Genomic DNA, 119,248 nt, shown 5'->3' with positions numbered 1-119,248 from the left:
ATTGGAAGTTGTTCATTGGAAAATTGAAATCATCAAATTTGGCATAGATATTAGTTTGAAGTCGTCCATTTGTGTCAATATCGAGATTAGATATGAAGCAGACCTTCTACTTTCGGGAGTATCCATAATTCAAGTTCACTGGGTTATATTAAATGTAAGCACTAATTGAAATGTGGGTTATTTAGTGGCAAACATCATCAATATATAATCAAATTCATAAAAGTGTTGACGAGACCATTCGTTGGCGCGCTCAATTCTCCAATTGACTGTGTCAGATCAGGTAACCGTTTGTCTGTTACGCCCACCTAATACGTTGTTTTCACAAGGAACATTTAAACGTACGGGGTCGCCAAAGGGTACTCAACGCCTGAAAACAAGTAACTTGAAAAAAATACTACCGTCGTATTGATTAACATTGAATATTTTGACATTCTTCACCGATAATCGATAATCAAATTATTTATCATTCGCACGTTCTTTAAACATTTAATTTAAATGACATTTTCACTAGATTCAAAAGTAGTAATGAATGTGTTAGCAATAACCTTCTTCGGACTTCAAAGCGATTTTACAGTTGTCGTTTTCTAAAATTTTTATTAATTTTTTGCTCTTCGTATCTTTCAACGTTTATCTTGTCTAAAAGTATTTATTTTTGGAACGAATGCAGGTAAACTTTAATTCGCGGTGCAATTAAAAAAAAATTAAAAAATACTTTCGTACGGTCTTTTTCGTATGAGCAAAGGTCAAATAAAGATAATAACACACGACTCATGTTGAAAACGGTATATTCCGAGATAGTTACATTTTCAAACTTTAACTTTGAGGTTAAGCTATATCAGTTCAAATTAGAACATTTTAGCATTGACGGGGTCTAGTCGTAAAATCCATTTCCCTTATGAATTAAAATCATGTTAATTGGAAAGGCCTAGTGCAATGACCCGAATGGATATGGCTTGAGTTATACGAGTCAACATAATTTATAATTTTTGCGTGAACCCCCTGAGGGGTTCACGCTTATATATTGGCGAGTTTTGGATGTGTCTATGGACCACTCGATATCCTCGGAATCACGATTCTCGGAACGTCTTTTGTGTGTGTTACACCACACAAATATGCTTAACCCCGCCACATTATTTAAGTGCCTGTTCCAAGTTAGGAATTGTAATTTAGTGGTTGTCTTTGGTTCATGTTTGTCACATTTGTTTTTCGTAAATTGTATTGTTTTGAATTAGGCCGTAAATTTTCTCGTTTGAATTGTTTCACATTGTTCATATCGGGGCCTTTTATAGCTGACTATACGGTATGTGGTTTTTCTCATTATTGAAGGCTGTATGCTGACTTATACTCTCTTATTTCTTCGTAATTTCAACTCTGTTGGATAGTTGTCCCATTGGCAATCATATCACATCGCCTTATATTTATATCTAATCGAAGGGTATAACATCTATCTTCGAAATAAGATCAAAATCAGATGTGAGGTAGGTCGTTTCATTAAAAATTAAATGTGAACTTTCTTGTAACGGTACTATCAAGCTTGGGTTAGACTAGTTATATCTGCATTTTTACAGATTTTCTGAGCCGATTATTGATAATATGCAAATTCCTTAAACTAAAGTAACAACTATTTCTCGATGTAAATTAAACATTCAGCAACATAAATCTCAATTGAATAATTGTCCAATACAATTGTTAACTTATGTTATACTGTCGGTAGGAGGCAATGTTTTGCATATGGAAGACTTTCATAGTGATCATCTGGTTTGTGAAATCAAAATAAAGTAAAGTAATCTTTATTTAAAGTCGGGTTTTTCATATATACATATTAACGTAGAACATCAGTTCTTTGGCAATTTAAATGGATTAACGGGTTTTGTACATTAGTAAATTATTGTTGTCTCCTATTTGACCATCATGTGTTTGGATATGTAAATAATATTGAATATTTTTGTATTTGAAATTACAATTTAAGTTCAAATTAACGATTGAATAAATGAAATTCGAATTGTTACAATTTTTAATTAGTGTCAATGCTTTCCCCTCCAATTCTGTTCTTACAAATGAACAACTACTTTCTGCAGCTTTTTATCAATTCTTTAATAAAAAAAGGATAGCAATGTACGAGAAAAAATATCAAATTGTCCTCCATGGCTTAAATAATTATCTAAACGAATAAAAATATTTTAATACTTAATATCATATTTTAATTCTTTGTCCCTTAATTAAGAACGTACAACACATGGTTTAGATTTATTAATTATTTACCAGTGTCAAGAAAGATCATAAACCTCTCCTATAATTCAGTGGCATTGGTAAATTCAAATATATCTTATCACATGTAAACAAAGTCAAACGTTTACATTTAGATAAACATTAATGACATTGATATTTTGATGCGTTAATTTGCTGCAGATTTACTGTCCATACAAAGTTGAAAATACCACCACTTTTCTACCCCTCGTCACGGGTGCCTTTAACTAGGTTGGCACATTTGTAAGAAAGAAAATACTAACGGGATCTATCTTTTTTCCATATAGACAACAAACATTTATCATATCATACGGCCAGCTGTGGTCTTTTTTAGTACAAGTATATTTATCAAATGGGTCATTTGCGTCCTAACTATTAACCCGGTTAAAAGGTACACAAATAAGGTTATCGGAGTATGTAGCGTTACCAATTGGTGTATATATAACAATGGCGTTTTTGTTTTTGATACTGACCTCATCAGCAAGAATTTCAAGCGAACCCGCCGGTAGGTTGAACTGATATTCGAGCTGATGAATTCGGTATCAAAAAATAAAATGCCAGTACTGTAAACCAACTTATTTTCGCGAGCGATTTATTTTCGCGACGTTCGCGAGTAGAAAACTAACGCGAGTATATATCGTCGCAAATATATAAAACTTAGATCCTATCCTTATTTAACTACATCAAGTAAATTTGAAAACGCTAAATTAAATCGCGGCAAAGTGGGCTAGAAAGGGCTAAACGCGAAATAAAGTATCTGCGAAAAAAATTTGGGTTACAGTATTCTTTTACTGCCATTCTTTTATCGGAAATTTGTCTTAACAGGACAGAAGATGGATGAAATTACATGTATTAGGGCGATAATAGTACACCGGTTTTCAAATCTCGTAAATCGATTAGGAACAAACAGAAACTTAGAGAATCGCATAAGGAGCGAGACTGGTTTCGTCAACAGTGTTAGTTTCTCCGGCTATGCATATATCACCCGCCGTGCGAATTCACACTCAGTAATAATGTCACAATCGGGAATAGGACACAATCGATAAAATTACGCATCAGACGATTTTACTGGTATCTAAAGATGTAAGACCGTGAACAAATGCCGCTAGTGATTTGAGACATACACTGACACATCGTATCGGTCAACCAATTCGTGATGGTGACCGTAAAACGTATGTTTTTTTTTTACTTCTTCCCCATAGCTCTAGATCTGTTGTAGAAGTTTTTGTGTAGGGAGCACATGCCTGTTAATGAAGTCCGTACGAGCGTAACGTATTAACTGAGTTATGTAAACGCTTTAAGATGGATCAGAGTGTATGTTACTGCTGAGAAATTGGAAGTTATTCATTGGAAAATTGAAATCATCAAATTTGGCATAGATATTAGTTTGAAGTCGTCCATCTGTGTCAATATCGAGGAAAAGATTAAGATATGAAGCAAACCTTCTACTTTCGGGAGTATCCATAATTAAAGTTTACTGGGTTTTATTAAATGTAAGCACTCATTGAAATGTGGGTGTTATTGAGTGACAAACATCATCAATATATATTATCAAATTCATAACAGTGTTGACGAGACCATTCGTTGGCGCGCTCAATTCTTAAATTGACTGTGTCAGACCAGGTAATCGTTTGTCTGTTATGCCCGCTTAATACGTTGTTTTTACAAGGGACATTTAAACGTACGGGGTCGCCAAAGGGTACTCAACGCCTAAAACAAGTAACTTGGGAAAAAAAATACTACAGTCGTTTTGATTAACATTGAATATTTTGACATTCTTCACCGATAATCGACAATCAAAATATTTATCATATCGCACGTTCTTTAAGCATTAAATTACATTTTCACCAGCTTCAAAAGTAGTAATGAATGTGTTAGCAATAACCTTTTTCGGACTTCAAAGCGATTTTACAATTGTCGTTTTCTAAAATTTATATTCATTTTTGGCTCTTCGTATCTTTCAACGTTTATCTTATCTAAAAGTATTTATTTTTGGAACGAATGCATGGTAAACTTTAAATCGTGGTGCAATTTAAAAAAAATTAAAAAAAATACTTTCGTACGGTATTTTTCGTACGTGCAAAATATAGGACAGTAAAAAGCTACATGCATTTGGACCTAGCTTAATACAATTTGCATTTACTTTATGTTATAGGAATCTCTAATTTCAATATCCTAATATAATTAACTAATTGTTGAATAAATTCATTTACTGGAAAGCTAGAATTCAAATAAGTTTGTCCAACGTTCTACTGACTGACTCATCATTCGGACTGGGTCATGAAAACTATTTAGAAAGATACATTATAGTTTGATGAATGGGAAACTGGTTTTTTTCTGCTAACCACCTAACTTGATAAAAATCCAAGCTTGGTTGCAGAATCGTATTCCTCAGTTCATGATTACGCACGTACCAATTATTTGTTATACCTGTACGTTTTATTTTAATTTTATTTAATTCACTTTGGGGGTGGGGTGGGGGTTGGGTGGGGGTCTTGGTTCGTTTCTCATGAACATACGGGAACAATATTTTTAATCTCAGCGTCGTAATTCTTTTTGTCCCAAATCCTAAATTTAAATTAATTAGTTTTGTCACTTTTTTTTCCGAATGATTGAATGATTGAGGACCGCTTATAACATATATGAATATCCCTCCGAAACATAAACACATTTAATCTATACTACCAATAAACTGTACCGGTTTCCCCCTTTACAGAAAAGTCTTTTTGTTATTCAGATATACCTTTAGAAATACACAATATTAAGACGAACTTTTCTGAAATTTTTAACTGGCTGTTCAGTGTTTAGTTGTCAATGTGTTTTTGTGGAGTGTGGTTTTCTAGTTCTTTCAGCTGGTCTTTGACTTGCGATTTTGATTGCTAGTTTTGTATATAATTCATTTAGATACATATGAATGTTTAGGTATGTTGATTAAGAGTAACATGATTTCGATTGATGAAGACAATAACAATAATCAAAACCAAGGATTAAACAAAGACTTGTACAACCAAAAGATATTTACAACAGTTAAAATAAATAAGAAACAACACGTACTCCACTAAAAACCGGGAGTGAAATCAGGTGCTCCGGAACGGTAAGCATTTTCACCCTTTACGACACCCGTCGTGTTATTTCTGTATCCAGTCTGGTAATGATGGAAAGTTACTTATGACTGAGGAAGAACATTAGATACGATTTAATTTTGTTCACTTTACTTGTTGAAAATTAAACGTTACAAATAGACACGGCTCTGGAGGTGTGCCTCTCTGGATGTGTGCCTAGATTGGCAGAAGTTATAAAATACAGTATATATCTCACAGCTGATACAATATTCCAGAGCTTGTTTTTCCTATCATGATTTCCTTGATAGAGGGTTACTGTTTACAAGGAAACTGTTTTACCAAGAGTTCCAAGTGGTGAAGTTGAAATCATCCCTTCGAAAATTTTATGGACGCCATCACGAGTTGGTTGACCGTTATGAAATATCAATTTCACAGAGTTCTAATTGTTGTAACCACAATCCCGTCCTCGTTTCCTAGAATTTAACCTACCGAATTAGATTTATGGGTTTGTTCAATGTTGAATGCCGTATGGTGACCTATAGTTGTAAACTTCTATGTCGTTTGGTCTCTGGTGGAGTGTTTAGATTTATACCACATTTTCTTATCTTTATATTATCACCGGTTTTGTACTCACATGAGCAACACTATGGGTGCCACATGTGAACCAGGATCTACTTTCTCTTCTTGGGTATCTGAAATCACCCCTGGTTTTGGAGGGGTTCATAATGCTCAGTCTTTACCTTTGTATGTTGTGTATGGTGTAATTTTGTTTGTTTACTTGTCGTATTTGGTTTTCGTAAATGCAGTGTCAGTTTGTTGTCTACTTATGAGTTTGAATTACCCTATTTAATCTTTCGCTTCTCCTTTTCAAATTATTTCAATACTTAGGTTCCGACTGCCTCCGGCATAGTTGGCCTATAATGGATTTAGGTCCCTTTTGGTCATATAACTCTTCAAACGTTCGGTAACTATACATCCTTCGCTTTCAAAATATTAAGGTAAATCCAAAAAGCGCTTCAAACGCATAAAATTGAAAAAGTGTGTATCTTAATTTTTTTCCCTTGTTACTTCAGTTGAAATAAAAGCTATAACAGAAAGAGTTTTTTGAACTTAGTATTGGTTGTAAGGTATACCTATATTTATAGGTATCCAATAAAGATTATGGAAACGCGTGTATGTATTTTCTTTGTTAACTGTTGACTTTTAGGAACTAATTCCTGAAAGAGCATGTTTCACTGTTTAGGCTGTAAATGGACTTCAACATTTACTTATTTACTTATGCACGAGCCTTACATTTCTATGTTATACAATTTGCTATTCTCATGTTTTATACAGGCCAAGCCATCAAAAAGTGCATCAGACTCTGAACAGAGAGTACTTATTACGTTGATTGACGTACAAATGACCTAATCAAATGGGTGTTATTTATACCAGTGATTTTGCTAGCAGGGTTATCAATGTATTTTGAGAATCCTCATTGTTACAAATGTTTATAACCATAAGTGTATGCATGCAATATAGTCATTCTTTTATCTACTGGAACTAGCGTTAATAAACTATGCCAGATGGGAGAAACATGGTATTCAATTTACAATTGCCATATCATAATTTATTTTATCTTTTCTACCCGAGGGCATTATCAACTCAATAGTCAGCACTTCGGTACTGACATGATTTATAACACACTTTTCTATAATTGTCTGTTTATATATTTAGAAATTATAAGGAAAAACGAAGGTTTCAACTCCCTCAGACAAAGTTGACCTTAGATGGATTTGGCTATTTTTAGGTCCTTTTGGTCATATAACTCGACAACTGTTTCTGGTTTCTTGTTTCGCTACTATTCCCCGACCTTATCATCAGCTGAGGTTTTAGATATAGATCTTCAGCTGTGTTTTGTTCTTACATGTCCTTGGCTTTCAATATTCGGCTTTGAGCGTTCCCGATGAAGGTAGATCTAGAATAGCACTTCGGACAATGAAATTTAAGTTGTTTTCATCATTTCTTCGGGCATGACATATTTCAAACAGCAATGCGGCAAATTCGTTTTGAAAAGATAGAAACCTATCTAAACAGTACTTTGGGTAATTAATTTCCAGACAGTAATGGTAATGTCCTCTATCAATTCTAAATTTCATCGTTCATAGTAGAAAAGTTTTAAAACATTCGAGAATTTTGTCATGGGTACTAGTAAATGATTAATTTGTCAGATTGTGTTACAATCTCTTAAGATGTTTTATGGTTCAATTCTAAGAAATGAAATCTTACAAGACTATATTGTCACACTTTAATCACTTATCACTTCTTATTGCACAATATCGTATGGAGAAATGGATCGATATTAAATCAAATATTCTTATGATTTAATTGTCACATCCTGTTTTGTGTTGATAAATGATAACACTTCGACGTGGTATTCTATTAATGATGAAAAGCCATCCAAGTCCACACAATATGTGTTATCTGTCGTAAAAGATTATTATAATTCTTTTCGATCATGGTAATACACTCAGATAAAATTTATTGAGTAAATATTTCGAATGTGATAGCTATAAATACATGACTGAAATAATTAATCATTTCATTATAGGTATGTATTAACGTGCCTGACACCATTCATCGGATTGGTCCAAATATATTTCTATTTCTATTCTAAATCTTTTATAACACAATGTTGACTGCTGTTCCCCGATTTTTTAAATTTTGTACTTATTATGTCTGTTTGTTTTGCTCACACATTTTTGTTAATATAATGGAATTCTATGCGACTGTCCTACAAGTGAGAGGTTTAGCTAGCTATAAAACCAGTTAAAATCAACCATTTTAACAACAGGAAATGTCTGTACTAAGTCAGGAATATGACAGTTATTTTCCATTTGTTTGATGTGTTTGAGCTTTTGATTTTGCCATTTGATAAAGGACTTTCTGTTTTGAATTTTCCTTGGAGTTCGGTATTTTTGTTATAATACTTTTAAGCAGTTTAGGTAATCTTGATTATTCTTATCAGAATTGTAACTAAATCAGAACAATGAGAAGGAGTAATTCGAAGGTTTTAATGCAAACTAAAGATGCGGGATGTATAAAAACATATTAGATGTTTAATACCCTATCATGTGATATGTCTATACACGGCTAACCGGATTTTTACCACTTTCGTAAGCACTTCAGAGTTGACATGAAATATTATTCATACGTTAATTTCCTTAAAATGTTAAATAATTCGAAACACTACTGTTTTTCTACCCCAGATAGTCGTAGACGTGAAAGCTTTTCAGTTTGTGTTGCTTCCAATGGTCCTCAATTTCAAATTTGATTTGCCTTTCAAACTGTTTTGATTTGGGTTTCACTGATTGGTCATTTGTAAACAAAACGCGGATCTGGCGTACAATATTACAAGTCTGATGTGTTTGATGAGTTTTTACCAAGCATATAGGAAGAGGATCTGCAAGGCGTGGTGCATTCATAGCAGGAGACGCAGTTGTTATTACAGAGTCCGTTTCTATGTATGTTGGTGTTTGCTTTTATTGTAGTTCAGTGTTACTGTTGTTCCGTTGTTTTCCTCTTATAGTTGATATATGTTTCCCTCGGTTTTAGTTTGTTAATCGGATTTGTTTTTGCTTAATCGAATTATGACTATTGAACAGCGGTATACTATTGTTGCCTTTATTTACCCCATCGACGCACCGGTGTCGATCTCTATCTTTGGAGTTGATTAATCCTTCTGTTTTTGTTTAGTTGCCATGTTTACCTTGATTTGTATGTTCTCCACAGATTTATGAGATTGAACATCGGTACACTACTGCCGTCTCTTGTCTCTTGTTCATCCTTTTAAATTCTTGCATTAAGTGGCTCATTTACGTGTTATACTCGCAAAAAGTAAAATAACAAAAATACCGAACTCCAAGGAAAATTCAAATCGGAAAGTCCCTTATCAAAGGGCAAAATCAAAAGCTCAAACACATCAAACACATCAAACGAATGGTAAACAACTGTCATATTCCTGACTTGGTACATGCATTTCTTATGTAGAAAATGATGGATTAAACCTGGTTTTATAGCTAGCTAAACCTCTCACTTGTATGACAGTCGCAATTGACTATAATGTGTGAACAAAACAAACAGACATAATAGGTAAAATGTCAAAAATAGGGGTACAGCATTGTGTTATAATCTTAATCACTATAAAAACAAACAAATATGTCAACAAAAAAAAAAAAAAAAAAAATGGTATATAGACAAAGCACATACGCAAAAATGAAAGACAAGAATACAAAAAATTACCACAGCACAACAACACATTGGCGGGATGCATAAGTACCGAGCCACGCCAAGAGTATATTACCAAAAATGGACTAAACAGTAAGGGTTAATAATTTACAAAGACAAATAAAAGAACACTATAACACGTAATTAAGATGATAAACAACGTCAGTACCTAGAATCTATAATTCAAGACCACCATGTATTATTTGTGAAGTTGATACGGAATATTAACAAGGCCGTGGTATCTTCCGATGAACTTTTTTTTAGAAAAAGGACGAGGCGTTCTTTGACATAACCCTGGCTCATCAGCTTTCTGTTCAGACACTGGTGGCGTTTTAAAAAGTCTGAGTAGCAGCTGCAAGCTCTTGAATACCGAATGAGTTGGGAAATGTATATCCCATATGAATATATGCAGATGAAGTTAGTATATTGCTACTATAAGGTGGGGGAAATTGATAATTTCAAAATTAAACTCGTTTGTCATAGATTCTGGTACTGAGATGACCGTTTGTGTCAAATTCGAGGTATAAGTCTAAAAATGAGGCAGAGAAAGCCGTGTCTGTTGTTTCTTTAATTTCTAGTTCTGGAGGATATATTAGTTTAAACAATATTTTATTTTCAAAAGTGCATAATATACAATTATACAATATAAATTCTGGGATTCGGAAACAAGAATAGCTTATATAAATCCGTCTCCCTTTAAAAAAAATGACAAAATTAGGAACATAGTATAAGAAGCTCGTATAATGTAAATTTCAATTCACATTACATGTTTATTCAGTGGTTTGCCCGTTACTCAGAAGTCAGTTTGATCGAAAAATATTATCAACTCATCTTTTTTAATGATTGTGGTCTCACATGTAGCTGGAGGATATATTAATGGGACCCAATCAGAAAAGTTTGGATTGTTAATTGAAAGAACATCATCAATATATCTGAATTTGAAATTAAATGATCTGGCTTCTTTTATCTTCTTGTTTTTTACTAGTGTCTGAAGGAACTCCGACTCATATGAAAATAAGAAGAGGTCGGCAAGGAGAGGCGCACAGTTCGTTCCCATAGGAAAGCCGACAATTTGTTGAAAAAGTCTACCTCCAAATTCACCAAATGTGTTGTCATTAAAAAAAAACTCCAGCATACTGATCTTTTGTTCCTCTGTGTAGCATTTTTACCTTTTTGTTCACTATTAACAAAATATGCCGTATGGTATCCATTTTTTATATCCAAAAGCATTGCGGATTATTTCTTTTAGACGATCTTTCAATTTCACTTGAGGAATGGTGGTATACAGGGTTGAAGAATTAAAAGCTTTCATAGAATTAATTTCAGAGAAAGATCGAGATTAAAAATTATCCATAAGTTCCTTAGAATTTTTTAGAATCCACATATGGTTAATACCACTACGCAAGTAAACAGTTTCACAGTATTTCTGAATTGAAGACCCTCTTTCACTGCGGACAGAATTTTTGTTAATCTAATGGACGATTCCTTTGTAGTCGGTTTTCTTGTTTTCTTCTGAATATGCTTTTGTGACGTGACGAAAAATGCCCTAATGTCTGATGACGTCAAACAAAAGAACACGATCGTTGTGAAAACCGTTAAAGTTTGCCTGCATTTCATCTTAAATTGTAAAAGAACCTGATTCCACCATAATGTCTCGTGCGAAACAATAATTCTCCACAATCCTAGAGTGTTATCAATTTTAAAATGTAACTGTACTGATAAAAGAAATATCGTACCATATAAAAATAAGGAGATGTGGTATGATTGCCAATGAAACAACTATCCACCAAAGTTCAAACGAAGTAGATGTAAGCAATCATAGGCAACCGTACGGCCGTCAACAATGAGAAAACCCATACCTTATAGTCGGCTATAAAAGGCCCCGACATGAAAAATATGAAACAATTCAACTGAGAAAACTAACGGCCTAATTTATAACAAAATAATTTACGAAAAACAAATATGACAGACATAAACAAACGACAACCACTGAACTACAGGCTCCTGACTTGGGACAGGCACATAACGAATGTGGCGGGGTTAAACATGTTTGTGGGCGTTCAGCCTTCCCCCTAACCTGGGACAGAAATGTAACAGCACAACATATGAACAAACCATCAAATTAGTTGAAAAAGGCTAAACTTATCAGATCGATACAAAGAAAATACATCAAACAAAAACACCGACAGGACGAGGGAGGGTATATATCCATCCCTCATCCCTAACAACAAAAAAGACACTAAGTACAGATCTGACAGCTAGTTTGAAGCCAAAAAAAACTAATAAAAAATCATGTATGTAAGATAAAAATATCAATCAGTACACATCCAACATCCAATGGATTTAGTGTAAAGATGTCTTTAACAGTCAGAGAAAATCATGACCTTGTGCAATGCCAAAATACAGGTATCGACAGATTGTAGTACCGTGAAAGTACATATGTGTAATATTTAATATGGTTTTTAATTTACTGATAACAAAATCAAAATTTATACCAATAAAAACAATATTCAAAGATTTAATTACATTGTTGAATAGGTAACCTTTTAAAATAAGTTCATTTATAGGATTGATAAGTTTATCCGGATCATATCTTAATTTCCGGGCTCGGTTAACAACATCACCGTAAAATTTAGGATGTGCTATTCCGTTTAAAATAAGTTTTCTACAAGTACAGCCAAACTTGCAAACCAAATTTTTGTATCTATGGAAGAATTTAGTAATTTTAGGTTTTAAGTAATTTGTGATAACGAATCCCTGACTTAATAATTTACTAGTAATACATAGATTACGCTCATTAAAATCCAAGACGACACTACAGACACGAGCATACAGAACAAGTTGGGATATATAAACACCGTAAGACGGTGCCAAAGGAACATCACCGTTCAGAAAAGGAAAATTAACAATAGGGAAAGAAAAATCATCCTTTTTGTCGTACATTTTTTGTGTAGAGTTTCTGAGGTAATACTGAAACATCTAACTAGGAAAGGACTGTTATTGCTGTTAATATTTGATTTATTTAAAGTAAGTTCTTTTGGGTAAATTTCAGTAGTATATTTAGAGAATTCTTGATTATTTGACGAAAAGATAAAATTGTGTGGAAGTGTAGTATAAAGAGTGGAATATTCAAAACTGTCGACCGAATCAAAAGGACCATCAAAAGCGCGTAATTTATCTAAAACATCCAAAGAATTTTTTACACTCCAAAAATGGTTAATTCCACTATTTTCATATGTTTTATTACAAAAATTAATGATAAGTTCTTTGATAGTAGTTAAGGAACTCGTTAAAAGCATCGAAAGTTAAGTAGTAGAACACAGATGAAACGATATTTTACTGGTTTTTTGTGTAGTTTAGGTAACCAATACATAGTGGGGACCTTCAAATGTTCAGAGGAGGCCTTAAGCTGAGCTGTGGTAGTAACATGATTATTTACTATATGACTGTCTGTAGAGCGTACGGCCTTGAATGTAGTTGAATGTATAATTTCATTCTTAAGGACTTCCGTGTAGTATTTACGTCATACCACCACCACCGCATTGTTGGCTGCTTTGTCGACCGGTACGAACACAAAACGCTTTGCGAGTACCTGAATCACTACAGTGGTAAAATCTATATCAAAACTATGACCATTAGTTATAGTGCGAAATAATTTTAATAACTACAATAGCATAGTTTTGAACAGACAAAATAATTTATTAATTGCAATACTCTTAAAGGAATAACATCTATTATTAGTATATAAATTATGTTGTCTGTCGTGATAATTATCAAATTTATCGAAAGGCCAGGGTTATACAGTTAAAAAGTTGAAAATAGTATCTGGTACAAATGTGATAACTCTTAATGTGGGACATGACCTTCTATGTCTATAAATAATCATTTGATAGCATATTATATAGGTATAATGTACGTGGCACTTTTCATATGATAGGTCCGCATTATTTTTATGCCCCACCTACGATAGTAGTAGGGGCATTATCTTTTCTGGTCTGTGCGTCCGTTCGTTCGTCCGTCCGCCCGTCTGTCCCGCTTCAGGTTAAAGTTTTTGGTCAAGGTAGTTTTTGATGAAGTTGAAATCAAATCAACTTGAAACTTAGTACACATGTTTCCTATGATATGATCTTTCTAATTTTATTGCCAAATTAGAGTTTTGACCCCCAATTTTACGGTCCACTTAACATAGAAAATGATAGTGCGAGTGGGGCATCCGTGTACTATGGACACATTCTTGTTTTTAATTTTATATTAGGCAAATGTTTTGATTTTTCTTTGATTGGAGGATTTTTGAATGTTTGATGTTTAAAACAAACACTAATCTTTAAATCTTTATAGTTAAGAAGTTTAAAGGGGACATGCGGACTTAAATTCATAGGTTGCAAAAGAAACATTCTATTGGTGATTTCGAATCTGTTCAAAGTTCTGATTTTTCTACCCTATATACCACTTTGCCTCATAATCTTATTAAGAAAAAATTCACACACCTAATTAAATGGGCATTTAAAAAGTCAGAATGCGAATATATATGTTCAAACTCTTTTAGGTCATTTTTTAGTAACAACAAACAAAAGAACTATGTCAATTGGACCTGCTTTGATACGATAACAGCCCTTTAATTTTTACTAGATAACATGTTTGTTCGCTATGGAGATTCCGTATATCGTCAAGTTATCGGAATTCCAATGGGGACTAACTGTGCACCACTTATTGCGGACCTGTTTCTGTCTTGTTATGAGTTACAATTCATGACTAAAATCAGCAAAGACCCATCGAAACAACATCTGATACCAAAATTTAATTTCACTTTTAGATATTTGGATGATATATTGGCTCTCAATAATAAAGACTTCAGTGTGTACACTAAAGAAATGTATCCTGCTGAACCTACTTTCAATAAAGCTAATATTTACAATGAACACTGCCCTTTCCTGGATCTTGATATCTATATCTTTAACGGGAAGCTTAATACCAAAATTTATGATAAAAGAGATGATTTTTCATTTCCTATTGTTAATTATCCATTTTCAGATGGTGATGTTCCCTTGTCACCATCTTATGGTGTTTATATATCTCAACTTGTTCGATTCGCTCGTGTATGTAACAACGTATTTGATTTTAACGAAAGAAATCTCTGTGTTATTGAAAAATTATTACACCAGGGTTTTCGATATCACAAACTAGTCAAAACATTTACTAAATCTCTGTATTACTGAAAAATTATTACACCAGGGTTTTCGATATCACAAACTAGTCAAAGCATTTACTAAATTTTATCATCGGTACATGGACATCATTCGTAAATATAAATCAACATGCAGACGTCTTATACGTTCACGTATTTCACATCCAATCTTTTATTGTAATATTCTATACAAAGCACAAAAATGTCGGCACTCACCTCAAAAGGCAACCAAACCTTTAAACAGACTTATTCAGAAGGGATATAGTTACGATACTGTTGTCAGGTCATTAAAGATGGCATATTTTAGTATTAATATTTGATTCACTCATGGGGTTTTTGCATCGGAAATAAACTTATTTATTCTAAAACCAGTTGTTGGCATGATACGGGTTGTGTTCTTCTCATATATTTTATGATGGTATGATACTAAACCCCTAACGGGAGGGATTGTGCTTGATTTTCATATGATGAAGACATAATCTTTCAATCAGTTTAATTGAGGTCTGGAGTTGGTATGTCAGTAACTGCTAGTAGTCCTTTGTTAATTTATGTATCATTGTCATTTTGCTTATTTTTTTTTTTTTGTTACCAATTCTGACATCGGACTCGGACTTCATTTAAACTGAGTTTTACTGTGCGTATTGCTGTGTGTTCGTTTATTCTACATTGGCTAGAGGTAAAAGGGGATTCAAAGAGGTAATGATTTCCATGGTTTGCAGTTGTAACTGGCTGCATCAAATCAGAAAGCTTCTTTAATAAGATATAATTAAGATATCTATTAGTATAAATTTGAACAATAGGATTGTTACTAAATGTAACACAAATAAACGATACAAATATGCAACATTGTCAAAGAAAAAAAAATTTGTTTTGTTTTGTTTTGTTTTTGATTTTTTTTTTCTTTTCTTAAATGGCAGACAACATGTCTATGCATCTCCTCAAATTTACATTACAATCATTATATTTAGAATAACAATGGAAAAAAAATAAAAAATGCTGCTTACCTCTATTATATATTCACTCATATATTAGGTTATTCAAAAGAAAAAAGAGTTTATATAAAACCATACATTAAAATACACAGCTCATGCAATATCTGTAATTATACATTTCACTTATGTCATTAACAACAGTAATTGATTCAGGGGATGGCGTAGAGGAGGTATGCTCCCTTTTCATTGGAAAATATATCACCTTTTAGCATATAATTGTCCAAAAAAATCTTCCGTTTAATGGAATTACGCCCCCACCCCTTTCAAACATCATGGATCCGCCCCTGAACCGTAATAATCAATATATCCTATGCTTTACAAGAAAAATCAAATAATTTTTTTTTCATTACTCATTGAAATAAAACTAGAAACAATATGAGAAATTTCATTACACATTTTCATTCCAGATTTATTGAGCTGTACACACATTATTACGAAATAGAATTCATCTTCAACCACTATATTACATAGGGGCACAATTTATTTATTTTCTAAAGCTGTTTTATGGATTGATTGTTCTAATTTGAGGAATTCTTGGTCAGCTGAATTTGAGCTTGTAAAAAATAACGCTTCTGAATGTCTCATTCTGTATTTTGTATTTTTGCTACGTTTTGCTCCTTGGCTAATGTTCGAAGACAGCGACATAGTCGGATATGTGTCATGATAACAATCTTGTTGGTTCATAAGTTCCATGCTATATGTCTACATATGCTTGTCTTGGTTGTATTGCTGATGCCTAAATCCTTCGCCATTCACTTTTGAGAAAATGGAAATTGTCCTCTTTTGTGTGTTTTGTTTGTTTATTTGTAGCCTCAGGTTTCGATTCTGGTTTATTCTTTTGGTTTAGCATCTGATTAATGTGTCTTTCCTTTTAATTTTGGAATATCTACTTTGGGTATAAACAGTTGTTTGTGAGCCATCTGATGGCATTGATATATATATATCGATGGAAGAAGCGTCATCACTTTTTGATTTTTCAGCCTTTTCATTCAATTATTTATCAGTTTGTTTCTAAATATATGCTGTTTACTTTGATTGAGTTTTTAACATCGTCATTTTGTAGTAATTTGACAGCAGTGCAGCATTCATCATGTTCGAGACTGACTCATTGCTGTTGATATGTTCTGTGTGCTATTGGATGTTGTCACTACACAAGCTACATATGTTAAATATATGAAGAAATATTTTGATAGATTTGTCGCAGAGATTACTCTGCAAGTAAAGTGTAACCAGAGTCTACATTCGCTGCTTTCAATTATATCATTAAATGAAACTGCTCACAATCGGGCACAAGTCTATGCTCCGTTGTGATGTATCTTGTATAGATTTGTTGTTTGTTTGTAGCATATTACAAGAAGTTTATCGATTATTTTGTAAAATTTCAGACTCTTTTGCTATTACATTATAGTTTCGTTTTGGTCTGCCGATCTTAAAACTTGGGTTTTTTTTATGGAGTTTTAGGGCCTCATGTTTTAGCTTTTTGGGTCCGCATGGTCTCTAAATGTGTTAAAGAATTCAATAGAGAATATTGGTAAATCTAGGTATCCTACTTTACATTCAAGATGCTTTTTAATTAAAGTAGTGAATTCTTTAAAATAATTTGTTAGAGTCTATAAATACTATCATTATCTTTTGAACTTATTGAAATATATCTACCCTCTTTGGAAGTGATATTACATGCTCCAAACCATCTGAATGTTAGAGTCAAATCTATGTCCGGCCTCAAATTTTTGTCCTTATAAAATCTTTGTCCCGTGAAATCATGACCGTCAATCTGTGGCCATTTATCAGCCTCAAATCTGTGTCATTATACTCAAATTGTGGCCATTTTGAAAAAATCAAATCCGTTTCCTTTTGACATGTTTGATGAAGAAGACTTTCAGTTACGTTACCTTGCAAGGATATGGATGCGTTGGCGTTAAAGTGTTCACCATCGTTGTTGAATAAATTTTGAAGTTTGATTGATTGATATAAATGACATCAATGATCTGATATTCATATTTTTTTTTACAAATTCCAAACTCATTTATAAAAAAAATACAATTTTGTTACAATAAAATCAATAAAAAAAGTTTAAGTAAGCATTTTATTCCAATACTCCTTTGAATAATTACAATATTTAAAAAAAAAAAGGTTAAATCTGTTATGTCTAATTGAAACTGTCAATAAACTATTAAAGTTACTATGAATTGTTATCAAATGAACTGTAACCTCAAAATGATGAAAACCATATGGCACCGCCTAGACTGTTACCTACCACAGTTGTATCAATTGTCGCGATATATAATATGTTATAACTTGTTTGATTATTTTAGTGTAGAATAAAATGCTAATCTGAACAGATGCCTTCTACTCTCAATAATGTTATAGTTAGTAATACATAACAAAATCTGGTATCATAAATGATATCGCATTGGTGCTTTATATTTTCCTAGCTTTTAGGTTCTTAGACATACTGTGGATCATTAGGAACATCTCATGGGTCTTCCATATCTTGAAGCTCAACCTCCGAAAGTCAAAGGTCATCTACTTTCGTTTTCAACATCTGGAAGAAAATGACAGTCGATGTAGATGTCTTGATTGTTGGAGGTGGAATTTCGGGGTTGACAGCTGCATATACTATATCTAAAAGAGACCCAAGTTTAACATATGTTGTTTTAGAAGCTAAAGGTGTTTTCTGTTAATTAGATGCATTAGTCCAAATAATTATGACGTCTTGAAAGGAATCCGGGTCCGTTCGCCCTGATTCGCGTTCGCCCTAGTACTTGTTCGCCCTAATACCTGCTCGCCCTGGGTCCGTTCGCCCTATTTCCTGTTCGCACTGAATCCATTCGCCCTGAATTCTATTTTATTTTGTTGTCTTGTATAATATAAATTATCTGAATTAATTATGTTAAAGTCTTTTTGAAAATTCCGCCGAAATATTTATGTTGTATTGCTGCTACCAGATAATTATTTTTCTTTTGATTTGCATTGGATATTCTTGCCAGAATATTCATCATGTTGAATGTGGACAGTATTTTGAAGAAGAAAAATAAGTGTTCAGGAACTGGAGACCAAGTTATCTGTATGAATTTATCTTTTTAGAAACCTTGAAACAATTTCAAAACAGGTATAACAAGATCCAACTCACTCAACACCTTGAGATCAAAGAAGCCAAGCGGCAAAAACAATTTCCCTTTAATGTCTTACAATTCTTACATCATTGTTTGAACTCATTCCAAGCTGATTTGTTTATTTAAAAAACAATTTCATTATTAATCCATCTAAAACAATGAAGCCAATTAGTCTGATTAATGCTCCAAAACAAAAACCTTTTTTTTTTAATTTCAATGTTTATTCATGAATTTGGAGGTATACATTTATAATATTTCCCATTACCTTAATAAGATAACAAAACTTTAAATTAAACCATTAATATTATTTTTTTTATAAAAATTAGGGCGAATTGACTTTATGGGTGAACCATGGAAGTAATATTGAAAGGAATAACAACGTCGTCACTTCAAAGGTTTCATCTGCGTTACCGCCCATCTTTCGATAACTCGTTAATTGGTTTAATATATGGCATGGTAATTGACTCTCGGCATGTGATAGATCAAATCACTGACACTTTTCGTTCATTTTCGTGTTCCCGGAAAATTACGAATAGACCAGTTGTTGTCGTATGTACGTACGAAGTAACCCGAATAGTTCACTCGTTACATTCCGCTGCTGTACGCTACCGAATAGAGTCAGTCATTCAATGTTGATTTTAGTCTATTTTTCCTATTTATGTCTTTTTCGATCTTAATAGTTTAGGCCGACAGTTATCACATATTGAATTTAAGAAAAAGGGTGGATCATTTTCAATTTTAATACTTAAAACCAGTTAATTAAGAAGCCATTTCTGAAAGTTAAGAAGATGATTGTACAAAAAAATATGTGTCGACCCCCTTTTATTAAATACGAATAATCCAAGTCTTCCGTGTATACCAGGCAAATCAAATATTCACAATTTGAAACGTTTCTATTCTTTAATTTGTACATAAACAAATTCATATAAAATAAATTTGCAGTTAGACAGATAGCGTCAAGCTCGTTTTGTATGGTTGATTTTCTTTTTGCTGTAACGTGCTACATTAATATTAGTATTCAATTGTAAACACCTTTTTAAAAATAGATATAAATTTAACATGTTTACGAACTTATGATCCCGATTTTAATTGTCCAGTTTCAATAACGTAATCAATTACTTGAAAGTAAATATTTTTATAAATCTCGATAAACTTGGCACATTTCAACAGTAAAATATTCTATGTCTACATCTGTCTACATTATTTTGTTCAACATCATGTGAAACCTGATCGATTCATCGTTATTTAACTGTTTTACTCGGGATCCGCTTTTAACCGGAAAATACTTTTAGAACAGTTTAAAACAAACGGTAAAAAGCAAAAATATGCTAAATTAAATACAATTTTCCATGCTAAACTGTTGTAGGTTGAACAATTCTCGTCCGTTTTTCAAGTTTTTTACATCATACAACTTCTTTCTGAAGGTAGAGGTTTTATATGATACAGCGCCACCTTCTTATTAATAAACCTCGGATTTCACACAGGTGCTTTATAATTACCGGACTCGATAAAATCACGTGACTGATAAGAAATTCCAGATGCCATTTTACAACCGCGGTATCACAGATAGTAACCAAAGGGGTATTGCCGCTGAGACTATAATTGGATAAAATCATATGACTATAGTACAGAGCTCTGCAGGCTGTTAATACATGCTAATAAGTCGTTGTTATTCCTTTTAAATATTACTTCCATGGGTGAACGGACTCAGGGCGAATGGACCCAGGGTGAACATGTAATTAGGGCGAACGGACCAGATACCTCTTGAAAGGCTATTTAATTTTTTTGCTGTGACGCCTTAGTAAGGCAATTTTTAATTGATGATCAAACAATGTCAAAAGATGAAGTCCTTATGACAGGATAAAAATAAATATAAAAATCAATATACTATTGAATTTAAAATCATTAATGTTTTATACAATTTTTTTTTCAATTTAAACAACAGTAAAATTTAATAATTTAGGCTATCAATTATTTTTACATTTTACAAATTATTACATTACAAAAAAATTTGAGTGCTCACTAACATGTTAAACTTTGCCACATTCTTTGTTTGTTTGTTCCAAGCTAGAAACCTGTAGTCCAGTGGTTGTTGTTAGTCGTTGTCTACCATATCTGTTTTTGGTACATTGTTGTAAAAAAATAAATTATAGCTTACTAAATGGTATAGATTGTGATCATTGTTGAAGGCTGGACAGCAACCTGTAATTATTGTAACATAGAAACTATTTTGGCGTACATAATTTTACTTTATTATGATGAAGGGGAATTATTTTTAACAGATAATTTTAAATGATAGCACTTTCAAAAAGTAAGAAAGCAAGAAACTGAATTATTTTACGAAAAAAGGCTGAAGGAGACAATTTATATTGAGCTTTAATAATAAAATCTAGGTATATTAGCTCAAACTGCATATATACATGTATACAGAACCTAATAAAATGGTGATTGATTCAGATCTAAACAATCTCACCATAAAGAACTTTATTAACTTGAATAAATTATTAAAGTTTTTGCAAGAACTAAAATCACATCCATATACTGTAAATTCAGAAATTATTGCGAGGTTTCTAGTAATGCAAAAAAATAGGACTACTTTATAGTATAGAATGATAAGAACTAGCATTCTGTTATCTACATATATCATGTAGCTTCCAAAAATCACATTAATATTAAACTCGCAGAGAGAGTTTTTGGTAATGTTTCTTTCTTTTTCCAGATAGAGTTGGAGGCAGAACTTTTTCTGTTCCCCTAAAGACTGGTACTGGTACAGATATATTTGACCTTGGAGGACAATGGGTTGGCACGTAAGTTGGAAAATGGAAAAATAATTGAATACAATGCAAAAAATTAAAAATAGTGAAAAATGGGGTGTTAAAATATAAAGAATAGAGAATAATGTATAATAATAATAGAATACAGAAATGGGGAATCCCCTCCCCCTCATCCAGGCTCCCTTTTTTGTCTTGAACATTGAAGACCTGTTGGTGACCTTCTGCTGTTGTCTGTTCTATGGTCGGGTTGTTGTCTCTTTGACACATTCCCCATTTCCATTCTCAATTTTATCTCCTATATAGGGACTTGGGATAATGAGAATGTGGAGGATAAATGAAAAGTTCTGCAGAAAAATTGGCTTGATTTTAGAACTATTGACCATTGTCTTTGGGATATGTACATGACCCTGATCTCAGATGCACCAGAACACGATCTGCACCAGGCTGTAATAAAAGTTCTACATTCACTGCACATCTTTATACCTCCTCTCTACAATTAAGTGGTTATATTGGCATCCCCTTGTCTGTTCGTCCCTTCCATACAAAATTTTATTCTCAGGATCTACTGAACAGAATGACTTTGTATTTCAGGTCAGCAGCTAATGATCAGTTGTAAAAGGATATGTCAGAATTCTACTTCCTGTTTGGCAATACATCATGTACATTGAATTTTTCATTATGTTCAATGAACTATAAATGAAAATGTTCTTAACAATTTTCTCATATTATAAACAAAGGACCTGAAAAGAATATCTCGGGTCAACTGTACCTTTTACTTTAAATTCTGAAATTTTACTATGTTCTTATTGTGAAAATGGGAAGGGATAGGTTTCACTGTCATATAAATGTTAATAGCATTTTTTGTATGCATCAGTTTCTTAAATTGTAATAATTAATTTCACAGTTTTGTCCATTTTTCAACAATCACTATGAGTGTATGCAGAAAAAAGTATTCCACATTCTGTATGTTCTTGTCCCAAGTCAGCAGCCTGTAATTCAGTGGTTGTCGTTTGTTGCTCTATATCATATTTGTTTTTCCTTCATTATTTTATACTTAAATCAGGATGTGAGTTTTCTCATTTGAATTGTTTTACATTTGTCATTTCGGGGCCTTTTATAGCTGACTTTGCGGTATGGGTTTTATTCATTGTTGAAGGCCGTACGGTGACCTATAGTTGATAATTTCTGTGTCATTTGGTCTCTTGTGAAAATTTGTTTCATTGGCAATCATATCACATCTTCTCATTTTTGTCGAGGCTTCAACTTTTGTCGAAAAAGCGAGACATAGCGGTCCTACATTCCGTCGTCGTCGGCGGCGGTGTCCACAAATATTCACTCTGGTTAAAGTTTTTCAAATTTTAATAACTTTCTTAAACTATCCTGGATTTCTACCAAACTTGGACACAGAAGCTTGTTTATGATCATAAGATAGTATCCAGAAGTAAATTTAAAAAAAAAAAATCCTGTTTTTCCGTATTTTACTTATAAATGGACTTAGTTTTTCTGCCAGGAAACATTACATTCACTCTGTGGTTAAAGTTTTTAAAATTTTAAGAACTTTCTCGAACTATCCTGGATTTCTACCAAACTTGGACAGAAGCTTGTTTATGATCAAAAGCTAGTATCTAGAAGGAAATTTTTATTAAAATTTTGTACTTGTTTATCCATATTTTACTTATAAATGGACTTAGTTTTTCTTCCAGTTAAAATTACATACAGTCTGCAGTTAAATTTTTTATAACTTTTATTAGATTCATAAACTATCCTGGATTTTTACCAAACTTGGACAGAAGCTTCTTACAATAAAAAAATTGTATCGAGAGGAATATTTTTATTTAATTTTTTCCTCATGTTGAGCCTGCGATTAACAGCAAAAGTAGGCGAGACACTGGGTTCCGTGGAACCCTTACGAATTTTTATATTAACAAAAATATCTCAAATTCCAAACTTTTTAAAAAAAAATTATTTTGATGAATTAAAAAAGGGGGAGGGAGGTTGCAAAAATTTCTGAATTTACCGTATATAATTTTTCCATTTTCAGTTCTCAAATAGATGTGATGGATCTTCTAAAAGAGCTAGATATAGATACTTACAGTCAGTACATACAAGGGAGAAAGTTTATGCAGGTTGATGGACATAAAATATCCAGTTATACATCAACTATACCCTCACTGTCTTTCTTTTCCCTGATTGACTTAGATATGTCAATGAAGAAGGTAATGTCTTAACATTTTATTAATAATTGTGTGTACTGATTTTCGTAGATTGAAGAAAAATTGCTTTTTCATGGGTACTTGATTTTGATAATACTTGTGCGTACTGGTTTTCGTAGATTTAAGAAAAATTGCTTTTTCATGGGTACTTATGTGTTTACTTTTCTACATTGGCTAGAGGTATAGGGGGAGGGTTGAGATCTCATAAACATGTTTAACCCCGCCGCATTTTTGCGCCTGTCCCAAGTCAGGAGCCTCTAGCCTTTGTTAGTCTTGTATTATTTTTAATTTTAGTTTCTTGTGTACAATTTGGAGTTTAGTATGGCGTTCATTATCACTGAACTAGTATATATATATTTGTTTAGGGGCCAGCTGAAGGACGCCTCCGGGTGCGGGAATTTCTCGCTGCATTGAAGACCTGTTGGTGACCTTCTTCTGTTGTCTGTTCTATGGTCGGGTTGTTGTCTCTTTGACACATTCCCCATTTCCATTCTCAATTTTATTTCAATTATTTGGCAAATGTAGTTATTACTGATATATCTGTGGGAAATTCATATTTTGTTATACACTTCAATTCATGTTGTTCACCTAAACAAGTTGTGAGAAAATTAGTACCTCACAAATTATAATGAATTCACTATATAAATCTTTTATATAGTTTAATTTGAAATATATGGAGGAACAATACAATAAACACATGTTACTTTGATCATTTTCATTAGATACAGTTGACTCCAACAATTTTTGCAACTTTATACATTTATAAAACTTCTCAGCATCAAATCTAAAACAAAAAAGGATAAAATTATTTATCGCTATTTTGCATATTTTTCCTTTGATCTTTTTTTGTGATAATTTTTCATATCAGGCTACTCGCTTGAAATTGAAAATTATCATCAGAAGCTAAGGGTGCACGTGACATTGTCAATGTAAACATCAACAACGTCATAGGCAAAATAGCGATAAACAGATCATCAATGGTCTTTCAAATTAGAGGATGTTTCTCGGCCACATCTCATCTCAGGGTTGTCACCCTTCGATGAGATTGTAGCTGAGAAACGCCCCCTCGTTTTAAAAACCATTCATAATCTAGAAGTATTTGCCTTGTTCATAAACAGAGGAAATTGATTATTCACTGGTAGTTGAATAAGTTTATTAATTATATATCAGTTGACTAATTATATCTTCCTTATAAAATTGCCTCTCACGATACTGTGCTCCTGGAGGTAGTGGGTTATAACCTCAGCCAGGTCAAACCAAAGACTTGAAAATTGGTATTTGCTGCTTCTCCACTAAGGAGCATATAGGAGTAAGAGCAAAGACTGATCTGCTGAAATACAGAATAATGTGTCCAGGTATTGTGACATGTCTTCTTGCGGACTGTTATCTTGTGTACTAGCACATTATAAAATCTGATTTGAAGCCTATGATTAATATTTTTCGGCATATTAATGCACACAAATAAAACCCTTAATGATAAACTCTCTGGTACAGTAGGAGTATACAAGAGTTAAACAATGAGATGATTTGTAACTGTCATGTGGATGTGTTTCTTATATATCTGATTAACTATAAAGTAGTAAAATTCTAAAAACATTTCTTTAACTTTGGCCTTTTTCAAATTTTGAATTTTCTTTTTTCTCATATCATTAATTTCACAATAGGTAAGTTTTTGTTTCAGATTGACAAAATGGCAAAACTTGTAAATATACAGGATCCTTATAAAAGTCCACAGGCTAAAAAATGGGATGCTATGACAGTAGAAACTTTTGTCAGTCAGAATTTGTGGACCCAAGGTTTGTGGAATATTATACAAATATAATAGTCTATTTACCAAATACCACTTTGACTCTGTTATTATACACTTTTCACACATTTGTTTCCTTTGCCAATTTTAGACTAGTTCTAAACTGTTCAAAACTTGCTGCTGACCATGCAAAGCATGATAAGCATTAAATATATTTAAAAGATTTGAAAAACTTAAAGATTGCACACATTTAGGTCCATCCTATTGTAAACAACCCATACAAGTGGATCTTTAATTTCTGGTCAATTACATAATAGGGAAATAGACTATTTGATTTGACTTTTGAATGATGAGTTTTTGTGATTTGGGTTTCACTCATCTCATAACAGTAATAAAAATAGCCATGGCTAACGATGCAGCAGGTAAAAAGAAGCTGAATACAAAGAAGAGTAAAAAGATCGATTGATTAATTGTTGGTGTTTAAAGCTACTTACAGTACTTATGGCTACAATGGGGCAGCCTGTTTTTATTACTGAAGAAAGCTGGAGTGCGCAAAAGAGAACCCCTACATTTAAGATGGGTGTTGACTAACCTTACCAATGCAGGATTTGAACTCATAGCCTCGTTGTTGATAGAATGGTAATCCCTATAGATGAATTATTAAGATCCCTCATACAGCAAGGTGCTCAGATTAAAAATAGATGTGAAGTATATGTCAATGAGACAAAAAAAGAATAAAAGAAATTTAAATGTCAACAAATAGTCTTCAACAGGTGTCTTCAAAATGTCAAGCTCTAAGCCGCCCTGACCCTAAAAAAGTTGTGAATAAACATGATAAATTTAACAGGGACTATCAAAGATCTACTATCAAAACCAAATGACAAAGTTACAAAAATCTTCAAGAAAACAAAGAAAAACTGTTGACTATTATTGTGACTTGGGAGTCACACAAACATGTGTTATTGTTATGTAAGAAGCTAATACACAATAAAATCTGTCAAATATCTTAAATCCTTTATTTAAACTGAAATTTTTGACTGTACAAAGTACTTGCATAATGAGAGCTGAAAATTGTAGAATTTTTGACCATATCATCCTCATCCTTAAACCTTTTGTTGTATCCAAAATTTATAATTTTAGCTGCAAAAGACTGCCTTGTGTCTGCCACTAGGTGTATGATGGGTGTTGAATTGTCACAGATTTCAGTGTTGTATTTTCTATCATACGTGAATGCAGCTGGGTCTTTACAAAAACTGCTTGAAGCAACTGAAAATTGTGGACAGGAATTCAAAATTAAGGTAAATAAGGAATGTAATTGTTTTATATATATATTTGTTCAATGTAAAGAAAAATGGTGCTCATAACATTTCATACTGTGGATTAATTCATTTTTCGTGGATACCAATTTTCTTTAAAGGAGGAAAACTTGCATTTTTGTGAATATTTGATATCTGGATTTTACCAATGTCTGCTTACAATCCTGTAGAAAATTTGTAATTTGTTGAACATTTAGTTTCTTTGTTTACCTGTACCAAGGAAACCCAGGAAAATTGATATCTAAAGAATAAAATAATAATGAATCAACAGTATCTCCTGTATTTAATTGTGTGAACATTTACATCTTTTAAATTCACATTATAAGTTACATTTAAAACTTCATAGTACAAAGTAAGGCATAACTAACCAATGTCAAAACGTTTCAAAAGACATTTTGATGTGGGGAGTTTGCCATGATGTTATAAAGGTAGGCTTTCTAAACAATAAAAAAAATTAAGTTTTGAATCTAGGAAAACACAATTAAAATAAAGAAGAAAGTAAGTTGTCAGCTCTCCAACAAATACATGCAGATAATATAAATTAAAAGACACTCTGACCAATGATGAGTATGAACCTTTTTACGATTGAACAAAAAGACATTTTTCTGACATATAAATGAAGAAAACCTTTATGTATCTGGTACATATTAGTTTTATATTTTCTTCCTTTAGGGAGGAGCACAACAGATATCTAAACAACTAGTCAGTAAACTTGCCAAAGACACAGTTAAACTAAGTCATCCAGTACTAAGTATAGAACAAGTAAGTGTCAACTAGTCAGTAAACTTGCCAAAGACACAGTTAAACTAAGTCATGCAATACTAAGTATTGAACAAGTAAGTGTCAAGTGATAACAATCTTTTATTATAGCCATATCAATTTTTTAAATCCTAAACAGGAAGAACTCTCCTGATTCCAGAGGAATATTATTGTACATGTACAAGATATCTGCAAAAGGATACCGTAGAAATACACTAAAGTTTTGATAAACAAATGATGAAATGTTTATTATGAAACATGACCGATTTACTGCGGATGCAATTACTTTCATTGGTACCAATATTTCTAGATTGAGGAAAAAAACAATGTCGCAGATATTTATAAATTCCTATGTTTTGACCAATTTCTAAATTAATCCCTACATAATCCTTTAGTGAAATTTATATCTTATTGAACATTTAAAAAAGAGAGGCAAAAGATACCACAGGGACATTCAAACTCATAAGTTGAAAATAAACTGACTACGCCATGGCTAAAAAAAAAACCAACAGACAAACAACAGTATACAAAACACACCACAGAAAACTAAAGACTGAGCAACACGAACCCCACCAAAAACTGGGGGTGATCTCAGGTGCTCCAGAAGGGTAAGCAGATTCTGCTCCACATGTGGCACCCGTCATGTTGCTCATGTTAGTACAAACCCAGTAAAATTCATAGTTTATATGTTACCAAGGAATCCACATAAATGTTTTCTAAGTTGCAGTTTGCAATCATCTCTTACTGATCAACTTGTAAAAAGATTTAACCCATTGATTGTGAAAGGTTAGTTTGATAAAATAATCTTATTTTCCAATTCCAGTGACAAAATTTCTGTGTAATTTATAGGTGGACTGATTGAACCGATAGTCAATATAGGGTTTTCTTTGCCAAAAAGTTTTTTTTTTTCGCCATATGAATACACAACAGTTAAATTATTGAAAAAAAATAATTATGTTGATCTATATGTATGTATGAAGTTTCTGATTCTTACTGTTTTTTGTTTGTCTTTTTTGTAAACCAGAAGTTCTGACTTTGTACCCATTTATCTATAGGCCTTATTGCTATTTGGGAATCTGCAACACTTGACGTGAAAATCTGCTACACTTGAACTGTTGATGTCATACCTCAGACATTTTCTATTAAGAAGTAAAATTTTTATGGGAACATTTGAAATGTCCAGTAATGGCGAACAAATAGTGATAAGGTGTATTGTTAAATGTGAAATAGCGTGTTTCATATGGCATGTAGTGTTTATCGCATGGCATTAAGAAGCCATCAATCAATCATAAAATCCTAAAACATGACTGTATGGACTATGTGAAAGACTTGTTAAGGACAACAAATAGGTACTGAGAGTGCTCCTTTTGTTATAAATTGCCTAAAAATAATCAGGCAAGCAATGATGTTACACTGAAATTTCAATCCTTGTCGAACTCTTTTTATGTCTTCGCCGCAACTGAGGGGGGATTAAGTGTTACCTGTGTCTGTTTGTTCGTCCATACGTATGTCCCAAAATTAGTTTCCGTTCTCTAACTTTAGTTTGCTTCAACCAAATGTTATGAAACTTATACACAATGCTTATTACCATAAAACACCTGTGTGGCGTCACTATACAGTTCTCTAGTTATGTCCCTTTATAACGTAATATGCACACAGGCCAATCGGGGCATCATCTGCGTCCCATGGACACATTCTCCGTTTATTTTATGGTTATAGCTCATATTCAACCTATTTTGTAGACAAAAGATGGTGTTATTGTTAAAACTCTAAATGGATCTGAGTTTAAATGTAAATCTGTGATAATGGCCACACCACCAAATATGACAAGTACGTATATTGATAATAACCATGCCTTAAATGTGTAATGAATAAGATAGTAAGCCACTAGTTTTTATACGACCGCAAAAAAAATTTGTGGTCCTATATTGGTATGACGTTGGCGTCGTCGTCGTCGTCCGAAGACACATTGGTTTTCGCACTCTAACTTTAGTTTAAGTGAATGGATCTCTATGAAATTTTACCATAAGGTTTAATACTACAAAAGGAAGGTGGGGATTGATTGTGGGGGTTATGGTACCAACAGTTAAGGAATTAGGGGCCAAAAAGGGGCCAAAAATAAGCATTTTTGTAACTTCCAGACATAACTTGTGTGTTAGTGTATGGATCTCTCTGACATTGTACAACAAGGTTCCATATCACAAAGGGAATGCTGGGATTGATTTTGGGGGTAATTGCCTCCAAATTTTAGGAATTAGGGGCCAAAAAACAAGCATTTTTCTAGTTTCATGACAATAACTTCTGTGTAAGTGTATGGATCTTTATGAAATTGTACTACAAGGTTCCATATCACAAAGGGAAAGCTGGAATTGAGTTTGGGGGTAATTGCCCAAAACGTTTAGGAATTGGGGGCCAAAAAGGGGCCAAAAATAAGCATTTTTCTAGTTTCCAGACAATTACTTGTGTTCAAGTGTATGGATCTCTCTGAAATTGTACTGCAAGGTACCATACCACAAAGGGAAGGCTTGGATTGATTTTTGGGGTAATTGCCTCAAAATTTTAGGAATTAGGGGCCATAAAGGGGCCAAAAAACAAGCATTTTTCTAGTTTCAGGACAATAACTTGTGTGTAAGTGTATTGATCTTTATGAAATTGTACTACAAGGTCCTTTATCACAAAGAGGAAAGCTGGGTTTGAGTTTGGGGGTAATTGCCTTAAACGTTTAGGAATTTGGGGCCAAAAAGGGGAAAAAAAACAAGCATTTTTCTAGTTTCCAGACAATAACTTGTGTTCAAGTGTAAATTGTACTGCAAGGTACCATACCACAAAGGGAGTGCTGGGATTAGGTTTTGGGGTGATGAATCATAAGGGGGTTCAAAAAATTGGGGGGGGGGGGATTTTTTTTTCCTTTTTTTTCTTTAAAATTTTCCATTTTAAATTGGTTATTTCTGATTTATATATAAAAGCAAATAATAATGATATGGTTTGAATAGGTAAATTAAATTTTTTTAAGTTCTTAGACCACATTCATTCTGTGTCAGAAACCTATGCTGTGTCAAATATTTAATTACAATCCAAATTCAGTGCTGTATCAAGCTTGAATGTTGTGTCCATACTTGCCCCAACTGTTCAGGGTTCGACCTCTGCGGTCATATCAAGCTGCGCCCCAGCGGAGCATTTTATTAATTTTTCAAATCATAAAATGGATAATTATGGGAAAAGTCAGTTGTATGAATGTTTTTCATCATTATTTTGTTAGTTGATTACTGTTTACTTTATGTCCAACTGCAAATATTTAATAGCTATTCAGGATAAGAACAAGTAAATAAATAAAATCAGTAGTTTCTGCAAAGTGGGTTAACTTAAATTGTGGTTCTGAAATTTCAACTTCTTCTTGCATATTATTAAAAAGCTGATCTATTTGAATGTTTCCTTTGTGCATAAAAGATCAAAAGGTTTGACAAGACCACTTTTTTACCCCTTGAATTCAAATTCAAGAAGTTAATTACATCACAAAATAAAAACTTTTAGATTTTCACAAGACAAAAATCTGTCAGATGTATTTTTGATTTTGTCATTCATATTTGCCTTACGGCTTCAGACTTTTTGCTTTTAATGCAAATCTGAAAAAACTACAAAAAAAGTCTCATTTTGATATCTTATAATTAAATATTACTAACATATTTTTAAAAAGATTCAAGAATTTTACTGTTTTTGCAATTTTAAAGGCCATATAAAGGCTCTTATCATACCTCCTCCTTTAAATTTTGCTACATGTTTGTAAGGTTAACAATGAATTTTTTATAAGCTACCGTAAATATAGACACAAAACAGATAACAAGTTTTTTCTGTCAACCTTTTGTTAATTTTTCCATGATTTGGTTGGCTACTCTTTCTATAGGTGTTAAACAAGATTAATTCATGTATTGATTTTATGGTCCACAAAGTAAACAATCATACTTAGTTCATTGTTAAGATAAGGAGATGTGGTATGATTGCCAATGAGACAACTCTCCACCAGAGACCAAATGACATAGATGTTAACAACTATATATAGGTCACTGTACAGCCTTCAACAATGAGCAAAACCCATACCGCATTGATGTTTACTAATTACATGAAAAATAAACAAGTTCCACAAGTCTTTATTTGAATTTCAGGTTTAGTTTATGCCAGAAATTGTGAAGAAAAGACATTTTAAACAAGATAATAAAATCTAATGCATGCATGTATATTTTTTTTCAGATAAAATAAATTTCAAGCCTACTCTTCCAGCACCTAAAAAGGAGATAATGAACAGAATGCCAGTCGGTTTATTAAATAAAGTCATTATTACTTATGAAAAAGTAAGTTTGATATCCAATGGGATGGAATGGATTCATTTGTAAAATCATTACATGCTAGTAGTCCTTTGTTAATTTATGTTGGTTATTGTCATTTTGCTTAGTTTCTTCTGTTACCTATTCTAACATGATTTTACATCGGACTCTGACTTCTTTTAAACTGAATTTTACTGTTCGTATTGCTGTGTTTTTGTTTATTCCACATTGGCTAGAGGTATAGGGGGAGGGTTAAGATCTCACGAAACCAGTTTAACCCCGTCACATTTTTGGGCCTGTCCCAAGTCAGGAACTTCTGGCCTTTATTAGTCTTGTATGTTTTTTTTTTAAATTTTGGATCATTTATATGTTTCGAAGTTGAGTGTGACGTCTATTTTCGCTGAACTAGTATACATTATAATTGGCGGCCAGCTGAAGCTCGCTTCCCGGTGCCTGATTTTCTTGCTGTGTTGAAGACCCATTGGTGGCCTTGGGCTGTTTTCTGCTCTTTGGTTGGGTTGTCTCTTTGACGCATTCCCCATTTCCATTCTCAAATCTTAACAATTTCAAAGCAAAGAAACATTCCTTTTATTGATATTCTGCAAAACAGCTCACATCTCACTTCAAGTTCAAGTCTGCCCTAGTACCAGTTTTAGCAGAATTCTTGGCTTGATGTTATGAATGCTATACTTCTGGACTGACAAAGGTGCAGGTTGATATTAACAAATTACCCTCAGTTAAGAAATCCAACAAAATACTGTCATTAAATTTTTTCAAGAAACTCAAGATTGGTATTTTTATATTAAAAAATCAACTAACCTAAGTCACCATTATTTGGAAATAAGTGCTTCAGAATGAGAAATATTTATCCATGTAGAATCTTCCTACTCTTAATACTGCTGTTTTATAGGCCTTCTGGAGAGAAGCTGGTAGTTCTGGAGAGATAGTAACTATTGGTGGACCTTCCACTGTGGAGGGCTGTGATGAAGGACCTTTGTGTATTGTATATGATGCTACATCATCAAATAACAATGCTGCTTTAGTGGCATTTATTGGTGGCAAACAAGCCATTCAGTGGCAACTGCAATCAGTAAGTGTCTTAGTTAATTTCCTGTTTGTTTAGGTTTTAGTCGATACAAATATTTTTTTTTTTTTAAAACTATAAATTATATACTGAGGATTGAGTTATTTTGGTGGATGTTAGATTTCATGGATTTGCTAAAGACTACATACAATGATGTAGAAAATATATACTTTGTTGAACATTTAAATTCATGGATTACTTATACCCACTAAATCCACAAAAATTAGTACCCCATGAATATGACGAATCCACAATAATAATTACAAAACCACATTTAATATAAAAATTAAACTTAAAAATTTACAGCAGTAATTTTTCAGCAGAAAACATACAGATGATCTTCATTTTAACTGTAACCAAACTCTTAAACTGAAATAGTTTAGTGATAAGTATTTTTGTACCTAAATAAATAGATAGAGATAAATGGAAGACAGTGTTGAGAAAGCAAACCCAACAAAATAATAAAAACCGTAAACTAAAATACTTACAGAATTTGTTTTAACAGAAAACATATATTCTGATGGATTGCATTTTTACAGTAACCAGGAACATATATATATTGACGGGACTTGACACTACCTAATTGTAGCCGATTTTATCGTCGGGTCAAAGTTAATAAATATACGATACGGAAACGGACATGTGTTAAAAACGTACTCGCTATTATCCTAATAATTTCTGATAATATCAATAAAATGTCATTCAAACTAAGTTTTAAAGTGATGCCAGTGTATCGAACTTGTAATCTGTCACATCAAATTTGTTATAATCGCATTCATTTCATCACAGAAGGGTACAGAATGCAAACAGGATAATAAAAAAATGGCACCTATTGCATTCCCAAATTCACAACCATTATAAAACACTTCACATCAAATAAATCACACTTATTTTGGTCATTTTATATTACAAAATATATCTACTTTATGATAAAACTTGTATTTATTTACGATTAGAATTATGTGGTTAATTTATTGAGCAGTTCTGATAATTTTTCAGGCAGACACTACCAGAATCCATAAATCTCGCGAAGTCTCGTAAAGTCCAAGATTTTATCAATTTTATACTGAAATGCCTATCAGATTCATTTCCCATTAGATATACTGTTCCCAGCAGTAACCAAACAAAATTGTAAAAATATCAAATTGGAATACTAACAACAGTTATTTTTTTTTAAAAAGAAGAAGACGGACAGCAATCCAACAAATTATTAAAAAACTTGTACTTATTGATACTTACAGCAGTAATTTTTAAACAGGAAGTAGACAGATAGTCTGCAGTTTTGACAGCAACCCAACAAATTATATGAAAAAATGTACTGATTAATACTTAAATTAATGTTTTTTAACAGGAAGCTGACAGACAGTCGGCAGTTTTAAAAAGTATGTCCTCATTCTTTGGTGATGATGTATGGAACTATAAAGACTACAGGGAACAAGACTGGGGACTGGAGCCCTACAGTGAAGGTAGCCCTGTATGTTGTGCTGCACCTGGTGCTATGCCATATTTCGTTAGTGGATTACGTCATTCTTTTGACAGGTAAGTAAGAAATGAATGCATTTATTGTGAGTAGAATGATTAAACTGGAACCATTTTGTTATGCTCCCTTTCATACTGTAATATCCAACTCTTAGAATGGGTGGTTTACAGCAATGACATTGTCTGCCCAGTTGTTTATCTGTCTATTTGTTTATCTGTGGTCCATCCATACATCTGTCATTCATCCAATCACAATTTGCTTAACATCAGCTTCTGTGTTAAAGAATGAATTGATATTTGTTTTGAACTGAATAATGTTGAGTTGGACAATTTAAGTGGGTTTTTTATGCCGTAGTGGAGGGGACATTAAGTTTTACCCTTGTCCATCTGTACGTACGTCCCAAAATTGGTCTCCGTTCTCTAACTTAAGTTTGCCTCAACCAAATGTTATGAAACTTATACACAATGCTTATTACCACAAAATACAGATCAAGTTTGAATTTTGGTAGTGTCACTCTAACTGTTCTAGAGTTATGCTCCTTTATAAATGGAAAAATTACAAAATTTTTAGTTTCCGTTCTCTAACTTAAGTTTGCCTCAACCAAATGTTATGAAACTTATACACAATGCTAATTACCATAAAACACAGATCAAGTTTGAATTTTAGTGGCGTCACTTTAACCGTTCTAGAGTTATGCCCCTTTATAAATGGAAAAAATTGCTAAATTTCTAGTTTCCGTTCTTTAATTTAAGTTTGTCTCAACCAAATATTATGAAACTTATACACAATGCTTATTACCACAAAATACAGATCAAGTTTGAATTTTGGTAGCGTCACTTTAACTGTTCTAGAGTTATGCCCTTTATAAATGGAAAAATTGCAAAATTTTTAGTTTCCGTTCTCTAACTTAAGTTTGCCTCAACCAAATGTTATGAAACTTATACACAATGCTTATTACCACAAAATAAAGATCAAGTTTGAATTTTGGTGGTCACTGTAACCATTCTCGAGTTATGCCCCTTTATAAATGGAAAAAAATGCAAAATTTTTAGTTTTCGTTCTCTAACTTAAGTTGCCTCAACCAAATGTTATGAAACTTATACACGATGCTTTTTACCACAAAACACAGATCAAGTTGAATTTTGGTGGCGTCACTTTAATCATTATCGAGTTATGCCCCTTTATAAATGGAAAAATTGCTAAATTTTTAGTTTCCGTTCTGTAACTTAAGTTTGCCCCAACTAAACATTATGAAACCTTTACACAATACTTATTACCACAAAACTGAGATCAAGTACAAATTTGGGTAGCGTCACTTTTATTGTTCTTGAGTTATGTCCCTTTATAATGTTGTATGCAAGCTGGGGCATCATCTGTGTCCATGGGGACACATTCTCCATTTTTTTCATATCTGCCAGGCAGTCACTCTCTGTCTAAAGCAGTATAGCCATATGGAACGATAAATACATTAGGAATTTCAGATTATTAACATATATATTGTATTTTTGTATTTTAGAATATATTTTGCTGGAACAGAATCTGCCACTAGGTGGTGTGGATTCATGAATGGAGCGGTGCAAGCTGGGAAAAGGGCAGCATTTGAAGTTATTTATAGATTCCATCCTCAAGCCATAACAAGGGAGGAGGTGAATGAAGCTTTTGTTATCTCCAGAACAGACCTTAAATTAAAACAGAAATCATTTCACTTACGATTTTATGTATTTGGTATTGGTACTGTTGTTGGAGCAGGTTTATTATTTACTATCTACTTTCGACGAAAATGATGTGTAATCTAAAAGCTAAAATATTGAAATTAATTAGTTCACAAATGCTCTCTATTTTTTATTTTTTTTTTATTGATATGGTAAAGTGGGTATTTAGTTTTTTTAGTAATATTTTTCTGTAGCTGTAAGTCTTTCCGATGTGAATCATGATTGTTTCTCTCTCATAGTGTGATAGGTTGTCTAAAAATGGACCAACACAGAAATGGTGTTGCATTTTCGGACTCGCCATTTTTGACATTCTGGTTGGTGAAGACGTCATTTACAAGCACACCTAGTCTGTGACAATGAATAGATTAGGACCGAAGTGGAATTTCTGAATCCGTCAATAAAAAAGCCTAATTAACTGTGAGAAAGAATTATTAGATCAGATCCTTTCTGTACAAAATTTCCTTTTGCAGCACTTACTATTCCAGTACCCTTTACACAGATGTCATACATTGTAAAGCAGAATCAAATTGTAAATGTTTAGCATCTCAGTGACCATTGCCTTATTTGGTAAAAACCTGTCAGATCTGGTAAACGTCTGCTGATAAATGCCTTCCTGATTTAATAAAAGCATGTGGTTTTAAAGTAATCAGAAAATTGAGAATTGGACATTTATTGTATGAATAAATGTCGTTATTTTAATAGGAAATATTTGTGAACACATGCTTTTTCCTTAAATTAAAAAAAATATTGGAGAAGCTAAACATTTATTTTGGATGGCCTTACAGAGTAAATATTCACAGCAACATTTACATATATAATATACGATAATAGTTTCTTTTATCTGTGTCCATTGTCATTGTTTTATATACATTTAAATGTAATGCTTGCTTGAGTTATGGTCCTTGTCCAAACTACTGAAATGTACAGTGAAACCTTTCTAAACTGAACCTCTTTGAGAAGGAAGATTATGTATAAATAAACAACAATTAAGTCAATGTCAGACAATCATCAACTTTTCTAATGAGGCCTCTGGGGGAAAGCAGGATTTAACATGCCCTTAAATAGTTCCATGCCAAATACAATAAAGTTGATATTTTTCTGACATTGATCGAATATTGTTTTTTTATACTGCAGCTAAAATGGCAACAATAATAGCATTTAACATTTAAACACAAAAAATAAACCTATTTTTCAACCCTAAATGAGCCCCAGATTGTGAAGAAAGGCCATGCGACATGAAATTGACATTGTATAATATATCACTTTATTACTATTTTGAAAATAAAGACAACAGAGAGTGTTCAAGCTGCAGTATAAATTAGTTTATCTGTAGGTCACCAGAATTTGTATTGCATGTCTTTATACACAATCTACCTAGGATAAGACAGGTTTCTCTATACAGTACATCCAATGCAATTCAGTTTAAAATCCCTCATCCTTATCAGGCTTGCCCCCTTCTTATTCTGTGCCTTCTTATGTTGAGTGAATCACATTGAAACAGGGTGGGGTACCGGTGATTGCTGGCAATTTAGAATGCAAACACTCTAAATTATGACCCTGTCATATGATATCTATTGAATATTTAGAGGTATTTCAGTGTGAACCCATTACACTTACCAGCATTCACTGTGAAAAATCACCAACATGAGTGATTAATAATTGAATCTCCCTGGATGTACTGTACACTATGCAATATATTACATGTCAATCTTTTAGACATCATCTTTTTGTTGAAATTATTAAATCGTTTTTAAATAATTTTAAAAATAGTCAGCTTTAATGATATTGAGTTTCATTTGATATAAGAGATAGTCCTTGTGGCTTTTTAATTATCTATATAAATTGGGAAAAACAAACTACATGTGCATATTTTATTTTCAACATGAGTTTGAATGTCCCTTTGGTATCTTTCGCCTCTCATTAACATTGTATGTTAATGATTTGTAAAATGATAAGTGGAATAAGAGGCCAGGATTTTAATTTTGAATTATATTCTTAGCTATTAGGTTCATCCAAAAAGAAAGACATTTTTCATAATTTGAATTTAAAGTTTTAATTTTACTGTGTTTTAGTGTGAAAAGTTTTTGATATATTTAAAAGATGTTGATATGTTTTTATATCTTTTTGAGAATATTTTGTTATTTGTTTGAAATAAAAGTGCCAATTGAAAGAGATTATTTATTGTCTATTACAATTACTAGAAAATAACTAGCTATCCAAGTGCATGCATACAATACTGTACACACTTATTTCATTTATTCATCAACACACTACTATCACTTGTAAAACTAGCTTTCCTACTGAATATAATACTGTTATGACCACAAGGATTGCACTCATTCATCAATACATTATCATCTGTTTGTTGGGTACACAACCTTTCCTACTGAAAACAATATTGTTAAAACCACACTGAATCCACTAGTTCATAAATTCACTACCATCTGTCCACTGGTTACACTAGCTTTCTTACTGAATATAATACTGTTGTGACCACAAGGATTCCACTAGTTCATAAATTCACTGCCATCTGTCCACTGGTTACACATGCTTTCTTACTGAATATAATACTGTTATGACCACAAGGATTCCACTAGTGGACATAAGTACACTGCCATATGTCCACTGGTTACACAAGCTTTCCTACTGAATATAATACTGGTATGACCACAAGGATTCCACTAGTTCATAAATACACTGCCATCTGTCCACTGGTTACACAAGCTTTCTTACTGAATATAATACTGTTATGACCACAAGGATTCCACTAGTTCATAAATACACTGCCATCTGTCCACTGGTTACACAAGCTTTCCTACTGAATATAATACTGTTATGACCACAAGGATTCCACTTGTTCATAAATACACTGCCATCTGTCCACTGGTTACACATGCTTTCCTACTGAATACAATACTGTTGTGACCACAAGGATTCCACTAGTTCATAAATACACTGCCATATGGCCACTGGTTATACAAGCTTTCCTACTGAATATAATACTGTTATGACCACAAGGATTCCACAAGTTCATAAATACACTGCCATATGGCCACTGTTTATAAACGCTTTCTTACTGAATATAACAGTGGTATGACAGCACTGATTACACTAGTTCATAAATGAACTGCCATCTGTCCAATGGTTACATAAGCTTTCCTACTGAAAATAATACTGTTATGACCACAAGGATTCCACAAGTTCATGAAAACACTTCCATCTTTCCACTGGTTACACTAGCTTTCTTACTGAATGTAATACTGTTATGACCACAAGGATTCCACAAGTTCATAAAAACACTTCCATCTGTCCACTGGTTACAATAGCTTTCTTACTGAATGTAATACTGGTATGACAGCACTGATTCCACTAGTTCACAAATACACTGCCATCTGTCCACTGGTTACACAAGCTTTCCTACTGAATATAATACTGTTATGACCACAAGGATTCCACTAGTTCATAAATACACTGCCATCTGTCCACTGGTTATACAAGCTTTCCTACTGAATATAGTACTGTTATGACCACAAGGATTCCACTAGTGGACATAAGTACACTGCCATATGTCCACTGGTTACACAAGCTTCCCTACTGAATATAATACTGTTATGACCACAAGGATTCCACTAGTTCATAAATACACTGCCATCTGTCCACTGGTTACACAAGCTTTCTTACTGAATATAATACTGTTATGACCACAAGGATTCCACTAGTTCATAAATACACTGCCATCTGTCCACTGGTTACACAAGCTTTCCTACTGAATATAATACTGTTATGACCACAAGGATTCCACTTGTTCATAAATACACTGCCATCTGTCCACTGGTTACACATGCTTTCCTACTGAATACAATACTGTTGTGACCACAAGGATTCCACTAGTTCATAAATACACTGCCATATGGCCACTGGTTATACAAGCTTTCCTACTGAATATAATACTGTTATGACCACAAGGATTCCACTAGTTCATAAATACACTGCCATATGGCCACTGTTTATACACGCTTTCTTACTGAATATAACACTGGTATGATAGCACTGATTACACTAGTTCATAAATGAACTGCCATCTGTCCACTGGTTACACAAGCTTTCCTACTGAATATAATACTGTTATGACCACAAGGATTCCACAAGTTCATGAAAACACTTCCATCTGTCCACTGGTTACACTAGCTTTCTTACTGAATGTAATACTGTTATGACCACAAGGATTCCACAAGTTCATAAAAACACTTCCATCTGTCCACTGGTTACAATAGCTTTCTTACTGAATGTAATACTGGTATGACAGCACTGATTCCACTAGTTCACAAATACACTGCCATCTGTCCACTGGTTACACAAGCTTTCCTACTGAATATAATACTGTTATGACCACAAGGATTCCACTAGTTCATAAATACACTGCCATCTGTCCACTGGTTATACAAGCTTTCCTACTGAATATAATACTGTTATGACCACAAGGATTCCACTAGTTCATAAATACACTGCCATCTGTCCACTTGTTACACAAGCTTTCTTACTGAATATAATACTGGTATGACAGCACTGATTCCACTAGTTCATAAATACACTGCCATCTGTCCGTCTGTCCACTGGTTACACAAGCTTTCCTACTGAATATAATACTGTTATGACCACAAGGATTCCACAAGTTCATAAATACACTGCCATATGTCCACTGGTTTCACAAGCTTTCCTACTGAATATAATACTGTTATGACCACAAGGATTCCACTAGTTCATTAATACACTGCCATCTGTCCACTGGTTACACAAGCTTTCTTACTGAATATAATACTGTTATGTCTGCACTGTGTACACTATAATATCTGTTTATGCTTTTTTTCCTACTTTTATGACCACGCTGATTCCACTTGCTCATAAATATACTGAATTTGGTTGCTGGTTACAGTAGCTTTCATTCTTAGTTCCTCACTGTTATGGGCACACTGATTGCACTTGTTCATGAATACACAATCGTATGGAAGCTAGCGTTTACCCTTACTTTCCCACTGATTACAATACTGTGGTAACCATACTGATTCCACTTTTTTCATCAATTCACTATTGTCCGGTGACTCGGTCACACTGGCTTTTTTAATGAATACAAATTATTTGAGAACCACACTGATTCCACAAATTCATCATACCGTCCGGTTGCTTGTTACACTAACTTTCCTATAAAATACATTACTGCTTTGTCCACAATATTCCACTTATTCTTCATTACAATACCATCACTGGTTACACTTGCTTTCCTTCTGAATACAATACTGTTATGATCACACTGGTTGCTTTCATTCATCAGGACACCAACCCTGCTGGTTAACCCAGCTTTCCTTTTGAATACTATATTGGTATGATCACACTGATTGCCGTCATTCATCAGGACACCAGCCTTGCTGGTTAACCTAGCTTTTCTTTTGAATACTATATTGGTATGATCACACTGATTGCCGTCACCAGAATTTGTATTGCATGTCTTTATACACAATCTACCTAGGATAAGACAGGTTTCTCTATACAGTACATCCAATGCAATTCAGTTTAAAATCCCTCATCCTTATCAGGATTGCCCCCTTCTTATTCTGTGCCTTCTTATGTTGAGTGAATCACATTGAAACAGGGTGGGGTACCGGTGATTGCTGGCAATTTAGAATGCAAACACTCTAAATTATGACCCTGTCATATGATATCTATTGAATATTTAGAGGTATTTCAGTGTGAACCCATTACACTTACCAGCATTCACTGTGAAAAATCACCAACATGAGTGATTAATAATTGAATCTCCCTGGATGTACTGTACACTATGCAATATATTACATGTCAATCTTTTAGACATCATCTTTTTGTTGAAATTATTAAATCGTTTTTAAATAAATTTTAAAAATAGTCAGCTTTAATGATATTGAGTTTCATTTGATATAAGAGATAGTCCTTGTGGCTTTTTAATTATCTATATAAATTGGGAAAAACAAACTACATGTGCATATTTTATTTTCAACATGAGTTTGAATGTCCCTTTGGTATCTTTCGCCTCTCATTAACATTGTATGTTAATGATTTGTAAAATGATAAGTGGAATAAGAGGCCAGGATTTTAATTTTGAATTATATTCTTAGCTATTAGGTTCATCCAAAAAGAAAGACATTTTTCATAATTTGAATTTAAAGTTTTAATTTTACTGTGTTTTAGTGTGAAAAGTTTTTGATATATTTAAAAGATGTTGATATGTTTTTATATCTTTTTGAGAATATTTTGTTATTTGTTTGAAATAAAAGTGCCAAATGAAAGAGATTATGTATTGTCTATTACAATTACTAGAAAAGAACTAGCTATCCAAGTGCATGCATACAATACTGTACACACTTATTTCATTTATTCATCAACACACTACTATCACTTGTAAAACTAGCTTTCCTACTGAATACATAAGTGTTATGACCACACTGATTGCACTCATTCATCAATACATTATCATCTGTTTGTTGGGTACACAACCTTTCCTACTGAAAACAATATTGTTAAAACCACACTGAATCCACTAGTTCATAAATTCACTACCATCTGTCCACTGGTTACACTAGCTTTCTTACTGAATATAATACTGATGTGACCACAAGGATTCCACTAGTTCATAAATTCACTGCCATCTGTCCACTGGTTACACATGCTTTCTTACTGAATATAATACTGTTATGACCATAAGGATTCCACTAGTGGACATAAGTACACTGCCATATGTCCACTGGTTACACAAGCTTTCCTACTGAATATAATACTGTTATGACCACAAGGATTCCATTAGTTCATAAATACACTGCCATCTGTCCACTGGTTACACAAGCTTTCTTACTGAATATAATACTGTTATGACCACAAGGATTCCACTAGTGGACATAAGTACACTGCCATATGTCCACTGGTTACACAAGCTTTCCTACTGAATATAATACTGTTATGACCACAAGGATTCCACTAGTGGACATAAGTACACTGCCATATGTCCACTGGTTACACAAGCTTTCCTACTGAATATAATACTGTTATGACCACAAGGATTCCACTAGTTCATAAATACACTGCCATCTGTCCACTGGTTACACATGCTTTCCTACTGAATATAATACTGTTGTGACCACAAGGATTCAACAAGTTCATAAATACACTGCCATCTGTCCACTGGTTACACAAGCTTTCCTACTGAATATAATACTGTAATGACCACAAGGATTCCACTAGTGGACATAAGTACACTGCCATATGTCCACTGGTTACACATGCTTTCCTACTGAATATAATATTGGTATGACCGCACTGATTCCACTAGTTCATAAGTACACTGCCATCTGTCCACTGGTTACACAATCTTTCCTACTGAATATAATACTGTTGTGACCACAAGGATTCCACTAGTTCATAAGTACACTGCCATCTGTCCACTGGTTACACAATCTTTCCTACTGAATATAATACTGTTGTGACCACAAGGATTCCACTAGTTCATAAATACACTGCCATCTGTCCACTGGTTACACAAGCTTTCCTACTGAATATAATACTGTAATGACCACAAGGATTCCACTTGTTCATAAATACACTGCCATCTGTCCACTGGTTACACATTCTTTCCTACTGAATACAATACTGTTGTGACCACAAGGATTCCACTAGTTCATAAATACACTGCCATATGGCCACAGGTTATACAAGCTTTCCTACTGAATATAATACTGTTATGACCACAAGGATTCCACTAGTTCATAAATACACTGCCATATGGCCACTGTTTATACAAGCTTTCTTACTGAATATAACACTGGTATGACAGCACTGATTACACTAGTTCATAAATGAACTGCCATCTGTCCAATGGTTACATAAGCTTTCCTACTGAATATAATACTGTTATGACCACAAGGATTCCACAAGTTCATGAAAACACTTCCATCTTTCCACTGGTTACACTAGCTTTCTTACTGAATGTAATACTGTTATGACCACAAGGATTCCACAAGTTCATAAAAACACTTCCATCTGTCCACTGGTTACAATAGCTTTCTTACTGAATGTAATACTGGTATGACAGCACTGATTCCACTAGTTCACAAATACACTGCCATCTGTCCACTGGTTACACAAGCTTTCCTACTGAATATAATACTGTTATGACCACAAGGATTCCACTAGTTCATAAATACACTGCCATCTGTCCACTGGTTATACAAGCTTTCCTACTGAATATAGTACTGTTATGACCACAAGGATTCCACTAGTGGACATAAGTACACTGCCATATGTCCACTGGTTACACAAGCTTCCCTACTGAATATAATACTGTTATGACCACAAGGATTCCACTAGTTCATAAATACACTGCCATCTGTCCACTGGTTACACAAGCTTTCTTACTGAATATAATACTGTTATGACCACAAGGATTCCACTAGTTCATAAATACACTGCCATCTGTCCACTGGTTACACAAGCTTTCCTACTGAATATAATACTGTTATGACCACAAGGATTCCACTTGTTCATAAATACACTGCCATCTGTCCACTGGTTACACATGCTTTCCTACTGAATACAATACTGTTGTGACCACAAGGATTCCACTAGTTCATAAATACACTGCCATATGGCCACTGGTTATACAAGCTTTCCTACTGAATATAATACTGTTATGACCACAAGGATTCCACTAGTTCATAAATACACTGCCATATGGCCACTGTTTATACACGCTTTCTTACTGAATATAACACTGGTATGATAGCACTGATTACACTAGTTCATAAATGAACTGCCATCTGTCCACTGGTTACACAAGCTTTCCTACTGAATATAATACTGTTATGACCACAAGGATTCCACAAGTTCATGAAAACACTTCCATCTGTCCACTGGTTACACTAGCTTTCTTACTGAATGTAATACTGTTATGACCACAAGGATTCCACAAGTTCATAAAAACACTTTCATCTGTCCACTGGTTACAATAGCTTTCTTACTGAATGTAATACTGGTATGACAGCACTGATTCCACTAGTTCACAAATACACTGCCATCTGTCCACTGGTTACACAAGCTTTCCTACTGAATATAATACTGTTATGACCACAAGGATTCCACTAGTTCATAAATACACTGCCATCTGTCCACTGGTTATACAAGCTTTCCTACTGAATATAATACTGTTATGACCACAAGGATTCCACTAGTTCATAAATACACTGCCATCTGTCCACTTGTTACACAAGCTTTCTTACTGAATATAATACTGGTATGACAGCACTGATTCCACTAGTTCATAAATACACTGCCATCTGTCCGTCTGTCCACTGGTTACACAAGCTTTCCTACTGAATATAATACTGTTATGACCACAAGGATTCCACAAGTTCATAAATACACTGCCATATGTCCACTGGTTTCACAAGCTTTCCTACTGAATATAATACTGTTATGACCACAAGGATTCCACTAGTTCATTAATACACTGCCATCTGTCCACTGGTTACACAAGCTTTCTTACTGAATATAATACTGTTATGTCTGCACTGTGTACACTATAATATCTGTTTATGCTTTTTTTCCTACTTTTATGACCACGCTGATTCCACTTGCTCATAAATATACTGAATTTGGTTGCTGGTTACAGTAGCTTTCATTCTTAGTTCCTCACTGTTATGGGCACACTGATTGCACTTGTTCATGAATACACAATCGTGTGGAAGCTAGCGTTTACCCTTACTTTCCCACTGATTACAATACTGTGGTAACCATACTGATTCCACTTTTTTCATCAATTCACTATTGTCCGGTGACTCGGTCACACTGGCTTTTTTAATGAATACAAATTATTTGAGAACCACACTGATTCCACAAATTCATCATACCGTCCGGTTGCTTGTTACACTAACTTTCCTATAAAATACATTACTGCTTTGTCCACAATATTCCACTTATTCTTCATTACAATACCATCACTGGTTACACTTGCTTTCCTTCTGAATACAATACTGTTATGATCACACTGGTTGCTTTCATTCATCAGGACACCAACCCTGCTGGTTAACCCAGCTTTCCTTTTGAATACTATATTGGTATGATCACACTGATTGCCGTCATTCATCAGGACACCAGCCTTGCTGGTTAACCTAGCTTTTCTTTTGAATACTATATTGGTATGATCACACTGATTGCCGTCACCAGAATTTGTATTGCATGTCTTTATACACAATCTACCTAGGATAAGACAGGTTTCTCTATACAGTACATCCAATGCAATTCAGTTTAAAATCCCTCATCCTTATCAGGCTTGCCCCCTTCTTATTCTGTGCCTTCTTATGTTGAGTGAATCACATTGAAACAGGGTGGGGGTACCGGTGATTGCTGGCAATTTAGAATGCAAACACTCTAAATTATGACCCTGTCATATGATATCTATTGAATATTTAGAGGTATTTCAGTGTGAACCCATTACACTTACCAGCATTCACTGTGAAAAATCACCAACATGAGTGATTAATAATTGAATCTCCCTGGATGTACTGTACACTATGCAATATATTACATGTCAATCTTTTAGACATCATCTTTTTGTTGAAATTATTAAATCGTTTTTAAATAAATTTTAAAAATAGTCAGCTTTAATGATATTGAGTTTCATTTGATATAAGAGATAGTCCTTGTGGCTTTTTAATTATCTATATAAATTGGGAAAAACAAACTACATGTGCATATTTTATTTTCAACATGAGTTTGAATGTCCCTTTGGTATCTTTCGCCTCTCATTAACATTGTATGTTAATGATTTGTAAAATGATAAGTGGAATAAGAGGCCAGGATTTTAATTTTGAATTATATTCTTAGCTATTAGGTTCATCCAAAAAGAAAGACATTTTTCATAATTTGAATTTAAAGTTTTAATTTTACTGTGTTTTAGTGTGAAAAGTTTTTGATATATTTAAAAGATGTTGATATGTTTTTATATCTTTTTGAGAATATTTTGTTATTTGTTTGAAATAAAAGTGCCAAATGAAAGAGATTATGTATTGTCTATTACAATTACTAGAAAAGAACTAGCTATCCAAGTGCATGCATACAATACTGTACACACTTATTTCATTTATTCATCAACACACTACTATCACTTGTAAAACTAGCTTTCCTACTGAATACATAAGTGTTATGACCACACTGATTGCACTCATTCATCAATACATTATCATCTGTTTGTTGGGTACACAACCTTTCCTACTGAAAACAATATTGTTAAAACCACACTGAATCCACTAGTTCATAAATTCACTACCATCTGTCCACTGGTTACACTAGCTTTCTTACTGAATATAATACTGATGTGACCACAAGGATTCCACTAGTTCATAAATTCACTGCCATCTGTCCACTGGTTACACATGCTTTCTTACTGAATATAATACTGTTATGACCATAAGGATTCCACTAGTGGACATAAGTACACTGCCATATGTCCACTGGTTACACAAGCTTTCCTACTGAATATAATACTGTTATGACCACAAGGATTTCATTAGTTCATAAATACACTGCCATCTGTCCACTGGTTACACAAGCTTTCTTACTGAATATAATACTGTTATGACCACAAGGATTCCACTAGTGGACATAAGTACACTGCCATATGTCCACTGGTTACACAAGCTTTCCTACTGAATATAATACTGTTATGACCACAAGGATTCCACTAGTGGACATAAGTACACTGCCATCTGTCCACTGGTTACACAAGCTTTCCTACTGAATATAATACTGTTATGACCACAAGGATTCCACTAGTTCATAAATACACTGCCATCTGTCCACTGGTTACACATGCTTTCCTACTGAATATAATACTGTTGTGACCACAAGGATTCAACAAGTTCATAAATACACTGCCATCTGTCCACTGGTTACACAAGCTTTCCTACTGAATATAATACTGTAATGACCACAAGGATTCCACTAGTGGACATAAGTACACTGCCATATGTCCACTGGTTACACATGCTTTCCTACTGAATATAATATTGGTATGACCGCACTGATTCCACTAGTTCATAAGTACACTGCCATCTGTCCACTGGTTACACAATCTTTCCTACTGAATATAATACTGTTGTGACCACAAGGATTCCACTAGTTCATAAGTACACTGCCATCTGTCCACTGGTTACACAATCTTTCCTACTGAATATAATACTGTTGTGACCACAAGGATTCCACTAGTTCATAAATACACTGCCATATGTCCACTGGTTACACAAGCTTTCGTACTGAATATAATACTGTTGTGACCACAAGGATTCAACTAGTTCATAAATACACTGCCATTTGTCCACTGGTTATACAAGCTTTCCTACTGAATATAATACTGTTATGACCACAAGGATTTCACTAGTTCATAAATACACTGCCATCTGTCCACTGGTTACACATGCTTTCCTACTGAATACAATACTGTTGTGACCACAAGGATTCCACTAGTTCATAAATACACTGCCATCTGTCCACTGGTTACACAAGCTTTCCTACTGAATATAATACTGTAATGACCACAAGGATTCCACTTGTTCATAAATACACTGCCATCTGTCCACTGGTTACACATTCTTTCCTACTGAATACAATACTGTTGTGACCACAAGGATTCCACTAGTTCATAAATACACTGCCATATGGCCACAGGTTATACAAGCTTTCCTACTGAATATAATACTGTTATGACCACAAGGATTCCACTAGTTCATAAATACTCTGCCATATGGCCACTGTTTATACAAGCTTTCTTACTGAATATAACACTGGTATGACAGCACTGATTCCACTAGTTCATAAATAAACTGCCATCTGTCCACTGGTTACACAAGCTTTCCTACTGAATATAATACTGTTATGACTACAAGGATTCCACAAGTTCATAAAAACACTTCCATCTGTCCACTGGTTACACTAGCTTTCTTACTGAATGTAATACTGTTATGACCACAAGGATTCCACAAGTTCATAAAAACACTTCCATCTGTCCACTGGTTACAATAGCTTTCTTACTGAATGTAATACTGGTATGACAGCACTGATTCCACTAGTTCATAAATACACTGCATATGTCCACTTGTCATACAAGCTTTCCTACTGAATATAATACTGTTATGACCACAAGGATTTCACTAGTTCATAAATACACTGCCATCTGTCCACTTGTTACACAAGCTTTCTTACTGAATGTAATACTGGTATGACAGCACTGATTCCACTAGTTCATAAATACACTGCCATATGTCCACTTGTCATACAAGCTTTCCTACTGAATATAATACTGTTATGACCACAAGGATAGCACTAGTTCATAAATACACTGCCATCTGTCCACTGGTTACACAAGCTTTCCTACTGAATACAATACTGTTATGACCACAAAGATTCCACAAGTTCATAAATAAACTGCCATATGTCCACTTGTCATACAAGCTTTCCTACTGAATATAATACTGTTATGACCACAAGGATTCCACTTGTTCATAAATACACTGCCATCTGTCCACTGGTTACACATGCTTTCCTACTGAATATAATACTGTTATGACCACAAGATTCCACTAGTTCATTTATACACTGCCATCTGTCCACTGGTTACACAAGCTTTCTTACTGAATATAATACTGTTATGACCACAAAGATTCCAGAAGTTCATAAATACACTGCCATCTGTCCACTGGTTACACATGCTTTCCTACTGAATACAATACTGTTGTGACCACAAGGATTCCACTAGTTCATAAATACACTGCCATCTGTCCACTGGTTACACAAACTTTCCTACTGAATATAATACTGTTATGACCACAAGGATTCCACTTGTTCATAAATACACTGCCATCTGTTAACTGGTTACACATGCTTTCCTACTGAATACAATACTGGTGTGACCACAAGGATTCCACTAGTTCATAAATACACTGCCATATGGCCACTGGTTATACAAGCTTTCCTACTGAATATAATACTGTTATGACCACAAGGATTCCACTAGTTCATAATTACACTGCCATATGGCCACTGTTTATACACGCTTTCTAACTGAATATAACACTGGTATGACAGCACTGATTACACTAGTTCATAAATGAACTGCCATCTGTCCACTGGTTACACAAGCTTTCCTACTGAATATAATACTGTTATGACCACAAGGATTCCACAAGTTCATAAGTACACTGCCATATGTCCACTGGTTACACTAGCTTTCTTACTGAATGTAATACTGTTATGACCACAAGGATTCCACAAGTTCATAAAAACACTTCCATCTGTCCACTGGTTACAATAGCTTTCTTACTGAATGTAATACTGGTATGACAGCACTGATTCCACTAGTTCACAAATACACTGCCATCTGTCCACTGGTTACACAAGCTTTTCTACTGAATACAATACTGTTATGACCACAAGGATTTCACTAGTTCATAAATACACTGCCATCTGTCCACTTGTTACACAAGCTTTCTTACTGAATGTAATACTGGTATGACAGCACTGATTCCACTAATTCACAAATACACTGCCATCTGTCCACTGGTTACACAAGCTTTCCTACTGTATACAATACTGTTATGACCACAAGGATTCCACAAGTTCATAAATACACTGCCATATTTCCACTGGTTACACAAGCTTTCCTACTGAATGTAATACTGTTATGACCACAAGGATTCCACTAGTTCATTAATACACTGCCATCTGTCCACTGGTTACACAAGCTTTCTTACTAAATATAATACTGTTATGTCTGCACTGATTACACTATAATATCTGTTTTATGACCACGCTGATTCCACTTGCTCATAAATATACTGAATTTGGTTGCTGGTTACAGTAGCTTTCATTCTTAGTTCCTCACTGTTATGGGCACACTGATTGCACTTGTTCATGAATACACAATCGTATGGTAGCTAGCGTTTACACTAACTTTCCCACTGATTACAATACTGTGGTAACCATACTGATTCCACTTTTTCATCAATTCACTATCGTCCGGTGACTCGGTCACACTGGCTTTTTTAATGAATACAAATTATTTGAGAACCACACTGATTCCACAAATTCATCATACCGTCCGGTTGCTTGTTACACTAACTTTCCTATAAAATACATTACTGCTTTGTCCACAATATTCCACTTATTCTTCATTACAATACCATCACTGGTTACACTTGCTTTCCTTCTGAATACAATACTGTTATGATCACACTGGTTGCTTTCATTAATCAGGACACCAGCCCTGCTGGTTAACCCAGCTTTCCTTTTGAATACTATATTGGTATGATCACACTGATTGCCGTCATTCATCAGGACACCAGCCTTGCTGGTTAACCTAGCTTTCCTTTTGAATACTATATTGGTATGATCATACTAATTGCCGTCTTTCATCAATATACTAGCCTCATTGGTTACACTAGTTTTCCTTCTGTATCCAATATTAGTATGACCACACTGAATGCCTCCATTCATTTGTACACTAGCTTCTTTGGCATCGCCGGTACACTAGCTTTCCCTTTGACATCGCTGAGTACACTAGCTTTCCTTTTAAAAAGATTATTACAATTATTATGACCATATTGAATATCTACATTCATCAGTACACTAGCCTCGTTGGCATCGTTGAGTACACTAGCTTTCTCTTTGAATACACAATTATTATGACCAGACTGAATGCCTAAATTTATCAGTACACTAGCCTCCGTTGGTATCGCTGAGTACACTAGCTTTCCCTTTGAATACACAATTAGTTTAACCACACTGAATGCCCTCGTCCATCAATACACTAGCCTCATGCATTGGTTACACTAGCCTTCTTTTTGAATACAATTTTAGTATGACCACACTGATTGCACCTTTTCACCGTGATTACTGTTAATGGTTACGCTAGCTGTCCTACTAAATACAATATATCGTTTTTAATGACATTGTGACATTTCTGTTATCAGTAACGCTGACACTTCACTGTATATATGCAGGAACATATATATTGATATATGTTAAGTATAAAAGTCATTTTCTGTTTGCATATTTCCTTCGATAAAGGTATATTTATCAATTTAGTGTTGTCTGTTAAACGGTCAGTGGCAGATATTATATGGATAATTAGGACGAGAACAAATTAACAATGGATCAAATAGGTAGTTTCTACAAGGTAGGTCTACCGGAATAAATGATGAAAATATGAATTGACACTGAAAAAGAGGGTATGCTGGATATTGACAAAAATTTTGCTTTGCAACCGAACATGTGGATCCGTCAAAATATTTTGGAATCACGTTAACATGTGGAGAGCTTCGGATTTAACGTTGTTGAAAGGTATAGTTAATTTGTTCTTTTTCCTCTTAAGACAAAGTTTAAACCAAAAAAATGTAATATCTTATAATCATTATATGACGAATCAAGTAAAACATTTTGACACAGTCTTTCTTCACATGAAGTATAAAGTCTTTTAAATATAACATTGCACAACAGTAATAGATGCTAAACTGAAAATCAAGGACAAAAGTCATAGAATGACAGACAACAAATTGGCAAAAGACCCTAAGACGCTTAACAGATCACAAAACAGTACACAGAAAACGAAAGATTGAGCAGCAAGAGCCCCACCAAATACTACTTTGAATAATTTTCTTAACCCCCTTGTTCTTCTTTGCGTCATCCCGATTGAACTACTATTCCTGTTTACACAAGATCTAATAACTTCAGTACTGCAGACTTTGCGTCATCCCTATTTCTCTCCCATTCCTGTTTGCACTGACGACATTATGGCATTCCCGATTGATCTCCCATTCCTGATTACATTAGATCTACTACTTTCACTTATGACTTGTCACATATGTCATTCCTGATTACGTTAGATCTACTACTTATTTCAATTACTACTTTCAACATGTGTCATTCCTGATTACACTCCTCTAGGCCTCTGCCCATTAACATTGCCCTTATAATATAACTTCAGTCAGTGAACCCAATTTGCGATCATCAAATCACCAATTGATACCAACAAATTTTCAAAAACAATTAGTTATCTTCAAATAAACAAATGAAATACTTCGGAATGAATATTTATTGATTACCGGTAGTGAATCTTTTCATTTTCTGCGAAACTGCTAAGTAACTTTCGACTGATTTAATTTATTTTTGGAAAATTTAAGCTACTACTACCACATTAGAATTGTGGACAGTACTTACAGCAACTAAGATTTTACCTGTGACAAATACAATGAATCTACTGGTCCCAGATTTTACCAAGGTAAAACTTAGTTGAAGATGTTTTATGCATAACACTGAAATGCATAGACCTATGACAAATATACATACATGGCATGTATCATTATTTCCTGTATAGAAATACGAGGACTTGACATGATTACCAATGAGACAACTCCCCGCAAGAGACCAAATGAAGCAGAGGTTAACAACTGTTAGCCACCGTACGGCATTCAACATAGAGCAAAACCCATATATCGCATAGTAAGCTATTAAAGGCCCCAAATGAAAAATGTTAAGCAATTATTACTAAAACGAGAATACTAACAGCCTGGAATTTCACCTATTTTCAAGTGTTTCCTCAGGAAAATCTTTACTTAGGTAGCTTTATTTACAGACCTTGTGGCAAATATACATCCATGCCATCTATCAGTATTTCCTGAGAATTGTTAAACACCAAATGTCATACCAGAGTTGCTCCCGCCATAGAAGCACAACTCCTTGAAACATATTTTTCTTCTTTTCTGAAACTTAGTTTCTTGATACGTATTTATTTTATACAGTTGCAAGTTCACAAAGAAATACAGGGACAAAATGAAAGGTCTTGGTATATTTTCAGATGAATTCCGAACAGATGCCCTCAAGTTAGAACAAAGAAAAAGAATCTGTTGTTCCAATTGTGTTGCGTGGACGATCACAACATGACATAGACATTACTATATGTTCTAAATAGCATATATATATATATATATATATAGGAACACTTTGATATGGACGAAAAACTTTTCTCGGAGTTGAATGTGATTATATTGAATGAAGAATGAAACTAAACACCTTTACAATTGTTGATTATAATAATAATGTATTTCAAATTTTACATTTGGTATTGAATATAGACACACGATTATATATAATACAAAAGTGCAAAATACCAAAGTTGCACACTCATGCTAAAAACGTTAAGTTGTTTATTGTATAATGTGTATCTGCAATAAATATTTAAATTCATGTTTCTGTAATTAACAGGATCTTTTTTAATGAATTCTTCATAATGGGACCTCGAATGGAGATTGTCACCGGGGACGTTTTTAAAGTCAAGAACGCCGGAAATTCAAGTTTTAAGATAAACGCAGTCAAGAAGGAATTTGAGGTTACAATAAAAGTAGTGAAATTGCTATTGAAATGATATCTTGAAAAAAATAAAATTTGCAGACTTAGTAGTCAAAACTGACTGTGTGATGCTATGCTGATGATAGTTTGGTGTTAAGTAAATCTGAGCCTAGTTTCAAAATGAAATTTGATTAAAGAATTATTCACCAAGGCATGCACAATCTACTTTTTAACATATGCTAAAGTTGGTGTGAATCAATTAAACGGTTACGATCATTGGAGTTTGAGATACTTTAAAGTAAAGAGGGTGTCGTATAAGAAATTTACTTCATAATTGTACAAGGAGTCATTGTCGTTTTTTTAAAACTACAGTTCTTGTCTATGTATAATTCTTTCGGTAACGTACTTTTGTAATAATATAACTGCAACCTTCATAGTCAAGAAATGAGTTTTGATCTAGTGTGTAAATCTATAGATTATGAGATTTTTTTCGCTTTTCCTACACCAAAAAAACTATGTTTCATTTAAGGAATGACTGTTATATTTTTCCTGTCTATGAAGAAAAAATATCCAAAATGAAGTGAACACTGAATAACCCGCGTAGCGTGTTATTAAAAAGTGTCACCACATTTTTGAGGTTATTTCGAATAGACTGAAAAAATATTACACTTATGATTTGATTCTAAATTCCATTTCTAAGGAGTAAATAATGAAAAAACGTTGATGACGTCACGGTCGCATGACAAAATCATGTCTATGAGGTGATGGACAAAAAACTTTCAGCCAATCAGAAGACGTGTTACATCCAAAACTAAATTATTCTTAAATGAACTAACATTGGTTTCACACTTATTTAAGAAAAAGGACGCGACCTCTTCTTAACGGGTACATTACTTTATCGAACATACAGAATTTATCAAAAGCAGTCTTTCAAATAAAAAAATTGAAATCACTCTTTGAATTTATGAGGCACGCCAACACCATCCATAAATGTATTTTGACGTGGTAGTGCATCGGAAAAATGTTTGCCCAATTTATTTAATGGCGGTAAAGTCATTTCGCTCAAGTTGGTCGATCCGTTGGATTTTGACGTAGATTTACGGCCGTCGTGTCCATCAAGCCGATTGTCAATCTTCTCGGCTACAGAATTTAGCTTTGCCGTGGCTGTCTCCAGTTTGTCGGTGGCTTCGGCAAGCTTTATTTCTTGTATCACATTTTTCTGTGATAATTCTTGAACGATGTTTAGTAATTGCTGCTGACCTTTTGCCATTTCCTTCATAAGTTTGTTTTCAAAGTTTTCTTGTGATTTCTTTAAATCAAGAAAGGTCCTGTCAGAGTTTTTCACGGGTGAATCAACCTCGTCTTGTCCATAACTAGACCTACTCCTGGCCGTTTTGATAAATTCATCACGTGCATTAAGTTGAATCTTCAGTTCGTCTACTTTTGCTTTTAGTTCATTGTTGTTTTTTGTCAGTTCTTTGTATTCCTTTTCCAACTGTTTGTATCTTTTTTTCTCAGTCCTTTTTACCTTCTCCATTTCGTGTTCTAGTTGTTTTATCCTAGCCTCGTTTTGTCGTTTGATTTCTAACAGGCTTTTATATTCATCATGTGACTTTCTCTCTATCATATTTTCTTTCGGTTGCCACAAACTTATGTGTTCTCGGTGGAAAGGCGCATAGGTTGCGATCTTCGGTGTTAGTAAGGAAATCTGAAATATTGAAATAAGATTATACGAAAGATCCTATTTGTTTATAGCTTAGTAATTATATTTATCTAATTCTGTTCATTTTATCACCTATTTATATCTTATTCTATTCATTTAATCGCCTATTTATTTGTATGTTTGTTTGTCCTTATAGGTTTTTGTTTACTGAACATGTGATACCATACTCTTCATGCCATGAGCTTCACCAACAAAATGTTTCAGGTTCACTTGGCACATAACAAGAGACAAATAATATTTTGATACTATAAATTTAATTGAAGATATCCTAAAAAAAAATCCAAATGGCATTTCCTATGCAATGGATAAAGCAATCGTGTACAGCAGATTTTGCTCACCTTTTGTATCTGCAGTCGGTAAATTAAGAAGGTATGGCCATGTTTCTGTTTACCTTTTGTATCTGCAGTCGGTAAATTAAGAAGGTATGGCAATGATTTTGTTTACCTTTTGTATCTGCAGTCGGTAAATTAAGAAAGGTATGACAATGAATTTGTTTACTTTTTGTATCTGCAGTCGGTAAATTAAGAAGGTATGGCCATGATTTTGGTCACCTTTTGTATCTGCAGTCGGTAAATTAAGTAGGTAACCGTATGGCCATGATTTTGATTACCTTTTGTAACTGCAGTTGGTACAATAAGAAGGTATGGCAATGATTTTGATTACCTTTTGTATCTGCAGTCGGTACATTTAGAAGGTATGGCCATGATTTTGATTACCTTTTGTATCTGAAGTCGGTAAATTAAGAAGGTAAGGGAGGGCAATGATTTTGTTTACCTTTTGTATCTGCAGTCGGTACATTAAGAAGGTATGGCCATGGTTTTGATTACCTTTTGTATCTGCAGTCGGTAAATTAAGAAGGTATGGCCATGATTTCGTTTACCTTTTGTATCTGCAGTCGGTAAATTAAGAAGGTATGGCAATGATTTTGTTTACCTTTTGTATCTGCAGTCGGTAAATGAAGAAGGTATGGCCATGATTTTGATCACCTTTTGTATTTTAAGAAGGTATGGCCATGATTTTGATTACCTTTTGTATCTGCAGTCGGTAAATTAAGAAGGTATGGCAATGATTTTGATCACACGTGTTTCTGAATGAATCCTTCCGTTTAAAAAGGACAAAATAGGAAAACTGGCGAATAATCATAAGGACATTTGTGTTAATGTTATTGATGGTCTCTTTTATGTCCATTTCAGAACTGAAGGGCATCGATCGTATTGATATCAAACAGCAATCAGACTATCTAGACCCAATCTTAAAGCCGCTTTTAGCAGCAACTCTAGCCATCAGCTACTTTTTTTAGCAGCCACTTTCTTCCAATCACGCAAAATTTTCGCATCCAAGAGAATAGTCGGAAATATGATGTCACCTTTGGTAATAGTTTATTTGATACATTGATATATAAAGTCATGATTTGGTCTTTAGACATATCATATAAATCTGGCTGCTAGAAAAAAAATGAATAAGGGCTTGATTGTCTGCTAAAAGTGGCTGTCAGCTTGAGTCTAGTATACGATTCTAACGGTAGAAGAAATCAGTACGGTAATTATTTAGAGGGAACGATATAATATTCCGGAAATACGATCTTTACGATATTCTGTGGGAACGATCATTACGATATTCTGTAAGAACGATCAGTATGATATTCCTTGTGATGATCATTGTGATGTGGGATCGATCATTACAATATTCCTTTGGAAAGATATATCATAACGATATTCCTTTGGAACGATATATCATTACGATATTCCATGGGAACGATTATTTCATTATTCCGTGGGAACGATCATTACGATATTCTGAATGAAAGATCAGTATGATATTCTCTGTGAATGATTATTGTGTCATGCGAGCGATCATTACGCTATGCCATGGGAAGGTCATTACGGTGTTCTATTGGAACGATTTATCACTACGATATTCCGTTGGAACGATCAATACAATATTATGATGGAAAGATCATTACGATATTCCGTGGGAACGATCATTACGATATTTCTTGGGAACAATACATCATTACGATATTCCGATGGCACTATCATAACGATATTCAGATGGAACGATTATTACGATATTCCGTTAGAACGATCAGTATGATATTCCGTGAGAATGATCATTGTGTCGTGGAATTGATCATTACGATATTCCTTGTGAACGATCTATCATTACGATATTCTGTAGGAACGATCATTACGATATTCTGATTGAACAATTATTACAATAGTCCGAAAGAACGATCAGTATGCTATTCCGTGTAAATATGCCGTGGGAACTATCGTTACGGTATTCCTTGGGAACAATATATCATTTCGACATTCCGTGGGAACGATCAATACAATATTCCGATGGAACTTTCATTACGATATTCCTTGGGAACAATATAACATCACAATTATCCGTGGGAACGATCATTACGACATTCTGTTGGAACGATCATTACGATATTTCTAAGGAACGATGTATCATTCCGCGAGAACGAGATCATTATTTCAAGTGAATGAGTAAATGAGTTTTTTATGTTACGCAACATAATTTCAAATAAATAAAGCTTACCGTGTGGGGTTTTGGTTCCTTTATTTGAGCTAAAATCAAAAACATATTGCAGATTATTAATAGTTTCAACCTGATATGAATATTTATGTAAACAGAAATCCTTAGTATACCTTATTTCTCTAGAGTTGTACAAAAGCAAGCGTTTCATTTAAATGTTCGGATTATATTATACTTGATTTCAACCAATTGACTTCATGGAAGAGTCAATCTGATTAAAATTAAGATCTATCGTACCACACGTTGAATGAGGATAACAAAATCAGAGATCTATGTTTTAATAAGATTGCGGAAGAGTTTACTATACAAATATTTATTAACTGCAGGAAGGACATTTAATTTAGACGTTGTGCAACTGAACGAACAGTGTTTTGCTGCTGGAGACATAACTATTTCGCCGTGCTTAAAAAAGTTTCATATGCCTACTAATATCACTTCGATTATTGTTGAATTCATGTGTTGGTAATCAACAATTTATTTTCTTATTTTCTATATTGTATTTATTATGAATAAATGTATAGAGTATGTGCCAATGTATTGATCCAAATAACGAAAAGCAATGCTAGTTTAATTAAATACTAACCGAGTTCTTTTTGTGTTGTTAAGATTCTATCTACGATCAGTGTCTGTCCGGTTCTTTTTAAAGCATCAATGAAGATGTGTTGTGCCCTTCTCTTTAGAACAATGTCGATCATATGGTGAACCCGTTCCCCGGGCATCTTAGCTACAACATCTTCCCTCTCGTGCATCTGTATAACATCTCCCTCCAGTAAAATATCTAACAGTCTATCTACAGAAGCTATGTTTTCTTTAATGAAAACGATGTTTTTAGTTATACAGTCTTTACTGTATTTCGTTGTCATTTTTTCCTGAAAATGTGATAATAAAATCAATTATGAAAAAAAAATTGTATGGTTGTCCTGAATATGCCTGAAATATTCGCCACTGGATGTAATGTAAACAACAGCCAATCAATCTCTTAAATATCTGAAAGATTTCCAGGAAAAATAACGGTTTGTTAAGTTTTGACTATATTGATGTGTACCTGTACGAAAAATTTAGCCTTTTTCAAAGTCAAGAATACAGTCGAAACAGTAAATTTTTCTTCACAGAAAAAGCAAAACAAAAAGTCCCAGAAGTCCCAGTTGATTCAAGGACTTATGTATAGTTTTCCAAGTTTTGTATCCATTTGAATACCATAAATGACAAAATTAATGAGGTGGAGGTTAAATTTACCCCTTTTATCACTAGTACGCATAAGATGGGTGGTTGGATTGCTGTTAATGTCCAGTGACAAATATTACATTCATATAAGGACGAGAATATGTTTACCGACAACCTCAGTAAGACTAATCTTTAACATTTAAGTTCACAAGGAGACATGTCCGTGACACATTGTGAATCTGAGTCAACAAGTATATGCTATTGCTCCTAAAGTGCCGCGAGCTTACCGGAGAAGCATCAAAGTACCAACTGTCATAAATCGAACAATATTGCCAGTGCTGGTCTTGTACAGTTTTATAAGTATAATTCTATATGTACTATTAATTCACGAAAATACAGTACTATATGTATTCAATTACAAGAAAATCTTTTTTACTAAATTGTTTCTCTAAAACGTTATATATGTTTCGCTTTTAAAAATTTCGGTCTCGAATCCACGACCTCCCGTACTGGAGGCTAGCACGCTAGCACGATACCACCGAGGAAGTTAATACAAATTAGACGATGTTGGTATTAATGTAAAATCCCGACGACAAAAAAATATACCATTTGATTTTACTTTTCTTAAACGTACATAAAAAACTAATACTTTCAAAATATCTATAAATTATTTTAATATACAATTTGTACTTACTTTATTGCATTTTTCTTTTTCCTCAGGAAAAATATTCTATGTTTGTCACAAAGCTTATATAAGCAGAAAATAATCAAATATGTTACAAGCTGCGAACAAAAATTGCTGGCCTGTAAAATTAACAGTGCATACATCAGTAAATTTGAATACATAAAACAAAAGATTTCTTGCCATTCAAACAAAGAAGACTGTTACTTTAATCACCTGATCAATTTGTTAAATAGAAATATAATATCCTTTTTTAAATCATATTTATATAGTTTAAAACTGTTTAACTGTCGTTTAGGCATGATATCACTCACTAGATCGAATATTGGTCCGTATTACAGTATTACTTGTTTTTCATTCTACGCCTATTGAAACCATTTTGTTACATAACTTGGTGTACAATTATCCTAGTTCAACGTTTTTACAACATTAAAATTATATTATTGTTTGCCAAATATTAATTATAATATTGGACTTTACTCAATACTGTTATTTCCCGAATTATAATAGTACATAGTTTAATAGTAATGGTACTAGCTCTTTCCAATTGTACAAATCAGCACTGGGTTATCGTGCACTTAATTTTTACATTACTTCTTAGAATGTTTTTTACCACATGCCCTCGTTGACTATTGCATTTTGATAACTGTTTAGTATTCTTGTCCATGTGCATCAGCCACGAACAGGAATAGACAATAAATGTTTGAACATTAGTTTATGAATGCATTGTAAAGTGCTTAACTGTTCTTTTCTATATTTATTGGGTTGGGTCTCCTTTAAGCACATGCGCATACCCTTGGTGACTTCTGCATTTGGAGAACTATAATATAAGTTCATCTGCATCAGCTACGATGAGTATTTAACTGCAAAAAAAGCTTTTTTTTCAAAATAGATATGATGCTGCTTCTGTTGCATGGTCAACAAACACTGGACATTAATGGTTACATTATTAATTCGTGTTGTATTTAACATTTGGGCTGTTTTTCCTCTTGTATTGTGTATGTTGTAAATGTATAAAATTCTAATCATTGTACTGATTTTGCCCATAATGGGTCCTTTATTGGTAATAAAATGTATCTTTATCTATCATTACTAGATATGAGACAACTATTACACCTAATTGTAACAGCTTTGGTCGATCTTTTTAGATAATTTGGGTTGTTATGCTTTCAAAAGTTTTTTGCTATTCAAACTTTTTGACTTTTGTTCTTGTTTTCATTCTCCGAAATTAGGGGGAGGGTTTGGGCACCCCCAAACATGTTTAACCACACCACATTCTGTATGTGCATATCCCAAGTCAGGACCCTGTAAATCAGTGGTTGTCGTATGTTGTTGTATATCATGTTTGCATTTCATTTGTTGTTTTGTATATAAATCAGGCCATTATAGTTTTCTCATTAGATTTGTTTTACTTTTTGTTATGTTGGTGCCTTTTATGGCTTGCTATGCTTATGGGTTTTCCTCATTGTTGAAGGCTGTATGGTGACATATAGTAGTTAACTTCCACGTCACTTAGTCTGTGGATAAAGTCTGGAAAATTGATAACTATCCAGCCAGGAAAGGCAATAAAGGAAGATAACTCTAATTAAAAATATTACTTCTTTAACAATGACATTTCTTACATTTTAAGAACAGATACTATATTCATGCACAATGCACAATATATGTAATTTTCTTGAAAAGTATGGTTATACGCAAACACATCATTTTGTAACTTAAACATCTGGGTATAGATTTTCCGTTCATCTCAAAAGTTGTGAAAATTGATAAATACTAACATCAAGCCAGCCACATTAGGATTTCGATTGCATACAACCAAAAATTATCATTTGTTGTTGCCCTTCTTTAATTTTATTCAAATTTGACCTGGCAGATAAGATGATAAAGTTGCAGTTTCCTATATGACTTAATTGAATTATGAGACTCCAAATTGTAATGTTTGCATTCCAATCAACATTACATGATGATCTCATACAGAGGGTCATCACTAATCCTCTAAAGCTTAAAAGCATATTGCCTTGTAGTTTCAGAGGAGAAGATTGTTGTTGAAACTGGCCAATTAGATTCAAGCTTTACAGAATTGATGATTGGGAGACCCCTATATATGATCCTTATTTAACGTTGACCCAATGGCCAATTAGAATCTGATTGTCTCTAGCTTCATGTTTCATCTGATCAGAACAAATGGAGACATTCTATAAATCATTCCTACAAAGTTTCATTAAAATTGGCAGATTAGTTTCAGATAAGAATATGAAAATATTATTTCCCATAGAGTTTCAATGGGAACTATGTTCCGCCATTTTTGCCACTTGATCAAGATTAATGAGGGTTCAATCATCAATCCTATAATGATTGTAATTTTAATAACATTTATGTCACTATTTCTAATGAAGGACCTTCCATAATTTATTCTTGCCAAAGCCAAGTGAACAATACTAACAATATCATACACTGAAAATTGATGTTCCTTCCTTTCTGCAAAAAATAGAGAACAAGTAACTAGCTAAAACAAAAATTTATTCATGGCACACTGAGTATTACAAGTCTTCTATTGATTTATTTTCTTTGAAATTTTTTATAATTTGCATATCTTAGTATAAAGGCAACAGAACAAAACATACGTTTTACGAAAACCAACATATAACCGAAAGTGATTTTTTATTCAACTTTTGCAAAAACATAAATAATTAGGGATATATCATGAAAACAAAGTTTGATAATCCCATACTGTGGATTCACTTATTTTCGTGGGTACCAATTTTCGTGGGTACCAATTTTCGTGGATTAAGGAAAACTTACATGTTCACGGATATTTTATTTTGTGGTTTTTCCGAAGTCTTCATTCAAGCCTATAGAAATTTTGTTATTCGTTGAGCATTTAATTTCGTGATTCACCTGTACCAACGAAATCCACGAAAATTGGTATCCAACGAATAATAATGATACACAGTAAATAAATTATGATGTCGGCTACATAGGGTTAAATGCAAAAATTTATCAGCAAAAATGAACTGGATGTATTACAGTATTTGCAAAAAATATGAAATGCATTCTGATTACCCAAGCTCTAGCAAACCTTTAATGATTTAAATGTAATTTTATAATTTAATGTTGATAAATAATCACTATGTTAGCACCACTACAATTATGCTAATTTCTTAAGCTGCACCAAATGATAAAGTTAAGTTGCAAATTCCCAAAGCTTAACACTCATTACACTGCTACAGGTAATAAATCTTCCTAGAGTATACTGTGCCCAATGGACCTTGTATCAGGTCCTTAGTGATCATGTGTCAGGTTTAGAGAAGCCTGTGGTAAGTAATTTTGATATCATAATTAATTCTGCACTCACTGAAACCTAAACTAAACAAGATCACTTAATAATGAAATCAAGATCACATTATCTTTGAACCTATTACTGAGGATTTTAAATGCCGGTAGTAATGATGACTTGATTAATTTGTGCTTAAGTCCAAGTGTAATTTGACTTTGGAATCTCACTTAACTACCATAAACTTGACTTAAAACTTAACCTTATTTTGTGTATTGACATTCTAACCAGTCGATAATGTTCATCAGCTTTTAGAAAGTGTATCAAACCAATCTTAAAAAATTGTTGAAAGTACCAAGAGGGTAATCAAAATAGCAGTTGTACATTTTATGACTGTTACTTACAAAACTCTTAAAAAGATCAAAATATCAAAAATGTAGAATCTTTCATACATCTTTCAAACATATAAAGAATTATTATACAAATCTCTAAAAAATGTTTGTAATGATGTAAAAATAATAAATTGATGGCAAGAAAAAAAGTACAAATTTACAACAATAAATATCAATAAATACAGTGCAATTTCACTAAATGGGGGTAAACTGGGATTTTTTTACAAAATCAGATTGAAAAACCATTACTATTTTTAAAGCAGTAACCCCTACACTAAGGGACATAACTCTTTAAAACCACTAAAACATTTGTGTCAACTAAACATACTTCTAAGTAACACTGATTATATTGTTTCTGTTCTAAAGGATTATTATTTCCTTAACCCATATCTACTATCTTAAGGTATATTTTATTTCATTCTAAATAAAGTTTTAAGAAGATAATGGTTCCTACACATATTTCTCATGTTTTATGCCACCAAAGCTCCAAGTTGGATTGTGGTAAAATAATTATCTGAAAAATTCAAAGAAATTTGGTGGATAGTACTGTACTTTACTATTGATCTGAAGTGTTTAGAAACAAAGCCATATGAGTAGTTGGCACCCACACCTATATAATTACTTCTGATAGAAAACTTGTGCATAATTAGTGATTTTTTTATCTCATTTTATTGTTATTAAAATACACTTATAATTGATCTGGATATTTTTTTCCAATTTTCAACATCCCTTGAGAAAGACCTTATAAGTCGAAATATTGGTCTGCCAGTTCATGTTTTTTAGCTTTTATTCTTTTTTTGTATTTAAGTTTTTGTAATTTATCTTTTATATTTTCTCAAAAAAAACTTCTCTTACGACTTAACAATCTAACTAAAACTGATCGCTTGCTAGAAAAAGGGTTAACACATGAACAGTTTATGTTGTAAAAAATAAATTAATGATCGAATCTTCTGAATCATACATGAAAATAATATTAACTACTACAGCAGGCATAAAATGTACAATAAATAAGTGAAACTTACTTCTCATTCATTTACATATAATTATAATAAATCAGGAGAAAAATATATAAAAAACAAAATATCATTTATATGGATAAATAACATATAAAACTTAACAAAATCTAAATATGAAGCACATTAAACATCATTTGAATACACACACACATATATATATGAGTGTCTGGATGGGTGTCTTCATGTCTGTATTCTTTTTTTTAAGGCTTCTATATTCTTTATATATTACCACCAAATTATTCTCTTTATTTTTTTGGCTCATTTTCCCTATTTTATTTTTTTTGTATTTGGCTCATTATTCTCTTTTCTGTAAACCCTTTCCAGAGCCTCATATAATGCTTGTAAAATAATGCTGCTACTGATAATAGTAATTACACATTTGATTACTTGCCAAAAGTAGTTATCATCAAATACTTGTTCTGGTGCTTAATTTTAACTGACAGATTTAGTCAATGAAGTAGGTATTAGCCATGTTCTGGTCCATGGAATTGCATAAATTATCAATTTCTTCAAGACTTTAAAAAACTATGCACATATCATAAATTTCTTCAAGAACGATATAATCTTGATAATTCACTTATTAAGTGCAGAAATGTCATTTGTGATTTCACAATGATGTCACAAGAATGATGAAATTATCATATTTAACCTCAAATGCACATTTTACAAACATTTTTGGCAAAAACAGATATGAGACAAGGTGCCAAAAAAGAGATTTTACCCACATTATTATTTATGACCTCTTGTAGCAAACTATATTTTTAAGTATGGCTTTACTTCATATCTTACTATTAATGATGTCTCAAATTGAGGCTATTTTGGCAGTTTTTGCAGGTTTACATGAAATGCAAGAAATTAAAACCTCTAAACGACTTTGCAAGGCATAGTTAAACAAGAATGTGTCCATAATACACGGATGCCCCACTCGCACTATCATTTTCTATGTTCAGTCGACCGTGAAAATGGGGTAAATACTCTAATTTGGCATTAAATTTAGAAAGATCATATCATAGGGAACATGTGTACTAAGTTTCAATTTGATTGGACTTCAACTTCATCAAAAACTACCTTGACCAAAAACTTTAACCCGAAGCGGGACAGACAGACGAACGGATGCACAGACCGAAAAACATAATGCCCCTAGGTGGGGCATAAAAATATAAATACTACTATCTGACAGACTAAGTTCTTATGAACATCCAATTTCATTTTTTCATAGATTCACATAATACTTTTTGATTTTAGAATTCAAGGGGCTAAAAAATTGCTTTCTCCTTTGATTATACCAAAACCATGCCACCGACTAAATTTGAAATTATTACACTGAACACATAATGTAATAATTACTTACCTGTCATGTTATCTCTGAGATAGTATGATTTTAATCAGTAAATGGGTTCTTTTATTTAGGCAGAAGAATTTAAGGCACTAATGTAAAAATAAGCTGATTGTGAAGCAAAAACAGAAATTTTTATGACATATATGTACATTTGGCACAAAAAGCATTTAAAATTATTGCTTGAAATTATTGATTAGCTATGTGAAGAAAAGACATTATTGTATTCAAGTTAGGGCTCAAAAAAATTACATCAAAATAAACATTCAATTCTCTAATTTAAGAAAGATTCTTTTCAGATATCTATAGATTTAAATTTTGCTCACATAGTAACCACCTTTGATAATAAAATAAAATAGCAAATAGCATTAAAAATTCCTATTTAAAAAATATTACTGACATTTCTAATCTTTAGAACAAATGTGGGACTTGTTTTTCTAGGTAAGAACATATTTCCTAAACAAAATTATACATAAATAGTCTAGTTTTTTAGTTTCTTGTGTACAATTTGGAGTTTAGTATGGCGTTCATTATCACTGAACTAGTATATATATTTGTTTAGGGGCCAGCTGAAGGACGCCTCCGGGTGCGGGAATTTCTCGCTGCATTGAAGACCTGTTGGTGACCTTCTGCTGTTGTCTGTTCTATGGTCCGGTTGTTGTCTCTTTGACAAATTCCCCATTTCCATTCTCAATTTTACACTTATTTACTGGTTATGAGGACAAGTTTATTTTCCCCAGAAACAATAACTATGTTTAAACGCAATGCAGAGGGAAATAGTTGGTGAAGAGGGGGACAATAAACTTGCTATTGTCCAAATAACCAGTAAATAATTGTTATATTTAACAGAAAATATGGGAAATTGTTTGTATCCAGTAAAAAGTTCATACCCAGTAAATAGTTTTTGAAACTATCGGTAAAAAGTCTTTTTCAGATAATTTCAAAAAATAGTAAATGTATGAGTCTATAATTTTATAAAGAAAATAAAAAACAATACTGAGGTATCATAATTAAAGCTATAATCATATACAGTATGTTCAACACCACACCAAATTAATGTTCACTCTTTTAATTTTTGGAGGACAAAAAGAGGTGAAATAATTAAGGAGTAAAATTAAAATTTATAACAAAAGAAGATAGCATGATTTGGCTATAAATTTAATTCAAAAATGGTTGATTTAGAATTTAATTTCCTAATTTGATTAAACATTACTTGGATATTTTTTGTTCAATTCTAATTTCCAAAAGTTTAAAAAAAAAAGAGTTAATTTGCCTGCAATATGTAGCAGATTGATTTTTATTCATTTTTCTTTTCTTTTCTATACTAGTGTTTAAAAGTATCATATACCCAACCTAAATTAAGTGTAACCTTTTTAAAGTTGTATGTTTACGGTTAAAAAATATACAAATTACACAACATCTAATCAGCAATATACATTATCATAAATTTCAAGAAAGAATATACTTTACTACTACTTTAATTATGAAATAAAAATCTTTTTCTTCTGGAAAAAAGTAACTCAAATTTCATTGAATGTTTTTTTTTTCATAATGTTTAACAACAATTTATGAAAATAAATAATGATATCTAATAAGTCCATACAAAAAGGTGTGTTTTTTCTAATACGATGTCGAAATGTACAGTTGACATTTCAGTGAACAGAAAATAATTAATTGAGACCAAATTGATATATATATACAAGTTTTAGTATAATGTTATATTTTAAGAACATTTTTTCTTTAAATCTAAGCCTTGAACAATTATAAAACAACTTTTATTATGCATCAAGGCTTCTTTCAAAAAAGGTCTTACAAAATAGTTTGTATCAAGTAAATATAGAAAAAAACTTCATAGTATGATTTTAAAATATGCCCTAGTTTCTGGACTAAAAGTTGATATATCCATAGAATTACTGTACTAATCTATATTTTTTTTTTTATCCTAGTCTAAAATTAGTTTGACTAAGGTTTTTATCTATTTCCACTTTCCCAAAGACCACTCCTTTCTTTATCTTCCTAATGACAGTACATAAAGCCCCATATTTTGAAAAAAACATATGTCCTCGCAAAAATGTAAATGTACTGGTAGTCCATGAAAAAACCCTCTATCTTCTTTGAGTGGACAAGAAAAACTCAGCTAATTATTTTTTTGTCACATTTAAATATAATTACTACAACAGCCCCATTAAATACAATTCACTATTCTAAAAAAATCAAAATCATCAAAAATCGACACTACACACATAAGCTACCTACATAAGAAATATATCAAATATACAAAAGTTTGGGACTTAGAATAAATGGAAATGTTTGGAAATGCTGAACACTAGTTGGACTTCAATTTCTTGACTCTGCCCTGTATCAGTGACTTGATGGCATTACCCAGTCTTCCAAAGTATTTCTGCAGTATTCCATTCCTTCTGATACCAGGTACAAGCATAATTAAATTCACTGGAATTAGACAACATATTTAAATATTAGATAGATGATTCAGAACGGACCAACGACATTACTGCTTCATAATATTTTATGGTGTGTATTACAACAAACATATCAAATGCTCCTGAAAAAATCCAAGCAACAGGCATTTAAATATAGTATTGTCAATTATCCAACTTATAAACACAGGTGGAAATGAAAATATAAAAATTTCTTGACACAGGAAATACAGTAAAGGATTCATTTATTTTCGGGGGTACCAATTTTTCGAGGATTGAAGAAAAATTGTATTTTCGGGGATATTTGATTTTTTTTTCAGGTTTTATCTGCATAAAAGCCATTTTTATTCTATGACTCCAGGGACTTAGGTATATGACAGAAGGGCTGAAATCCATAACTTAACAGTAGCAACTATGACATTGACGATACGACGGATGCAGCAAGTAATGACTTTATTCATTGTTAAGTCTGTATTCTATTTTCTGTGGTTTATCGATAATGATTCATGTACCTTGTTTAGCTAGTTGATTCTTGTTTAGGTGTTCCTCATGATTAAGTAAACTGTGACTTTGTTAGAACTCCTCTTTTTAAAGGTGATCTTGGTGATTCTTTTATACCCTGTATTTGTAGCTCTCTTGTTTAGGTGTTCTCTGGTATTCTTTTATACCCTGTATTTGTAGCTCTCTTGTTTAGGTGTTCTCTGGTATTCTTTTATACCCAGTATTTGTAACTTATTTCTTAACATACTCCTGCAGTGTTGACAACCTTGACAATAAACGAGACCTTCAGACTTGGACATTCCTATAAGATTGAAACAGACAATCCAGTATAACCAAATAGTATATCAATGAGTTTGCTGCTGACAACAAGATTATTTAATTTCTATTTTTTATTAATAAAATATATAAATAATTTGGCCCTTGGGAGTCAAGTACTCAGCAAAGGGAAATTTAGCTCCAGGCCCTGTCGAGGACACTTGGTATAGATGGACCAAGCCCCATGGACATGGACACTCCGTCAACCAACCGGAACCAGATGAGTTCCTATAAGGGGATGAAGCGTTGCTCCATCTCATAGCAGGTGGCTACGATAAAAGGGGGTTAGATTGAGGGTGGAGAGAGAAATAAATGTAGATGTATTACATTTAATGACTTGGGGGAAATGAGAAATTAGACCAGTGGTCAATTTCGAAAGGGAGTTTTGAAATTGAAGAAAACCACTGGTTTGCTGAGACTGCTCCCATATACAGTGAGTAGTTGAAGGTGATTAAAGGGAGGTGGGTGGGTATTTTGTAACTTTATGATAACTAATGTATGACTTTCCCTGTCAGCAGCAAAACTCAAAATGAACAACTACCTAGCATCCTGGGGAAATTTGAGAAGGGTATGTATCACTCCTTTGCCTTATAACCAAATAAGGAGTGATCATGCAGCCAGAGGCATGTCAGTACCAAACATTTGCTACACACATGCAAACTATGATGTGTCATCAATAAACAACACTTATACATAATATAAGCTTCTATTTATTCTATGACTCCAGGGACTTAGGTATATGACAGAAGGGCTGAAATCCATAACTTAACAGTAGCAACTATGACATTGACGATACGACGGATGCAGCAAGTAATGACTTTATTCATTGTTAAGTCTGTATTCTATTTTCTGTGGTTTATCGATAATGATTCATGTACCTTGTTTAGCTAGTTGATTCTTGTTTAGGTGTTCCTCATGATTAAGTAAACTGTGACTTTGTTAGAACTCCTCTTTTTAAAGGTGATCTTGGTGATTCTTTTATACCCTGTATTTGTAGCTCTCTTGTTTAGGTGTTCTCTGGTATTCTTTTATACCCTGTATTTGTAGCTCTCTTGTTTAGGTGTCCTCTGGTATTCTTTTATACCCTGTATTTGTAGCTCTCTTGTTTAGGTGTTCTCTGGTATTCTTTTATACCCTGTATTTGTAGCTCTCTTGTTTAGGTGTTCTCTGGTATTCTTTTATACCCTGTATTTGTAGCTCTCTTGTTTAGGTGTTCTCTGGTATTCTTTTATACCCTGTATTTGTAGCTCTCTTGTTTAGGTGTTCTCTGGTATTCTTTTATACCCAGTATTTGTAACTTATTTCTTAACATACTCCTGCAGTGTTGACAACCTTGACAATAAACGAGACCTTCAGACTTGGACATTCCTATAAGATTGAAACAGACAATCCAGTATAACCAAATAGTATATCAATGAGTTTGCTGCTGACAACAAGATTATTTAATTTCTATTTTTTATTAATAAAATATATAAATAATTTGGCCCTTGGGAGTCAAGTACTCAGCAAAGGGAAATTTAGCTCCAGGCCCTGTCGACGACACTTGGTATAGATGGACCAAGCCCCATGGACATGGACACTCCGTCAACCAACCGGAACCAGATGAGTTCCTATAAGGGGATGAAGCGTTGCTCCATCTCATAGCAGGTGGCTACGATAAAAGGGGGTTAGATTGACGGTGGAGAGAGAAATAAATGTAGATGTATTACATTTAATGACTTGGGGGAAATGAGAAATTAGACCAGTGGTCAATTTCGAAAGGGTCCAAAAAGTCAGGTGTGAAACAGCTGAGTGACCCCCAAGGTAATAAATGGGAAAAATTGGGTTTTAAGGAATGAAACCTTCAACTACACACTGTGGAATTCTATTAAACACAATTTAAGCTGTACATAGTTTAATGATATAACACACAACTGACTAATTCATGAAAATAGAATGTGTAAGAGTTAACATGTAATCTTAGTGCTACCTAGATTTATATATATATATACATACATAATATACATAATAACTGTACAAATTTTAACTGTTACAAATTTGTTGCTGTGCGTTCTTAATAGAAGATTTCTCTGTCCTAACATATCGACAGTAACTATCAGAACTCCATCTACCTAATGTTTTAATTAAGTGATCTTCAATATTAGCTTTACCAGCACTGGTTGCTGCACCTATACGAAAAGAATGTCCATTATATAGGGCGGCTTGGTATCCACAGGCTTCTAATAAAATTTTTAAATTTGTAATAAAATATTTTCTTTCTAAAGCTGAAAGATTTTCATTAATGAACAATGGATCTGAAAGTGCACATTTTCCTTTAACTGATCTTAATTGTAAGTAGTTCTTTAAAGTTGTATAAGGGCATAGGATATTATTTAGCCTATGCAATTGTATATCAATGCCTTTCCTAAAAGGATCTGTTTTTGACTGCTTTAGGTGAAGAATTGCAAAATCTTCATAAAATGTAACATCAGAAACACATAAATTAGATTCTGAATCAAAGTTAGATGCATTATCTACAGTAAATTCACCACAACGTAAAAAACCATGAAATGCTACAATACAAACAGTTTCAAACATTAAGTCTATAAATTCTGAAAAAAAACCTCTCTTCAGTTTAACACACATTTGCTTTAGTATGTCAGAAGTAATTGGAAATCTTGGCCTGACTGACTGTTTTTGTGAACGTTTAACCGACTTTAGAAATAAAGAGAGTCGAACCATTGATTTGTGGTCTCTGTCTGATGATTGAAAGGGAGAGGGAATATCGTCCTTGAGGCACATGTATCTAATACCACAAATATACAGCTTAATAGTAGAATATTGTAACTTCAGAATTTGAAAACAATGACCAACAAAATAAATTAAAAGTTCTTCAGAAATGGGAGGTAATTTGTTCCCATTCAGGTTGACCCCATTTAAAAGTAAAAATGTTTTGAAATGGTTATATCCTGTTTCATAAACAGCTCTTGTCCTCATAGCTACTGCATTAGACCATAGTGTGTTGACTGTGTTTGTTAAGACCACATTACTTCTGACACACTTGGGCATATATGAGGGTGCTGCTCTGCCTGTGGAGCCAGTTTTCGGAAGCGAGTCATCTGAAAACGAGACAAAGCATCAGAAATTTGGTTAATATGACCAGGTACATGTTTAGCACTAAAATGAAAATTAAACTTAGCTGCACACCATGTTAGTTGACGCATAAGTTTCATGATTTCTAAACATTTAGAGCGTCCCTTTCTGACAATAGCAACAGTAGCTTCATTATCACACCAAAATAATATCTTTTTACAGGTCCAGAGGTGACCCCATAACAATGCTGCTACTATAATAGGGTATAACTCAAGGAAAGCCATTGACAAATTGTCAGTTAAAGTAGGTAAATTAACAGGCCAATATGAAGAGAACCATTTGCCTTGAAAATATCCCCCAAAGCCTATTGTAGAAGCAGCATCTGTATATAATTCAAAGTCATAACTGGATGTAAAATAACAATCATGAAACATAGTGATGCCATTCCAGTTTGACAAAAATCTCAACCAAAATTCTAAATCTACCTTACATTCTTTAGTTAAATGTACAAATTCATTTAAATGTTTAACAGTAGTTGACAAATTAATTAGGTACGACAAAAAAGATCTGCCAGGTAAAATAACTCTTGTGGCAAAATTAAAATGTCCTAACAACTGTAATAACTGTCTCTTTGTACAAGATGATTTTGACAACAATTTGGAAATAAACTCACATATTCTCTGTACTTTAATATTTGGAAGTCTTGCTTCCATTTTGTTTGAATCTAAAATAATACCTAAATACTCTAGACAAGTAACTGGTCCTTCAGTCTTGTGTTTGGCTATTGGAATATTTAAACGTTTAAAAATGGTCATCATTATAGCCATGCTTCTTTCACCATCTTCACTTGGGTGATCAATAGTAAGAAAATCATCAAGTAGATGTAAAATGTTCTTAATCTTATAATTTTTCTCTGCAATATGGCAAATTGCCTGTGACACTGTGTCAAAAATTTTAGGACTAGACCGGCAGCCAAAAGTTAATCTTACATAATAATAATAAAAAGACTGCCATTTGAAACAAAATAAAGGCCACTGGGATGGCAATTAAGGACAAATTTTGAACGCGTCGGATATGTCATATTTACATAGTGTACTGTTCCTTCCTAATTTTAGAATAATTCTTATAGCGTCATCAATTTTAACATAAGACATGGAACATTCTTCTTTATCAATCATATCATTAATACTTAGAAAACTGTCATTGTCATGTGGAGATGAAAGATCTAAAATCAAACGTTTCTTCCCAGAGTATTTTCCTTCAGCAACACCCAGTGGACTCACTCTATAATTGGCAAAAGGTAAGGACTGAAAAGGTCCATGTACAAAGCCTTTTTGGCATTCAGTTTTAATTAACTCTGATACAACTAAAACCTGAGACCTTGCAGAAAAATTATTTTTACACTCTTTAGATTCTGAAATTTCCCCTTGAACTAAACAATCAAAACCTTGTCTCAGACCATTACATAGATATAATACAAAATTTTTATCAGGATGTGATGATAACTCTTCCTCTAATTTATCAACATTTACTGGTGTTGAAGCTTCACAAAAGAACTTTTCCTTGGATAGTCATCCTGAATTTGGTTTCTCCAATTTATTTCCCTTGGAGGACACTGAAGATGTTGAAGAATGAACAGGCACATTGCTATTGGATTTCCTACAGGTTGAGGCACCATGGCCTGTTGCACGACATTTTGTACACTTGTGGAGGAGATAACAAACTTTCCTATAACAACCTTTAGGATTATTGAAATTATTGCACATTTCCAGACCTTCATGAAATACTCTTGAACGACCTTGCTTGTCTACGGATTGTAGGTTGCTAGATGAATATGATCTTGAAGAGGAATTTTCAACCTGGACTGATGATTGCAATGGGCAGTATTGTGTAGCATGATCAATTAAATTACAGATTTTACACACGTTTACTGAGGATCCCGCTGTTATCAAAGAAAGGATGTCACGATCACGAAGGCTCCAATCAACCTTAACATGCCTTTCCCTCAGAAGTGCTGCTGCCTTTGCTGTAAAAATTTTATGATAGTCATAAAATTTTGGGCCATAGAAATTATTAATGTTAATAATGTCAGCTTCATAGGCATCTAATTCATCCCGACGGTCTGGGTAGGCACCACACATAATTCTTTTGAATTTTCCAAAAGCTTGAATAAACTCTTGGATTGATAGAAGCCTGTTTAATCTTGGGTCTGCTTTATTTGCTAAATTGACATGCACCCCGTCTGCAATTATGGAATGGTTTACAGGAGACTCAAAATTGGGAATAAGGAGAGCGCCTAAGTTTACATCCTTACCCTCAATAATGCTCCTTTGTAATGATGGAGACACAATATCCACATTTGAGAATGCATCAGATCGGACTCCAGCTGTAGGGCACAGAGTTGTGGATAAATATCCAAGAGATGGTGTTGTTGACAGTGGCAGTGTTGGGCGGTTCTGTACGGATCCGTGCACGGCTAGTGGTACGTCCTCCATATTTCTATTCTGGTACCACTGCGCTAGATCAAATTTCTTTGCAGGACCGCTTTCTGTACTTTTTTGGTTGGCGATAAGGCTGACTGTCTGTTGGAGACCTGACGCGCATTGTGCTACAGACTGCGACACTATACTGAAAGATTGGATAATGGCAGCCATGTTGTTGCCACCGACGCTGTCGAACTGCGCACTTCCGGTTGAATCGTTGACATCGCTCCGCGAACTACTTTCATCAGCTGTTGGATGACGCAATCCGTCGGTATCATTCGCGGTACTGTCTGAGGCACTCCCGGAGTGTTGTGCTATAGGATTCAGCACGACATGTTCTGGATCACTAATATGTTCATCGTTCTGGGCGATATTACCGTTACTATTTTGGCGATCTTTATTTTCTAAATAAAATTGTTTAAGAACGGTTTTAGCAACATTTTTGGGTACAATAATCCCCAACTGCTGCAGTTTTATCCTAAGTTGCTGTGACGTCCAATTGTCTGGATTATTTAAGTCCAAATGTCTATTTGAATACGGTTGATTTCTTGAATTTCTTCTGGAAGCCATAATTATTGAAAGTTCAATATCTTTGTAACAGTTACTAAAATGTTCTTTGAAATTGCTAAGTAAAAGTGAATGTTAAATATAGCAATGTTAAAACACAAAGTTTCTTTTAGTAAGATAATCCCAAAAGTCCAATGTCGAAAGTTTCTTTTAGTTCGTACTCACATATATGAAGATAAACACAAAAGTCCAAAAAAAACTGAATATTGCAATAACATATGGATATTAACACCTAGTTAATATTATACTTGAATATTTTGTAACTTTATGATAACTAATGTATGACTTTCCCTGTCAGCAGCAAAACTCAAAATGAACAACTACCTAGCATCCTGGGGAAATTTGAGAAGGGTATGTATCACTCCTTTGCCTTATAACCAAATAAGGAGTGATCATGCAGCCAGAGGCATGTCAGTACCAAACATTTGCTACACACATGCAAACTATGATGTGTCATCAATAAACAACACTTATACATAATATAAGCTTCTAAGAAAATTTATACTTAGTTTAACATTCAATGTGGTTTACTTTTATAAAAAAAATCAACAAAAATTGGTATCCAACGAATAATAATGAAACCACAGTATGAGACATTTTTCTCTCACAGATTTGAAACACAATTTTTTTCAAGTTACTCTTGGCTTCTGTGGTGTATATTTAATTCCAAGGATCCCTGATTAGTTCTAAGTCAATCACTTGTGTGTATCACAATCTGATTAGCATATTACATTGTTTGTCAACAACTTCATTGTTTGACCATGCGTTTTATCTCAGTTATTATGAAATGAAATAATAGACCCAAGCTGAGAAATTCATAAAGGAATAATGAAACATATCATTAAACTGATCAAACTTTTGTTAAAAGATTAAGACTTATCCTCAGCAGGTAGACATTAAGGAGAAAGTTGAACAATTATACATCTGTAACAATTTGTTTCATTTCACAAGTGCTTCCTTATTTTATTTTTCCTTATCTTTGTAAACGTCATATGTGAACTGTCTATTCAGTCTCATTATTTAAGAAATAAATAATTTTTTAATACTGCAATGAAAGGTACAACATGTCAGATGAACTGGCGGCCTCGGACAGGTCCCTTTGACTTTGACTTACAGAGAATCCACTGTATATTGTATTTGATAGCAGAGCTAGTATAATGTTGTCAAATAAGTAATATACTCATTTCTTATACTATAAACTTGGTTATACCCAGATAAATTGCAATTTTTCCAAAAAATGAGTACACATATTTGTATAGAGTACTTGACTTTTAAATTCCATATACATGGTTTTCCCTACTTACAAAAGAAACAAAATGTGTATATAACATAATTGAGCAGGATCTGCTTATCCTTCCAGAACACCTGAGATCACCCCACCCACCCCAAGTTTATGGTGGAGTTGCTCAGTCTTTAGTTTTCAATGTTGTGTTTTGTATACTGTGGTTTGTATTTTGGTTGTTTTTTGTTATTAAATTGTCATGGCATTACCAGTTTGTCATTGACTTATGAGATTGAATACACTTTGGTATCCTCCCCCTCTCTTTTACACATACTTACAGAGAAAATAAGTCATTAACAAATTATCCATTTTACATCCAATCCAGGCAAACGAAATTAGTGTTCCCATAATAACAATAAAATACTGAAACAGAAGCAAAACAAATATATATATATATATTCTTCAAGTTCGACTGTAACTATAAAATCATTTTTTTATGGGTGAAATTTCGCAAGATTTTGCTGCTAATTGAACAAATGTACAGTTTCCACTTATTAACTTTATGATAATCAAGAAACTAAAATATTCTCAAACCAGAAAAACATTTTCTACCAAGAGACAACAGTAGATATATATATATAGTTTGGTGTTATTTTCATATCTATTTAGCAACGTGAAGATTATATTAATCAAAAGAAAACAACTGAGGGAATGACATGAACTCCAAAGGAATAAGACGGGCAATCCATAGGGTAAGCGGCTTAATGTCATCTGTTATAAAATTGTTCTCTTGGGAAATCAGTTAAAACCCTTGTAATGACAACTATTTGATTTATTATTTTCTCATATTATGTTTTGTGCTTTTAAAAAGTTTTTTTCTATCATCAACATACATAGGAATTTAAGGTAACATTTTGATCTACATGACTTACCATTTTAGGCCTGTTGGTTTTCAGCTCTACCATAGCTTCGTAGAAATTACCAAAATGAGTTTTGGCATTCAACATACGGACACAAATATCTTCATACTGCCTTTCTTCTCTTCCAGTCCTGTTGTTAATTCAAATAATTTATACTTATCATTATGATTACAGTTATAAATTTTGAAGGACAACTTACCAAATGGTAATTGCACCCTGGTAACATGCATTTTGGAATAATCTGATGCATTTTTTTTTCAAATTAAAGCAATTTTTAGTTTTTTTGAATTATTATGTATGTGAGAGAGTAGGTATTTGTGTCTTTTTGAATAGTATTTATACCTAGTAAATCTTAATTAAGTGCTTTCTCATAAACAAATATATGAAGTAATAATTCAACCCTTGTATTGCTTGTCCAATATAAAAATAAGATGTGGTATAATTGCCAACGAGACAACTTTCCACGAGAAACCAAATGACACAGATATTAACAACTATAGTTCACCGTACGGCCTTCAACAATGAGCAAAACCCATACCGCATAGTTAGCTTAAAAAGCACAGAAATGACAAATATAAAACGATTCAAACGAGAAAACTAAGGGCCTAATTCATATACAAAATAATGAACATAAAACAAATATGATACACAGAAACAAACGACAACTACTAAGACTGCTTGTGTACTTATGGAGCAAGCATATAGCTAAAATGAGTAAAAATTATAAATAAAATAATAATTTACAGCAAGTCAGCCATATTTGCTGCACTGACCATTCATAATTCCAATGTTATATGTTGTCTTTATTTCAATGATGGCATGGCAACCAAACATGTTATAAATGTATAAACCTGTTTCATCACATCACAAGTATGAATTCCTACACAGGAGAAATAGTTCTGTAAGTGTTGATGAAATTTGTGTCTGATGAAACTCACCTTGTATATACTGTACTTACCATTTAGATGACATCAAAGTTGGACCAACCATAGGAACTAGGAAGTCTATCAGAATTATGGCCAATCCAATCAACGAAAAGGTTGTCAAAATGGATGGTTGAAAATACCAAATCAGACTGAAAATACAGGAAAGTGGCAATGCATTGTACATTTTTAAATAACAGTTAAAATACCCAGGTCAAGGTGTAATCAAATAAAAATTACATCTTAATTTGGCGTTTATTACACTACCTGAATGATAATCTTACAACACATGCTATCACGTTGTCCTTCCAGTTGTCCAATAACAATTTTTCATGACATTTTTCTCTGCAACTATTCTAAAGAATGACATGCTATTTGGTCAGCAGCTTGAGAGTAATGACTTGTAAAGTCTGAGCACTTTATGGATCTGTCAGATACATACATGTACTTCCTGTATGCCAATACATGTACTTAAATTTTTCAATAAGTTTAATTAACTTAAAATTTTTTGTCACACATTTCTCCATTACTACTAAACAGAACGACTTCATATTTGGATAAGAGCTCAACAGTGATGAGTTATATTTATAAGTTATAGTCTCATATTTTATAATCATATTTAAATCACAAAATAATTAATGTTTCATGTGACATGTGTAAAAGTCAACTATTTTTTCTTGGATTTCTGACCAGAATTGGAAATGAAACTAAAATTACAAGTCAACCCGAATTATAAACTTACAAGAACACAAATGTATTCAGACCAACAATGATTGGTGGATGGTATGGCTTTTCCCAGTTCATAAGACCATTCAGAGGCAACAATACTTCTTTCCAGCCTTCCAACTCTTTTTTCATTCTTTCCAATCGAAAACTATTATTCTGCTCCTGAAATGCAAATGAACAATAGTTAAATTTGTTTATAAAAAAAAAGAGAGGCGAAGGATACCAAAGGGACATTCAAACTCATATAAGTAAAAAAAACTGACAAAACCATATAAACATAACATGTTCCATAATATCTTATAATATTGTTCTCTATTGTTTATTGTGTGTCATTTTACAAAGTGATACAACTTCACCACACAGATTTAAGACGCAGTATAATTGGCAACGGCAATAATGAACTTTTTGGAAATTTCAAGAAACACAGAATACAACATTCCAAATGGCACAGTCTTTCCCAAATTGAAAAAGAAGTGCTTTACAGAAAGCTTGCCAGTGACAAAGAGTTTAGTGACAAAATGTTAAGAGCGGCAAATGGTTTTGCGATACCGAAGGTTAAACCTCTCGCCAAGAAGCCTGGTCAACGTCACCTGCCAAGGACAGCTGCAGTGAGGACAAAACCAAAATTTTAAATGTTATTGTTAAATCATATGTATTTATTTATCATGTTTGTTTTATCTTAATAAATCATAATTGGAAATATAAAGTTGTGACTTTTTTGTTATAATGCAAGTATTCTTATACTTCACTTAAAAATATTATCATACGTAAGAAAACAAAGTGATGATATATGAGACAACAAAAAACAACAACAACACATTGCTATCCTATATAATTTTCGAAGTTTTGGTAATGCTTTAAAATATCAAGAATAATAATTGACATTTTTATCATTTATGTTAATATATTTAAACTATTTAAAAATTCACATACACGAACTATCACTTAACCCGGATATAAAGTCGGATCCAAACCCATACCGGTGATAACTAAAAATCGTACATTATTAAAATCTCAATTTTTATTGAAATTGATTTTTTTTTTACATTTTTCTTCATGAATTATGATATTTTTATGTTTTGAAATGAATTTCAGGTCCTTTGTGCTCATATCAAACTCCTTTGTGGTCCTTTGTGCACAAAGGAGGTCCTTTGCGGTGTTTTTATACAGATAACCATTGAGAGTCATTTCTAGATAATGTAAAATTCAATTTCATCCTTTTCTCCACTAATTCTATATATAGGCAGAATACAAGATTTGCACATTTTAGGATACCTTGTTAATTTCCAAGCTTTGTTTCAATAATCAAAACTTTGAAAAATGCATTTTATTGCAGTGTTTAAACGAATTGTAAATTTTAGTTGTTATACAATCATATTGCTAAATAAACACCCTAAGGGTACACGTCATTAACACTTATAGAAATGAAAAGGCTGAATATTGTTATATAAACAAATCTGTGTTCTAATCTGAATAATTACTTATTGATTAGTGATGTACATATAAATATGCTCAATCTTAGTAAACATTTGTAGCAATGAACAGAAATTGTTCAAAAGTAATTTTCCTTACATATAATTGTTAATTCAAAATATAAATTATATATATTTGAAAAAAAACCAAATTGAATTCTTAGGCTTTATGTTAACAGTTTGACCAAACTAGACAGAATGGTGATTTTTAGGAGGATTATTTAGAAAAGTTTTACATTTGTCTAATGTGTCTTCATGTACACTTGTCTCAGAGTTGCTAGAACAATACTTTCTCAGATTTATAAAATAAAATTGAGAATGGAAATCGGGGATATGTCAAAGAGACAACAACCCGACTAAAGAGCAGATAACAACCGAAGGCCACCAATGGGTCTTCAACGAGAAAATCAAGCACCTGGAGGTGGTCCTCAGCTGGCCCCTAAATAAAATTATGTACTAGTTCAGTGTAAATGGACGTAACACTAAACTTTAAAACATATAAATGAACTAAAATTAAAAAACATACAAGACTAACAAAGACCAGAGGCTCCTGACTTGGGACAGGTGCAAAAATGCAGCGGGATTAAACATGTTTTGTGAGATCTCAACCCTCCCCCTATATCTCTGGCCAATGTAGAATAAAGACACACATAGCAAAACGCACAGTAAAACTCAGTTTAAAAGAAGTCTGAGTCCGATGTCAGAATAGGTAACAAAAGAAACTAAGCAAAATGACAATGATACATAAATTAACAAAGGACTACTAGCAGTTACTGACATGCCAGCTCCAGACCTCAAGTAAACTGATTGAAAGAGTATGTCTTCATCATATGAAAATCAAGTACAATCCCTCCCGTTAGGGGTTTAGTATCATACCATCATAAAATATATGAAAAGAACATAACCCGTATCATGCCAACAACTGGTTTTAGAATAAATGTGTTTATTTCCAATGCAAAGACCCTATGAGTGAATCAATATTAATACCAAACTATGCAATCCTTAATGATCTGACAACAGTATCATAACAGTATCCCTTCCGAATAAGTCTGTTTAAAGGTTTGGTTAGCTTTTGAGGTGAATGCCTACATTTTTGTGCTTTGTAAAGAATATTACCATAAAATATTGGAAGTGAAATACCTGAACGTATAAGATGTCTGCATGTTGAATTATATTTATGATAAAATTTAGTAAATATTTTGACTAGTTTGTGATATCGAAAACCCTGGTGTAATAATTTTTCAGTAATACAGATATTTCTTTCGTTGAAATCAAATACGTTGTTACATACACGAGCGAATCGAACAAGTTGAGATATATAAACACCATAAGATGGTGACAAGGGATAATTAACAATAGGAAATGAAATCATCTCTATTATCATAAATTTTGGTATTAAGCTTCCTGTTAAAGATATAAATATCAAGATCCAGGAAAGGGCAGTGTTCATTGTTAGTATTAGCTTTATTTAAAGTCAGTTCGGCAGGATATATCTCTTTAGTGTACATACTGAAGTCGTCATTATTGAGAGCCAATATATCATCTAAATATCTATAAGTGTTATTAAATTTTTGAATCAGATGTTGTTTCGATGGGTCTTTGCTGGTTTCAGTCATAAATTGTAACTCATAACAATACAGAAACAGGTCCGCAATAAGTGGTGCACAGTTAGTCCCCATGGGAACTCCGATAACCTGACGATATACGGAATCTCCATAGCAAACAAAAATGTTATCTAGTAAAAATTCAAGGGCAGTTATAGTGTTATAGTATCAAAGCAGGTCCAATCGACATAGTTCATTTGTTTGTATTATAAGACTCAAACAAGTCAACTTATTCATAAATCAAAATACTATGTCTTATTTTTATAAATATCTTTAATGTACATTGCATTTGTGATTGATCACTAAATCCTCTTTACAATTCAGGCCAGTATTTCATGTTTCCCAGTATTGCCCAGTATTGCCCGTTAAAACCCAGTAAACCTGGGTTTTCCCAGTATTTCCCACTGGGCTGCAGGGCAATACTCATACAAGAGTGCACACGCTGAAATGTCTCGCCTTCTTTACTAACCATTGATATTATGTTGATAGTCCTAAATGAAAGCTTTACTACAACTATTACATAAAATTAACATGATCTAAGAAAATGAAGTCAAGGTCATATAAACCAAACGAAAAATACATGTACACCTTACAATCATTCAATACACTAAATATAGTTGACCTATTGCTTATAGTTTCTAAGAAACAGACTTAACCAAGAAAACTAAACATTGACCAATGAATCATGAAAATGAGATCAAGGTCAGATGAACCATGCCAGGCAGACATGAACAGCTTACAATCCTTCCATACAACAAATATAATTGACCTATTGCTTATAGTTTAAGAAAAACAGACTGAAAAACATAAACTTAACAATGAGCAATGAACAGTGAAAATGAGGTCAAGGTCAAATAAAACCTGCGAGACTGACATGTACTGTGATGATGTACATTATAAAATATTTCCATACACCAAATATAGTTGACTTATTGCATATAGTAAATAAGTATTAGAAAAAAGACCAAAACTCAAAAACTTAACTTTGACCACTGAACCATGAAAATGAGGTCAAAGTCAGATGACACCTGCCAGTTGGACATGTACACCTTACAATCATTCCATACACCAAATATAGTAGACCTATTGCATAGAGTATAAGAAAAACGGACCAAAACACAAAAACTTAACTATAACCACTGAACCATGAAAATGAGGTCAAGGTCAGATGACACCTGCCTGTTGGACATGTACACCTTACAATCCTTCTACACACCAAATATACTAGACCCGTAGCCGCCGCCGGATCACTTTCCCTATGACGAACTTTCCGAGACAAAAGTCGCAGGCTCGACAAAAACCAGGGTTTTGCCAACCCTGAACACAATCATATGTAAACAAAAAGTCTCTGTCTGTCTGTGCAATGATATCAGACATGATGCTTTATTTTTATTCGACCGCAAAAAAATTTTGCGATCGTATATTGGTATGACGTTGCCGTCGTCCGAAGACACATTGGTTTTCGCACTCTAACTTTATTTAGTTTAAGTGAATGGATCTCTATGAAATTTTACCATGAGGTTCAATACCACAAAAGGAAGGTTGGGATTGATTTTGGGGGTTATGGTACCAACAGTTAAGGAATTAGGGGCCAAAAAGGGGCCAAAAATAAGCATTTTTGTAACTTCCAGACATAACTTGTGTGTTAGTGTATGGATCTCACTGACATTGTACCACAATGTTCCATATCACAAAGGGAATGCTGGGATTGATTTTGGGGGTAATTGCCTCAAAATTTTAGGAATTAGGGGCCAAAAAAGGGGCAAAAAACAAGCATTTTTATATGGACAAATACTTTAGTACAAAACATAATTTAAAGCAGTGTAAGGGAGATAAATCAAATACATCATTTGAATTACCTCCCTTACACTGCTTTTAAATTATGTATAAAGTAATGGTTAATGAACAATTGAGACAATTTAAAACAGTGTAAGGGAGGTAATCCACATACAATGTTTTGATTACTTCACTTACACTGCTTTTAAATTATGTTTAAAGAAATGCATATTTATAAAGGAAGACCAGTAAAAATATCTGCAAATGTTGCATCTTTTTTTTTTACAAAAAAATCCATATGAAAGATTTGACACCATATTTTAAATTCTATTATAAAATAGATTAAGTAAGCACTATGGTAAATTTAAATGGGTAATTATGGTTGCAAATTCATTGGAAATTTGAATTGAGATTATGACCATATTTTGAGGGAAAGAATTTTTTTGGGGGAAAAGGTGGGGGGGGGGGGGGTAAAAAGAAATTGTAGGGGGTCAATTTTTTCTCATTTCAGATTTCAGAAATTAAAAAGAATTATTCTTCAAATCTTTTTTTTTTCAAATTTTAAATATTGAAAAATATCAAGAAGTTATCTTTAATTGCACAGTATGGCGCATTAGATTTGTAAAATCTTTGACCACATTTATTTATTTGTTATGCCAAATCAGACCGTGTATTTAGATTTTTAAATTTGGGTCCAGTTTTCAAATTGGTCTACATTAAGGTCCAAAGGGTCCAAAATTAAACTTAAGTTTGATTTTAACAAAAATTGAATATATGGGGTTCTTTGATATGCTGAATCTAAACATGTATTTAGATTTTTGAGTTCGGGGACCAGTTTTCAAGTTGGTCCAAATTGGGGTCCAAAATTAAACTTTGTTTGATTTCAACAAAAAATGAATATATGGGGTTCTTTGATATGCTGAATCTAACCATGTATTTAGATTTTTTATTTGTGGGCCCCGCTATCAAATTGATTTATATTGAGGTCAAAAGGGTCCAAAATTAAACTTTGTTTTATTTCATCAAAAATTGAATTATAGGGGTTCTTTGATATGCCAAATCTAACCATGTATTTAGATTTTTAATTTTGGGTCCCGTTTTTATACGCCCGTTTACGGGATGTATTATGGTATACCATTGTCCGTCTGTCCGTCCGTCGTCAACATGTCGGACATTAACTCAAAAATGCTTTAACCAATTTGCATAAAACTTTGGTGAATTGTTTATATCTATTGACGTGAGCTCCCTTTCGTTTTTTATAAAATTTAGATTTTAGGTGTCCGAGTTATGGGGTTTAATTCATTAAAAAAGGGGGATTTTCCAGTTTTCGGACAATAAGCCAAGAATGTTTTCACCAACTTGCAAGAAATTATGGTGAATTGTTTATATCTATTGACATGAGCTCCCTTTCGATTTTTATAAATTTTAGATTTTACGTTTCTGAGTTACAGGGTTTTTTTCATAAGAAAGGGGAGATTTTCCAGTTTTCGGACAAAACTCAAAAATGCTTTCAGCAATTCTTATGAAACTTTGGTGAATTGTTTGTATGTATTGATGTAAGCTCCCTTTAGAATTTTATAAATTTTACATTTTACATTTCTGAGTTATGGGGTTTTATTCAATAAAAAAAAGGGGTGATTTTCCAGTTTTCGGACAATAACTCAAAAATGCTGTCACCAATTCTCATGAAACTTTGGTGAACTGTTTATATCTATTGATGTAAGCTCCCTTTTCATTTTCATAAATTTCTAATATGACATTGAGAATTAATTGAACTTTATTTGTTTAAATTCTGACAACAGATTTACTAAGTATTGCACAACAGCAAGAAATCTTTAATTGAATATAAATTCAATTCATATAACCAATTTTAAGATCTTTGACTACATTTATTCAGAAACCTATAATATGTCATATATTTAATTACAATCCAAATTCAGACCTGAATCAAGCTTGAATATTGTGTCCATTTTTGCCCCAACTGTTCAGGGTTGGACCTCTGGGGGCGTATCTAGCTGTGCTCAGCGAAGCAGTTTATTTAAATTGGTCTACATTAAGGTCCAAAGGGTCCAAAATTAAACTTAAGTTTGATTTTAACAAAAACTGAATTCTTGGGGTTCTTTGATATGCTGAATCTAAACATGTGTTTAGATTTTTGATTATGGGTCCAGTTTTCAAGTTTGTCCAAGTTGGGGTCCAAAATTAAACTTTGTTTGATTTCAACAAAAATTGAATATATGGGGTTCTTTGATATGCTGAATCTAACCATGTATTTTGATTTTTGGGCCCCGTTATCAAATTGGTCCACATTGAGGTCAAAAGGGTCCAAAATTAAACTTTGTTTGATTTCATCAAAAATTGAATTCTTTGGATTCTTTGATATGCTGAATCTAACCATGTATTTAGATTTTGAATATTGGACCATAATAGGTAAATTAAAAAAAATTAAGTTCTAAGACCACATTCATTCTGTGTCAGAAACCTATGCTGTGTCAAATATTTAATCACAATCCAAATTCAGAGCTGTATCAAGCTTGAATGTTGTGTCCATACTTGCCCCAACTGTTCAGGGTTCGACCTCTGTGGTCGTATCAAGCTGCACCCAGCTGAGCATTTTATTTATAATGGACTGACCTTATAATGTGTTAACTATGTGTTCTGTTTTGAAGAGTAGCCAACCATAAAGTAAAGCATTGTAAAGGTGAAAAATCTATCATTGTGTTTATGGAGTTATCAAATGTTTGCCAACAACAGAATTTTCACAATTTCATTTTTTTCCTGGAGAAGGGCCTTTAAGTATATTTAGGGTTTGCTTTGCAGAATTTTCAATTTCACATGGTACCCTGATAATTTATAATTAACCATATATGTAATAAACTGCTTCACCGAGCGCAGCTGGATACGACCACAGAGGTCAAACCCTGAACAGTTAGGGCAAAAATGGACACAATATTTAAGCTTGATACAGATCTGAATTTTGATTGTAATTAAAATATTTGACACATTATAGGTTTCTGACACAGAATAAATGTAGTCAAAGAACTTGAAATTGGTTGTATGATTTGAATTTATATTCAATTGAAGATTTCTTGCTGTTATGCAATACAGTGTGCTGTTGCGCAATACTTAGTAAATCTGTTGTCAGACTATAAACAAATAAAATCTTATAACTCGGAAACGTAAAAATCGAAAATTCATAAAAATCAAAAGGGAGCTTACAAAAATAGATATAAACAATTTACCAAAGTTTCATAAAAAATGCTGAATGCATTTTTTAGTCATTGTCCGAAAACTGGAAAATACCCCTTTTTGTAATGAATAAAACCCCATAAATTAGCAACGTATAGTCCTAAATTTATAAAAATCAAAAGGGAGCTCATGTCGATAGAAATAAAACAATTCACCAAAATTTCTTGCAAATTGGTGAAATTGTTTTTGAGTTATTGTCCGAAAACTGGAAAATCCCCACTTTTTTAATGAATAAAACCCCAAAACTTGGAAACAGTAAATCCAAAATTTATAAAAAACCAAAGGGATCTCACATCAATAGATATAAACAATTCACAAAAGTTTCATGCAAATTGGTGAAATTGTTTTATAGTTATTGTCCGATAACTGGAAAATCCCCCCTTTTTTAATGTCAGAATAAAACCCCAAAACTCGGAAACTGTAAATACGAAATTTATAAAAAAACGAAAGGGAGCTCACATCAGTAGATATCAACAATTCACCAAAGTTTCATGCATATTGGTTAAAGCGTTTTTGAATTAATGTCCGACATGTTGACGACGGACGGACGGACAGACGGTCAACGGTATACCATAATACGTCCCGTAAAAAGGCGTATAAAAAGTGGAGAGTTTTCATCCAAGGAATGTTCACACTAGTGATTTTGTACCGGAATGATTGCACTAGTTATTTTATACCGGGATTAATTAAACTAATGCTTTAGATCCATACATTGATAAAGTGATTAGTACTCATTTTGAACACACGATAACACAATAATGCTTATTAACAAATAAGATTTAAATAATTTTTCTATGCAAATCTATAAAATCATATGCTTTTAAATTGTCACTAATTGTAATATTTATATTTATTAAAAAGCTGAAGTTTTTCTGTGTATTTGCTCTTCAGTTGACTTGGATATAAAATCATATCTTCTTTGACAATATCAAAGGATGCATCTGTAACGGGAGTGGAGTTTCCACTGGCTTCGTTTTCCCGTTGTCTACCCAAGTTCTGGGATATTGGACAAACTATAAATCCACGTAAACATAAAGATGTTTATTTAAAAAACATATATGGTTGGATATAATTTACATACAATAAATATACAGTGGTGGCTAGTCTACTTGTCATTTTAAAGTTCCATATGTGCAAGCCAAACGGTATGAGCGTCTGCTCATTTCAAATCCTAAGTGTAGACTGCCCTGAACCCGGTGAGTGACGTCATACTTATAGTTCCTAGGGACAACGAGCCTGGCCGGGCCGGATGTCAGGCACGTGCAAGAAGCAGGAAGTCCCGACAAGAATAATTACATGGCCGGTCTCGGGAGAAAGATTTACAGAACTATAAATAATACTAACATTAACCAATTTCCCCAAATAAATAGTATAATTAACAAGTAAACAAAGTGACCACCATTACACTCCCTCTCTCTTAAGACATAATGTGCCCTCACATTACTCCTAAGATCGGTTAGGTATACTTACCAAAATTCCAAATACAGACACATATAGTTATCAACAAATTAATCAATTTACTGTTAATGTCAATAAATAATTTGAAAAATAGTTCAAGATATTCAACGGTCTTTAACTAAATGTTCAAAAGTCACAAATACATCACGAGACATCATCACGGAGTAAGGAATCCAATTTTAAAGTTCGAGCAGAGCATCCAGGTACACATCTTGTCCAAGGTTCCAGGAGGGTAAATATAGTAAAAGTCGTCCAATAGATTTTCCAAATCTGTAAAGTAGTCCAAGTAAGTGTTCCCCAACATTTAATTCCATGTGGTTTAGTTACGTTCAAAGTTATCAGCAAAAAGGCCAATATAAATTTCAATGTTCCCTCATTGTAGCCAGCTATCCACGCACTGAAACAATTTCAGTTTTATCTCCCATATTCTGTCAGACACTGGAATAATTTAAGAAGCACATTCTTCTTATAAAATCCTGACCCACCAAGAGTGTAAAAGTCTAAAATACACGAGCACTGCACCACTTGATCGGGTGCCCCAATATGTAATTTCATACGTCACCGAAAGCATATAGCCCATGGTATTACTATAAACATATAAAACACACATTTCTATACTGAAATCCATACAAACTGATTGTTTGTTTATCAAATATTTCAAAAATTAGAAAGTCATATAAAACAATTGGACCGTGGCTGTATCGTAATAAGTCATTCCTTGTATTCCAGTAATCCCCAAACAATATCCTTAGCCATGCAGACAGCATACCCATGGTGAACCAATAATTAGGTAGTAAAAATACATATGCAACACGACTAACCAATAGTCCATACCCATCCTAGTGCTATTCTCTAGCACATAAGGTATTTCCAAATTTGCCTGTATGCACCACCGAAAGCATCTTCCCACAGCTAAAATACTGAGTGTACTTTCTTCTATTTAGCAATAATCCAGCACTACTCGTACAAGACAACCCTATTCCAGCTGTATGACAAAAATGTCATTTTAATCCAAATTCTGACTACATCCACAATTCCTTCATACGCATTGCTTAACTACTGAAAAGATTCAGTATTATTTTCCCTCCACGTAACAACCCCACCAAACTGAAATTAATTCAGTTTATTTCCAAAAGACCAAAGTAAAAAATGAACATCATGATGATGTTATATAAAACATATTCTAGTACAAAACTGTACTTTTAATTCTTTTTCAGGATTACTACAAACCAGACAAATTTCCAGTATTTAATCAATGACGGCACACTATAGCCTATTACTTACGATATAACTTTGAAGTTTTGAGTATTGTTAATTCCCTCCTTTCCATGCAAGAAAGCTATTACATCCACACTGATAAGACATAGATGCAGACAAAACTGACAGAAATGCAAGTACAAAATGTACTTTTTAATCCAAAACAATTGCAAGTATAATCCAACAAATAATTATACTTTCCAAATCAAATTATGACAATAAATATAAATACGAATCAATTAAACTGAACTAACAAATTAAACAGCGTTTTCATAATTAAAACGACAATGAGTATTCCCCATTGGAACCTCCATACACACATTCCTTAGATGTCATGTGTTTTGACATCGAAATTATGACGTCATTTTGTAAACATGGCGTGATAAATTGCCAACTTCCTGAAAATTGCAAAGCCATACTAAGCTTTTTACTGCGATAAAATGCAGTTAAATATTTAATTTTGCTGTGGTGATGACGGTGTACACAAACATGTTGTGTTTGTTTTCCTTTTATGCAAGAACAGCATTTTTCCTCCAGAACGTGAACAAAATGTTCACATTGTGCTCCAATTTGGAATTTTTCTTCTGGATTTCTAATTTCAATTTCTGAAGGTAAGTCGTATTTAAGTATCTTACTGTACAAAACAATATTCAATGCAGTGCTGGTTATTGTAGGACCCAGAGCTCCAGATAAGAATTCACAAATTGGGGTTTTTACCCACCATTTTTTTTATGTAATTGGGTGATAAAGTTTTTTAATTGCATTATCAATTCCAATTCACCCCTCAAGTAAATATCAAATTGGGTTTTTCACCACCAAGCTCCTTAATGTATTGGGTTTTTTCATCAACACAATATTGAATATTTAGGCATGTTATAATCACATTATATCAACCCCAGATGTGTTTCCATCTTAAATGTGTTTCTTTCTTTGTAGAATATGTGCTAGCTGTTTTATTTGGTTTATTCACTGACGAGCAATTGTACATTTAATTTGTGTCCCGTTTTAAACGTTCTGTCAGTTTTGTATTTTCTCAAAACTTATGTAAACTGCAGCTGGTGTCACTAGTTGGACAGGAACTAATTGCCTTTCTAGATCCCATATGATCACCCTACAGTTTAATTATAGTTGGGGTAGGTGCGTGGCTAAGTGTTTAGATTTTTGTGTAATATATGTGAAATGTAGGTGCTGTAAGAAAGTTTTGCCAGTCCTTTCACCTATTTGCCAGATCTACTTTTTAATAAAAATAAAAGTAGTTTCCAGATTTAAGATATACCCCAAAACCTTGAGGTTTATAGGGTGGTTTATAATAACGGAGACCACATTCAACTTAAATTTACAAATAATTCTGCAACATCAAGTAAATAAATGACAATGTTATACTGCACTTGCAAATAAGACAACTCTCTTAAGCATCTAGAACAATTAGACCAAAACAAAGAAAGTGTCAAGCTGCATTGACGTAACAAACGTATATGTGTATTCACTCATCAACTAAAATGAAAAAAATAATATATAAACTGTTTTCGTTTAATTCAATTTACATAAATCTGGGTTAAATTGTCCCTTATCAGAACTTTTGGTTTCCGATGCTTTCAAACTACATATCATGTCATAATTGATTTGGTCTTTCACTTTTTCCAACTGATTTCGTTTTTGACGGAACCCCGTGTTTATCTCTCTAGCAATGTTCTCGTTATGGTACGCAAACACGCCCGTGCGTTCAATGGCCGCTTCCTAAAATCACTAGCTGAGTCTTGTTATCATCATAACTTTCCCTCAGCTATCAAAAAGAAGCCGAAAAAATGCTTCTACATGTTCTATAATCTATTCAATATTTTTACCGGACATTTACTTTCGTTTTATTTCATTGTATGTTATGATAAATCCCGAGCAATTCGAAAAAAATATGACATCACTAGCCTAGCATCCTGACCCAATCTAATACTTCGTCGTGCAGTGAGCCAGGACCCCAGGCTAAGCATGTCACACGCTAATTGGATAAACGCCGAGAAGATCGAAATGTTTTCATAAACACGTGTACCTTTTGAGCAACGGAAAATTCCAACAGGGACCCATTACAGCAACTTGATGCAGGGCTCTATTTTTAGAACGAAAGGACATTTCCAATTATAAATATTATAAAAATAGATTTACGCGACGACTGTAATCAAGTAAGGGTAAATAACGCAAACGATAGCGAATAAAAGCGTTAAGAACCCATGTTTTTGGCATTTAATTGGGTTATTGAACCCTGCAATGGGCAGTTGCATTGGGTTTTTAATTATTTTTATTGCGTGATCACGCACATACGCAGCTTATCTGGAGCTCTGAGGACCGGAACAAACAACGGAAATGATGAGAAGACGAACAATAAACTGTTCGATTTTGACTCCTAGGGATACAAAAATCCCTTTTATTCCAACCATATTGCGGAAATAATGTACAAGCAATACGCTTGTTTTGATTATTGTCCTAAAATATCCCTCGGACGAGCCCCCAATGAAACGGGAGTGGAGTTTCCACTGGCTTCGTTTTCCCGTTGTCTACCCAAGTTCTGGGATATTGGACAAACTATAAATCCACGTAAACATAAAGATGTTTATTTAAAAGACATATATGGTTGGATATAATTTACATACAATAAATATACAGTGGTGGCTAGTCTACTTGTCATTTTAAAGTTCCATATGTGCAAGCCAAACGGTATGAGCGTCTGCTCATTTCAAATCCTAAGTGTAGACTGCCCTGAACCCGGTGAGTGACGTCATACTTATAGTTCCTAGGGACAACGAGCCCGGCCGGGCCGGATGTCAGGCACGTGCAAGAAGCAGGAAGTCCCGACAAGAATAATTACATGGCCAGTCTCGGGAGAAAGATTTACAGAACTATAAATAATACTAACATTAACCAATTTCCCCAAATAAATAGTATAATTAACAAGTAAACAAAGTGACCACAATTACACATCTATAAATTGAAACTTTATGTAAGAACAAATCTGCTCTTTAAATTTGGTTTATATCAAGTTCAATGTCCTGATCATTGATAAAGTATTTTGAGTTATAAAATATCCTCCTCGTTATCATCAATATTATTTACTGTGGGGCGTAAAAGGGGGTATCTGCACAGAAGAACGCGAAATAAAATTGCCATTTCACGATGAACAAACAATTAAAAATTTCTTGCACGTTGATCTTTTTACCGATTTCACGAAACATGGTGAATAATGAACCTTTTTCAAGGCTGCACGTGAAATTAAAATGGCAAAACACGTTGCACGCAAAATAACCATTTACCACCCTCTTTACTAGATTGACTCAGATTAATTAAACTTGTTCCTTGAAAATTATTTTAATTTTAATCCATTTATTTATGTAAACAATAAACCGGTCTAATATAAACAAAACAACAATATCAAGATCGACGCTTTCACACAATTAACATCAAATATTCTCTAGTGAAAAAGAGTTACCCGGAATAAATACACCGCGGAATGAAAGTACGCTTACACTTACAGCGACATTTGGACTAGTAGTATATAACCTGCTTCAGAACAATTATCCTACTGTATACCATTATCGTAAAATTGACAAGCAGAAAGTAAACTATACAATGTGGACAAATATACCCATTTAGATATTAATAAAAGGCATGCACAATTTTGAAGATTGTAAAAATGAAAGTAGTATAAAACAGCAGTAATTTGAAGTTAGTTTTCTCCAACCAGTCACGGTGCCTTATGCAATTCTCATTTAATATTGATTTCACTGGGTTTTTTTTCTATTAATTACTGTTTTCCTATAACAATTTGAATAGGGAAGTTCACTTCTTTACCGTTTCGTTTCCCATCTCATTAAATTCCGCCATCTCAGATTTGTTTATAATGAGCATAGCATTCGGAGAAACGTTAACTCTAAAAGTGTTCCGTATAAATTTGTTTTTCTCTAGACTTACCCATCATACAGTTTGAATAACAATTTTTCCTTTTTAAATGATGAAAAGATATTTTATAGAGCAACACTAATACCTTAATTTTTGTATGATTTGTTATTATATTATAATAAAACTAAATTTTCAAAATTTTAATTAGTCAAACCACATCTCGCGCAAGCGAGAATTCATATTTTAATTCGAAATTGGGTCAAGCAAAATTCTGACGTTTTGAATTATTCTAAAAGAATATTCATATTATACAGAATTATTTATACTTATTTTGGACATAATAACACAAAAATAATGTCGAACGTAAGTGGTATATGTTGAAATCCAATTTGTTCATAGTTTAATTCAAGGAATTCGACATATTTTTACAAGAATGGATTTGTTTTCATCAAAACTTTACACACACAAAAAAAAAAGAACACACAGATTTTTCGTTGATCTTCACGAAATTATTTGCCCTAAAGCTGAACTCATTTCCTTAGTTTCAAATAACGATATAGAAAATAACATAAAAAATAGTAGAAACGTGGTGTTGTGTAATTGCAAGTAGAAGGGGAAACGACAGTGAAATAAATTTGCTCCTATATTTTTTCTAATTCAAAAATTTACTTTACTCTTTAGTATGTTACTAATACAGGATCACTGGGTTCCTCTTCACCAGTCTCTTCATCACATTCTTCTCCATTTCTAGTGATTTTAGTTGTATGGTCCTCCGTCATTGTTTGGTTCATCAACATGTAACTTATTTATCAAGCCTGTAATTATATCATTTTAATGTTTTAGTTGTTTGCACAGTTTGGTGATGTATGTGTAACTATATTTTCTGGTAGCATGTTGCATGGTTTTACCACTCATAGAGCAAAGAAATTTCTCCTAAATTATCTTCTAGCTCTGCAGATAGATTTTTAGGCTGTTGCCTCATAAACCTTTTCTCATTTTGAGCAGTATTTTTTCATGGTCATGTACATGTGCTTCCATAATATTATTAATTAAACAAATTGTGCTACGTTCAGGGGTTAAAAAATCCACTAGCCCGACGCCTGGGACTAGACTTCTACACTTCGGGCAATTAAAACTTGTAACCGAATATGCCCGACGGACTAGTAACAAACAATTCTTGGCATTTCCAAAATAGTAAGTGGAAAATCCCCTCATCACTATTCTATCTTAGCCAATCAGATTCAATTACGTACATCATCCGGGATTCCAAGAATTTGAACCGATTTTGTACATGTTTTTAAAATAGAACAACTAACTCTGGGTGGACCGGTATCATGTATTGATCGCAATTCACGTACTTTCAATATCAATTTCTCAGTACAGGGCGTATTGTACATTGCTTATGCCGAGATTTTCAATTAATGGTACTTGGGTGTATGATGTAATGATCGATATTGACCTGTCTTGTCGGACAGCTGTTAATTTGAGCTTGAAACCATGCACAAATTATTTCTAAACATTTTAGTACGGCCACCACAGGAACTTTGTCAGTTTCAAAACGAAAAACGGTAGATGAAGGGGGTAATGAGGCTGAAAATTTATCCCAAAAAATGCCAAATACGACCAGGAAAAGCAGAAAAAAACATATATAGTGTCATGGACAGAAAGATTCCCCATGGGCAAGATCGACTGTTACTGATGATAAACAAGAGATGATGTTTTGTGAATATTTCCGTTATTTTCCTGATCACGCTGATAAAAAGTCTTCTTTGTATGTGGGAACAACAAATATACGAATTGAACCACTGGTTTAACATGACAATATCAATGAACATGTTTTCTGTGCCCGAAAATATTTAACAACCCATAGTACAAGGGATATCCAAAAAGATGTCTAGAGATCCTTGTTATAATTAATAAAACAAAAATTTATTTGATTTATTTTATCAAATACCGTGTATAATGCCGCATTCAAAACAAGGGACACCCACTCTAAATTTGTAAGGTATACTCGGGCTAGCAGGTCAGTTTTGATGGGCTAGCAGCTCTTTCAACAGGGCTAGTAAAATCCTGCTACCAATAAGTCCTGGGCTAGTGAGCTGTAACAAATTTTTTTAACCCCTGTACAATGTACGTTACACCTCTCTGTCATATATTCCATTTATGATACAATACTCACAATGGAGTAACATTGAATTTAATCAGTATAGACATGTTTATCTATAACTAGCTGCGGAACCGTAGCCTCTATAACTACATGTAGCATAGAAAACATGGGTACATGCTGTTTCATTGATTTACACCCCCACATCTTTTTATTTAGTCCCATACCGACGAAGTCGAAGGGGACTTTAGGTTTGCACTCTGTCCGTCCTTCTGTCCATCCGTCAGTCCGGCATATCAGTTTTCCACATTTTTTTTCTTCGTTCTTGAAGATATTGATTTCATATTTGGTATATAGTTTTGCCATGACAAGTTATAGATCAAGTTGGAATTTTGTTCCGGTCTGATGATTTAGTCCAGAGTTCTGGACCATATCTAATGTTAGAGTACTATGTTAAACCATATTTCTGTACAAAGGGAGATAACTCATTTTTTAAAAGACATTCTTTGGTAAATTAATTTAAGAATTTTTTGGCAGGTTTGTTTGTTATTTTGTATAAACTAATTTTCTGAATGCTATATATATATATATATATATATATATATATAAAAATTATGAAGTGAAATCCTCTAATTAGATAATAATCTATTTTTATTAATGTATATATATATTACATTACATTGTGTAGATAAAAATTGTTGACATTTTATAGATAAGTTACAAATCTATATTAGTTTGTGACAAATAAAAGAAAAAATATTTGGAACTATTAATTATATTTGATTATAATTTGAAAATAGATATACATTGTATTACATCATATCTAATTTTAGAGAACTATTAATCATATCTAATGTTAAAGTGATTTCCACACTTTTATTCATCATGCTTGAAGATATTGATTGATAATTGGTATATAGTTTTATCATGACAAGTTATACAGATCAAGTTCGAAATTTTGTTTCGCTCTGATAATTTTGTGCAGAGTTATGGTCCTTGGACTTGAAAAATTCACTCATCAGTTTTCCACACTGTTTTTAGTCATGCTTGAAGATATTGACTTGATATTTTCTTTTTGTTTACACCATGAGAAGTTATAGAACAAGTCAGCTTTTTGTTCCAGTATAATGAATTTTTACCCGGTAGGAGGACTATGTACATTGTATTGCCATGCAATACTCTCAGAATGCTTGTTCATATTACAATGAGGCTATTTTATCATGTTCATGTAATTAGATGATGTAAAAGTAATTTGATAGTAATTTTTGGATGACATTAAGTCTTCTATGCACCATTGGGAACAGTGTAACCAACAAACATGTACAGTTTATGTACATGTATACAAGATCATGTATATTATTAGTTACATGGTGTGTTAGTGACCTATTACAATTTATATGGGATCAGTAAATTCCATATGGGGTGAAAGCGAAGCTCGAATCCCCATATGGAATTTACTGACTCCATATATATCGTATTAGGTCACTAGCACACTGTGTAAACGAATTTATCTTACCGACAATCTTCACATGTGGTATTTAGACTAGCGGCCTATCAAAGTGATTAAGTCTTCAATACTTAGTATTAAGAACCTACTTCCATTTGTCTATACAAAAAACAAATGCCAACAATAACAACTTGTTCATGTTGTTAGCTTTAAATTTGTTTTATGAATTTATTTCAATCGTTCATTATCAATTCCTTCATCTGTTGAAACCTTTCAGATTTCTTTTTTGTTTTGAAAGGGAAGTAACTCCTTACTAACCCCATATGGTCATATTTTTTACGACACCCTATATCAAATATATGTAGTAACCACGTGTAGTCCTTTAACCAATCATATCCCCAGAAATCTATAGGAGGTAAGATAAATATATATATGTCATTACATGATGGACATGTACATTTATTTACCTATTTCACTGATATATACATGTATATTCTGAAAAAAAGTATCAGTTTATTATTATTTTAATTAATAACTTAATTGTGTTAATAAGTAAAAATCTATCAATGTGAAATGGAATACATGCATGTTGAAACATTATAAACTGTCAAGGGTATAACTCTATATATAGGGTTATTAGAGAAAAATAAAATGTATTAATTCATGTAATTTAATTGGAAAATTAATTATCAAGGCTATGTATTAAGTTACTGCGCATTGTTTCAAGATTTCCCAAGTGCCCACTAAAAATTAAAATATTTATTATTTAACAAATAACAAACATATGACTAAAGATTAAGAAAATTTTAGAAATAAAAAGTAGGCAACTCATGAAAGTATCTGTAATAACCATGATAACACATGTATGATATTTTCTGTAATAACCCTATAGAGTTACATCCCTTGACTGATAAAGGTCATGAAGGTGAACATGAATGTATTAGACAGCCTTTTGGCTGGCTTAATTTTTTAACTGAATTTTAAATCCTGATTATTTTCCATAATCTTTTTTTAAACTGTTAACCGTAAATGACTCTTACAAGTCAATTAATCATTGATGATTAAGGCATTGATGATTAACCCCACAACATTCTGTATGTATGTGCCTGTCCCAAGTCAGGAGCCTGTAATTCAGTGGTTGTCGTTTGTTTATGTGTTACATATTTGTTTTTCGTTCATTTTTTGTACATAAATTAGGCCGTTAGTTTTCTCTTTTGAATTGTTTTACATTGTCACTTCTGAGCCTTTTATAGCTGACTGTGCGGTATGGGCTTTGTTCATTGTTGAAGGCCGTACTGTGACCTATAGTTGTTAATTTCTGTGTCATTTGGTCTCTTGTGGAGAGTTGTCTCATTGGCAATCATACCACATCTTCTTTTTTATAATTATATATGGTATTTTATATATATGTCAATGTGCAGATATGGTTGCCTATAATTGCTTACATACACTTCATTTGAACTTTTGTGGATAGTTGTCTCATTGGCAATCATATCACATCTCCTTATTTTTGCATTATGTAAATTTTATTTATCCACAGTCATGACAGTTAAAACATTGTAGTCTGACACCAAAAAAAGAAATTTTCTTGGATTTGATTTTTTTTTAACATGTTGAACATACCATTGTTTATTTTCAAGCTCATAAGTCACTCTGTGCTAATTTGCAAATTTGCTAAGATAATTTATTCATGTGGTCACTTTATTTGCAGGTTTCAAATGTAGAAAATTTATCACCACAAGTAATCAGGAGTCTTGCTAAAGAAATAGCCGATTTATGTAACGATCCTCCTGAAGGCATCAAGATTTTTCCTAATGATGAAGACATAACAGATATACAAGCACACATAGAAGGCCCAGGTAAGAACAATAGTAACACGAGTCCAAAAACCAAAAAAATATAATGTGTTTTCAGGGTTTCCTATTTTTTAGATCTCAACATGCATGACATGTCTACCCTAAAGTTTTGATATGTACCTTTAGTAGTCATGGTAGTGAGTTGTGACAAGATTGCTGGTCTCCCTACCCTATATAATAATACTCAAGGTAAAAAAAAAATGGCAGATAGAAAAAAGAATTGTACCTTCATGACCTTTGTCATGTTTGTTTGGCCTAAAGTGAACTTATGCAATATGTGTTTTGCTCATTGTTGAAGGCTGTATGGTGACCTATAGTTGTTAACTTCTACATCATTTGGTCTCTTATGTAGAGTTATCTCATGGCAATCATACCACATGTTATTATTTTATATTGTTTAATTTATCAGTTTATATATAAAGATAAGGAGATATACATGTTGTATGCTTGCCAATGAGACAACTACATGTACAAATGTATTCACCAAACAGTGGTAAAAAATAACTCAGAATGTTTTCCTTTAAAACTGATAAAAACAAATGTAAAAACAAATTTTTAATACTGATGAATGAGTAATTCATACACTTAAAGTAAAGACAAACATAGTGATGTACATTTCTGGATCCTTGTTAATGAGGAGCAGTTTGGACTTAAAGTTTGGACAGTCAAATTGGAATAAATATGTTAAGAAGCTTTATTTTCAAAAACATACAAAATAGGCCTTGAACATGTTTAAAGAATATCCAAAGACGGCTGGTGATTGTGGGTGATCTCTGTAATACTAACAGTAAAAGAGAGGCAAAAGATACCAAAGCAACATTCAAACTCATAAGTTGAAAATAAACTGACAACGCCATGGCTAAAAAAGAAAAAAAAAAAACAGACAAACAACAGTATACAAAACACAACATAGAAAAATATATAAATTCAAAAGATATTCTATGACATGATCATCAATCAGAGTATTAATATCATGAATACTATTATCTCTCTAAAAAACCCTGATTCACCTATTGTGTTCTTTACATTAATGACATTTAAATCTTTTGTTGTTTCAGCGGGAACACCATATGCAGGAGGATCCTTTAGAATGAAATTAGTACTCGGTAAAAATTTCCCATCAGAACCACCAAAAGGATTTTTTTTAACAAAAATATTTCATCCAAATGTTGCAAGTAATGGTGAAATTTGTGTTAATACATTGAAAAAAGACTGGAAAGCTGAATTAGGAATTAAACATATATTACTAGTAAGTTCAATTTATACACCATATGCATGTACACTGTAGGCTTTATGTTGAGAAAAATTGACCTCTAGATTTCTATTCTAACTCTTTGTGTTGCTTGGTTGATGTCTCATTGATGTATACAACACATCTCCTTTGATTCATAGTCATAGAGATGCATTTAATTTATTAATAGTCATAAATATTTCGTAGTGGAGTCCCAAGATTTGATTTGATTTTTGGTGTTTTAACACCACTTTTAAGCACCGCTTTTGGGTTATTACGTGGCGGCTAGTTTTTATTGGTGGAGGAAGCCGGAGTGCTCGAAGAAAACCACCGACCTTCGATAGGAAAACTGACAATCCTAGTCAAATAAGATTGGAGACGAGTGCACCCGCACGAGCGGGTTCGAACTTGCAACCTCAGTGTTGACTGGCTAGTGATTACAGTAGTAACTACTTAGACCACTCGGCCACCAAGGCCCCTGGAGTCCAAGCTATAGCTCTTTCCAGATTCTTAAATTTTACTCAAACTTTATAATTTGAAGTTGTTTATCTCTTTTTTTCAAGAAGTGGAACTGATTCACAGAAGTTCAATGAAGAGTCAACGATAAGTGGTTTTTAATCCTAGTTGATTTAAAGAAAATATTTAGTTATAATTATAAATATAAAACATATTAATGGTATCTTGTCTATTTTACTTCTAACTGTTGCTCTGCACTACAGCAAACCAGTATTCATACCAGTATACTTCCCATCAAAGGGAATAATTGCAATTTTAAAATCAGATTCTGGCTTTCAGAAGTGAGTTTCTAGAAAGTCCCTTAGGTGTAACTTGAACATGAAATAGACCCATTAAAGGCTAGAAAGCAAACTTTATTTGTTACATCAGAAAAACAGCAAACCAACAATAACAATGAATAAAAACATCCAAAAACAATTACATTTATAGCTGAATGGCCTATAACAATGTTAAAAGTTGTCTGTAATCATAAATTACAAGTTCTATAACTATGACTATGTGATTATAACATAACCGATAACAGAGAAAATTTACCATACTAGCTGTGTTAAAACATTGATCAAAAATCAGAATCTCGAAGACAACATAGGATAAAGTTGAATGAAGAAGAAGGGGATGAATAAGTAGACAAACTATAAACTATGTCTACAAGATATAAATACATATACATGTAGTATTTACTTTTTGCAAAAATTGAAGTTGACACACATGAAAAGTGATGAATGTTTATATACATTGTAAAAACTTTTGATTTCATTTCAGACCATTAAATGTTTACTAATAGTACCAAACCCAGAATCTGCATTAAATGAAGAGGCAGGAAAATTACTTTTAGAACAATATGAAGATTATTCCACGAGGGCAAAACTTTATACAGAAATACACGCCAAACCTATGAAGTAAGTTTTCGTTGCAGATCATGTACCGTATACAGTTAACTCTCGTTGTCTCGAACTCGGTTGACTCGAAATTTCGGATGAGTCGAAGTTTTCACATGGTCCCGAACTTTGTTCCATATAAATGTATGTAATTCGACTCCCGATAAGTCGAAATTTCGGTTGAGTCGAACTAAATTTACGATCCCAAGGTTAACAAAAGCATTCAAAATTCATTATTTATCTCGAGCTAATACACATATGTCAAAATATGACCTCCGGCATTTAAATGGATTGAAGAGTTAATCTGACAATACACGTGTAATTAAATTTCCAGTCACTGACCACTGTATTGATTTATGACATGCTTTTTCCACAAGTGTTTACCTAAGATTATCTTTTATAGAATTTTTATAAATAATTAGTGATACATTGTTAATGTTCATGAAAAAGTATTTAAAATGTTTACAAAACAATTAATTGTGATTTACACTAATGAGCTTAGGTGTGTATAAAGAAAGGATTATGACTTACGTTGACGATCACCTAAAAACTACTCAATCGGCGTCTTTAATCTTGTTGTATTTTCTTTTGAAAAGAAAGAGTGAGATAAAACAAAATGAAGAGAAATCTAAATTTTCTAAAATCTCTTGTATCCGAGAATAAACAATTTTGTCAACTATAAACGACCTGAATAACGAAACTATCGATTGGAAATTACTCTCTCAGGTAAAAGCCATAGGAAAAAATTGTAACTGAAACAATTGAATATGTAAAAATAATGTTATTATAATAATGAAAGACCATGACATATAAATACATCAATCTGATACCAGAATATCGATCCCCTTCCCATATTCACCCGGATTTATTATAGCTTTACCAAGCTAAGCAAGAGTTGTGTCCCTTGTTCTGTCAAACTTCCAGTTTTCGTTTGAGTCGAACTACGTGTATCTCGAAATATTTCTCTGGTCCGGCTGACTTCGAGATAATGAGAGTCGACTGTATTTAGAAATTATTACAAGGTTTTTGTCGAGCCTTCGACTTTAGTCGAAAAAGCGAGACATAGCGATCCTACATTCCGTCGGCGGCGTCCACAAATATTCACTCTGTGGTTAAAGTTTTTAAAATTTTAATAACTTTCTTAAACTATCCTGGGTTTGTACCAAACTTGGACAGAAGCTTGTTTATGATCATAAGATAGTATCTAGAAGTAAATTTTGTAAAAAAATAAATCCATTTTTTCCTTATTTTACTTTTAAATGACCTTAGATTTTCTGCCAGGAAACAACACATTCACTCTGTGGTTAAAGTTTTTAAAATTTTAATAACTTTCTTATACTATTTTGGATTTGTACCAAACTTGGACAGAAGCTTGTTTATGATCAAAAGCTAGTATCTAGAAGGAAATTTTGTAAAAAAATAAATCCATTTTTTCCGTATTTTACTTTTAAATGGACTTAGATTTTCTGCCAGGAAACAACATATTCACTCTGTGGTTAAAGTTTTTAAAATTTTAATAACTTTCTTATACTATTTTGGATTTGTACCAAACTTGGACAGAAGCTTGTTTATGATCAAATGCTAGTATCTAGAAGGAAATTTTGTTTTCTTCCAGTTAACATTACATTCAGTCTGCAGTTAAAGTTTTTAAACAGTTATTTTAAATCATAAACTATCCTGGAATTTTACCAAACTTGGACAGAAGCTTCTTACATATATAAAAACATTAAATATTTTTATTGATTTACTTCCTCATTTTTGTTGTCTGTGATTAACAGAAAAAGTAGGCGAGACACTGGGTTCCGCGGAACCCTTACGAATTTTTATTATTGAGAAAAATTGTGACAGGATCTATTTCACAAAAATTAAAAGTAATATTTTAAACGTTTGATAGCGTTATTTGTATACAGCATTTCTAGAAAGCGAATTAATAATCTTACATTTGTTTCCTTTTGTGTAACAATCGCAATAATAAATTCACACAAAAATTTCTGAAGTTACGGTACTTGAAATTACATGTCAGACATCATGGACATATTGGCTAGATTTAAATCATTTATACCTGTGGGAGTGAGCACATATTTAGTAAAACTTTTATATGGTCCCCTGTTTCCAACTTACGGTACAGACATGTCATATTTCTATATATACATGTATATATATATATTTTAATACAAAAATGAACCCAAATGAGTTTTTTGTTATTTAATATATTTCCAAAATCTGAGGTTTTGAGTGAGCAAGGTTGAAATGAAAAAAACAATCCAATCTGTATTGTAATAAGACTCATTGAAAGGGATACAAAGGGATCAACTGAGCTGTTGGAATTTTTTTATCATAGTGATGGCAATTATTCGTTTAAATATCAAATCAATTAAAATCAGTCTGTAAGAGCCAAACAGTTAGTTTAGCCAATAGTTTAACATTGTTAGTAATCTTGCCATTGTGTGCTATAGTCTATCACAGGAACAGTTGTGTGAACTTGATATCATAATATATATATGGACAATTGGGTTCTGGTCTCCTCTCACTATTCTGAAATTACATTTTGTTCTATTGTCCCTCAAGAATATGCTGGTTTGGACCTTTGGGTTTTGAATTTGAAAATTGAACTGTCTTGAGTGGAGAAATATCGTTTTGCATAAGGCTTCACTGACCGTGACAAGGATAGGTGGTAGATTCTATTTTTCTGATGATATAAAGACAATATTTAGGCAAACTTTATTTTTCCTTTTTCAATGATCTATAAAAAAAGATCATGTTCTTTCTATGTGTTGTCATTGAAAGGATAGCAAGAAAATTTGACATAATACTTGATTTTTGACTAATTAACAACTGATATCAAATAAAAGAAATAGAGTTCCAATGCCCCCTGCGTTGCACGTATTTTATCTGTCCAAGGTCAATAACAAAAATTAAAAATATTTTATCTGCAATTGTTTTCTAAATTGTCTGTGACATTCTGGATATTAACCTTTGATATAAATTTGATAAAAATCTGGCAAGAATTGTACACATGAGAGCACTAACAATGCAATTTTCCATATAATTAATATTTCTAAGGGGCAGAACTCTTTTAAAAATTATTGATCAGCACTGATTTATGAACTTGTCCGAGACATTGCTGATATAAACCTACAATAGAATTTTCATAAAAATCTGACAAGAATTGTACACATGAGCCCGCTAACGATGCAATTTTCCATGTAATTAATGTTTCCAAGGGCATAACTCTTTTATCAATAGTTCATTGGCACTGATTTTCAAACTCTTCCCAGACATTGCTAATATAAACCTATGATATAAGTTTAATAAAAATCTTGCAAGAATTGTACATGTGAGAACACTAACAAGACTGGACGAACGCTCGGTATTTCTATTTCTATATCAACAATCATCTTCCCTCTAAATGTATTTTTAGCTGTACATGCACACTTTTTTGGGGTCACAAAAATAATCATAGTTTTTAATAAAACTAAGTCTAAAATCTATCCCCTGTTATCAAATCATTAGGTTAAAACGGTTAACACCCAAAGCAAGCCTGACAAAAATTCAAAAACTAGATGTGTCGTAACGATCTGACACGAATGGCCCCACCCCACACCTTAAAAGATTGAAGCCATTTTTAGGAGTGGAAATTTGAGAATGAAAATCTGTATAACTGAAATTTGTATTGTAGTCCAAAGCCTGTAGTTCCAGCAAAATTCAATGGAGCAGAACCAAACATAATCTCGATCTGTATTTCATTACAGTAGACTCAAATACTTAAAAATCAGCTTAATATGTCAAGATGTTTAGAAAAAAAGTCTATAACTGTCATTTTCCCAAAATGTTAAAGTCCAAACCAGTTGTTCTAAAAAAAAAAATCAGTTGAGATGCCACCAAACGTAAACTAAATCTGTAACTTATCATAGTAGACTCACATACTAAAATTTAGCTCAATATGTGAAGGCATTTAGAAAAAAGACTGTATAACTGTTTGTTGCGGGATGACGGAATGACAGATAAGGGTAAAACTATATGACCCTGACAACTTTGTTGCAGGGCCATAAAAATAAGTAAATTATATGACATATATTGAAATGACCTTTGTTTTTCCAGTTGTTCCATTGGTTGATATAGTCCGAGCATTTGGTTTTGTCACGCTTTATAGACTTTCTCCACACTCCAAAGATGTACTGTCAGTTACCAAAATCCATATGCAAATACAACCTAATCAAAAGACAAAATTCCTTACTGTTTGACTCCCAGTTGCTACCTTGATTGTCTTGAATGTTTACAATTACAAACAAAGAAAGGTTAAACATGTTAAGTAATTGGTGAGGAAAAATTCCAGGATTCTTTTTTAATCCCTGTAACATGGATTTGCAATTCTTCATGAGTTGATATAGTATGTAAAATTATTGTTATAATTTTAGATGTATGGAAGAAAAAGAAATCCCAGCATCACCTAGTAAAAACTGTTTAGAAGGACCAATGGCAAAAAAGCATGCTGGAGACAAAAAAGTGATAGACAAAAAGAAAAAAGAGAAGAAAAAAGTGTTAAAAAGATTGTGATATAATGTATTTGTGTATGTTGATCATGTATTTATTCATACAATGATAGTATTTATGCGTGTAGAGAATTGGAAGCAATTGACCTTCTTGGTTTATATGATAAGTGTGTAAATGCGATTTGTGTGTGTATGATTTTATGAACCAGGAATTTTATATGAAATTGACAACCTTCTTGTATAAAAGGAAATCATGAAGTACCATTATATTCATTCATAGCTCGACAAAATTATTCGGTGACATTTGTTGTACGTCCAGCGATATTTTTGTAATGTATTAATTACCAGCTGCAATATAATTGTGACGGTGAAATGTGTACACAACGATCTGGTCGTTTTTATTTGTTTATTTATTTAATTTTTTGTTTATAAAAATTTTATTTCTTAGAAAATCTACTCATTTACATTTTCTAAGTTTTTTTTTTAATTTTATGACCTGAAGTCTGTGAATGCTTCATGTTCCATTTTTCATTTGTATCATAAAATTCTTAATTATATATATTATATGTGTCTAATAATAAATTTGAAAAGAAAATGAAATTAAATGGATCTTAATTACTTTATAAAGTAAAATAAGTAGATGTGGTACAATTACCAATGAGACAGTTATCCATCAGAGTTCTAATGACATTGATGCTAGCAACTATAGGTCACGGTTAGTCACCATACGGCTTTCAACAATGAGCAAAACCCATACCAAATAGCAAGCAATAAAAGGCCCTGACATGACAAAATGTAAAAAAAAGTTTCAAACAAGAAGACCAAATGCCTGATTTATGTACAATAATGTTTATATGCCTCTTTCCAAGGTAATTCTGTTGTCTGACATAAGAGCACAATGTAAAAATATAACTTTAAACATAGAGTTTATGTCACTAAGAATAGGTCAAACACTTAAATAGTTCTCTGTGGTGCAGAATGTTCAAAGATGTTCCAGCAACATCTCTGAAGACTAATATCAGCACTGTTTCCAATGTAAAAATAGTCATTTTCCTAATTCAATGGGAAATTTCCCTATTTTATTTTTCATATAGTCAATTTTAAAATTAATTTCTTCCTATCTAAAAATATGAATAAACTGACATGTTGTTTGTACATTAATGAGACGGTAAGAAAACAACACAAATATTCAAACAATTAATTAAGGACCAAGTTTGTCCTCTGTACTGTGATGTAGCAATTCTATCAATTCATATAATTAATTGCAGCTCACACATATATACTGTTAGGGATCAGGATTTTATCAACACAAGTTTCAGTTGATTGTATCACTATTTTTAGTATAAACCCCTACCTCCAAAGGGGGAATATGGTGATGCAAATGTCTGTCCATTTGTCCACGATAAGGTTTAAGTTTCCATGTGATGATTAAAGTATTGCTAAAACCAAATCTTTTAAAATTTTAACACATTGTCATGTACTATAAATCACTAATAGAGTAAAACCAAGTTTAATCTTGATGTTTTTGTCTCGCTTTGGCGGAGTCAAAAAGCGAGACATAAGTGTGCTGTTTCCGTCGGCGGAGTCAACAATGTATTAGTTTGTGATTAGGTCTAGTTCATGGTGAACCACTAGTGGTAGGTCTATGATATTTGGTATGCAGTTGTATTAGCATTGGCATATCTCATTTCCATGGAGATTATTTGGCTCCGCCCCCTTAGTCATGGTCTATAGACTTTGAAAATTTTCCTAAGTTAACATGTATTAGTTTGTGATTAGGTCAGTTCAAGGGGAACCATTAGTGGTAGGCCACTGTTAGTTGGTGTTCATTTGTATAAGCATTAGCACATCTCATTTCCATGGAGAATATTTGGCCCCACCCCCTCAGTCATGGTCTATTGACTTTGAAACTTTTGCTTAGTTTACATGTATTAGTTTGTGATTAGATCAGTTTAAGATGAACTTCTAATGTTAAGTCAATGATATTTGGTATGCAAATTTATTGGCATTTGCAAGTATCGTTTCCATGGAGATTATATAGCCCCACCCCTGATCATGGTTCATTGACTTTGAAACTTTTACATAGTTTACAAGTTAATGTTTGTGTTTAGGTTTGTTTAAAGGGAATGACTTAAAATAAGTCCATGGTATTTGGTATGCAGTTGTATTAGCATTGGCACATCTCATTCCATGGAGATTGCTTAGCCATGTACCTTCAGTCATGGTTCATCGACTTTGAATATGTTGCAATGTTGGTTTCCTGGTTATATCATTTAAACCATATGATGTTCATCATTTACCAAACATAGCATGAGAATGAATCTTGTTAACACAAGACACATGTAGATTTTCGATAAATAGGTCAAAGGTCACTTGCAATATCTATTTGTGATCAATTAACATAAATTTCATCAGACTTATGTTAGTCTTCATCACCAAACCAGAGAAATATAACTATCCGTCAAGTATTGTAGATACTATAAGCAATAGGTCAACTATATTTGGTGAATGGAATGATTGTAAAGTGTAGTATCTGACCTTGACCTCAGTTTCATGGTTCATTGGTCCAATATATTTAAGTGGTTTGGTCTGTTTGTTCAGATACTACAAGAAATTGATCAGCTGTATTTCATGAATGGTATGATTGTAAGGTGAACATGTTTGTTTGGCAGGTGTCAGTTTACCTTGACCTTTTTTAGCTCACCTAGCTTTTAAGCGCCAAGTGAGGTTTTCTCATCACTTGGCGTCCGTCGGCGTCCATTAACTTTTATAAGTTTAACAATCTTCTCTGAAACTGATAGGACAAATTAAAACCAAACATTGTTACCATCATCGTTGGAATTACTGATTCTTTAAAAAAAATGTGCCTGTGACCCTGGCCAGCCAACCAATATGGCCGACATGTCTAAAAATAAAATATAGAGGTAAAATGCAAGGTTTAGATATAAGAAGATGTGGCATGAGTGCCAATGAGACAACTCTCCATCCAAGTCAAAATGAATAAAAGTAAACCAATATAGGTCACAGTACGGTCTTCAACATGGAGTCTTGGCTCACACCGAACAGTAAGCTATAAAGGGCCCCAAAAAATAATAGTGTAAAACCATTCAAACGGGAAAACCAACAGTCTAATCTATATAAAAAACGAGAAACGAGAAACACGTATGAACCACACCAACAAACGACAACTACTGAACATCAGATTCCTGACTTAGGACAGGTGCAAACAAATGCAGCGGGTTTAAACGTTTTAATGGTACCAAACCTTCACCCTTTTTCTGAAACAATAGTTTTGTCTATTATCTTGAAAACCACATTTTTATAGAGAAAATCTGACACAGGAGCAAAAATATCAGAACTTTATACGACTTCATACAGGAGTTATTGCCCCTGGATGACAAATTTTTAGCTCACCCAGGAACATATATATTCCCAGGCTCGCCTAACACTTTGGTCCAGTGTGAGCTTTTGCAATCACTTAGCGTCCGTCGTTGTCGTCCTCCGTATGTTAACTTTTACAAAGATCATCCCTGAAACTACTAATCCAAATTTCACTAAACTTGGCCAAAATCATCAATCAGGTATCTAGTATAAAAAAAAATTGTGTCTGACGACCCCGCTTGCCACTCAACATGGCCGACATGGCTAAAAATAAAAGGTATGGGTAAAATGCAATTTTTTTTTATTATCTTGAAACCGCTATTGATGGAGACAATATGACAGAGCAAAATGTTCAGAATGTTGAGATCTATTGACATCAAAACTGTCAGACGACTTTTTATAGGAGTTATATATATAATAATTGTCCTTAAACTACGATATTTTTTTTCATTTTTGCCCATTATCACATAAAACATCCACAGAAACTTTAAATTACAAAAAATAATAAGCAAGACAAGATCTACAAATACATCAAACATGATTGAAATCGTCAGTCGACACCTTATTAAACTTATTCGTCTTTAACGACATTTTGTTTTATTATTTTTTTTGGATTTTTGCCTGTTATCTTGAAAACTATAATAGATAGACATAAACTTTAACTAGCAAAAATGATAAGCAAGACAAGATCTACAAATAAGTCAAACATGATCGAAATCGTCATTTGACACCTTATTGAAGTTATTGCCCTTAATAACAATTTTCCCCTTATAGCTCACCTGGACCTTCGGGCCAGGTGAGCTTATCTCATCACTTGGCATCCATCATCCGTCGTCGTTAACTTTTACAAAAATCTTCTTCTCAGAAACTACTGGGCAAAATTTAACCAAACTTGGCCAAACGAGGCCAAACGATGACCCCGCCTGCCAACCAAGATGGTCGACATTGCTAAAAAAAGAATATAGGGGTAAAATGTAAGTTTTGACTATTATTTTGAAAACCGTTATAAATAGTGAAAATCTGACAACAGCAAAAAAGTTCAGAATGTTGAGCTCGATCTACCAATTGTTCATATACGTCAAAACTGTCAGACGATTTCTAATAGGAGTTGTTGCCCTTAAATGACAAATTTTACCATTTTTTTTTCATTTTTGCCTATTATCTTGAAAACTATAATAGATAGGGAGAAACTTTAAATTGCAAAAAATGATCAGTAAACAAGTCCTACATATAAGTTATCATCATGGTTTAAATCGTCAGTCGACTCCTTATTAGAGTTATTGTCCTTTGATGACAATTTTTACCAATGTTTTGCACTTTTGCCTTATGTCTTAAAAATTATTATAGATAGATAGAAACTTAAATAAGCAAAAATGATCAGCAAGACCAGATCTACAATTTAGACAATAAAAAGGAAATCGTTCAATGACTCATTATTGGAGTTGTTGCCCTTTAATGACAAGATCTTCAAATAAGTATAATGACCAAAATCGTCAGTCGACTCCTTACGGCAGTTATTGCTCTTTATTGACGATTTTTACCCAGTTTAAGCTCACCCTGCACAAAGGGCCGAGTGAGTTTTTCTCATCACTTGGCGTCCGTCGTCTTATGTTAAAGAGAGGCGAAAGATACCAAAAGAACATTCAAACTCATAAGTCAAAAACAAACTGACAATGTCATGGAAAAACCGAAAAAACGACGAAAAGACAAACAACTGCATGTACACAAAACACAACATAGAAAACTAAAGACTGAGCAACGCGAACCCCACCTAAAACCGGGGATGATCTCATGTTCTCCGGAAGTGTAACTTTTACAAAAAAAATTTCCTCTGAAACTACTGGGCTAAATTTAACCAAACTTGACTACCGTAACAGTCATTATTGGGGTATCTCGTTAAAACTGAGTATGTGTCTTATGACCCGGCCTGCCCACCAAGATGGCAAAACTATTTTTTTTAATTTTTCCTCAGTATCTTTAAAAAAAACTACAAAAAGTAGATAGAAACTTAAAATAGCAAAAACGATTAGCAAGACAAGATCTACAAATAAGTTTAAAGGTCGAATTATTGCTCGTTAATAAAGAATTTTACTAACTTAGTGTTTTTGTCTATTATCTTGAAAACTATAAGAGATGGATAGATAGAAGATGTGGTATGAGTGCCAATGAGACAACTCTCCATCCAAGTCACAGTTTGTAAAAGTAAACCATTATAGGTCAAAGTACGGCCTTCAACACGGAGCCTTGGCTCCCGCCGAACAGCAAGCTATAAAGGGCCCCAAAAATAACTAGTGTAAAACCATTCAAACAGGAAAACCAATGGTCTAATCTATATAAAAAACGAGAAACGAGAAACACTTATGAACCACATCAACAAATGACAACCACTGAACATCAGGTTCCTGACTTAGGACAGGTGCAAAAAAATACAGCGGGTTTGAACGTTTTATCTGGCGCCTACCTTCACCCTAACCTGAGACAGTAGTGTAACAATACGACATAAAAGGACACACTATAAAACATTCATTGAAAAAAGGCTCAACTCATCAAAGTATGAATACTAACAGATTTTAGACAAAAGTTAGACCATGAAAACCAAATTACCAAATAGCTAAATTATAAACCACAGAAAAAATATATCAGAGCCGAAACCAGTATTCAATAATTTTGCCAAACAACCGGTCACTTATGGACCACTCAAAAAGATAGTCACTTTAAATAGCAAAAATTATTAGCAAGACAAGATCTATAAATAAGTCAGCATGGCTGAAATAGTCAATCGATTTATTATTAGAGTTCTTGATCTTTAATGGCGATTTTTACCATTTCTTAGTGTTTTTCCTTTTATCTGGAAAACAATAATATATTGATAGCCACTTTAAATAGCAATTAAATGATCAGCAAGACAATATCTACAAATAAGTCAAATGGTCGAAATCGTTAGTCGACTCATTATTGGAATTCTTGTTCTTTAATGTTCATATATTCCATATTTTTCCGTTTTTGCTTGTTATCTTGAAAACTGAAATAGATGGATATAAGAAGATGTGGTAAGAGTGCCAATGAGACAACTCTCCATCCATATGGATACACTTTAAATAGCGGAAATGAATAGCAAGACAAGATCTATACAAATAGGTCAACATGGTCGAAATAGTTAGTCGACTCGTTATTGAAGTTCTTGCTCTGTAATGACTATTTTTATTTTATTCACTTGGAAACTCAACATATACCCCCCAAGACACTTACCAAGGAGGAAATCCTGGATAATTGTAGGTCTGTTAATTTCTATGTTCCTTTGGAATTTCAACCAAAGATGAAGAACTGGATCTTCCTTCACTGTACTATATTGAATACCTTTAAACTACATAAGCGTCCTTAAAAACAAAGTTATATTGCTGGGTCTTCCAAGTGCTCCACGAAACCTCTTTTTAAATTGTTAACATCAATTTTATCAGCAATCAAAGCCGGGCTTCCAAGTTATTGTGAAACTACCTATTCTAGAGGTGGCGTGATTCAGACGTGGATACTAAAAAGTTCCAAAGATCTTTTGGAGTACATGCATACAATCTAAGAATCATTCATCTTGCAATAGTATTAAAATATTTTCCTTTTTTACACTTTATATAAGTATTCCCCATTCCAAACTAATATCCTGTCTAAGGGAGGGATACATTTTCCTTGTAAAAAATCACTCTGATTTACATTTTGTAAACAAATAATTCTCTGAAACTAACATTATCAAGATGCTTAATTTCTTGATTAACAACATATTTAAGTTTGGGGACGTGTTTTTCAACAAACAATCGGCATTTCCATGGGAACCAACTGTGCTCCTCTTCTTGCCGACTTGATGAGGCTGACTTCATACAGGAACTTCTTAGAAAGAAGGAAAAGAAGTAAGCAGTATCCTTTAACCTCATTTTCCACTATATAGATGATGTTCGCTCACTAAATAATTCAAAATTTGGCGACTATGTTGAACTCATCTATTCCATCGAACTATAGATAAAAGATACAACAGATGTACAGTTAACATGGTAAGCATGCCTCATATCTTAACTTAAATCTAGAAATTGACAATAATGGTCGGTTGAAAATAAAACTTTACGACAAAAGAGATGATTTCAGCTTCCCTACAATGTGAACTTTCCATTTCCATTTAGCAACATTCCAGCAGCGCCTGCATACGGAGTATATATCTCCTTGTTGATACGATATTCAAGGGCTTGTATTACCTATCATTATTTCCTTGATAGAGGGTTGCTGCTTAAGGAAGCTATTAAGCCAAGAATTCCAAGTGGTGAAGTTGAAATCGTCCCTTCTTTAATTTTACGGACGCCATTATACGAGTTGGTTGATGCATGATGATGATGGTGGATGGCTGCTTAACGTCCAGCGGCAAATTAATATGCATATTCAGGACGAGAACATGTTAATTTAATATGAATATTAACCCTGCTTTGTACTAGACCGACACGCTTAGCCGGGTTTAATTTTAACGTGATACTTCACAAAGTAACAGTCCGCAGGAAGACATGTCACCTTACCCGGACAAACTATTCTGACTCCGAGTCAACCAGTCTTTGCTCTTACTCCTTAATGCCGCGTGCTTAGCAGAGAAGCCGCAAATACCAATTTTAAAGTCTTAGGTTTGACACGCTACCACGAGACCACCGAGGCGGTTCCAGTTGGTTGACCGTTATGGAATATCCGTTTCACAGATGACAACGGATATGCATATGGTTCGAATTGTCGTAACTACATTCCCACCCCCTTTCCCCGAATGAGACCTACCGAATTAGACATATCACCGGAGTTGTACTAACATGAGTAACACGACGGGTGTTACATGTGGAGTAGGATCTGCTTACCCTTCCGGAGCACCTGAGATCACCCCCAGATTTTGGTAGGGTTCGTGTTGCTCAGTCTTTAGTTTTCTATGTTGTGTTTTGTGTACTATTGTCTATCTGTTTGTCTTTTTCTTTTTTGTCCATTTATTTCGACTTATGAGTTTGAATGTCCCTTTGGTATCTTTCGCCTTTCGTTTAACAATACAGTTGTATTTTACGTTTTGCCTATTATCTTATATAGTTGTGTTGCCTTAAAAAACGATTTTTTACCCTTTTTTGTGTTTACGGCGAAAACTAAAGAAGATAGAAAGAAAATATAAAGAAACTAGACAAAGTGATGCCCCCGCGCACTCCACACTCAGCTGAAGTAACTGTATAATAACAAAGTCAGTGTAGGACTTTCTTTGAGATATTATTGTTTCTGGGAGACACAAATGATGCCCCCGCAGATGCAAAGTGTCATTTTAAAATACACTAAGTTGAGCATGGGAGCACATAGGTCTATGGTTCACTGTAGGAGGAGTTATCCGGAAACTCTATACACCTCTTATGCAAGAATATACTCTAAAAATGACAACGTTAAACTATCTCCCAAAATAGCAAATATTAATAAAAAATTAAAACCCTGACCACATGCACATCTTCAATATATGAACAAACAGCCATCAAAGTGAAAACTTCCTAGCATTCAAACTGTACGAGTAGTTATCAGGAAACGCTATGCAACTAATATGCAAGTAAATACTCCAAAAAACGACAAAGTTCAAATATCTCACAAACGAGCAAATATTAATAAAACATTAAAACCCTGACCACATGCACATCTTCAATATATGAACAAACAGCCAGCGAAGTGAAAACTTCCTAGCATTCAAACTGTAGGAGGGTTTATCTGGATAACTATATATATATACCCATAATGGGACGGACGGACAGACAGACAGGGGTAAAACAATATGCCCCCAACTTTCAGTAGCGGGGGCATACAAATTATCAGCAATACAAGAGCAACAAAAAAGAGATTTTCGTAATGAATTCTATTTTAATCCACAATATGTTGGAGAGTGTCCACAGCTGAAGATGCATATAGATCTAGGTGCTAGTTTCAAGGACAATGTTCAATAATCAGTCAGTGTATGCTTGTTATGTGTACATGTCTAGCTGGAAGGTTTCATCTGACCTTGACCGCATTTTCATGGTTCATTGGTCAATATTAAGTTGTTGTTGTTTTGTCAGTTTATCAATTTCTATAAGTAAACACAATAAGTAATTAAACTATATTTGGTGTGTGGAATGATTGCACGGTGAACATGTCTGGCAAGGTGCATCTGACCTTGACCTCATTTGTATTGTTCATTAGTAAATGTTCAGTTTTCGTCATTAGTTCCATTTCTCAGATGATATAAACAATAGGCTCACTATGTTTGGTTTGATTGTAAGGTATACATATCTGTCTGGCCTCCAACCTTGATCACATTTCCATGAAATGTCAAGTTTATGTGATGATTGTTGTAAAACCTTCATACTACAGACTTTCAACATAAGTGCAAGAACAATATGAAAAGCAGGCGAGACAGTTTAGCGTATGCATTTTTGTTTATTAGTTGTAATCGTTTTTGAACTAGTTTCAGTATCTCTTAGTAGTCTTAGATCGGTATTTTGTGTTTTGTTTTCGTGTAATAGTTTGTGCGCTTCGTACCCATCTGTTGAGTTCTTGTGTTATGATTTTACACCACTGTTCCAAATAATGTTTCCAGGATGAAGGCAACTTTTCAAAATGTCTATATCAACTTTTCACTGCCGACGAAACATCATTCGAGTTGTAACAAAATATTTAGAATAGCATTGTTTGTATGCATCTAGGGTCTCGATGATACAGTGTTCATCTACAACAATCACTAGACTGTCAACACTAAAGTTCGAACCTCCCACGTGGCAGGCGGGTTCTACTCTTGACTAGGATTGCCAGTTTTCCTGCTGGAGGTGGTGGTTATCTCAGTATTCCTAAACCAATAAAAATGGCGCCACAATATAGCCAATAGACCTAAAAGTGGCGTTCAACACCAATAATCAATCCTGAAGCTGCCGTAATTAATCTCACATTTTTTGTATTGTTGTGGTGAATACAGAAAAAAAAAAGAATTTATTTATAGTAGTTTATAGATCTATAGTAGAATCCCTAGCAACAATGTATATTTCTTAGCAAAGATTTTGATTATTATATATGAAATTCACCAATAACATGTGTGAACACAAATACGTGTCTTGCCTGTGGTATTAAATTTGGCAATGGATAGGTGAAATCAGATCAAAGATACATGATGTTTTAAGGTGGATATAAACAGCTTACAATAGATATAAGAAGATGTGGTATGAGTGCCAATAAGACAACTCTCCATCCAAGTCAAAATTTATAAAATTGAACCATTATAGGTCAAAGTACGGTCTTCAACACGGAGCCTTGGCTCACACCGAACAGTAAGCTATAAAGGGCCCCAAAAATTACTAGTGTAAAACCATTCAAACGGGAAAACCAACTGTCTAATCTATATAAAAAACGAGAAACGAGAAACACTTATGAACCACATCAACAAACGACAACTACTGAACATCAGATTCCTGACTTAGGACAGGTGCAAACAAATGCAGCGGGTTTAAACGTTTTAATGGTACCAAACCTTCACCCTTTTTCTGAAACAATAGCGTAACATCACAACATAGAAAGACACACTATAAAATATCAACTGAAATAGCTTAACTCAATCAAAGGACATATTAACACGAGTGAACATACACTGAACAAATAAATTTGACCTATGATACAATGCAAATACAAAATAAATAAACTAATGGAAGAATGATAAAAGTTACATGTAATATCGGTATGAAATGTTAAACAATTTAAGAAAAAACAATATGCTCGAACAAAAATATCAGCCATTTGCAATAACTTTAAACACAGGTAAATGAAAATAATTTTGTTGTTAGGTATACGTGTACAGTTCCAATAGAGAAAGGAAATAGTTTTACAAAATAAATAATTTTGATGTTCATAGTATGAAGTGAAAATTTATAATAGTACCAAACACTTATCAAAGCTGGTATATAGACCAGATATAACCCGGAATAACATTAAATAACAAAAAAAGCATTACAATTAGTATCAACAGGTCAAATAAACAAGAAAGTACGATTTGAGAGTACTCGTAGTTACTGACAGCTAGTTAAAAGCCAAAACAACTAATAATAAAAAATCATGCATCAGAGACTAAAATCAACTAAAACACATCTCAGGGATTTAGTATTTTAACGTCATGGACAGTCAAAGAAGACATGACTTGTGCAAGTATATTTACACCTTAATAATGACCCCTGATATGTTTCAGACCATAGGCAGAGGCAGATATTATGTTACTTGTTAAGAATGCGAAGTTGACAATGATAAAACTGAATTTGTCATAGATCTTAGTTTACAGTTCTCCATCAATATCAATTTCAAGAAAAAATATGGAGATATGAACTAGACCATGTTGTCTCTATTGTATCGTTAATTCTGATATCACTTTATGCTCATTTAACTTCCATTTTAGTGGTTTCCTTATTATTGTAAAAGAATCATTACATAATATTTTTCTTTTGAAGGACTTCCTTTATGCACCATCTCTGGTGATCTACTGGTAGCACCATTCTCTGGAGTATCTCTGGTGATCTACCGGTAGCAACATTATCTGGAGTATCTCTGGCGATCTACTGGTAGCATCATTCTCTGGAGTATCTCCGGTGATCTACTGGTAACATCAT

The 119,248-nt window shown here is 33.2% G+C and overlaps 4 protein-coding genes across 5 annotated transcripts; 2 read left to right on the top strand and 2 right to left on the bottom strand.

The window, feature by feature from the left end:
* Positions 1-18,274: 18,274 nt before the first annotated feature.
* LOC127709994 (probable flavin-containing monoamine oxidase A) lies at positions 18,275-54,584 on the top strand. Of its 2 annotated transcripts, XM_052215703.1 has the most exons (12): positions 18,275-18,422; positions 21,588-21,675; positions 23,684-23,858; positions 25,537-25,651; positions 26,743-26,900; positions 27,591-27,680; positions 29,420-29,507; positions 31,923-32,023; positions 32,907-33,086; positions 34,432-34,619; positions 36,077-36,206; positions 54,196-54,584. In XM_052215703.1, the coding sequence occupies exons 1-12, from the start codon at positions 18,308-18,310 to the stop codon at positions 54,223-54,225; spliced, it is 1,458 nt and encodes a 485-aa protein (XP_052071663.1). In that variant the 5' UTR covers positions 18,275-18,307; the 3' UTR covers positions 54,226-54,584. The 2 variants fall into 2 exon arrangements, with proteins under 2 accessions (XP_052071663.1, XP_052071662.1); XM_052215702.1 differs by lacking the exon at positions 54,196-54,584 and having other exon boundaries at positions 36,077-38,430.
* On the bottom strand, positions 54,412-60,967 carry LOC127709997 (paramyosin-like). Its single transcript, XM_052215707.1, has 4 exons — positions 60,815-60,967; positions 59,540-59,825; positions 58,960-58,988; positions 54,412-56,394 (listed from the first exon to the last, which is right to left on the bottom strand). The coding sequence occupies exons 2-4, from the start codon at positions 59,817-59,819 to the stop codon at positions 55,636-55,638; spliced, it is 1,068 nt and encodes a 355-aa protein (XP_052071667.1). The 5' UTR covers positions 59,820-59,825; positions 60,815-60,967; the 3' UTR covers positions 54,412-55,635.
* Positions 60,968-63,305: 2,338 nt separating this feature from the next.
* Positions 63,306-94,712, bottom strand: LOC127710001 (ADP-ribosylation factor-like protein 6-interacting protein 1). Its single transcript, XM_052215712.1, has 6 exons — positions 94,641-94,712; positions 80,004-80,149; positions 79,297-79,413; positions 78,351-78,468; positions 77,757-77,841; positions 63,306-69,271 (listed from the first exon to the last, which is right to left on the bottom strand). Exons 1-6 carry the CDS (start codon positions 94,695-94,697, stop codon positions 69,147-69,149), a joined length of 648 nt encoding a protein of 215 aa, XP_052071672.1. The 5' UTR covers positions 94,698-94,712; the 3' UTR covers positions 63,306-69,146.
* Positions 94,713-94,922: 210 nt separating this feature from the next.
* Positions 94,923-107,818, top strand: LOC127710003 (ubiquitin-conjugating enzyme E2 S-like). Its single transcript, XM_052215713.1, has 5 exons — positions 94,923-95,051; positions 99,951-100,098; positions 101,154-101,344; positions 102,605-102,741; positions 107,139-107,818. The coding sequence occupies exons 1-5, from the start codon at positions 95,043-95,045 to the stop codon at positions 107,275-107,277; spliced, it is 624 nt and encodes a 207-aa protein (XP_052071673.1). The 5' UTR covers positions 94,923-95,042; the 3' UTR covers positions 107,278-107,818.
* Positions 107,819-119,248: the final 11,430 nt, after the last annotated feature.

This window comes from Mytilus californianus, unplaced genomic scaffold (assembly GCF_021869535.1).
Source record: "Mytilus californianus isolate M0D057914Y unplaced genomic scaffold, xbMytCali1.0.p SCAF_7, whole genome shotgun sequence".
Taxonomy (NCBI): domain Eukaryota; kingdom Metazoa; phylum Mollusca; class Bivalvia; order Mytilida; family Mytilidae; genus Mytilus; species Mytilus californianus.
This window is presented reverse-complemented; position numbering and strand designations above follow the sequence as displayed.

Excerpts from the sequence above, each read along its gene's own strand:
- LOC127709994 (XM_052215702.1), top strand. The coding sequence starts at position 18,308 with ATGACAGTCGATGTAGATGTCTTGATTGTTGGAGGTGGAATTTCGGGG. Across the intron at positions 25,652-26,742 it reads TCAGAATTTGTGGACCCAAG|CTGCAAAAGACTGCCTTGTG; the intron begins GTTTGTGGAATA and ends TTATAATTTTAG. Across the intron at positions 34,620-36,076 it reads TTACGTCATTCTTTTGACAG|AATATATTTTGCTGGAACAG; the intron begins GTAAGTAAGAAA and ends TTTGTATTTTAG.
- LOC127709997 (XM_052215707.1), bottom strand. The coding sequence starts at position 59,819 with ATGACAACGAAATACAGTAAAGACTGTATAACTAAAAACATCGTTTTC. Across the intron at positions 58,989-59,539 it reads AACAACACAAAAAGAACTCG|CTCAAATAAAGGAACCAAAA; the intron begins GTTAGTATTTAA and ends TTTTGATTTTAG. Across the intron at positions 56,395-58,959 it reads AGGAACCAAAACCCCACACG|ATTTCCTTACTAACACCGAA; the intron begins GTAAGCTTTATT and ends TCAATATTTCAG.
- LOC127710001 (XM_052215712.1), bottom strand. The coding sequence starts at position 94,697 with ATGCTCATTATAAACAAATCTGAGATGGCGGAATTTAATGAGATGGGA. Across the intron at positions 79,414-80,003 it reads CTGAATACATTTGTGTTCTT|TCTGATTTGGTATTTTCAAC; the intron begins GTAAGTTTATAA and ends CTGTATTTTCAG. Across the intron at positions 69,272-77,756 it reads GTTAATGACTTATTTTCTCT|TGAATTTAATTATGCTTGTA; the intron begins GTAAGTATGTGT and ends GTCTAATTCCAG.
- LOC127710003 (XM_052215713.1), top strand. Across the intron at positions 101,345-102,604 it reads GAATTAAACATATATTACTA|ACCATTAAATGTTTACTAAT; the intron begins GTAAGTTCAATT and ends ATTTCATTTCAG. Across the intron at positions 102,742-107,138 it reads ATACACGCCAAACCTATGAA|ATGTATGGAAGAAAAAGAAA; the intron begins GTAAGTTTTCGT and ends TTATAATTTTAG.